The sequence below is a fragment of the Amblyomma mixtum genome, chromosome 1 (assembly GCF_055824585.1).
Source record: "Amblyomma mixtum isolate Tamu chromosome 1, ASM5582458v1, whole genome shotgun sequence".
Classification (NCBI taxonomy): domain Eukaryota; kingdom Metazoa; phylum Arthropoda; class Arachnida; order Ixodida; family Ixodidae; genus Amblyomma; species Amblyomma mixtum.
Window position 1 is genome coordinate 66,827,749 of NC_143012.1, and position 143,670 is coordinate 66,971,418.

At 51.5% G+C, this 143,670-nt stretch overlaps 2 protein-coding genes across 2 annotated transcripts; both read right to left on the reverse strand.

Moving 5' to 3' along the window:
* Window positions 1-55,103: 55,103 nt before the first annotated feature.
* On the reverse strand, window positions 55,104-72,692 carry LOC149366585 (uncharacterized). Its single transcript, XM_089571434.1, has 3 exons — window positions 72,403-72,692; window positions 58,648-58,869; window positions 55,104-55,292 (listed from the first exon to the last, which is right to left on the reverse strand). The coding sequence occupies exons 1-3, from the start codon at window positions 72,652-72,654 to the stop codon at window positions 55,104-55,106; spliced, it is 663 nt and encodes a 220-aa protein (XP_089427560.1). The 5' UTR covers window positions 72,655-72,692.
* A 5,471-nt stretch (window positions 72,693-78,163) lies between these two features.
* Window positions 78,164-112,539, reverse strand: LOC149366586 (uncharacterized). The gene is made up of 9 exons (XM_089571448.1): window positions 112,033-112,539; window positions 111,802-111,939; window positions 110,386-110,502; window positions 104,074-104,208; window positions 100,393-100,638; window positions 97,752-97,906; window positions 82,398-82,731; window positions 78,461-78,574; window positions 78,164-78,340 (listed from the first exon to the last, which is right to left on the reverse strand). The coding sequence occupies exons 1-9, from the start codon at window positions 112,537-112,539 to the stop codon at window positions 78,164-78,166; spliced, it is 1,923 nt and encodes a 640-aa protein (XP_089427574.1).
* Window positions 112,540-143,670: the final 31,131 nt, after the last annotated feature.

The window sequence follows — 143,670 nt, forward strand, 5'->3', positions numbered from 1 at the left end:
TATGATGTACGGGGAGAGCTGTAGAATTAGTCTTAATACGTATTAAGTTACTGAGTACATTTTTTACAAGATCTATCGAGAAGGAAATAGCGAAATATTACCTAAGAAATATTAGCCACGCAGTAAAAAGCAGGTAATGAATAATGCAGTTTAACATTGTTCAAACGAAATGGAAGATACCCCAAGATTTCTTCGTTATAGCCATTGCTTCGTTATGCCGGTATATGCCTTTCCTGGCAACTGTCGCATGCCAGCGGGCTTACCTGCCACACCGGGTATAACGAAGAGAGCATAGTTGGGGTTCTGTGCGCCGTGGGTGTGCATTGTGAGATCAACGCGTGAACAGAGCGTGTACCACGCGACCGATTGTACGAACGCCAATCCAATATGCAAGCCTCGATTTTGGTCAAGGTCAAATTTCGGGAACAAGGGAAGATTGTTGGGCCAATTGCTCCAAAATCATAGCAACGGAACGGCGCGAAATAAAGGGGGCAGGAGGACATGAGATGAAAGACACAGCGCCGATGGATTATGATGAGCAAATTTCGGGGGTGGCTCGGGCCAGTTTCGAAAATGACTCGGGCTCAATATTAAGGTCGCCATGGTCGCCATCGTGTCGAGCAGTTATGATTGGATATCGATTTTGGTCCAAATCGTCCAAGGTCAAATTTCGCAGGCCGCCCAGGCCAAATTTGCATTGTTACGACATACTACACCGTCATTAATTTGTACCTCATTTACACAATTATAACCTGATTATCAGTTCATATGACATGGTACCGGTTTTGATGGACACGCTCTGCGGACGCGATCTGCGGACAACTTCCGGTGACAGCTTTTGCTTCTCGTGAGCAATGCAATGGTTCTGGCCGCCGCGGTGGCTCAGTGGTTATGGCGCTCGGTTGCTGACCCGAAAGACGCGGGTTCAATCGTGGCCGCGGTAGCCGAATTTCGATGGAGGCGAAATTCTAGAGGCCCGCGTCCTTTGCACTGTGAGTGCACGTTTAAGAACCCCAGGTGGTCGAAATTTCCGGAGCTCTTCCCTACGGCGCCCCTCATAGCCTGAGCCGCTTTGGGCCGTTAAACCCCCATAAGACATAAACCAAACCATATAATGCTTCCCATTAATAAAACAAAAGAACCCTATGCGGGACTACGCTCCTCCCGATTCACTGAAAATGAATCAGATACTTGCTAGTTTCTTCTTCGGGCTTGCAGGCGCTTTTTCAAAAATGATCGCCTGCGATACCTGGTTTCTATTACGCGATAAACTCAAAAGAAATTGGAGCTACCTGTATTCACAATCGCAGTCAACGCGAGATCGAATGACACGAGCCAGCAGGCGCAGCCGCCCGCGCGCTCTCTCACCGGGCTGTTTTCTCCTCACCACCCGATCAGGAACCCGATCCTAATCTGATCTATACCTTCAAAGATAGCACAACCTATTATCAAGACAGTCATCGCCTTTACCCTCGCCCATGTAAAGCCCTGAAGAAGGCTTCCTTCCTCCTTCCTCCTTCCTCCGCCTTCTCACCAATATATTTCTGTGCCCAGCAGCAATAAAAAATTCGCTGTGGCTTAGCTTGGTTAAGCACGGTAATTGCGAAAGCAATATCCGTACCTACGCCATGGTACAGCTGGTAGTGTAGCTGGTGGTGGTGCTTGTGGTTAGACTTGTGGTGATGCATCGGTTATACAATCCAATCCAAACCAATCCAATCCCTGCCAATCCAATGCAATCCATTCCAATCCAATTCAATCCACCCCAATTCAATCCAATCCAATCGAATCCAATCCAATCGAATCTAATCTAATGCAATGGAATCCAATCCAGTCCAATCCAGTCCAATCCAGTCCAATCCAATCTAATCTAATCTAATCCAATGTAATGTAATCAAGGTCAAATGAAGGTCACTGGTGGTCACCGTCGCGGCACGATGGTGGTCACCGCCGCGGCATGGCAAAGACGTGAAAGTGCAAGTAGTATTGCTTTCGCAATAAAACATTTGACTCCTCCTTTAACGGCAGCTGCACGCACTGTAGTGCGGTGTCATCTGACACCTATCACATGATGTGTACCTGCCCCTCCAACCCGGCAATTCCCCCCATCCCCAACCCAACCTGGGAGGACTGGGAAACGACCCTGCTCGGCCGCCACGACTTACAGGCCCAACAAGCCTTATGGTGAATTCCAATGGCAGATCGGGATCAAGTTTTTCTGCTCGGTTTGGATCAGTCGTATTCCAATGGTAAAATGGGAGCGCGAGTTGTATGTTCCAATGGCAGATCGGGATCAGGCGTAAATCCCGGATCGCTCCGTGGAGCAGCGATTCTTGATCTGCCGAAATCGGCGGATTTGACCGGAACCTCGCGTGACGTTTTCTTTTCCGCCGCGTCTACTTCCTGTCGCGACCGGCAGCAGCCGCTTCGTTCCTGTCGTCGCTACGTGGTGAGCCGGGCGAGCCGGGACAGACGGGCACTTTCCAGTCAACAGTGGACGGCAATGATCTTGCTTCGAGCCGTGCGGCACTAATTTTGCTTCATGGAAGTGACAGTTCCGACTCGGGCACTGAAAGCTCAGAGCCCAGCAGTGAAGATTCGTCTGAACCGGACAGCGAGTGTGAAACTGCCGGCCTGTATATGCCTGCCGCCGGCGTCAGAAAAATGCGCTAATATTCTTTGTTCGCGTTCATAACAAGCCCTGGAGTAGAGGAATGTAAAAAATGAATCATTTTTGAGGATCGTTGGCCAATACCGAGTTGCTGGTAGAAGTGATAACTGCGATACAAGCAAATTTCTTCCTGATGCCCAGTGCGGCTGGCCTGCTGTCTGCTAGCTCCGCTGTTGGAGGCGTCGCAGAAATCGATCATGTCTTTATTTTATTATGAGACGAGGAACACAGTAAAACGGTGACGCGAGTAGCACCTTTACTACAGCGCTGGCCAATTCCGAAGCGCCCTCAGCTGCGGCATCGATGAAAAACAGTTAGGCTTAGCGACGACTACGGCAGCCAGGGAGAAACGTTGGCCGGGGGGCAGCGCAGTTCGTCGCTCGGCGTGTCTGCGGGCGGCGTCGTTGCCGAAAGCTCGACTGTCTCGCTGATTGGTTCAGCGGCTTGCGTCTCGCAGTCGCAAGGCTGGAAAATCGAGCAGCGAGCAACTTGCCTGCGCGTCATCCGCCACTTCTTTCGTGAACGGTAGGGACAGGCTCACCGGCTCTCCGAAGACCGCGGCCGCATACTCGCGTGTTCACGGAGAGTGGGCCATCCTGTACATACGCTTTGGTTTTGGTTTTACATTACGGCCTTCGTACTACCTCCTTTTTGTTTCGCCGAGACGGCGTCTGTCAACGCGGAGATCGCGCCTCGCGCAACTCCTGTCGCACTCGAACACGAAGCTGCAGGGCGTCCGCTCCGGCGGCGCGCCTAGTTTCCGCGGTCGCCGCTGCGGCGCTGGCGTCGCGCTCCCGAGGGATCAATGGCATTCCAATCGCAAACTGGGAGGTGGCAAAACTACGCGCTCCGACGCGCTCCGTACGCGATCCGACGGAGCGGTCTCGATCTGCCATTGGAATTCAGCATTAGTCGGACGCGCCCGGGTGGCGGCCATCGCCACTGGGGTCCCATACTAGGGACCTCCACCCAGTGCTAGTAAGGATCGGTCCCTTACGGGCTGATCCAAACATACCTCGAGTCCCTTCTTAATAAATGTTTTCACCACCACCCACTTTGCTTTGCTTATCTGAAGGTCACATGAAGGCGAAAACCGCAAGCGCCGCGAAGAAAGCCCGCGGACCCGCAGAGAAGCTTTTGCTGCAGAAGACACCCGTGTGCTGTGCGATGTCAGCGCACGTTAAAGATCCCCAGGTGGTCGACCTCCACTACGGCACGATGACTCTCTCCCCTTGGTGGAGACGTCGCGACCGCGTGCAGATATTTAACATCCACTGAAATGGCACCGCACGTGAGCTGCCTTTCGCGCTATGCAAAAGGGGTCCGCGTGCTGTGCAATGCAATTAATTTTATAAAATTTATTATACTCTCTCGGCGTCGTCGTACTTCAGATGCCAAACGAGATATGGACCAGAAACTGCGCTCTTTCTAGTGGCCAAAGGCAACCAAGCTGCCGTTGTTGTTTAATCATCAGTTGGCTTTATGTTCGTGGTATTCTCGGTGCAGGGGTGAACAGTGTGGCCCACTAACAGTTGTATGCAGCCCTGTAGGAGCAACGTTACTTGTTATAAAAACGGTGTTCTCTTGTCAGAATTTTTAAAGAAATAATTAGTATATGATAGCTTAACCTGCAATACTTTCTGTGCAGGAGAGAGGAGCTTTCGGCAAAGGCCACAACAGCCAGCGGCGCTGCGAGCACTCTTACAATAAAGTCACTGGGACTCTTACAACGGCGTGTATTGAGGGCGTCACTGCTGGATAAAAGGATGAGTAAGGTTTTATCGGTGCTCGTAAGCCCTGCGCAGACCTGCAGCGTGCCCGGACGCTCGGTGTTCTCGTCTCTCGCACTAACGCGTGACTTGTTCACGTTCACCTCGAGAACGGGAATTCCGGGTTTCGTCTCTCTCGATCAGGCTAAAGCCTTCGATCGGGTCCAGCACCGATACCTTTTTGGAGTTCTCGGGGCTTTCGGCTTTCCGCCGGAGTTCGTAGAGCGGTTAGAGCGGCTGTACTCCGATCTTACAGCTTGCTTGCTCTTCAACGGGGCGTTGACCGCACGTTTCGGGATAGAGCGCGGTATTCGCCAGGGTTGTCCCCTGTCACCTATACTCTTCGCGTTATGTTTAGACCTGCTCTTGCGTCGCGTAGCAGAGTCTCGGTCGATTCGCGGTTTCCCTTTGCCTGGCCAGGGTGGTGGTTGTGGTGAAAAACATTTATGGGAAATTAAGTTTTTTACAGAAAGGGGATTGGGGTAGGACCCTATTGGCCCTTTCCCCTTACAATACTCGGTGGAGCCCGTATTCCGGTGCCCCAATGGCAAGCAACGCCACCCGCGTCCGTTGAACCGAGGTGAACGCCGACTGCGCTCGGAGCGAGCGGACGCATCTTATATGCGGTCTGCGATTTTCCGGCGAGTTCACCAGTTTCCGGCTATTTACAGCCACCAATTTTTCACAGGACGGCCCGCCACCGATCCGGCGTCACCTGTGGGACTTTTAACAACTTTCAGGCGAGTGCCTTCAATTTTACGGCCGATTTGCGGCCACGCCCGACCGCGGGAGCTAGGCCTAACGGCTCAGCACGCCTAGTGCGTGCTCTGCTCCCACCTGCGGCGGAGGGACGCTGAGGGCGCGCGTAGGGAGAAGACGTGCGCACATCGGCTCCGCTTCTGATCGCTCCTTATTGCGGTCTGTCAACTCGGACCCCACGAATCTTGGCACCATCGTCTCCGCGAAGATCAGCGGCACAAGTGGGCACCACTTTCATCAAGGTGGGCCCATTTCTGACAAAATTCTGAGATTTTGAAGATTTCGCCCACCGCCGCGGCGCTAAGCCTAACGGCGGCGGGGCGTCCGCCGGCGTTCGCCAGCCCCGGCTGGGGATTCCCCGGCGATGGCGGCTCCCAATACGGTTACCGGCTATGATCCGGTGGCCATGCAAGTCGTACGCATGGAGACCGCTCAACCCGAGGACCTTCCAACATCGGAAGATGACTATTTGGCAGATATGGTCAAAATCTGGAGACGCCGGCAGAAGACGAACGCTCCCAAAGCAAATGGAGCCGCCGCCCAGCACCAGGCGGCAGTTCGGTCCCCGAACGCTTCGCCAGGGAGTGTCGGTGGCGCGGCCTTGAAGGCCGCAACATGCAAACCCCGGTGGCGGCCGCAGCAGACGCCACGCATTGGACGCGACGAACTCATCGTGGTGCTCAAGCCACGCAAGACGCTGGATCTGAAGGCCACCTTCGCTCCAGGTGAAGCCGGAGTTGCCGTGCGCAGCATCATACGGGACTGTGGAGAGGTGCAACTCTCTGTGTGGCCCGTGTGGGACCAAAATGTGCTAGTGTGTGGGCTGAACTCTGTGCCAGCCGCTGAGAAGCTCCTCGGCGATGTCACGCTTACGGTCGGCGACCGCCAGCTTCTGTTTCGCGGGCATGCCAAGGCTTCTGGCGAGGTCTGCAAGGGAGTGATCAACGTTCACCCCGGCGAAACGTCGGCCTCCCTCAAGCAGAAGCTGGAGTGGAGACACGGAGAAATCCTATCTGTGCGCAAGCTGGGCGGCACCGCCATCGCAGTGGTCACCTTTCAAGGGAAGAAGGTACCCCGCCAAATCTTCTACAGCGACCAGGGCATCCCCGTGAGGCTGTACAAAAAGACGATCCCCGCCTGTCATCTATGCGGCACGGTGGGGCACCGGGCTGACATCTGCCCGCGGCCGCAGTCGGGACGCTGCGGCCTCTGCGGCTCTCAGGTGGCCACCACACCCGACGGCATAGCACAACATGAGTGCACCCCCCGATGTCTGCTGTGCGCGGGTGCCCACTTCACCGGTGCTGCCGGCTGCGTCGGCAAGTACCGGAAACCGATCAAGCCAGGACCATCACAAAGTCAAAGCAAGCGGAAGACGACTCAGAAGCAAGCTCCGCCCACCAATGCCAAGGACAGCAAGTCCACTTCTGCGCCGGGCAAGTCCGGGCATGTCAAGACGGCTGTGAAGTCCGGGACCCAGGCGAGGTCGCCGAACTTCAGCGCTGGGGATTTCCCGCCTCTAGCGACCGCCCAAAACAAGGTGAGCGATTGGGCTAGGGCTGCCTCCGGGCCTCTCTCCCCTTCTCTCTCTCCAACAGAAGCCGCCCTACAGAGGCAAAATGTTGAACTTAGGCGCCAAACAGAATTCTTAGCGCGGAAAATTCAGGAGCTGGAGGCTAAGTTAGAGGGACGTAAAGAACCTCAAGCTGGTCCTTCCGAGCCTATAGAACTAGCCGAGCCGGAGGACCGAGATGAGAGTGCCTCGGTCGCATCTGGGCTGACAAGCGTGTCGCAGCAGTCGGCCAGCACAGTGGTTGGTAGGCTGCCAATGGTGGAGAGCCGCCTGTACAACCTGGAGAGCGAAATTGATGCTCTGCCAGGTAAAATCATGGAAGCGGTCCGGGGCTCCATTCAGCAACTTCTTCAGGCCGAATTGGCAAAAATCATGCCTGCTATAGCGGCACAGGTTACTGAGACAGCTCTCTCTGTCGTTCAGGACCAAATTGCAGCTCAACTCAGTCAAAGCCGCTCCCGCTCGCGGTCTCCGCGACCAGACCTCCGCAGGCGGAAGGTGGTCCTTCGCCAGGCCACAGGCTCACTAGAAAACATTCCGGCCGCTCTCTCTCCGGACGTGCTGGTGCCTCTGCCTGAGGCCCCATCACCTTCGGGGGTGGAACCTGGCCCCCAAAATTAAATAATCACGTTCACGATGGCTAGCCGACCCCAGCGGAAAGCCAACAACAATTCGGAGCAATTCGAGATCATACAGTGGAACTGCAGGGGTCTACGGAGCTGGAAGAAACGGTCACACCTCCAGCTCTATCTGCAGTCTCTCGGTACTGAACCGGCGCTCCTAGCTCTTCAGGAACCCGGCGCAGATGCTAAATTCACAGGGTATAGCTCGTTTCAAGGCGGTCCTACAACGTGCATCCTGGTGAACAAAGCGTACACCGCAGTCCCAGTAGACCTCGAACTGGAGACTGAACAGGAATATAGTATGGTCAAGGTCCTGCCGCTCAAGCGCCGCGACCCATCAATACATGTCCTTAACATTTACTGCCCCCCGCATAAGCCGCGCGTGACCTTCAATGAAATCTTCTACCGCGCGCTCAAATCGGCTGACAAGGAACCTCTAGTGATCGTTGGGGACTTCAATGCTCCAAGCCTACATTGGGGCTACCACTTTGAGAAGGCCAGAGGACGCAAGCTGGCGGAGCTCATCTCCACACTTCGTCTTACACTCCTCACGGATCCGTGTTGTCCCACACGTGTGGGCAACTCGGTTACGCGAGACACATGCCCTGACCTGACTCTCGTTACGAACACCAGAGATGCTGCCTGGGAGAACCTGGGAGAGACTCTTGGTAGCGATCACTGCCTTCTCCGGGTTACTCTTCTGGCGAAGGCGGCTCGCAAAAAGTGGGGCCACACTAAATTGACCGATTGGCATAAGTTTCGAACAAAAGAGATACCTCCCGTGCTCTTTTCCGGCGGATATGCGGAGTGGGCAAAGCAATTAGACACAATACAAAGACAACATGTCACGACACTTCAGACCACTGAAGAGATCCCTGCAGTGGACAATCACCTCCTGCACTTGTGGGAGGCTCGCCGGAGTCTTACCAAACGGTGGAAGAAGCAAAAGCTGAATCGCAAACTTAAGGCTCGCATTGTCGACCTCACGGAGCAGGCTGCGGCGTATGCTGCCCAGCTCACCGATTCAAACTGGATAGAGAAGTGTAATTCGGCAGCGCGTCAGATGAGCTCGAGAGGAACATGGCGCTTCTTTCGCAGTCTCATCGACCCCGCTCAAACGAGAGGGGAGACGCAAAGACAGCTCCGGCGGGCTTTGCACGGGTACCAAGGTACGACGGCTCAACTCGCGGACACCCTGTGCGACAGATATCTCTGCCGTATAGAGGACCCAGTTGGGCCCGAGTACGAGTACGCGGGAAAGCCGAATCCCGACATTGATGCCCCTTTTGAGTTACACGACCTTAAGGCGGCTTTAGCTAAAATGCGGCGAGGTACGGCTCCGGGTCGGGATCGCATAACAGTCAATCTGTTGGCCAACCTCCCAGATTCGGCCTACCTCCACCTGCTAGGGTACATTAACCAGATTTGGGACGGGCGTCCACTCCCTCCCGAATGGAAGACCTCCTTGGTCACTTTCATCCCTAAGCCAGGCAAGCCAGTGAATACCGACAACCTGAGGCCCATCTCACTGACCTCTTGTGTGGGCAAGCTTATGGAGACGATGGTTAGGGATCGCCTCTCTCCACACATAGAGACCAAGGGCCTCTTTGCAGACACTATGTTCGGGTTCCGACCGCATATGTCTGCGCAGGACGTCCTCCTCCAGTTACACCGCTACATAATACGACCCACTGCCATGCGCCACAACGACAAGGCCATCCTTGCCCTTGATCTTAAGGGGGCCTTTGACAACGTTCGTCATAGCAGCATCTTGGCTAACTTGAGTACCATTGATTGTGGGCGCAAGGCATTCACATATGTAAGAGACTTTCTCTCGAAGCGTCAGGCCTTCCTCAAGATTGAGGATGACGAATACGGACCATACACGATGGGTACACGGGGTACACCCCAAGGGGCGGTCTTGTCGCCGCTTCTTTTCAACATTGCCATGATGCAGCTTCCCCACCAATTGGCCCGGGTGGAAGGCATTCATCACGCACTATACGCGGACGACATAACAATTTGGACTACCGAAGGGAGCCTTGGGGAAATGGAGGACCGCCTTCAGCGGGCCGCCACCATAACCGATAGCTACGCTATCGGCTGTGGTCTCCAATGTGCTCCCGCAAAATCAGAACTTCTGCACATCAGATCCGATCCTAAGGACAACACGAGTTTGCAAATCTCTCTGACGGGAGGCCCTATCAAAGAGGTCGGGGAGCTCCGCATACTAGGTCTGTTCATCCATAACAGGCTCAGCCCGGAATCCACTATTGCCAAACTCAAGCGCGTAGGCGAACAGGTCGGACGCATGATCCATCGCGTTTCTAACAAGCGCGGCGGGTTGCGAGGCAGGGACGCGCTTCGGCTCGCCCATGCCTTCGTGACCAGCAGGATCCTCTACTCCGCTCCCTACCTTCGCACTACGAAACAACAAGAAATAAGAATCGACACCATCGTTAGAAAGGCTACAAAGCGAGCACTGGGCCTCCCAGTGGCCACCTCCAATGCTAAGTTGTCGGCGTTGGGGGTGATCAACTCCTACCAGGAGTTACGAGAGGCCCACCTCGCGAACCAATATACGCGACTCTCGCAGACGGCATCCGGGCGCCGCCTGCTAGACCGCTTGCACATCCAACACGAGTGCACTCCAGAGGAGACGTGTCGGATTCCGGAGCTATGGCGTCACAAGCTCTGGGTCCCTCCACTCCCGCGCAACATGGACACACATACACACGAAGGCAGACGAGAGGCGCGCGCTCGGGCCCTCGAACACCAACACGGATCCAAACAGGGTGTATACTACGTTGACGTGGCAGGGCCGTCGCCCAATGGATTCTACACGGCCGCAGTAGTTCACCAGGATCAATGCGTTAACGGGCTCTCCTTTCGGGCTCGAAATTCAGCACAGGCTGAGGAAGTAGCCATTGCGCTTGCCGCCTCGGACTTGAATTCGAAGGTAATCGTGACAGATTCGCGTCGAGCCTGTCAACACTACCTGGCTGGCGAGATTTCACCTTTAGCCTGGAGTATATTAAAGCGCGCAGTGAGGGAATCGGACCCTTCGCCCAAACGCATAGTTTGGACTCCAGGCCATCAGGGCGTTAGAGGTAATGAGGCTGCGGACGCGGCCGCCCGAGCGCTTACCTACCGGGCACCTCACCCAGGCTCTTCCGGCTCGGAGATTGTTCAACCGCTTCTGCGGTTCAGAGAAATTCTGGACGACTATTGCGAACGCCATCGTCTTTTCCCGGTCCCTGCTAAGGGCCTGAGTAAAGCTGATGAGCGAACTCTGAGGCGCTTGCAGACCAACACTCTGTTGTGTCCTGCAATAGTGCAACATTTCGACCCCAAAATTGATGGGCGCTGCCCTCACTGTGGGGAAGTTTCCGATACCTTCCACATGGTTTGGGCCTGTCAAAAGAATCCTTCCCTTCCCCCCAATCCTTCCCCTTCCCGAGAGGCATGGGAGGCAGCCCTGCTCAACTGCTCGGGGCTGGAGTCTCAAAGGGCTCTAGTCCAACGGGCGCGAGTAGCGGCCTCGTCCAGCGGGGTCCCGGACTAAGGACTCCACCTATGTAAAGGGCCATTTTTGGTCTGCAAACTCTCCTGTTGTTTATTAAAAAGTTTTCACCACCACCACCACCACCTGCGGCGGCGACGCCCGCTTCGCCTCGACGGCGCTTCCCTGCATTTAAAGATGCAGTACACAGTCACCGGCACGGATGTTACCGCCGCGGAGCGGGCCGATGGCACTTGGACGGCACTCGAAATGCAACGCCGCTACAGACGCCCGCCACCACCGTCAACGCCGCCGGCCACCACCCAAACGCCCGTAGCCACCACTGGCCTGTCAGACCAACGACCCCGCGGCCGTCCACCACCGCCAACTAAAAGACGACCACTTCCTCGCCTGCCTACAGAGGACTACAAAATCGTCTTCCGACCGCAAGGCACCGTCGACCTCAACGCAGTCGGCCCGGCCAAATTGGCGATGGCCATCTACAACGCCGCCAAGATCGACGGCCGCCTTGCAATCACCGCCGACCAAGTCCGCGTCCACCCCACAAACAACACTGTCACCATCAGCACACCGGAGAAAGAACGGGCGTTCCTGTATGCTAAAATAAGAACTTTAACCATTGACTCCAACGCCATCCTGGTAGCCACGTACGCCTCAGCCCCCGATGACTCCGTGCGAGGAATCATATATAGAGCCTACAGTCACAAGACCGACGCTGAGATCCTCGCTGAGCTCCAAGCTCGAAACCCCGATCTCCCCGTAGTCGCCGCACGCCGCATGGGCCGCACACGACATTTCGTGGTGACTATCGCTAATGCCAAGCTACCCCGCTACGTGAGGTACCTCGGCTTCACTTTTGAGGTGTTCCCCTACAAAAGCCGTCCAGAGGCATGCTTCAACTGCCGGAAGCTAGGCCACGGGGCGGATGTGTGCCCCCACCCGCGACAACCAACCTGTCGACGCTGTGGCGCAGCCCATGACCCTCCTCCATCTTGCCAACCGCCCACGTGCCAAGCCTCTTGCATCGTCTGCAAAGCTGCCACCCTACAGGCAGCAGAAGCTGCAAATACCGTTTCACGTCCTCCACTCGGCCCAAGTCTTCCCCATCAGTCACTGACACCGATACCGGCTCCAACTCGGCAAACCCTGGACGCCAGTCCCGGTCCCGAGACCGCAAACACGGCGACCACAACCTACTGCGGGACGACTCCTTCCCCCCGCTTGGCAGCGACAGCCCTTCCAGCAGCACTCGCAGCCGTTCCACATCCGCCTCACGCAGCTCTCGGGACAGCTCTCAAGGCCGGCCGGAGATCAAAGCAGCCAAACAAGTTGGATGGAAGACTCCTGCACAAGTCACCGCTTCTCCACCAGATTCACAGGTAAGGGAGCTGGCAGATATGGTCAAGGAACTACAGCTACAATTGGCCAAAGCAAACGCTAAAATTCATAGCCTAGAATCAGCACAGGCAAACCCCAAATTTCAACCGCAGCAGGTGGCTCACGCTCCCACATCCGACCCCGTAGGTGATCCACGCATGGACACTGAGCAGTCTAAGCGCACGAAGCGTAAAGCACCTCACCCCTCCTCACAAGCAGACATAGATGCCAAATTCGAGGCAGCTGATACGCGAATGGCCCAATTCGAGGGTGCTCTCCTTCGACTCGCCCCCAGCATTGACCGTCTAGTAGAAAGCTGCGCCACAATGGCAGCCAACATCCAAACCCTTCATGCCAGGCTCGATACCCTCACGAATCCCCCGACATCCGCAACCCCCTTAAAGTCGACAACCCCTCCTAACTACCCAGCACCCATTATTGTCGCTACGTCGGAGAGTGCAACCGCGCGCTCACGTGCAGGCGGCATTCTTAAATCACCCGTCGTGCTATCACAGCGCCCCGAACCCTACGGGAAACGCGATGGCTAGCTCCCCCTTCACAGTTTGGCAATGGAACTGCAGGGGCTTCAAGGCGAAGCGGCGAGCCTTGGAGCACACCCTGCAGGCCCAGCCGCACACCCCCCACATCATCGCACTTCAGGAAACCTACATGGACACGAAACTTACCAGCTACGCCGCATATAACCAACAAACGACACCAGACCACCGGCCCAACACCGCCATCCTGGTCCACCGAAATTTAGCAGCTAATCATATAGACCTTAGTTACCCCGAGGTTCCGCACTTTCGTACAGGTCCTACCGAACAGCCGCTCACAAGCCCCGCTCCACATCCTCAACGTCTACAGCCCCCCTAGCGACAAAAGCACACGAGTGGCAACCCTCGTTCGTAAGGCCTGCGCGACTGCACAAACAGGGATGCTACTCATCTTAGGTGACTTCAACGCGCCGCATACCGAGTGGGGCTACCCCCGCAAAGCATGCGGTCGTAAGGGAGCCAAATTGTGGGAGACAGCCCAAACACTGGGCCTGACACTACTCCTAGACCCCGACAGGCCTACTCGCATTGGAAACAGTGTCACACAGGACAGCTGCCCCGATCTCACTTTCGCCCGCAACATCCCAGACGCACGCTGGGAAAACCTCGGCATGAACATAGGTAGCGACCACTATGTTCTCAGCACAACCTTCACGGCTACACACAGCAAAGCCCCCAACCGAACAATCAGGCACACTAACTGGGACGCCTTCCGATACGTGCGCGCCAAACGCACTTCGGCCCCCATAGACGACCTGGACACATGGACAAACTCGCTGCTCGAAGACACCGCCAATGCCACCTCCACGACTACCCAGGACGAGGATGGCCCCTCTCCCGACGCCAAACTCATACACATGTGGGAGGCCCAGCGCAGTCCATCAAACTCCATCAAACTGAGTCAGGAGCAATGGCATCAAACCTGCGACCGTCTTAACGGCCAGTTAGGATGCAAAAATTCGTGGTTCTTGCTCAGACATCCACTGGACCCAACTCACACCAAATCCACATCTCACAAGAACCTCACCCGTGTCATACACGCTTTTCAGGGAACAAATGAGGAACTCCTCGCTACCCTGAAAGACAAATACATCAATACTTCCACTGAAATTCCCATCCCTTCAAGATATACGGGTGCTCAGAACACCAACATGGACGCCGACATCACGGCAGGAGAAGTCCGCGACGCCCTCAACCAGATTAAAACCACCGCGGCCGCTGGCGACGACCACATCACAAACAAGATGCTTCGTAACCTCGAAGATCAGTCCGTCGAGGCACTCACGGACCTCTTCAACCAACACTGGCATGAGGGTCGCCTTCCAGACACTTGGAAGCATGCCAAAGTGATTTTCATACCTAAGCCAGGCAAACGACTCGAGCTGGGCAACCTTCGGCCCATCTCGCTCACGTCCTGCCTGGGAAAGGTCATGGAACACTTCATACTCAATAGACTCCACACTCACGTAGACCAAGAGGACCTTTTCCCCCCCACTATGATCGGCTTCAGGACCGGCCTCTCCACTCAAGACATTATGTGGCAAATCCAACACGACATCCTCGATCCGAGACCCATCCGAGCTACACGAACCATCCTAAGCCTAGATGTCAGCAAGGCTTTCGACAACGTGTCACATGCTTCCATCCTGGCAAAGCTCTCACAAATGAATGTAGGCACTCGCACTTACAACTACATCGCCGACTTTCTTCATAACCGCACAGCAGAACTTCACATTGCAGACCTCCACAGCGAGAAGATCACACTAGGCACCCGAGGAACACCACAAGGAGCAGTCCTATCTCCGTTCCTTTTCAACACTACAATGAGAGGCCTCCCTCCGCTCCTGGAAGAGATACCTCACATTAAACACTCAATATATGCCGATGACATTACCCTGTGGACCAACTCTGGCTCTGACGGGGAAATCCAAAACTCCCTCCAAACAGCAATCAATAAAGTACACTCCTTTGTACAGGCGAACGGGCTCACATGCTCCTCCACGAAGTCCGAATTACTAGTCATCAGGGACAGACGAGCTCGCCTGCCCGTACCCGACCCGCAAGAACCTATTGTGCTTCAAGTCGACACCCATCCCATACCTCCGGTCCGCACCATCCGCGTTCTGGGTATGTTAATACAGAACAACACGCAAAACTCGGAGGCCATTCAGCGCCTCCGCACCACAGCCAATCAGATCAACGGCCTTATCCGCCGCATCAGCACCCGCCGGAGAGGTATGAAGGAGGATGACCTCTGTCGGCTCACGCAAGCTTTCCTCATTAGCAGGATGGTCTACTCCTACCCCTACTATCACCTCCGCCGGAAGGACGAGGAGGCTGTGAACAGAATTATACGTTCAGCGTACAAAGCGGCACTGGGGCTACCTCAGTACGCCAGCACACAGCACCTCCTCCAACTCGGCATCTACAACACGCTCACAGAACTCATAGAGGCACACAAGACCGCCCAAATCCACCGCCTCTCACGCACTAAACACGGGCGGCTCATACTTGACCGTCTCAACATCAACCCCATAGGCGACGTCCACCCCACGACGCCCATTCCGATAGGGGTCTATAGCCGCCTAGTTATAAAACCAATCCCCAAAAACATGCTACCTGGCCGCCATGATACGCGCCGTCAGCTGAAAGCCCAAGCACTAGACGCCACATACCTTGCCGACGAACACGCAATATACGTAGATGCTGCACGGCAAAGTGCAAACACATACGTGGCTTGTGCAACCACGCCACAATCTACTATCGTCACCGCCGCCACAGTAGTAGCTCACTCTCCGACAGCGGCAGAAGAAACCGCCATCGCGCTGGCCATCGCTGACCCACGTACGCGCACAGTCCTCAGCGACTCCAAAAGAGCGATACAAAATTACTCGGCAGGTTTTATCTGCCACCCCGCTGCACGCATCCTTCGCGGCTGCACTCCCGACCATAAGATCAATCTGGTCTGGGTACGCGCCCACGCGGGAAACTCTAAAAACGAAGGGGTCGACCGACTAGCCCGAGGACTAACCAACCGGGCAGCCGGCCCCACGGACCCAGACGCTCTTGCCGAGGCTCCCCAGACCTTTGCCGAAATTACCAACCTCTACAGAGAGATGAGACGCCAGTTCCCGCATCCACACCCCGACTTGAATCGAGCGCAAGCCACCTTGCTTCGCAGGTTGTAGACACACTCCATCTTTAGCCATTCTAGACTTTCACTCATCACAGACGGGGAATACGACCCCGTTTGCCAAAATTGTTACCAGGGAGAAATCGCCACCCAGGCTCACATCCTCTGGTTGCGCGGGAAATCCGCCCCCTCGAACCTTACTGCCAGCTCCCTCCGAAGACGGATGGAACCAACTCCTCAGAAGGCCAGACAAGAGCATCCAACTGGCACTCATTTCGTGGGCCCAGGAAGTCGCCCCCACCTGGGGGCCACACCAAGCCCACCTGCCCTAAATCCCGCCAATCTATGGCAATAAAGTTGTTTCTCTCTCTCCGTTGAACCGAAGCCTTTTGGCTCTTTAGGTCTTGACAGCCGAGCAGGGCCGCCTCCCAGTCCTCTGTGGTGGGGTTGGGGGGGATAGATGGGTTTGATTGACACGCCCAAACCATGTGGAAGGTGTCAGCCACCTCCCCACAGAACTGGCACGCGCCATCAAACGATGTATTGCAATGTTTAAGCACCGCCGGGCACAGTACAGTGTTAGTAAGAATTTTGATGAGGAGGCGCTCGTCAGCGCGATCCAGACCCTTACAAGGGGCCGGGTAGCGCCGGTGCTCCTCCTTGTAGTAATCGGTGATTTGTTTGAATGTAAGGGCCAGATTGTCTGATTGGGAGTACCCTTCCAAGGACATTGAGATAGCCCGGGGAGAGAGTGCGCGGGCGGCCTGATCGGCCTGTTCGTTTCCCTGGAGTCCCTGGTGACCGGGGGCCCAAATCAGGTTGCGTGGAGTTGGATCTTCGCATCGACAGCTATATTCCAGTATGCGCCAGGCAAGCGGGGGAGTCCAGCCCAACTCGTAGTTCCGACAGGCCTCTCGCGAGTCGGTGATGATGTGTTTTAACTTGGGATTCGTGAGAGCCAGAACAATGGCAATCTCCTCCGCGTGTGTTGCGTTGTAGGCTTTGAAAGTGAGGCCGTTAACTGTGTTCTTGTTGTGTACGACTGCGGCCGTGTACCACCCCCCGTGGTGTGGGCCGGCAACGTCCACGTAGTACACGTGTTCTTGGTTACCATAGTATCGCGCCAACGCTTCCGCGCGCGCCTGGCGAAGACCGCTATGGTCTTCTCTGGACATGTTGCGGGGAAGGGGTCGGACCCGGAGGGCGCGTCTCCAGGGTTCTGGCACTCTCTCCCTTTCCTCAATGTGGTAGTCATGTTTGATGTGTAGACGGTCCAAGAGGCGGCGACCGGACGTGGTCTGTGCAAGACGCGTGTATTGGTTGACTAAGTGGGCTTCTCGAAACTCCCGAAATGTGTTCACCACGCCCAAGGCCAGAAGCCTCTGGTTGGACGTAGTGACCGAGAGATCGAGAGCCCGCTTGATGACTTTCCGCAGGATGACCTCCAGTTGGTCATCATCGTGTTTGCGCAGGTGCAAGTAGGGAGTTGAGTAGAGGATTCTACTCGTTGCGAAAGCATGGGCAAGCCGCAGTGCATCCTTGCTTCGTAATCCGCCCCGCTTGTTGAAGACCCGGCGGACCATGCGGCCCACCTGGTCTCCCACCGTGCGAAGTTTGGCTAGGGTGGTGTCGACTCTGCGTTGGTGGTGTATGAAGAGGCCAAGGACGCGGATCTCCTTGGCCTCCCGGATCGGTCCCGAGGGGAGACTGATGCGAAGCGGTGTTGTGTCCCGAGGGGAGGGACGTCAGTGGACAAATTCTGATTTAGCTGGGGCGCACTGGAGTCCGCAGTAGGCCGCGTAGTCGTCGACTTGGGTCGCCGCTGCTTGCAGGCAGGACTCCATGTTGCCCAGGTTACCTTGCGTGACCCAGATTGTAATGTCATCCGCATAAAGAGCGTGATGTATCCCGGGAAGAGAAGACAATTTGGAGGGAAGACGGAGCATTTGCCAAATTGAAGAGCAGGAGAGACAGGACCGCGCCTTGAGGTGTTCCCCTCGAGCCGATGGTGTATGGCCCGTGTTCCGCATCTTGTATGCGTATATAGGCTTGACGGTCTGTAAGAAATTGTCTTATGTAATGAAATGTTTTGTGGCCACAGTTGGTGTTACTTAGGTGGTACAGGATTACTTCATGTTTGACGTTGTCGAATGCGCATTTAAGATCCAAGGCCAGGACCACCTTGTCGTTGGGGGGACATTCGACAGGATCTAAGATGTCGTGGTGAAGCTGCAGAAGTATATCCTGTGCTGACTTGTGAGGACGAAAACCGAACATAGTGTCCGCGAAAATGTGCTGTGTTTCGAGATAATCGGAGAGTCTATCACGCACCATCGTCTCCATCAGCTTGCCGACACAAGACGTGAGGGAGATGGGGCGAAGGTTCTCCACATCAATAGGTTTGCCGGCCTTCGGAATGAAGGTCACGAGAGCCGATTTCCAATCGAGAGGGAGAGGAGTCTCTCCGTCCCAAATGCTATTGATGTATTTGAGGAGCGCGGCGTAGGCTGCGTCGGGAAGATTGGCCAAGAGCTTGACCGTAACCTTGTCGCGCCCGGGTGCAGTGCTCCGCTTCATCTTGCTTAAGGCTGCCCGGAGGTCGTGGAGCTGGAACGGAGTGTCCAGCTCCGTGTTCTCTTCGCCTGCATAGGAGTACGCCGCCGGCCGGGGGTCCTTAGTGGTGCACAGGTATCGATCCCTGAGCGTGTGCGCTAGCTGTGTTGTCGATCCTGTAAAGTTGTGCAATGCCCTATGTAATTGGCGTTGGGTTTCCGTGCGTGTTTGTATTGGAGCGATGAGAGCGCGGAATAGGCGCCACGTGTTGCGGCCAGACATCTGGCGCGCAGCCGCGTTGCACCGGTCCACCCAGTTAGTGTCGGCTAGCTGAGTAGTATATTCCGCTGCCTGTTGTGTGAGTTCGAGGATGCGTTTCTTTAGGCGTCTGTTATGTTTCTGTTTCTTCCATCGTTTGGTGAGGCTGCGGCGGGCCTCCCAAAGGTGGAGCAAGTGGTTGTCCACGTCCGTTTGTGTTTCTGTGAGCTGTATCTGCTTTTCGTGTTGTGTGAGTGTAGACGTGAGCGATTTGGACCATGCGTCGTATCCCGACTGGAGGGGGTCTACGATGGGTAGAGAGGTGCGAAAAGTCGTCCAGTCCGGGACACGAGCTTGTGTTAGTGGGCGTTTCAGGGGACGCATTTAAACGGTTGTGTTGATTATACAGTGATCACTACCCAGAGTGTCCTCTGTATTCAGCCAGTCGGCATGGCGTATGTTGCGTGTAAATGTGAGGTCCGGGCAAGTATCTCGTTGAATCGAATTGCCGACACGTGTTGGGTTGGCGGGGTCAGTGTGCAGGGTGAGTCCAAGTGTGGAAAGAAGTTCCGCAAGCTTCCTCCCACGTCTGTCCTCCCGGGGGTACCCCCATAGCCTGCTCGGGGCGTTGAAATCCCCGACGATCAGAAGGGGATCCCTTCCAGCCACCTGCATAGCTTGGGTAAAAATTTCATTGAACGTGACGTTCTTAAGTTTAGGTGGGCAGTAAATGTTTAGAATGTGTACAGGTGGGTCAGACCGCTTTAGGGACAGCACTGACACCATCGTGTATGGGAAAGGCGGTGTTGTGGGGAGTGTGACCTCCTGCGCAGTATACTGCTTGTGAACAAGTATACATGTCTGCGGGTTGTGTTGAAATGCAGTGTAGTTTGTTAGTTTGGCCCCGGCGCCGGGTTCCTGAAGGGCAACCACGGCAACGAGGAACTCAAAGGTCTCAAGATAGAGGCGGAGATGAGTCCGCTTCGTGCGGTTCTTGAGACCACGGCAGTTCCACTGCGTTAGTGTAAGCGGCTGAGTTGTTCTTGCTCGCGACTTAGGGTTGGGGGCCATGGTCTAAGCCGGAGGGTGGGGTTACGTTGTTAAGACTCCCCAGTCCGCTAGTGCCCGGCGCAGACGTGCAGGAGTCTTCCGAGAAGTCAAACTCATCGGGAATAACTCTGTTGAATTTGGAGGGGCGGTTGCGTCCCTGATGGGCCCTACGCGTTTAAGGACGCGCGGATTGTCCTTTATCCATTTTTGGATAATGTGAGTTACGGCTTGTGTCACCTGTGCGATGACACTCTCCACCTGACGCGCAATGGTATCGTGGATAATTTTGGGAAGGTCAGCCAATTGTGTTTCAATCACGGTCACCCGAGTCTCCAGGGCCGCGGCGCGACTCTCCACAGGAGTAGGAATCTCCCTGTCTGTGATGTTTTCTTCCTCGCCGCTCGACGCGGACGGAGTAGGAAATTGGGCTTTGAGCGAGTTAAGCTCGCTGGCTAGTTTTTCGTTTTGAGCTCGCAAGAGGGCGAGCTCGCGTTTGAGTTCCTGCGTCTCGGCGGTGCTGGTGGGGGAGGAGGGAGGAGGGGAAGGAGAGGAGGTGACCCTCGCCCAGCTGCCTACCTTGGGTTGGTTGCAGGCGGCGCCGCCAGATGAAGCGCTGAGAGCTGGTTGGATTGGATTGGAGTAAACTTTATTTGTGCCTGCAGTTGGGCGCTCGCGCGCCCCGACGAGGGCCTACGTCGTCTACGAGGCTGCCGTTACTCGGCGCGGGTCTCCACTCGCCGTTGCCGGCTCGCTGGGTCCCTGCCTTTCGAGCGCCCCGAGGACCCGCTGGACAGCCCATAGCTGTTGGTCATGGTCCTTGCTCTTCGCTGCTGCCTCCAGCCGCGGCGGGATTGTTCCTGATCTTGCTTCCTTTGGATTTCTGATGCAGTCCCACAAGATGTGCGTGTGATCTGCCGGCTCCCTCCGGCAGACTCTACACGTATCGGTCGGGTAGGTCTCGGGGTAGATGCGATGCATCAGTCCCGGGCTCGGTAGCGATCTGGTCTGGAGCTGTCTCAGTAGTACCGCCTCCGCTCGACTCAGCCTCGGGTGCGGGGGTGGGAGAGTCCTGCGAGCCAGGCGGTAGGCCTTCGTGATTTCGCTGTAGTCGGTCATGCGGTCCTTGGTTCCGAACCACGTCGGACGGTGTGTTGCCGGGGCGCGGTTGGTTAGCGCTCGCGCCGCTGCGTGTGCCGTCTCATTGTGGTTCGCACTGCGTTCCGACGCGTCGCCCGCGTGCGCCGGAAACCACTTGATTCTTACTCTTCTGTCTTGCAGTTTAGTCGCTCGTAGTACGTGCTCGGCCTCCCTGCAGACTTGGCCTTTGGCGAAGTTTCGCACCGCCTGTCTCGAGTCACTCAGCACCGTGTAGCAGTCTGCGTCGGCGATGGCCAGGGCGATGGCCACCTCCTCCGCTTGTTCCGCTCCGGCGCCTCTCACGCTCGCTGCCGTCCTCGTGGCGCCGGTCGACGCCTCTATGACGACCGCCGCGAAGGCGTTCCGTTGGTATTCGGCCGCGTCCACGTACCGCGCGTGCTCGTCGTTGGCGTGCAGGTCGATGAGAGCCTTGGCCCTCGCCGCTCTTCTTTCCTTGTTATACTCGGGGTTCATGTTCTTGGGTATGGGGTCGATTCTGGTCTGGCGTCGGACCTCTTCGGGGACGGGGAGCTTCATCTCCGCGTCGTTCGAGTGTCTTATTCCCAGGTCGTCCAGTATCTTCCTCTCGGCTTTGGTCGTGGACAGCCGTTCCAGTTGAGAGGTCCGTTGCGCTTCGGCTATTTCTTCGAGCGTGTTGTGGATCCCGAGTTGTAAGAGGCGGGTCGTGCTCGTGGACTCGAACAGGCCCAGCGCCGCCTTGTACGCTCTCCTGATGATTACATTAATTTTGTTGCGTTCGTGTTGCAGCCATCTATGGTAGGCTGCAACGTACGCGACGTGGCTGATGATGAAGGATTGGACGAGCCTGATTAGGCTCTCCTCTCTCATGCCAGCCTTCCGGGAAGTGACTCTTTTGAGGAGTCGCATAGCGTTGGCCGCTTTTGCCATGAGACGGGCGATGGTTCCGCCGTTTCTTCCATGCTTTTCGATGACCATGCCTAGGATCCTGATTTTGCTGACCTCGGGGATCACGTTGCCGGATTTGGTTACGATTCTGATTTTTTCGCATTCGCGTTGTCTGGTCTTGCATCTGCCATTGTTGGTAGGTGGGAGTATGAGGAGCTCCGATTTGCTCGGCTAACATCTCAAGCCGGTGCCTTCCAGGTGGTCTTCTATCGCGTCGACGGCGGCTTGCAGAGCGCCCTCGATGTGGGCGTCGCTGCCGCCCGTCACCCACAGTGTGATATCGTCCGCGTAGATGGTGTGCCTGACGTCTTCGATGTCCGCGAGCTTCTCGGCCACTCCGATCATTACCAGGTTGAACAGAATCGGCGAAATGACCGATCCCTGCGGTGTGCCGGTGCTCCCGAGCTTCTTCTCTTGCGTTTGTAGGTCGCCTGCTCGTAGCTGGGCGGTCCTGTCCGTGAGGAAGTCCTTGATGTAGTTGTAGGATCTTTCGCACATGTTGAGCTTAGAGACTTGGGACAGAATCGCCGAGTGTTTCACATTATCAAAGGCGCTCTTTAGGTCGAGACCCAGGATTGCCTTGTTGTCGCGGGCGCTGCCGCCATTGTCTATGATTTGGTATTTGAGCTGCAGCATCGCGTCCTGCGTGCTGAGGTGCTGTCTAAAGCCGATCACCGTGGCCGGATACAGCCCTTCTCGTTCCAGGTAGTCTTGCCACCTGTTGAGCAGGACGTGCTCCAGCACCTTGCCCACGCAGGACGTGAGCGAGATGGGCCGAAGGTTGTCCGTGTCCGGTGGCTTCCCCGGCTTGGGTATCAGGATAGTCTTGGGTGTCTTCCACTGCTTTGGTAGCGCGGCCGCTCTCCAGCACTTGTTGAAGTATTTTGCGAGGTTCTCAATCAAGCCGTCGTCGAGGTTCTTGAGCGCCTTGTTCGTGACGAGATCCGGGCCAGCTGCCGACCGGCTGTTGAGGGCGTGCAGGGCCGCGCGGACCTCCTCGACGTCGATGTCACGATCGAGCTTCGCGTTGGGTAGGCCGCCGTACGGCGCGTGTTGTTCGGTGGGCGTAGTGGGCAGGTATTTGTCATTGATACGCCTGGTGACTGCATCGGCGCCCTGTACCGAGACCGCCCGATGTATGAGCTTGGCGAGTCTGTCCCTTTGGTGCGACTTGGTCTTGGTTTCGTCGAGCAGGTACCGCAGCAGGTTCCACGTCTTCCCGCTATGCATCTGCCCGACTGCCGCGTTGCAGATCTCCATCCACTGTTACGTGCATAGAGCGCGGCAGTGCTCCTCGATCGCTCGGTTGACCTCCGCCACCTTCTTTCTGAGTCTGCGGTTGAGCCGTTGGTTCTTCCAGCGACTGAGTATTGGCTGCTTGGCTTCGATGAGATGCGCTAGCCGGCTGTCTACTTTATCAATCGCAGCGTCCGTTTAAATTTCTTTGGTCGCATCGCGTACGCTCTTGGTGATTTCGGCCGTTCACGTCTCTATGTCTTCGATCTCGCCGTCAGCGTCTGTCTTCTGGCTTCTGGCGTCTCGGAAGGCATCCCAGTCTACCCATCTGTGTGTTTCGATGCTGGTGTCGTTGTGTTCCGGTATGCTGATTTCCACGATGATGTGGTCGCTGCCGAGGTCAGTTCCCGTGTTTCGCCAGGTGATCGCGCCCTGGACGTCGTTCTTGACGAACGTGAGGTCCGGAGTGGTGTTCCGGGACACAGAGTTACCGATTCTCGTCGGGTGCACCGGGTCCGTGATGAGGGTGAAGTCGAGTTGGATGGCGTCTTGGTACAGGTCGCGGCCCTTTGCTGTGTACTTGATGTAGCCCCAGGCTGGGTTCATCGCGTTGAAGTCGCCGCAGACGATTAGCGTGTTGCGGCCTGCCGCGGTGCTGGCTCTTTGTAGTATTGTTTTGAATCTCTGTTTTCTCTGCGATGGGTTGCTGTATATGTTGAGCAGAAAAATGCTTCCTTTTCTCTTCTTGCCCGGGATGATTTCGGTGAGTGTGTGCTCGATCTTGATATTGCTTTGCAGCTCGTGCTCAACGAACGTGAATCCTTTCCTGACCAGGGTGCACAGGCCTCTCCTGTCGGGCTGGCCCTTGTGCACTCTGTAGCCGGGCAGGGACGGTGCGTCGGTGAGTGTTTCTTGTAATAGGATCACGTCTGGTTTGCGCGCGGCATGTGCGATGTGCTGTTGGATGACTGCCTTCTTCCTTCCGAGGCCGCGACAGTTCCACTGCCACGCTGTTACGGCTGCTGCTGCTGTTGCGTTGCCAGCCATGGTTGCGTTGGTGTATACGCGGTTCCCTGGTTGGGTGGATGTTGCGCGAAGAGGGGCGCAAACGTCGGGTGGTTCACTATCGGCTGTAGGGTCCTTTCGATGTAGGCGAATCTGTTCGTGTTCTCGGCTTGGTAGGACTCCATTGTTTGTTTCATTGCTGTCACTGCTGCGATGTTCGCTGTGATTAATTGTTCGAGTTTGGTGAACGGCGCTTCGAATTTGGCCTCGGGGTTGTCGATTCGATTGTTCTCTGTTTGCTTGCGCGTGGCCTCGACGGCTCGCTTCTTAGGTGCCGGTTCCTCTACGGCTGTCTCCTGGGTGTTCATGGTTGTTTCGTCGGTCGTGCTTGTGCTTGGCGTGAGTCTCTGTGGAGGCTCGTTGTTGCATAGCAGCAACTTACGGATCTCGGCGATCTCTCTCGTGAGGCTGTTGATGGTCGTGCGCAGCGCCGCGTTCTCTTGTCTTAATGTCTCGTTGGCTTCTCGCATCTTGTTTATATCGTCTTTCTTCGTGGCATCGGTGATTTTATGCGCGTTCCTTATATTGTTCCCTTTAGCTGCGTCAGCCCAGCTGACTCGCTCACGTGATGGTGACCTTTTCCTACTGAGGCTTCTCTTGCAGCTGCTGTCTCTGGAATTTGGCGCGCGGTTCTCTGATGGAGTCCTTGACTTTCCCGCAGCTGGCGGCTTGTCGAATGGAGGGAAATCGCTCTCCGACAGCAGCTGGCGTTCGGCCTGTCGGCGCTCCCATTGTCGCTTGCGCACTACGTAGGGGATCTTGTATTTCGCCTTGCACGTTCGGTCTCCGGTCGGGTGTTCGTCCCCGCACAGCTTACATTTAGGGGTACAGCGATGGTCTGCTTTGGGGTTGGCGAGTCCGGAGGCCAGGCACGTCTTGATATTGGGGGTCGGGCACACGTCCTTTCGGTGTCCCACTCGGCCGCACTGCTTGCAAACGTCTATCTGTTTCCTGTAGAAGCGGCACGGTATCAGGGTGACTCCGTATCGGACGAAGTTCGGTACCTTGGGTCCCTGGAACACCACGATCGCGGTGGTCGTGCTGCCGATCCTCTTTGCGCCCACTGCTAGCGGGTTTCTCTCGTTGACGATGTTCCTATCTATCTCGTCGGTGCTCGCATCGATGGGGATGCCTCTGATGACGCCCTTTACGGTGTCGTGAGGAGCCGTGCGATATGCGCTGACTTCGTAGGAGTTGTCTTGAATATAGATTTCCTGGATTTTAGCGTACCTAGCCGCGTTGTCTTCGTTCGGTGTACTGATGACCATGATGTTCTGTTGCGTGTTGGAGCAGATGGTGTCCGCGGCGCTTTCCTCGCTCGTGATCTTGGCCGCGGCGAGTATGGCCGCAGCGACGGTGGTGGTGCCGGTCTTGACGATGTCCAGTCCCCCTCTGGGTCTGACGACTATCTTGCTCGCTTCCAGTGGCATGGCTGGCATGCGTGCTGCCTTGATGGCCGAGGCTCTGACGTTCTTGTGGAAATTCGATTTCGGGCTTGTTTGACTCCCGCCGGGTCCGTCAGGCTTGCCGCCGTCGGGAGTCCGCTGGCGCAGCCTCGACATGCGTTCCCCCGCGAGCGTCCATCCGGCGTCGTTGTAGTATTCCTCTGGTGATATCTCTTTGCCTTGAACTTGAACGCACATTTGGTTGTCCACGATCATTGTAGACGTAGCGGACGCCTCCCTCGTCGTAACGGACGCCTCCATCGCGGCCGCCGCCGAGGAGTACGGTTGAACTTGAACGCACATTTGGTTGTCCACGATCATTGTAGACGTAGCGGACGCCTCCCTCGTCGTAACGGACGCCTCCATCTCGGCCGCCGCCGAGGAGTGCGGCAGGCGGCGACCGGTGCGACGGTGCTGGGCCTAGCGTCCGCGAGACAAGCTTAGGCCTAGCACTCTTTCACACGGCAGCGGTTGAAAAAGTCCCAAAATTTGGCAAAGAAAAACGCACCTCTAGGGTTAGCTGGTATCGGTCGATGCCGCTCGCCTTCACGGACACATTGGTGCAAGGAAAACTTTGTTTCGAGGCAATTAGCACTGCGTAATTGGTTAGCAGTGAAAGAGCCGATGTGAACACGTCTGCTCCGGCGGCATGGAGCCAGCGTTCCTCCTGAGAGCTGGGAACTCCGCTGCTCCGGGTGGTGGCGGTACCGTTGCTGTCTTGCCAGGGGGAGGCCGTGGCATCTTCTCGTTGTTTTGCTGCCGGCCGGTGGCGTGACTTCCCCGTGTCGCGCCGGAATTGGCTACCTTGGGTGGCTTGATTGGCGGCCTGGGCCCTGGCTGCGGGGCCAGGTGAAGGTGTCAGCGTACGCTGACGACGTGTCCTTGTTTCTGAGGGACGAGGACAGCTTCGTAGAGTTTGGACGGCTCTTTTCCATTTACAGCGAGCTGTCCGGCGCCCTCCTCAACAGGGGCAAGAGCAAGGCTCTGCGTTTCGGGGCCTTCGCGTCGGACCTGCTGGGCGAGGTGGAGTGGGTCCCGGCTTGTAAGGTGCTAGGAGTCGTGTTCCTCTCCTCGGGGGAGGTAGCCCGCGACTCGTGGACCGAGTCGAGAGCGACCACTGAGCGACGCCTGACAGTAGCAACGCGTTTCCGCCTGTCGCTGTCGGAACGCGCGTTTATCATCAGGTCATCGGTGTGCGCGCCGCTCTATTATATAGCTCGCGTCGCTTGTCCGCCGCGCACCTTTACGCGCCGCTTGGCCACTCTCTGTGGCAGTCTTTTCTGGGCGGGAAAAACGGAGACCGCCGCTCGCGCGCTCCTCCGTCTTCCCACGCGCATGGGCGGGTTCAGCCTGCCCAACCTGCGCACAATGTGCAGCGTGCTTGCTGTTCGAGGCGTCCGCGACCTGGTAAATGCCACCGATTACCCGGGAAGAGGGCTCCTCGCCTACCTTCTCGGGACTTCGCGGCGCCTCTTTTTTGGTGAACTCGTAGGTCCTTCCGCCGAACAGCAGCCGGCGTTCTTCCGGTATCTCTGTCTTACGGCCGAGTCTCTCACCGCCACCCTGCCCGAGGTCGACGTCTCTCAGACGCAGGCCTCCCGCGTTTGCGAGCTCCTTGCCATCCGGGAGGCTACACCTGAACAGCTAGAGCGGAGCAGGCGGGTACGGTGGCGAGACTTGACGTCGCACTGGATACCACGAGACGTCCGCGACTTCAGCTGGCTGCGAGGCTAGAGAGTCCTCTGTTGTGCCATAGAGGTGGTCCCGTTGCGCTCGCCACCCGTTTCGTGACTGAGCGTTGCCAGCTCTCTTAGCGGTAGCGAAGACTCCGAGTCAGGCGTCGGTGAGACTAAGAAAATGCTTTATACATTATGTACAGGGCATAATAAAGTTCAACATCGGCACGGGGGCCGAGAGCTACACAACGCGACTGTTCTCGCACAGCGACGATCAGCGAGACACCAGCACGTCACACAATCCGACTCCACTCGTGAGCAGCACTCGACTCACGGTGGGTCGGTCACTCGGTCACTCCTGTAGCTGTAGCTGCTATCCAAGCGGCCAGAATACGATACTCTCGAACCGGACGAGCCATGCGCATACTCCGGAACCCAGCGACCGGCCGCCATCTTTGCTGGACTGCCAAAACGCGTTCGCGTGTACAGGTGCCCCGAAAGTAATACGGAGCACACGAGCGGTGGCTGAAATGGAAAAAACTGCAGGCCAGCGCGTTCTATCAGCAGATGCGCGGCAAAGAGCGAAGGGGGCGTCGGCACATCCGGCTGACCCATCTCAATAACTTGATGCTCGCGTTATCGCCTCAACGAGCGAAGCTGCGCTGGTACCATCCCTACCCGCCAGGGGCGCTTTCAATACCTCATGGTTTGTTGTTCGTCGGGACCGTGCAGAAATGTTTGCCATCGGCACCGTGCGCTTTATGCTTCGTCAGGAACTGCATTATCTTTGTCTGTGGAACAGCTGAAGTTCGTGCTACTCATGGCGACGAGTTTGTGCGCCGCCGAGTATAAGCACTCGAGCACGTTTTGGCAAATTCGGTGAAAACTTTGCTTCGCTCTAGGGAACGCATGACAAAAAAAAACAATGGCATGGATGTGCTGTCTTTGATAAAAATAGGTGCTCAACGGCATAGCAAGTGGGCTAATAATTCAAGACCAGTTTCTTCAACACAAATTCACTTTCTTACACTGGAGAACAAAATGTTCAACAAATAAAGGTAGAAATGGGTGGCAGAAAGGAGACAGTTAAAAAAATAACCTCCAAAAGTGCCGTTTAATGCAACTGAACAGTCCCGTAACCGGTAAAGCCGCCATGCAGGTTGACGGCACAGGTCAAGCGCCGAAGAGAATCGTACAAGGAGTCCACGTCTCTTTCGGAGGTTGTCCCACATCTTCTTGACAGCCTGCCACCCAAAGGTCATCTGGACTCGTTCTGCGGCTGATACGAGGTAGATTGCTTTCCAACGTTCACCAAACGTCCTCATCTATGTTCATATCGACGTCCTTTGGCGTCCACTTCAACAGCAGCAGAGCCTGTTCTTCCAGCAAGACTTTAATGATTCCCGCAATGTGGATGGGACTGCAGTCTTTCTTCTGGAAGAATACATCATCGTCCAAAGGGCCGTCCAAGTCATATGGGATGAGATAGTGGCCGAGCACGTCGCAGTCGCTGGCTTCCTTCATGCTGTCACCTTGATAATCGATGAGAAGAAGGCTAGACACCTTTTGCAAGACACGCCCACACGCACATAAATATCAGCGAATGTTGTGGAAATTCCCATTCGACGAAAAATACCGCCCCGAGTTCCACTAGATGTCAGACGCGAAATTGTTCTATGCGCGCAAAGTGTACCGCAACGAGAAATATGCCGCAGGACTGGAAGCTCGATGACTGCAGTGAATTGTACCATGCAATCTTACAGGGATGAAGGTGGCAGCATTGGCGATGCTCCACGTCCAGGTCGCGAGCGGTGCACTTCGGCTGAGGCTGACCAACTGATTGTCGCTGCAGCCGTTGCGGATCCTTTTCAGGGCGCAAAAGAAATTCGAGATGCCCTCGGTATAGACATCAGTCTGAGCACCATTCGGAACCATCTCCATGAAGCCGGATTAAGTGGATGTGGGGCGGCGCAGAAGCCGCATTTGACGGCAAGACAGGAGGCACAGCGCCTAGCATTTGCTCGCGCCCACGAGCAGTGGACTGTCAACGACTGGCGACTAATCATCTGTGCAGATGAATCGACTTTCTCTTCAAGATAGGACCAAAAGCGGTTTGTTTGGCGTTCATGCAATTGCAGGTATGTCTGAATAAGATTCATTTGTGTGAAGTAAAGAGCACAGCGGTATAAAGCGCAGTAAGTCATGGGCAAGTAAACGTAGAAAATGAAACTGTTATTCTTCGCTAGTCCTCTCGCAGCAATTATTTAAGTTCTGTAAGCCGAAAAGTATTTTTATTTTTCTGAGGCCTGACAACCGTGATTTTGAGTTAAAGGCGTTTTTTAATCACGCATTACGTAGGAGCTAATCAACGCATTATTCTTTCGCACGTAGGTACCTGCCCGACTTCACGACGCAAGTAGTCAGCAGTGGTCGTTGTGCCGTGAGCGTCTGGGGAGCTGTCAGTGCAGAAGGCCACAGACCTTTTATTAGACTGCCATCAAAGTTTAAAGGGGCCAGCAACTGCGACGTTCTGGACCACTATCTTATCCCGTACGCGCTGGACGGGCCATTTAAAGATCGAGTGTTCCTCCTGCAGCACGACTATAGCCTCGTCCACACTGCGCGAGTGGAGAAAGCCTTGCTTGAAGAACGGGCTGTTCAGATATTGGAGTGGACTCCAAAATGCGCCGACATTAACATCATTTAGAATGTTTGGGGGACTCTAAAAAATAATCTTTCTCGTATCACAGCGCGCATCCAGATGAGCTCTGGGAGGCCGTCAAGACAGAGTGGGACAACCTTCGAGAACAACCCGGATACGTCGACTCTTTATACGAGTCCCTTCCTCGGCGGATGGTCCAAGTCATTAACGTGAGCGGGAGCTTCACCCGTCATTAAACTTCGAGGTTGCTTAAAAAGTGCCTCTGGAAGTTGTTTTTTTTTCATCGCCTCTGCCCTGTTGCCCGTTCCTCTTTGCATGTTTGCAAAATATAGCCGATAGGGGACGTCTAAATGAGAGACAAGCTCGTTTTTTGTTTGCCATTTTTTTCTCCATTGTAAGAAAGCAAATTTGTGCCAAGAGAAGTGATCCTTAATTAGTGCAGTTGCTATACTTTTCAGCCCCGATCTTTATAATGAGAACAACGAAGGCAACACATGCATGTTGTTCTTTTTTTCATGCCCTTCCTTGAGCCAAGAAGATGGTTTGGTTTGGTTTATGGGGTTCAACGTCCCAAAGCGACTGAGGCTATGAGAGACGCCGTAGTAGAGGGCTCCGGAAATTTCGACCACCTGGGGTTCTTTAACGTGCACTGATATCGCACAGTACACGGGCCTCTAGAATTTCTCCTCCAAAGAAATTCAACCGCCGCGGCCGGGATCGAACCCGCGTCTTTCGGGTCAGCAGCCGGGCAGCATAACCGCTGAGCCACCGCGGCGGCTTGAGCCAAGAAGAAGTTGACCACATTTTCCAAAGCGGCGCGCCGCGGTGGCTCAGTGGCTATGGTGCTCGGCTGCTGGCCCGAAAGACGCGGGTTCGATCCCGGCCGCGGCGGCTGAATTTCTTTGGAGGAGAAATTCGAGGCCCGTGTACTGTGCGATGTCAGTGCACGTTAAAGAACCCCTGGTGGTCGAAATTTCCGGAGCCCTCCACTACGGCGTCTCTCATAGCCTTAGTCGCTTTGGGACGTTCAACCCCATAAAACAAACAAACATTTTCCAAAGCGACGGACGAAGCGGCTGTATTCTATAGCTCGCGCACAAACTCGACGAACACATCATGAGCTTGTTCATCACGATAAAAGCAGCACAAACTTCACGACGAACGCAGAAAGGGAAGGCGATCAGGGCTAGACGTTCCATTGTTAGATCAGCGTCTATGTCTCGCCTCCCCTTTCTGCGTCCTTCGTGAAGTTTGGTCTGTTTTCATTGTCACCAAGTCGCCGCGAAGCGAAGAGCGAACCACGGCGGTCTCGCAGGCTGAAAATGGTGACATTCCTGAAAAAGCAAGAAGTACAATCTGCCGAACGCCACTTTCTACACGGCGCAGACACAACAAACCCTTGCATGATGTTTTGAAAGTGCCCCTGGCGAGCACTGATGGTAGCAGCGCAACTTCGCTCGTGGCGGCGATAACGCGAGCATGAAGTTATCAAGATGGGACAGCCGGATGTGCCGACGTACCCTCGTTTTTTGCCGCGCATCTGCTGATGCGCGGGAAAAAAATGGAGACAGCAATTTAGTTAAGTTTATTTGGATTATGGCTTTGTCTGGTGTTTGACGGGAGACAGAGGGCACTTGCTCGTTTTGGGTGTTGCCCTTTGCCGGTCGGTTTTGTAGTCTGCACAACGACCAACCATGACCGGTGGCGAGAAGCAAGGGGATCGGAACGAGAGCAGCGAAGCTGGTCGAGGTGCCTTGGCGACAACGCTGTGAGAAGAGATCCTGGTCCGGCGAGTGGGACCTGGTGCACGTGAAGTTACCAGGACGTGAACTTGGAAGAGCCTGAGAAGAGGCGCGCCAGGCATACGAGCCACGTGGAAGCAGCTCGTCTTCCCGGCGCCTTATCTGATGGCGGGGGTGCTGTTATGCCGGGAAACCCGCCCGGATTCCAAATCTGCAGGCCGCAAACTTTCTCCTGCGAACGTCCCTTTGACAAGCCCTGGTGCTGCGCCGCAAGGCAACGCGCCCTAACGCCCCCTTGACAAGCCACGATGCTGCTCCGTAAGTGAGCAGGGTCTTAAGGAGAAGCATCGCCGAGCAGCTTGCCTGGACACGTCGCTGGGTGCCAGACTACGAGGCGCCCGTTTCCCTTTCCCCAGGGCGTCACCGCGCGCGGCAAAATTTGAAGCGGGTGGCCGGCGCGGTCGCTGGTTGGTCCTTTCGGACTGCCGTCGAGTGCTGCCTTTGGATTGGCCAGTTCTGAGGGACCGCCGTTCCTCAGGCCAGATTTTTTTACCCTCGCACGCAGGCTGCGGACGCGCGCCTACTCTCGACGCCAGTCGCCATCTGTCGGCGCGCGCGGCCCGAGGGACTGCGGGTCGCGCCGGCGCCGCGCATAGAACGCATGTTTACGTGTTCGCTTCTGCCGTTTTGTGCTCCATCAGCTAACGTATGAGGGTGTGTGCTGTGCGTCACTACTCACATTTGCCCTCTTCCAGACAGTGCTGCAGTTATCTTGTGCGCAGTTACTCGTTAACGTGACATCCGAGGGTAGTCGACCAGGTAGTGTACGGACTGGAAACCGGCACTTCGAAGCAGATTTCTGCGCTGTCGTGTAGTTTGTTGTCGCCTTTTACGTGCGATATCATCTATGATAATATTATGCATTAGAATGTAGATCTATTGACTTGACTCAGTGGGGTAGTAACTGGATAGGCGAGCTGCAGACTGAAGGTTGTCCCGACGGAGCGCGTGTTTTCGATCACCAGTACGTGTTCAGCATCCATGCGCTGAGCTTGCTCTTGTTCCCATTCAGAACATTTCATGCACAGGATTGTAAGCACGACCGCTACCGATTTCAGCTGCTTTTTCCGCACGGATGTCAGAGGTATCTGGGGGGTAAAGGTTTATCTATAGTATCTTTCTGCTGTTGGTATCTACCTTAGCTTGGTTTGGTATATTAAGGTTTTACGTTCCAAAGCGACTCAGGCTATGAGGGACGCCGTAGTGAAGGGCTCCGGAAATTTCGACCACCTGGGGTTCTTTAACGTGCACTGACATCGCACAGTACACGGGCCTCTAGAATTTCGCCTCCTTCGAAATTCGGCCGCCGCGGCCGGGATCGAACCCGCGTCTTTTGGGCCAGAGCAGAGAGCCGTAACCACTGAGCCACCGCAGCGGTGCAGTATCTACATTATTCATAGGAAAATATGCGCGATTTCATTACATTTTCCACACTTAGCCAAACGCCTACGCAACGCTCTCACACGCGGAGAGAGCTCCTGAATAACATAACGCGACTTCGGACCTCAGAATTAGTGAAAGCTGGATTAGCTGCTCATATCTATTCAAGCTTTTATAAATTAAGTGAAAGTACGTTTTTATGCACCAGGTTGCATAAACCATGACAAAATTTGTTTTCTGTTGGCGCTGCGACTCAGTTGAGCTCACAGCGGTAATTTGTTGATAAACTGGAGCGGCGACAAGAAAGCCCTGTTTGTGGAAGGGGGGGGGGGCTTTATGGACGGCCGGCAGGAAGGAATAAGAGTGCATGGGAATTGGCACTGCATGCTAGCCGCACACCTAATGCTTGATATTGAACAAAATGTTTCTTTGCGGTGGAGCACCAAGACGGAATTCGATATAAGCACGAACGCGTTCTATGTGCCGGCACAATTAACCTGAATGTCAAACTAAATGTCATTAAAACGCGTCAATGTTATCGCTTTGATAACGTTAATACTTCCTGCAACACAGCCACGCAGCGGAAGTATGGTCGACAATGTTTTTTTAGCGCCCGAAGCGCGGCTATATGCAGGCGCGGCCGCGGAACTGCCGCAGCCCCGCAGTCCCCAAAGAAACGCCCGCACCGCGGCGCGCCAGTCGGCGCAAAATGGCCGCGCCCAGGAGAAGCTCAAAATTCTGGTCTAATTTTGACCAGAATTTTGAACACAGCCACGCAGCCACGCAGCATACTTCCGCTGCGTGGCTGTGTTGCAGGAAGTATTTACGTTATCAAAGCGATAACATTGACGCGTTTTAATGACATTTAGTTTGAAATTCAGGTTAATTGTGCCGGCGCTTAGAACGCGCTCGTGCTTATATCGAATTCCATCTTGGTGCTCCACCGCAAAGAAACTTTTTATTCAATATCAAGAATTAGGTGTGCGGCTAGTATGCAGTTCCAATTCTCATGCACTCTTATTCCTTCCTGCCGGCCATAAAGCCCCCCCCCCCCCCCCCCCCCTTCCACAAACGGCTTTCTTGTCGCCGCGCCAGTTTATCAACAAATTACCGCTGTGAGCTCAACTGAGTCGCAGCGCAAAACAGAAAACAAATTTTGTCATGGTTTATGCAACCTGGTGCATAAAAACGTACTTTCGCTTAATTTATCAAAAGCTTGAATAGATATGAGCAGCTAATCCAGCTTTCACTAATTCTGAGGTCCGAAATCGCGTTATTTTATTCAGGAGCTCTCGCCGCGTGTGAGAGCGTTGCGTAGGCGTTTGGCTAAGTGTGGAAAATGTAATGAAATCGCGCATATTTTCCTATGAATGATGTAGATACCGCACCGCTGCGGTGGCTCAGTGGTTACGGCTCTCTGCTCTGGCCCAAAAGACGCGGGTTCGATCCCGGCCGCGGCGGCCGAATTTCGATGGAGGCGAAATTCTAGAGGCCCGTGTACTGTGCGATGTCCGTGCACGTTAAAAAACCCCAGGTGGTCGAACTTTCCGGAGCCCTTCACTACGGCGTCCCTCATAGCCTGAGTCGCTTTGGGACGTAAAACCTTAATAAACCAAACCAAGCTAAGGTAGCTACCAACAGCAGAAAGATACTATAGATAAACCTTTACCCCCAAGATACCTCTGACATCCGTGCGGAAAAAGCAGCTGAAATCGGTAGTGGTCGTGCTTACAATCCTGTGCATGAAATGTTCTTAATGGGAACAAGAGCAAGCTCAGCGCAAGGATGCTGAACACGTACTGGTGATCGAAAACACGCGCTCCGTCGGGACAACCTTCAGTCTGCAGCTCGCCTATCCAGTTACTACTCCACTGAGTCAAGTCAATAGATCTACATTCTGATGCATAATATTATCATAGATGATATCGCACGTAAAAGGCGACAACAAACAACACGACAGCGCAGAAATCTGCTTCGAAGTGCCGGTTTCCAATTCGTACACTACCTGGTCGACTACCCTCGGATGTCACGTTAACGAGTAACTGCGCACAAGATAACCGCAGCACTGTCTGGAAGAGGGCAAATGTGAGTAGTGACGCACAGCACACACCCTCATACGTTAGCTGATGGAGCACAACACGGCAGAAGCGAACACGTAAACATGCGTTCTATGCGCGGCGCCGGCGCGACCCGCAGTCCCTCGGGCCGCGCGCGCCGACAGATGGCGACTGGCGTCGAGAGTAGGCGCGCGTCCGCAGCCTGCGTGCGAGGGTAAAAAAATCTGGCCTGAGGAACGGCGGTCCCTCAGAACTGGCCAATCCAAAGGCAGCACTCGACGGCAGTCCGAAAGGACCAACCAGCGACCGCGCCGGCCACCCGCTTCAAATTTTGCCGCGCGCGGTGACGCCCTGGGGAAAGGGAAACGGGCGCCTCGTAGTCTGGCACCCAGCGACGTGTCCAGGCAAGCTGCTCGGCGATGCTTCTGCTTAAGACCCTGCTCACTTGCGGAGCAGCATCGTGGCTTGTCAAGGGGGCGTTAGGGCGCGTTGCCTTGCGGCGCAGCACCAGGGCTTGTCAAAGGGACGTTCGCAGGAGAAAGTTTGCGGCCTGCAGATTTGGAATCCGGGCGGGTTTCCCGGCATAACAGCACCCCCGCCATCAGATAAGGCGCCGGGAAGACGAGCTGCTTCCACGTGGCTCGTATGCCTGGCGCGCCTCTTCTCAGGCTCTTCCAAGTTCACGTCCTGGTAACTTCACGTGCACCAGGTCCCACTCGCCGGACCAGGATCTCTTCTCACAGCGTTGTCGCCAAGGCACCTCGACCAGCTTCGCTGCTCTCGTTCCGATCCCCTTGCTTCTCGCCACCGGTCATGGTTGGTCGTTGTGCAGACTACAAAACCGACCGGCAAAGGGCAACACCCAAAACGAGCAAGTGCCCTCTGTCTCCCGTCAAACACCAGACAAAGCCATAATCCAAATCAACTTAACTAAATTGCTGTCCCCATTTTTTTCCCGCTGCAACAAGAGGCATGCGTACTATCTGGTACACAAGGTTCAAACAACCATTTTACAACGTATCCACACACCAAAATAGCAGGAGAACTTAAGAATCAGCAATAATAATGAAAATCATCTTGGTCCCCTTGAAATCATTTGGACCGAAAACACACTACTGAGGAAGCAAATGGGGTCATTCATTTTTGCCCCTTTCTTCCTTTGAACATGATAGTTTGTCGCAAAGCAAGAGAAGGTAAGTAACGAGGAGGTCACTGAAAGAAGCGAGGCCTAAAATGCACGACTTAGAGCATCGGCGTTCGCGTTCAACCTTCCCTTATAGCGGACAACGAGATTGTGCTGCATGAGGGTCATGCTCCACCTCAGCAAACGACCGCTTTTAGACTAAATGTTACTTAACCAGGCTAGAGGGAAATGGTCCGTTTCCACAACAAACTCAGAACCGGAGACACAACAAGCCAGCTTCTGAACTGCCCACACAAGGCAGGTGCACTCTCTCTCCTCTGCCTCTTCCCTACAACTTAGTTTGCAACTCAAATACAAAATTGGTCGTTCATGACCACTAGCATCGTCTTGGCATAGCACCGCTCCCATTCCGCGATCGCTCGCGTAACATTCAAAGATGAAACCTTTCGGAAAGTCTGGTGCCGTTAGAACCGGCTTATGGCTCAAGGCTTGTTTCATCATTTGGAACGCATTCTCTTCATTCGAGTCCCACGTCACCTTAACGGGCTCCGATTTTCGAAGCGCGTCTGTTAGCGGGCTGGCAAGGTCAGAGTAGTCTCTCACATAGTGTTGGTAATATCCAGCTAAACCTAAAAAGGCCTTTATATGCGTCTTAGAGGTTGGCTGGGGATAGTTTACAATAGCGGCTACTTTGATGTCGGAAGGTCTACGCCGGCCGCGCCCCACCACATTGCCCAAATAAGTCACTTCACTGTAACCTAGGTGACATTTAGCTGGTTTCACAGTACGGCCTGTCTCTTTCAACCTGCAAAATACGACTCGCAAGTGCTCGAGATGTTCTTCCCAAGTATCCGAAAAGATGGCAACATCGTCGAGGTATGGCAATGCGAACCCGCCGAAACCATGAATCACTCTGCCCATCAGGATAGAGAAACAATACGGCTCGTTTCTAAGTCCGAAGCTCAAATTTTGGTTTGCCTCCATCTTTCCTTTTACATCTGAGTGAATGACCAAAAAAACAAACACTAAATACAAGAAAGATGTATTCTTAGAATCCACAAACTTCAGCCGCGCCCTGCGCGGTCGCGGTCGGACGGCCGCTCGACCAGCCGACGCTTCACAGAAGCTGAGGGGCTGATTAGTCACGCCTCTCCGCGACATGCGTCCAAAGCCTAGGCAGCGCTTGGAAGGCCAAAAGCGAGAGGGGCGCTTCCTCCTTTCTCGGTCCCAGTCATGTCGTTCCCCTTTCTGACTAGCGCGTGCACTGTGGCGCTCTTTTGTGTGGCGACCGCGCACCCTTCTCTGGAGTCCATCACGCCCGTCCCGAATCCTAGGAATTCCTCTGCGGTTCTTCCACAGCGGCGTAGTACGCTTTAGACCAGGCTGCGCCTGGTGAGTCGGCTTTCCTTTTACGCGACGCCTGCGAACTCTTGGGCTCCAAGGTGACAATTTCGGGCTCTTACGCACATTGCCGGCCCTCGATCGTACAAGCTTCTTCCGCACTTTTCCCTTTTTAGCGCAACCATTCACATTGGTTTTTCTTCTACGCCGCCGCTTTTTGGGAACTGCCCTAGCGGATCTGTTGTGCGATTCTCCGGTTATTTCGGTGCCCTCATCCTTCAAGCTACCAGCCTTCGTCTGACCAGCAAAATCTGGTCTTGAAGAATTCATGCACTCGTCCCGAGCAAGACTTTCCTCGCGCAGCCACAAAACCTGCGCTTTTCTAGCAGTGTCAGGCGACGGTTCACCTGACGAACCGTTCGGTGCTGTTTCCTTTGAGCACAATAGCTCGTTTTCCGGCAGTCTATCACAAAGACGCTGGAGTTTGACCTTCACTAAGCTGATCTTTGTCTCGATGCAGCGCTGAACAGCATTCCTCGCCTACAATCGAACTCTCAGTTGGCGCTATCGGTGCGCCACTGCCCGTCGCGAACTCAGAGCGACCTGTCTCAATTTGCGGAGAGAACAGCTGTTCGCTCTCCTGTGGTCTACATCTTGGCGCTACGCCTTCATCTTTCAGGATCGCAGCGGTAATCTCTGTAGCATCGCACTTTACAGCTAACGCTGCGCTCTGGCTTGGCGCTTCAGCGTCACCGTCATGTGACTCACAGCCACGCTCTGGGCCACAGATTAGAGCCTCAATGTCATTACCCTTGCACACGTGCTCAACTTTCTCGAGGTATCTATCCATATCCTCGCCGACGACCATGGGCGGCAGTTGGTCGCTTATTCTTGGCCCGTTTGAGGGAACTGTCGTAGAAGCAAGAATAGGCGCTGGCGAGGTTTCGAGGAGCTCCAGCTCCATCATTCTTACCTCGTGCTCTCTAAGCGCCTGGCGCTCCCGCCTCTCCTCCTCGCGACGTTCCTTCTCTCTCTTCTCCTCCCGCTCACGCCGTTCAATGACATCAGCCCAGGCCTCTTCGGCTTCCTCAGCCGTCACGTCCTCGGTTCTCATGACCTCAAGGATCGCATTCTTTCTTCTTGCTGGGCCCAAATCAATGCCTAACTCCTCACAAATTTGGAGAAGTTCTTTGACCTTGTAACCCTCCATCGTCCACAATGGCCTCTTGCTGTTTGCCCTTTTAGAAAATACTTGCCGTACACTACTATATCACTACTAGTTAGCCACGCGCAAGCATTTTACACAGTACCTTATTTTCCCCTTCAGCATCCCTTGGTTTTCAAAACACTCTTCCTAGGCTTGAAACACACAAGGTTAACACAATGCTACACCGAAATTCTCTAAGCTACCATAACCTGTGTTAGAGAAAGTCTGGCGTTTGAGGAAAACTTCAGGCACTCACCGCGCCGAGGTAGCTGATGCCGGTCGATCCCATAGCTGCCATCCAATGTTGTAACTGTGGCATCCCACCGCTGCCACCAATGTTGTGACTTTGGGCATCCCACCGCTGCCACCAATGTTGTGCCATAGAGGTGGTCCCGTTGCGCTCGCCACCCGTTTCGTGACTGAGCGTTGCCAGCTCTCTTAGCGGTAGCGAAGACTCCGAGTCAGGCGTCGGTGAGACTAAGAAAATGCTTTATACATTATGTACAGGGCATAATAAAGTTCAACATCGGCACGGGGGCCGAGAGCTACACAACGCGACTGTTCTCGCACAGCGACGATCAGCGAGACACCAGCACGTCACACAATCCGACTCCACTCGTGAGCAGCACTCGACTCACGGTGGGTCGGTCACTCGGTCACTCCTGTAGCTGTAGCTGCCATCCAAGCGGCAGCGGTGGGGCTTATATAGCCTCAGGAACGGCGGTCCCTCAGAACTGGCCAATTCAAAGGCAGCACTCGACGGCAGTCCGAAAGGACCAACCAGCGACCGCGCCGGCCACCCGCTTCAAATATTGCCGCGCGCGGTGACGCCCTGGGCAAAGGGAAATGGGCGCCTCGTAGTCTGGCACCCAGCGACGTGTCCAGGCACGCTGCTCGGCGATGCTTCTCCTTAAGACCCTGCTGACTTACGGCGCAGCATCGTGGCTTGTCAAGGGAGCGTTAGGGCGCGTTGCCTTGCGGCGCAGCACCAGGGCTTGTCAAAGGGACGTTCGCAGGAGAAAGTTTGCGGCCTGCAGATTTGGAATCCGGGCGGGTTTCCCGGCATAACACCTCCCAACGGGGGTCCGCATCGCCGCGTGGGGCATCGCTCCTTCTTCTCGGTGTCCCCAATGCGGTGCGACCGAGACCCTCGAACACGCGCTTTTTGAGTGCGTCGTAGCGCGCACTTTTTGGCGGCTGATGTCGCGCATGTTTTTTGTTAGGCTCGACTCGCACACCAGGCCGCGCGACGCACTTGTGCGGCTCTTGCTGTGCGTCGGGGCCTTTGTTTTGTGGCGCCAGAGAGGCGTCGCTTGCTTGCTGGGGCGGCCTCAACGCGCCATGTTCCCCATGCTGCAGAGGGTTCGGGCGCGCCTGTTTCAACAGGCGTGTTTAGATCATGTGACCCTCCCAGAAGACGAGTTCCTGCGGCGGTGGAGCACCCGCTTCATCGCCGCCAGCGGGGGCCGCGTGACGGTGCGGCTCCTGCCGTATTGAGTGTGTGGTGCGTGGTGTCGGTGCGCGTTCATCGTATTTAGTGAGCGTGCTTCCCCCCACGATGCCTGGACTAATTATGAACCCTTTGAACATTCTGTGCTGTGAATGATTTTGTGTGAACGGCGGCAGCAGTCGCCGTCGTGTACTTCTTTTAAGGCGAAAGCCTTTAATGCCTCATCGTTGTAAGCAGCAGTTGTCGACAGAAAATGTCACGCTTTTCAATTGGTCGAAACGGCCGTGACGTCACAATGCGCGAATTTCAAACGGGCCAATTGTACTTTGCCTAGTAACCATGCAACCAATTGAAGGGATCGTATAGCGATGCTCCAAGTATGAGAGACTGAGCTTAGTTAATTGCTTAATTACCCAATTAGCCTAATTAACTTTTCTAGTCAGGCCATATAAATAAATAAAACCGAGTAAGAAATTGGTCGAGCTCGGGAATCGAACTCCGGTCTTCGGCGTGCGAGACGAGCATGCTATCCACTGCGCCATGCCAGCTCGATGGTTTGGAATGAACAAAGGCGCGTGTAGTGAATACGGTGTCTTCGCTCACTGCCATCCTCCTCCCTTCCCTTCCGGAGAGGTTTAGGTGTCCACCGAGATATGAGAGACAGATACATTTCCTTTCCTCAAAAACCAATTTACCGATGAGCGAGGCGTAGAACGGAATGGGCAATGGCGTTCTATGGACTCCCTGGCAGCGTTGCAAGATACTGTCGCGTTCCACTCTTAGAGGCGAAGCTTAACATCTTAACCACACATCAGTGACCACACTTTAGGTAAAAAAAGTGCCCCCCTGAATTTTGACGGGTGTTCACAGAGATATGTGAGACAGGTACTGCTTAATTTCCTTTCCTCAAATACAATTTTCATTTCCTTCATTACGGCCACCTCTGTCTTCTTTCACTCCCACTTCCTCCCTTCCTCTACGGTGCGGTTCAGGTGTCCACCGAGATGACAGAGAATTACTGCGCCATTTCCTTTCCTCAAAAAGCGTTGCGGTCAAAGGGGAAGGCATCGCGCCGAACGGGTGGTTGCGTTCCGTGGACTCCCTGGCAGCGCTACAACACGCTGTCGCGTTCCACTCCTAAAGGCGAAGCTTAAGCGTCAATAATTAGCAGTTAATTAGTATTCAGACATTAATTAGTGAATTGTCATCACTTAGTAATTAGTACTCAATTATATGTGACGCCACCAGTGCCACAGAAGCAGCGAAAGTGGTTCGGAAAACGCTTTCGCCTCTACGCACTTTAGACAGTCAAAGTGCCCCTGAATTTTATAGCTTGTTTGTACCGAGCGACACTAGTCGCTGCCTTTATGTTTTTGTCTTTGTGAGGGACTATGGTCCCTTTGTATGAATAATGGGTCCAATAAACTTCTCTTCAAGGCTTCGCCACAACTGGACGGTGCCGGTGGTCGTCATCAACTTCGGTACGCCCACTGCAGGGCAAAGGCCTCTTCCATGTCTGTCGCATTAACCCTGTACTTTGCTAGCTGTGGCCACTGTACACATGCATTCCCCAAACCCTCTCTTGGAATCCATTCCATCTTCCGTAAGTGCCAGCGGTTATCCTGCCTTCGCATTACATGCACGCCCTGCCCAAGCACGTTTCTTTCTCTTGATTTCGACTAGGATGTCATTAATTCTCGTTTATGCTCCTCATCAGGCCGCTCCCGAGGAATATGCACCCGTCCCACCATGAGCAGCGCCGCAGAGCCCGTGCGAAGGCACTCCATCGAGCGTACGGCCCCGATCCGGACGCCGTATGGGTGGACGCTGCCTGCACGGGTGATGAAGGGACAGCAGCTGCGGTGGACTCCTCTTTATCCGCCCTCCTCCTACTGCCTCTCCCTCCAGACACCTCCCCAGAGGCTGCAGAGGAAGACGCTATTGTACTTGCTATCACCCGCAGGGAAGCCTGGTACATTTTAAGTGATTCTAAAACTGGGATTCTAAATTTTGCTCGAGGCCGAGTCCATGTCCCTGCTTTTGGCATACTGGACTCGCCCGATGCACCCCCGCCCCGCCAAGTGGAGCTGATATGGGTGCCCGCGCACTCCGGGAATCCCGGAAACGAGTCCGCCAACCTTTTAGCCCGAGGTTCTTTAAACCGGGCTCGGGTGCCCTCGGATCGGGGATTCACGAAGGAGCGCATGCACTCATTCAGCGAGGTGACGCAGGCCTACAGAGCCTCACGCCAGCTCTACCCCCCACCCCACCCCTCCCTACATCGTTAACAAACAAGCAACGCTCTGGCGCAGACTACAGACACACTCTCTCCCCTCACCCCTTACCCTAGCCCACTATCATCCCTCTTTCCCCACTCCGGCATGCGCCCTATGCCCAGAACCCTTCGCCTCTTCCCTCCACATCCTTTCCCTCTGCCCGGCGGACCCTCCCCATTACGAGCGAGAGAAATGGGATGTTCTTCCACACGAGTGGTAAGGAAATCCTGTTGTTGCGGCTGAGAGAAGGATGAAAAGGAAATTGCACGGGCCTGCCGACTGGCTCGACCTGAGCCACCACCGCCGACGCGCGCGGGCATCGCCTCATCTGCAGCCTGATCCGGAATTCAATTCAATCCGGCCATCACCTTCAAAGAGATCACCTCTCTTTATCAAAACTTTCATGGTATCTATCCCCCTCCCTGTAAAGGCCTCACCAGGGTGGAGAAGCGCTGGCTTCTCCGCCTCTATACCAATACTGTACTGTGCCCGGCAGTACTTAAGCACTTCAATTATTCTTTCTCGGGCGCGTGCCCGAACCTCAAGACCTGGGAGGACTGGGAGACCCTGCTGCGCTCGGAGGACCCGGCCGGGCTGCCAGTGTTATGGACCTTAGGAACATAAACACTTGAGTGCAGTGGGGTCGTGCCGAGACCCTGGGGCGTGCCCCGGATTCCTTGTACAATAAAGTTTTCTCTCCCTCTCTCTCTCACCCCTTCTCCTGCTTCTGGTCTCTATCGTTTTAGAGCGCAGCTCTCTGGCGCCCGTTTCTGTGTTTCGCGGCGTCACCATTGCGTCGCCGTTGTCCGTTGTAACCAGCAGTGGACACGTTAGTCGCGCTGTAAGCTGCGAAACCAATGGAGCGGGAGCTTGGAAAGCAAGGAAAGGCGCATAACTGCCCTCATCGAACAGTGGACACCCCAATTGCACTTTAAGCTACGTAGCGGTAGACACAGACATGCGTTGCATGCGTTGATATTGACAACATTCTACAATTTTATTGAAATTGCGCATAACTGGCTCCCTGGTCGGTCGGTCGGTCGGTCGGTCGGTCGGTCGGTCGGTCGGTCGGTCGGTCGGTCGGTCGGTCGGTCGGTCGGTCGGTCGGTCGGTCGGTCGGTCGGTCGGTCGGTCGGTCGGTCGGTCGGTCGGTCGGTCGGTCGGTTTATGGGGTTTAACGTCCCAAAGCGACCAAGGCTATGAGAGACGCCGTAGTGGAGGGCTCCGGAAATTTCGACCACCTGGGGTTCTTTAACGTGCACTGACATCGCACAGTACACGGGCCTCGAATTTCTCCTCCAAAGAAATTCAACCGACGCGGCCGGGATCGAACCCGCGTCTTTCGGGCCAGCACCCGAGCACCATAGCCACTGAGCCACCGCGGCGGCCCTGGGTCAGCGGACGCCTGAATCGCGCTTATATGTGCGTGGTGTGAAGAGGGAGAGATGTAGGCATCATGCGTTATCGCTGACAACGCCGAGCCAACTCTCGTGATCAGCCATTAACTGCCACCTGCGAGGGTGGAAGGGTGGGTGGGGACCTTAATGTACATATATAGAGAAACAGGAATTTCTTACCTCTTACGTGGCAGAGCATCCCGTTCGTCTCGCTCGTAACGCCTCCCACGGATGTTACAACCTGGCGAAATACTAGCAGAGAGGGAGAGAAAAAACTTTATTGTAAAGGGATTTCGGGGCACGCCCCAGGGTCCCCGCACGACCCCACTGCACTCAAGTGTTTATGTTCCTAAGGACCATAACACTGGAAGCCCGGCCGATGGCGATGGTCTGCGCGGCCGGGCCCTCCGAGCGCAGCAGGGTCTCCCAGTCCTCCCAGGTCTTGAGGTTCTCTAGGTCCCGCGGGGGAGGGTCCGACGGGTAGAGTGAAAGGATGTGGAGGGAAGAGGCGAAGGGTTCTGTGCATAGGGGGCATGTCGGATTGGGGAAGGAGGGATAATAGTGGGCTAGGGTTAGGGGTGAGGGGAGAGAGTGTGTCTGTAGTCTGCGCCTGAGTGTTGCTTGTTTGTAATCTAGGGAGGGGAGCGGCGGGGGGTAGAGCTGGCGTAAGGCTCTGTAGGACTGCGTCAGCTCCCTGAATGAGTGCATGCGCTCCTTCGTGAACCCCCGATCCAAGGCCACCTGAGCCCGGTTTAAAGAACCTCGGGCTAAAAGGTTCGCGGCCTCGTTTCCGGGATTCCCGAAGTGCGCAGGCACCCATATCAGCTCCACTTGGCGGTGTGAAGGTGCATCGGGAGAGTCTAGTATTTCAAAAGCAGGGACATGGAGTCGGCCTCGAGCAAAATTTAGAATCGCAGTTTTAGTCACTTAAAATGTACCGGGCTTCCATGCGGGTGATAGCAAGTGCAATGGCGGCTTCCTCTGCAGCCTCTGGGGAGGTGTCTGGAGGAAGAGGTAGTGTGAGAAGGGTGGATAAAGAGGAGTCCACCACAACTGCTGTCGCGTCATAACCCGTGCAATCAGCATCCACCCATACGGCGTCCGGCTCGGAGCCGTACGCTCGATGGAGTGCCTTCGCGCGGGCTCTGCCGCGCTGCTCATGATGGGACGGGTGCATATTCCTCGGAAGCGGTCTGATCAGGAGCTCCGGAGAAGGTGTCGTGGGATGGCGAGGAGGGTTGGGTCGTTGGCCGGAATTCTGATTCCGAGGGGGTCCAGGATATACCGACCTATGGAAGTTTGTGTGAGCCTGATGTATTGGGCCTGTCGGTGGTCCTCAGCCACTTCCCCAATCGTGTTGTGGAGGCCCAGGCATAGTAATCTGTCGGTGGGTGTGTTGAGGGGAAGATGAAGTGCTACCTTGAATGCCTTGCGAATCAAGGCATCGAAAGCGTTTATGTTGTGTTTGGATAGTTGTAAGTATGGGGTAGTGTACAGCACACGGCTGAGGACAAAGGCATGAATGAGGCGACATAGGTCGCGCTCTTTCATGCCTCTATGATGTACCGAAACCCTTCGAATGAGGTGCGATATCGCGCCTACAACCTGCTTGAGTTTCTTGAGGGTAGTGGTGTTTTTGCCATCGTTCTGGATGTGCAGGCCCAGTACACGGAGGGTGCCAACCTCAGGTACCGGGTCACCATTCAGTTCAATGACAATGGGGGAGCGGGAACAGCGGTGGTTCTTAGGACGAATGAGGAGCAGTTCGGTCTTCCATGGGGAGCAAGACAGTCCGATGGTCCGTGCGCAATTTTTTTCGTGAGTGTGGCTGCTTCCTGTAAGGTGTTCTCTGTGCCGCCGTCACTACCGTGGGTGGTCCACAGGGTGATACCGTCGGCATAATGAGTGTGCTTCAGGTGGAGAATAGTTGCCAATTTTCGTGGGAGGGGATGAGGGCAATGTTAAACAAAAAGGGGGAGAGGACGGACCCTTGAGGGGTGCCGATGCTCTGAGGCGTGTAGGAGGGGGAAAACAGAGGGCCGAAGTGTATCTCAGCCATGCGGTCAGTGAGGAATGCTTGAATGTAGGCGTACGTGCGCACACCGACATTCAATGGGGATAGGGCAATCATGATCGCCTGATGTTCAATGCGATCAAAAGCTTTGGAAAGATCCAAAGCTAAGACTGCCTTGGTGTGACCTGGAAGAAGCGGGTCAAAAAGGTCGTGTGTGAGTTGCAGCATGGCGTCTTGTGCGGATGGATAGATGGAAACAACTTTATTAAACACACACACAAAAAAAATCTTCCAGGGTGGTCCCCTAATGGTCCAGGAGTCCACGGGCTTGTGCTTCACGTGAAGCCCGATCCACCAGCCATTTCTGGATAGATGGGGGTGGAATCCCACCATGCCATGCGGGTAAATATTGTTGCAGGAGAGTTGAAATCTGGGTTAGTTGGTACATACTTAAGAAAAAAAAACAGCGAAAAAGACGGGGACAAAGAAGGTTAAGAAATTTGTCTTGTGCGCCTCACCTCTCCTTTGTCCCCGTCTCGAGGAGCTTCCCGAGGCATGAGGTTAGCGAAATCTGGCGAAGGTTTTGGATTGTAAGTGGTTTGCAAACGGATGACGGGTGTCCAGCGATATATGTGAAACAGTTACTGCGTAATTTCCTTTCCTCAAATACAATTTTCATTTTCTTCATTACGGCCCCTCTTTTTTCTTTCGCTCCGACTTCCTCCATTTCTGTGCGATGCGGTTCAGGTGTCCACCGAGATAACAGAGAATTATTGCGCCATTTCCTTTCCTCAAAAAGCGTTGCGTTCAAGGCGTCGCGCCGACCGGGTGGTGGCGTTCCGTGGGCTCTCTGGGAGCGCTACAACCTGCTGTCGCATTCCACTCCTAAAGGAGAACCTTAAGCGTTATTAATTAGCAGTCAATTAGTATTTAGTCATCAATCAGTAATTAGTCATTATTTAGTAATTCATCATTATCATCATCAGCCTGATTACGCCTACTGCAGGGCAATGGCCTCTCCCGCGTCTCTCCAATTAACCCTGTCCTTCGCCAGTTGCGGCCACCGTAATCCCGCGAATTTCTTAACCTCATCCGCCCGTCTAACTTTCTGCCGCCATTAACCCGCGTTTTTTCTCTCACCCACTCTGCCCGCTTCCGGTCACTTAACCTTCCACCTATCGTTTTTAATGCGTTTTCCTTAACTTAAGCTGAATCCTCTTAGTTAGCCTCTACGTTTCTGCCCCATAGGTGAGTGCCGGTAAGATATAGTTGTTGTATACTTTTCTCTTGAGGGATATTGGTAAACTGCCATTCATGATCTGAGAGAACCTGCCGTATGCGCTCCACCCTATTCTTATTCTTCTAGATATCTCCCTCGCATGATCCGGATCAGCTGTCACTCCTTGCCCTAAATAGACATATTCTCTTACTACTTCCAGCACCGCGCCATCAACTGCGAACTGCTGTTCTCTTGCTATTCTTTTGAGTATTACTTAGGTTTTCTGCATGTTAGTTTTAGAGCGCAGCTCTTTGGCGTCCGTTCCTGGGTTTCGCGTCGTCGTCGGCGTTGTCGTCGGCGTCGGCCTCGTAACCAGCTCCGCCCCCCTTTTATCCTCAGCTGGGCTTGACTCACTATCGGCGTCAGCGGCATCAGTCAGTCGCTGCTATCTCTTCACTCCTCCCTTTATCGTGTTGTCCGCTTGCTGCGCGTGCTTCTGCCCCCATCGTTTGCCGCTGGGTGTACACGCCGCCCCCCTCCCCCCTCTTCCTGCGAGTCTCCGGTTGTCAAAGCGCCGGCTCGAACTTAATTCCTTTCTTCGCTCCTCCTCCAATGCAACCCCTGTGCGGTGGCAATCAGAGAGCCAGATCGGTGGCGGCGGATCTGTATATGTGCACCGCCCGAGCCGAAATTGCCGCTGCCGTTCGCCCTGTGCGGTGGCAATCAGAGAGCCAGATCGGTGGCGGCGGATCTGTATGTGTGCACCGCCCGAGCCGAAATTGCCGCTGCCGTTCGCCACTGCGAAATTATCTGCCAGTTCTTTCTGAGCCATGAGCGAGACGACCGATGGAAGTCCTCCGTCTGCTAAAAAAAAAATTCTGTGATAGCGCATACATGTGTTGCTCGATTTCTTTGCCTCAATCTATCGAAAAGGTGAAACAGCTTATTTGCTGCGCTCAAATTTCGCATTAGGAAGTAACGTAATCGTCGGTAATTTTTTTAGACCCACTGTTCTGCCCTACCTCCTTAATTCATTGATCATGCTTTGCAGTTCATGTCCTCTGTGACTCAGCAAGGCAATGCCATCAGCGAATCGCAGATTACTTAGGTATTCTCCATTAACACTTATCCCCAACTGTTCGCATTTCAGGCCCCGGAATACCTCCTGTAAGTAGGCAGTGAATAGCATAGGCGAGATTGTGTCTCCCTGCCGGACACCTTTCCTTATTGGAATTTTATTGCTGACTTTATGGAAAACTATGACAGCTGTACAATCGTTATATCTTCCAATATTTCCACATAACACTCTTCTACACCCTTTTTTCGCAATGCCTGCATGACTGCTGAGGTTTCTACTGAGTTTAATGCTTTCTCGTAATCAATGAACGCTATCTATAGGGGCTGGTTATATTCTGCGCATTTCTCTATCACCTGATTGACTGCGTGAATATGGACTATTGTCGAGTATCCTTACGAAAGCCTGCCTGATCATTTGGCTTATTGAAGTGTAATGTTGTCCTGACCCTATTAGCGATTACCTTAGTAAAAAATTCAGGGGGACACTTTGATGACCTAAAGTGCGGTGAGGCGAAAGCCTTGTGTCACTGATGTGTAGTTAAGATGTCAAGCTTCCCCTCTAAGAGGGAAACGCGACAGCGTCTTGCGCCATAGAACGCCATCGGCCGTTCGGTTCTATGCATTGCTTGTCGGTAAATTGGTTTTTGAGGAAAGGAAATTATCTGTCTCACATACCTCGGTGGACACCTTAACCTCGCCGTAACGGGAAGGGATGACGATGGGAGTGAACGAAGACACCGTATTCACTAGACGCGCCTTTGTTCATTCCAAACCATCGAGCTGGCATGGCGGAGTGGTTAGCAGACTCGTTTCGCACTCCGGAGACCGGGGTTCGATTCCCGTTTTCCTACTCGGTTTCATTTATTTATCTGGCCTGACTACAAAGGTTAATTAAGCTAATTGGTTAATTAAGCAATTAACTAAACTACTTCCCACTTACCTGAAGCATCACTATACGATCCCTTTAATTGGTTGCATGGTTACTAGCCAAAGTACAATTGGCCCCGTTTGAAATTCGCGCACTGTGACGTCATGATCGTTTCGACCAATTGAAATGCGTGACATTTCTGTCGACAACCCCTGCTTACAACGATGAGGCATTAAAGGCTTCCGCCTTAATACCTTAGTAATTTGTACTTAATTATGTGTAACATCATCCAGTGGTGACGTCACCAGTGCCATAGAGGCAGTCAAAGTGGTGCGGAAAACGCTTTCGCCTCGACGCACTTTAGACAATCAATGCGCCCCCTGAGGTGCCGCCGCCGCTGCGATTGCCACGCCGCTGCTTCTGCAATTCTACTCGGGATAGCCATTGGTCAAACCACCATTTTTTTTTTTGTATTCTTAACGCAGCGCAACCCACCGAAATACACGACCGCCCGCTGGTAATGCAGACTCCGTGACTGCATGCCTTGACAGCTGGCGCACTTAAGTTCAATGCATCGACTGTCTTTTCCGCCTTATTAAAATAAGTCGAATATGACAAATATAGATAAATATCGACATAGATAAATTTTGATGTAGGAATTACATCAAGCTATTAATTAAATTTAGAGCTCTATTGAAAACAAGGTAAGCCAAAATCTTTTTTTTTCTACTTTTCGCGAGAAAACAGCTTTTCGAATGTGAGAGGGCATGACAAACAGCAACGTGCCTTAAATGTCTTTCGTAGTGGACACCTGAATCGTTCCACGAGGAAAATTGGACGTTGGCTTTTGATAAATGCAAATGGCATAGTGTCTCAAATTCGCAGTTTGAAGAAAGGAAATATCACTTCTCGATGGACACCTCAGTCGCGCCTGATGAAAGGGAGGAAGATAGAAGTGAAAGAACACAGAGAGAGGTACCGTAATCGAGGGCTCCGGAGTAATTTATAGCCCCTGGGGTTATTGAGGAAAGAACAGGCGCAGCAAAAAAATTGCTGGGGCTTAGCGTTGGTTAAGCCTAGGTAATTGCGAAAGCAATATCCCCTTGGTTACGCTATGTGTTTCGCTTATGGGTGGTGCACATTGCTAATGTCCGGAGTAGGCGCGGAGGCACTGGCGGCGGCGACGAACGCAGCCGAATGCGTTGCGTCTGTGGGCCCGAAGCTGTTGGCCTCCCTTAGAGCGTGGAGTTGGCGAACTGTAGACGCTGCGGTGGTGGTGGTGGTGAAAACTTATTTTGTGAAATAGGGTTTGGGAGCCACAGAGTGGCCCGGCTACATGGTCGGCGTCCCTAGTCCGGGACACCGCATGACGAGGCCCCGTCTCTAGCCCGTTTCACCAGAGCCCTTTGGGACTCAAGCGAGGAGCAGTTGAGGAGGGCAGTCTCCCATGCCTCTCTGAAAGGGGTAGGGGAAGGGGGGAGGTGGGGATTTTGAGTACATGCCCACACCATGTGGAAGATATCACAGGTCTCCCCACAGTGTGGGCATCGCCCATCCGTGTTAGCATCGTATTGTTTTATATGATTCCAGGACAGAGTAGAGCACCTGTCTGCAGGCGCCTTACAGTTCGCTCCTACGTCTTACTCAGCCCTTTTGCAGGGGCCGGGAAAAGGCGGTGGTTGTCGCTATAATGTGTTAATATTTCCCTGAATCGCAGCAGCGGCTGGTTAGTCTCCGAGCCAGAAGAGCTGTGAGTAAGCGCTCGGGCAGCCGCGTCAGCGGCCTCATTACCTCGTAAGCCCTGGTGGCCAGGAGCCCAAATGATTCGTTTGGGTGTTGGATCAGTGGCAGTCCGTCGTAGAATACAAGCAGCTAAGGGGGAGATCTCCCCTGCCAAGTAATGTTCACATGCTTTTCGGGAGTCCGTGATGATTATTCTCGAATTGGCATGGGCGGCAGCAAGCGCTATCGCTACTTCTTCGGATCGCATTGAATTCAGGGCTCCAAAGGAGAGTCCATCAACGTGCATTGCCTGGTGAACGACAGCGGCCGAGTAAAATCCCGTGGGCGATGGCCCTGCTACGTCTACATAATATACGCCGGGTCGGGAGCCGTGTTGTCTCTCAAGAGCCCGAGCCCGCGCTTGTCTGTTTTCATGCATGTCGGTATCCATGTTACAGGGGAGCGGGGAGACCCAGAGCATATGGCGCCATAGTACTGGGATACGCTCCGCCTCCTCTGGAGTGGTCGTGTTGGATGTGTAAGCGGTTTAGCAGGCGGCGCCCAGGAGCCGTCTGCATGAGCTGCGTGTATTGGTTCACGAGGTGGGCCTCCCGCAGCTCCTGGTAGGAGTTTAGCACCCCCAATGCCTTGAGTTTGGCATTAGAGGTAGCCACCGGGAGATCCAGGGCTCGCTTAGTTGCCTTGCGGGTGATGGCGTCTATTCGCGCCTCGTCTTGCTTAACAGACGCTGGCTGCAAAAACAGGTACACGGCCGCAGCTCGAAGGCTGCAAACCGAATGCCTCCCCTCTTCCCCGCACCTCTAGTTGCGGCGCGCTGAAGAGCCTTTGGGGCCCCATCGATCCCTCTGGTATGACGGCAGTAGTCACATGACCGACCTCCAACTGTCGTTCGGCCGCGAAGTGTGGAAAGTCGTCCAGTCAGGGATACGAGCTTGTTTTAGTGGGCGTTTCAGGGGACGCATGTAAATGGTTGTGTTGATAATACAGTGATCACTACCTAGAGTGTCCTCTGTATTCAGCCAGTCGGCATGACGTATGTTGCGTTTAAATGTGAGGTCCGGGCAAGTATCTCGTTGAATGGAATTGCCGACACGTGTTGGGTTGGCGGGGTCAGTGTGCAGGGTGAGTCCAAGTGTGGAAAGAAGTTCCGCAAGCTTCCTCCCACGCCTATCCTCCCGGGGGTACCCCCATAGCCTGCTCGGGGGTACGACGAGGGTTTTGACGAGCGTTGCACGTCGAAACCTGGATAATCGTTGCGTACGCTCCGTAATCGTCACGCTGGTGGCCGGCTGCTCAGCTGGGCAATGTGACACCGCCTCCTCCGCGAGACCCATCTATCCCCCCCCAACCCCAACCCCACCAGAGAGGACTGGGAGGCGGCCCTGCTCGGCTGTCAGGACCTAAAGACCCAAAAGGCCTTGGTTCACTGGACGCGGGCGGCGTTGCTTGCCAATGGGGCCCCGGAATAGGGGCTCCACCTAGTATTGTTAGGGGAAAGGGCCAATAGGGCCTACCCCAATCACCTCTCTGTAAATATTTATTGCACTATAAATGTTTTTCACCACCACCGCGAAGTGTAGCTGCGGCGCGCTGAAGAGCCGACATGGTGCCCCATCTCTCGCTCTGGTATGACGTCAGTAGTCACATGACCAACCGCCAACTGTAGTTCGGCCGCGAAGTTCTAGCTGCGGCACGCTGAAGGGCCTACTTGGTGCCCCATCTCTCGCTCTGGTATGACGTCAGTAGTCACATGACCGACCACCGACAGTGAAGGGTAGGCTGCGGCACCGCGAAGAGGCGACACCTGGTGTAGTATTGCTTTCGCAATAACTTATTTGCCAGGGCGCACCTCAGTTACATCTTGGAAGATGGTTATGGACGACGCCCGGTGATGTGCGATTTCAGTGCACGTCCTACCTTCCTTCACGGCGCGGTTGGGGCGTCCACCGACAGATCCCACCATGGTAGCTCAGTGGTTAGCGTGCTCGGGTACTGAGCCGAAGTACCAGGGTGCGAGCACGACTGCGCCGCCGTGTTTCGTTGGATTTGGTTAATGCGTTTGAGTTCATGGGGGGTTTAACGTCCCAAAGCGAATCGGGCTATGAGGGAAGCCGTTTTAAAGGGCTCCAGAAATTTCGCCCACCTGGGGTTCCAGTCTGCAGCTGTTCGGGGAAAAAAGGGATTGGAGAATGTGAGTGCGCGAGAGTGGACGGGCCACATGAAAATGATGACTGGTGTGGTGTGATATGCGTGCTGGGGGAGGAAGAATATAAGGAGCGGTGCGCATGGGGCTATTGAATATTTTATGAAATAAAGATAAGCTGGAAGTGCGACAACGGAGTGATAAGGACGGTAAACCGGATGCCGTTTCCAAGCCAGAAACGCTAATGTCAAAAGCATAGGAAGCGTGAATAAACCTGGCCGCGCGATTTTGGACTATCGATAGTGTTGCTATCGATAGTATTACTAGCGATAGTACCGCTATCGACAGCAAGACTATCAATAGTGAAACTGTCGATGGTAAGACTATTGATAGTAACAATATTGATATTATACATTTTCTGGCCTGCAATAGAACCAAACATTTGCGATACTTTACGTAGGGGACGTCTGCAGAGCTCGGTGACGCGTAGGCCGCGAAAACAGCAGAGTCCTGTCGGTTACTCATACCATCACCTCCATACCACACACTCGGGAAACCAAGTTTAGGATGCAGTGGGTACGCGGGGTTGATTTTATAGAAGCGATAGTACTATATACATATGCAACTAGTATCGATACAGCTATTTATAGCACTATCAAGACAACTATCGAAAGTACTATCGATAGTACTATCGAAAGTACTAACTATCCACAGTACTATCGATAGCGCCCTATCGATAGTACTATCGGTAGTCTTTCTTATCATCGATAGTTCGATAGTGAATAAACTATCGGTAGTATAGATAGTACTATCGATAATTTTGCATCACTAGGCCGCAAGAAACGCTGGCAGTGCGTTTCCTATTGAACAAACTGTTGCTTTATTAGCTAAGAGATGTCTCGTATCCTAGAGGTGAAAATGTACTGGCTGTTGACATCAAACAACGGAAGCGGCAGATGACTATCACGCCATGGTGAAAAGTGCAATCAAAACGTGTAGAGCTATATTTAAAAAAAATGCGAGTGTATTTCCTCAAATTTGCCCTATATGTACAGGTGCGGCCAGAATACGGAGCACAGGAAGGGCCGCGGAACAGCGGAAACGTGCTTATGCGCGCTGCCGCTAGCAGTGGCGAACGGAAGTATCTTCATTAGGACGCAGCTAGATGGCGCCGGTAGCACGGACCCACTTTTTCCGCAGGCCTATCAACATCACAGCATAGAGCATGCAATCCATTGCTCCATGACTGACTGATCCTCTGCTGACAGCGCCATGCGCTTCGTTGCCCTGTTTCTCGCATCGTGGAGCGGCGCGCGCTGTAAACGGGCGCAAGACGGCCGTTTTGGCATTCCTTGTTATCTCGGCCCTTCAGTCCGCGCGGCCACCAAGGCTGAAGTGAGCACGCTAGGGTGAAGGCAGCACCTGGCGGTGTTGCCCGAACCAGCTCATCATCTTTCGAGCAGTGGTATAACGCCACGGTTGCAGCAAAGAGGGGGGCTCGGCGGCAGGCACTCTCGCTGCGCGCGGATAGCCAGGGGTGTCTTTGTTGTGCTGATAGGTGGCGCTTAGATACAGTTTCCGCTGGCTTGGCCGCCTTTCGCATGCTCCGTTCCAGCAAACCAAAAACCTCTCACAGACGTCTAGCTAGACGTCTCTGAGAGGTTTTTGGTTTTCTGGGGTATTATTCTGGCCGCACCTGCACACTGCATTGGTAGGTGCTAAACGTGCGTCTCGCTTTGCTTTTTACAACGAGAAGCTACTATACAGGTGGCCTCCGTAGCTCGTAGCCCCGGAAGGATAAGGATGCCAATGGTCCCGAACAATACTCAGAATCAGTATCCTAGGTCATAGTGCACCATAGCTACTGTCCACGTGACAGCTTAAAAAAAAAAAAAATCCACGTCCACTGCCGGGGGGGGGGGGGGGGGGGGGGGGGGGCACGTCAGTTCCAGGTTTCGTCACCGGGGAGAGCTGCACTCGCGGGATTACAGTCATTCCCCAGGCCCCGTCTCAGCGATGGTCTGGAGCAGCGGCGCCTCCATGTCTGTATCCGTGCACACCCTGCGGGGATCGTCGTCCAGGAAGACGTCGAACACCGCCACGGGTGTCTCGCCCATACCGTCATCGTACGACCTCTGCATGCGATGCTTCAGCTCGTGAGGTCCCGCCAGAGCTGCTGCCTGCAACCACAGAGCAGTCCATCAAAGACAGCTTGCAGAAACATTGAGCGAAAAAGCGTGTCTCTCCATCAAGAACAAACGTAGAGATCTCCGACCACACGTTTCGACCGTAGTTAAGGTGTGAATTCCTGAATACCTTACTTTCCTCTGATACTACCCTGGCGTTAAGCCTAAACATCGTGCAGCGCTGAGCAGCCTGTCACAGAGGCTACGAGGCACTTGCTACGTATTTCAAAGCGAAAGCTTTGCTACACCACGTTCCGCGAGTTTCGCCGACCCCGTCGTTTTGACCTTCAGTGACCTCCAGCCGCTCCGGAGTTGCGCACGCTCGACCATGTGACTAGCCACGTCACTCGCCGCTGTGGTTTGGTTTCGCCGCCGCGCATGCGCTCTCCCGCTTTGAGTCCACGTGACTCATGGCGCCCTTGACGGCGGTTTAAAGAGGAGCGCACCGCTCGCCTAAGCAGTGCGTGCTTCATGGAACCGAGCGAAGCTGGGCCATCTCGGAAAGTTACGCAGAGGACCTTGCAATGTCGTCATTAAGCGACCACTGACCACCCCGCGGATATCGCCAGCTTTCGCTTTGTATAAATAGGTTTAGAAGAGTTAAACCTTCAGTAATTATTTTCCTAAGGCCCCTTTCATGGTCGTTACACAATAAACGAAATTACAACCTTGGGCGCCTGTAAGAAATTCTCAGGAGTGAAGAAACGAAGAGCTGCGTGTAGGATTAGGCACACCACTAGAGAAATTCCTGGAAATCGATGTTCGTGGCTGCGGCTTGGATGGCACTGCCATAGGCTTGGTGAAAGTGGACTGGACAGGTGCGGGAGTGCTGTATGGTGCGCACCACATCGGCGAAGTTTGTTTTTGCAGAATAGTTGAAAGTATTCTATGCATTGAAGAGTCGTCGCGCTCCTTAAAAGTGATACTCTGTTTTGTCTTGATCGTTTTAATCTCTTTCTCGTTCTTCCATGAGGGACATGACCTTGAAGAGGCGGGGTAATCACCTTCACAGATTCTGCAACGAAGTGCTGCACCTTCACAGTTTTCGGAAGCACGCACTTTTGAGGCGCATTTAGCGCGAGTTTTGTGCCCGCGGCAGCTTTGTGATATATGATCATACCTTTTACCTCTGAACACCTTCGTGGATTTGGGATGTAATGACGGATATTTACTTTCAACTGGCCTGCTCCTATGCACTCCGGGAGTGCTCTCAACTTGTATGTCAGGACTAGATGTTTTGTTGGGATTTCTTTGTCTTCCTTCCTAATATTGTTCCGATGTAAATTTATGTCATTTTGCTCCGTGAGGCCTTCCAGAATCTCATGATCTATCCGGTGGATGAAATCTGTTTAATAAATCACACCACGGATGGTGTTCAGGGATCGGTGTGCAGTGACAGACAGAGATATATCCAATGGACAAAAGGTTGGGAGTATTGCACAGTGTCTTTAAGCTCTGCTAGTATGACACTACTGCGTATCTTTGATAGTTTTCTTACTCGATTCATCATCATTAGCCCGACTACGCCCACTGCAGACCAAAGGCCTCTTCCATGTCTCTCCAATTAACCACGCCCTTTGCCAGCTGCGCCCACCATGTCGCCGCAAATTCCTAATCCCATCCGCCCATCTAACTTTCTGCTGCCCCCTGCTACGCTTGCTTTCTCTTGGAGTCCGCTCCCTCACCCTTAAGGACCAGCGGTTTCTCTTAACTCAGGCATCAGTTATACATATAGAGACTGGAACATTGTTCGTTAAATTTTTTTCTCCTTCACTATAAAGGACATGGTACATTAGGAATGCTTCTTACCCTCACCGGAAAAATTCAGCTGAGACTTCGGTTCGCCCTGTTAATGCGAAGGACTATCATGTTTAGGCAAAGGAGGAGCCATAAAATATATATACTGTTCAGCCTGGGTGCAAGCCAGCCACCCAACGAGCGGACAGGGACAGGAACTTGGAAGCAGTCCTTGCCCACCCTAACTATAACCCAACATGGCGTAACGCAGGCCAGTCCGCCACACAAGATTAACCACAGCCGCCAGGATGAAAGGAAAGAGAAAACAGAGGGGGAGAAGTAGGGTAGTTAAAAGAAAGAAGATAGGAAAGTGAAAGGTGGAGAGGAGGGCAGGAAAGGAGACTGCCGATTCCCCAATCGAGCCAGGCCACAAGTGCCGTTTACGGGAAGTGGAGGTCAAATTGGGTGCGTTGCCTCCGCCGATGGGCCGTAAAGGTCCCAACACTCGGCTTCGGCTTATCCACAAGGATCCCCCCTTCCAGGGGAACTACGCTACCACACACTGCTAAGTGTGGGTTTGGTGAGCCCTGTGTGCCCACCAAAATCTCGCTGCGGGGATGTCCCTGCGGATGGTCGGGAGACCGTGGTGGGGTTTCGCAACTCATCGTCACCTGCATGTTGCAGATTCCCCTGCGGCGCAACTTCTCACGGCACAGCTTGCGAAGTTAATGACGTTTTCATGCGAAACATCGTCTTGCGGCACGGCACCCCTTCGCACGACGGTGTTTACAGCTCAACTCGTCGACCACAGTTTTCAGAACAGCAGCACCAGCCTCCACAGATCCACATCGTACTGTCCGCAGAGCAATGGACTAACCGAACGACTGAACAAGACTAATGCGTACATGCTGTCCATAATGCCAACTAATATGGCAATGTAACGCACAGTTGACCTGGAAGACGACGATATAGGGGCCGCACTATCGCGTCTCGGCCGCTATCAGCGCTTGCTATAGCCTGGCTTCAGGTATACCAGCATGCCTTTCTAACAAGTATACATAAAAAATTTTGAAAACGATTGGTTTGGTTTGGTTTATGGGGTTTAACGTCCTGAAGCGACTCAGGCTATGTGAGACGCCGTAGTGAAGGGCTCGGGAAATTTCGACCACCTGGAGTTTTTTAACGTGCGCTGACATCGCAACATCGCACAGTACACGGGCCTCTAGAATTTCTCCTTAAAAGGACGCCGGGGCCTGGATCGAAACGAGCAAATTAAAGAATGACAGCGGAACGCCTAACCGCTGCACTACTGCGCCTGGAGTTGTATGAGGACTCTCAGCTTTCTATGAACGTCAAGTAGGAGAATGACCAATTCTGCATATATGGCAATCAACCCATTTAAGCTCCCGCGTCATACCATTAAGGCGGAGTTTAAGTATCCCTTCCAATTGAAGAATGAGCGCATGCATTCGCACTTCTACTCTGTTTAACTCCGTTAAACCCCTGCCAATTTTTTAAGCACGTCATTCTAACAAGCGCATAATAGAAAACTGAAAGTGGGCAAAATACGCGATGGCGAGGGTTAAACGCACGCACTGTCAGCATCACCCACCTCCTGAATAGCGCCATCTTTTCGGGTGTAGATGCTCCGGCCCTTCACCACCCGGCACTCTTCATCGGCATCGTGATCTTCGGTCAACAGCTCACACACGTCCTTGTAGCTTGTTTTGCCCCACATAATTTCTCTCCCGTTGAAGACAGAGGAGATGCGCACAGTGGGCGCTAGGTATTGCACTTCCGTCTCGTGCTCCAGATGGTAGATGTCGGCGCCCACCTGGAAGCGAACAATTCTCAAAAAGTTCAATCACGCGAGCATAGAAGAGCCGCACATTAGATCTTTTTTATCCGACTAAGCAGCGCACTAAATGTTAGACATAATAATTTTGACAAGTATTGAAACCTTCGCTGCTGATCACACTCTGAATGCTCCGCCGCTGTAGCTCAGTTATGGCGCTCGGCTGCTGACCCGAAACATGCGGGTTCGATCCCGGCCGCCGCGGTCGAATTTCGAGAGAGACGAAATTCTAGAGGCCTGTTGCACTGTGCGATGTGAGTGCACGAACCCCAGGTGGTCGAAGTTTCCGGCACCCTTCACTACGGCGTCCCACATAGACTGAATCTCTTTTGAACAACCATAAACCATCACGCTCTTAATAGTACTAATATAGCAATATTTATTACTTATACCAGGCGTTCTAGTTCCCAGCTATAGTGCCTGTGTATCCTTCGCCGTAGGATTGTACTGTTCAGTTTATTGATAAGCGTGCTTTATTTTGAGGCCTGTTAGAGCCTCCCAACTTGTTGACCCTGGACACCCGTCATCACCATCATCATCATCAGCCTGACTACACCCACTACAGGGCAAAGGCCTCTCCCATGTCTCTCCAATTAACCCAGTCCTTCGCCAGCCGCGGCCACCATATTCCCGCAAATTTCTCAATCTCATCTGCCCACCTAATATTCTGCCGCCCCCTGCTACACTTGAAAGGAATGCACTCCGTTACCCTTAAGGACCAGCGGTTATCTTGCCTTCGCATTACATGCCCTGCCCAAGCCCACTTTTCCCTCTTGATTTCAACTAGGATATCATTAACTCGCGTTTGTTCCCTCACCCACTCCACCCGCTTCCGATCTTTTAACGTTACAATTATTTTTCTCTCCATAGCTCGCAGCGTTGTCCTTAAGCTGAACCCTCTTTGTTAGCCTCCACGTTTTTGCCCCATAGGTGAGTACCGGTAAGATACACCTGCTGTGTAGCATGTCATAACGTAGCATATCATTTGCATGCTTTGTATCATAGCACATCATGTATCACAGTTCTTCGCTCCGTTCCCTTTGCATGTGAGCTTTTCTCACGCGCGACGGCGGTCACATACCGCAGCCTCAATTATGGCAGCGTCCCACGCTTGCACGGCCTCTGGTGTAGGTGGCGAAAACATTCATTTGGAAGGAACAGCAGGTGTGCCGATCCTTACAAGCACTAGGTGGAGGTCAACAGTTTGGGACCCCAGTGGCGGTGGCCGCCGCCCGGGCGCGCCCGGCTAAGGCTTGTTGGGCCTGTAAGTCGTGGCAGCCGAGCAGAATCGCCTCCCCGTCCTCCCGGGTTGGGTTGGTTTGGGGATAGGGGGAATGGCCGGGTTGGAGAGGCAGGCGCACACCATGTGAGAGGTGTCCTAAGACACCGCACTACGTTGCGGGCAGCTGCTGCTAAAGGAGGGGTCGGAATGTTTCAGTGCTGCCGGTCATAGGAACTGGTGAAAAGGCGGAGGAGCCGCTCATCGCCCTCTTCAGGCCTTTCCATAGGCGAGGGTAAAAGCGATGGCTATCTTGATGATAGGTTTTAACATCTCTGAAGGTATAGATCGGATAAGGATGGGGTTCCTGATCGGGTGAGGAGGAGAAAACAGCCCGGTGAGAGAGCGCGGGCGGCTGCGTCTGCTGCCTCGTTTCCTGCCAACCCCTGATGAGCAAGGGCCCATATAAGGTAAGGGTGTGGGGGGTCCGTATCCCGTATGCAATTTTGGTAGATTCCATAGGCAAGGAAGGGAGTGCAGCCTTGTTTGACGTTCCGACAGGCCCCTCGCGAGTGGGTGATTATGTATTTTGAATCGGAATGTCAGGCCGCGAGAGCAATCGCGACCTCTTCGGCTTGCGTTGCACTGCGGGCTCTGAAGGTGAGGCCGTTATCTGTGTTGCTGTTGTGAACTACCGCGACCGTGTACCGTCCCCCGTGATGAGGGCCGCAGGCGTCCAAGTAGTATACATTATCTGTTAGCATAATGTCGGCCACTGGTTTTTTCCACTGCTTGAGCGATCACTGAGGACCCTCCCGCTTGTGATAGAAAAACAAATTTTTGTTCATTAATAATATCAGTATTTAGTTTTTTTCTTATTTACAGGGTCACTTCTAAATAACTACCCTCTGGTGCAAAAATCGCTCGGCATTTTTTGAGATAACATTTAATTGAGACTGTTTATGGTGCAGTAGTTCCCCGAAAAAATTTCGTGCAAGCAGGCAAGTCAGAGTGGGCGTGGAAGCACCGCAGCAGCAATGGCCTCACGCTGGCCTCTGTTCCTTGTGCAGGTCAGTCAACTTCCTTATGAATGTTTTAAATCTGATGGCCGGTGTTTAGTTGTGCTTCCACGCCCAGAAGCAGTGCTGCAACCCTTCAGTGTTCTTTTTTTGTTGATATGTGGTGATATAGAAAGTAACCCTGGTCCTGGAAATGCTTCGCTCCCGGAAATTTCGAAAATCCTGGATGACATACGTCAAAGGTCCATTCGCATAGAAGCAGCCCAGGCTACGATGTCTGACGACTTATCCGAGTTGAAGCGAGACCAACAGGCGGCAACACGCGATATTGCCGATATCAGAAAGCGTCTCGAAGCTGTGGAAAACGTAGCGACTGGTTTTGAAAACTTGCAGCGGAATCTTTGCGATACACGTAAAGCACTTGAACTTGTGCAAAAGGAAACACATGCTTTGCGTGCTCGTTTAGATGATAGCGAGGACCGCTCACGGCGTGACAACCTTATCTTTTATGGATTTGATGATAGCTCTACCGAGACTAACGAGCAATGTGAAGAAAAAGTTCTTAACCTAATTGCCGAAACATTAGAACTCTCTTTAACGAGTGACTGCATTGCTCGTGCGCACAGAATCGGTAGATTCGACGAGAACAAAACCAGGCCCGTGATAGTAAAATTCGCCGCGCATAAAACCAAGGTGCAGGTGCACTCAAAGCGATCGATGCTGAAGGCGACACGTAAGGCGAGAAAGCGGCTAATTGACTATGCGAAAGAGTTTGGTTTAAAAGTCAATTTAAGGCACAACAAACTAATTGCCAATGGCAAATGCTATGGATATAATGCGGAAACTGACCTAGTGTTTGAAATTGGACCTGCTCTAAACAGTGAACCGATTCAGTCTCCGCGCTCCCTTCGCTCTGGTCGAACTCTACCCGGTACTGGAACGTAGGGGCCCGCCAGGGGTGGTGGTACTGCCATTGAGAACATTGGTCTGAGTGTAATTTTTACTAACATACGAAGTCTTTTGCCCAAAAGAGATGACTTGAGTGCATTGATAAATGATTGTAGCGCTGATATTATTGCCTTAACAGAGGCATGGCTGTCTGATAACGTGTCCAACAGTGAACTATTTTTTTGTGAAAAAAATTACAACACATTTCGATGTGAGAGATATGAAAGGCAAGGCGGTGGTGTTTTACTTGCTGTCAACGACCGAATTGAATGCTTTCGTGTTGCCGTAGTGACTAGTTTAGAAATTGTGTGGTGCTGTATGACTTTCCGTTTTAAGAAAATTGTTATTGGTGTCTGCTATCGACCACCGTCAAGCCCCATTAGTTTCTGTGAAGATTTACACGACTGCCTCAATACAATTTCTGTGCGCCTTCCGGATGTGAGCATTTTTCTTTTAGGAGATTTCAACTTCCCAGACATTGAGTGGAATCGTGATAGTCCAGTCTTTCTTTCTTCGTGTTCCAATTCTAACCACTTCCTTCACATATGTTCCGATTTCGGATTATCACAACTTATTGCGCTCCCCACACGTGTCACTCCCACTGCCTCATCCCATCTTGATCTCATCCTCACATCATCTCCAGACATCGCGTCTTCTATCATTCATTTGCCTGGGTTAAGCGATCAAATGATAATCAACTTCAACCTCTCTCTACCCCTATCACGCTCACGTAAGCAGTTCAAATACATCAGAGATTACAGCAAGGCTGACTTCCAGGCTATTAATAACAATATGTCTTTATTTTTAGATGAATTTTTGAGTGTTTATCTCGACCGTAGCGTACATCGTAACTGGGAGATCTTCAAATCTAAAGTTTCTGACCACGTAAATAAATACATACCAATCAAAAAGGTATATAGCAACAGTGCTGCACCCTGGTACAACAGGTATCTTAATAGGCTTTCCAATAAGAAAAAAAAGACTTTTCAGGACAGCTCGCTTCACACACTCTGCTGTCAGGTGGTCCGCGTATAAAGCCGCTGCAGTCGCTTATTCAAAGGCATTAAAATCAACCAAATTTACCTTCTTTAATCAGACTCTTCCAGCTATGCTAAGCAATGACCCGAAGCAGTTTTGGAACAGTGAAAGGCAAAGGAAATACCACCATACAACTATTTACCCCGGATGGGGATCCAGTTCCTGACCACCTGTGCGCATCGCTTCTCAATAGCACTTTTATCAAAGCCTTCTCTAGCCCCACCGGCACTTCCGTCCTACCTTCGCTCATAGAATATCACTTTTTACCAATGAATCCCATCGTCATCTCCTCAGAAGGAATTCGTGTGCTATCGATGGCCTCAGTACTAAATTCCTGAAAAATACCGTAGAATATTCTTCCATTATTCTACATTGTATTTTTTCGCAGTCTTTAAACCATCACACCCTTCCTAATGACTGGCTCACCGACAAAGTAATCCCAGTGCACAAATCAGGGGAAACGCAAGATCCACGCAATTATCGTCCCATCTCACTTACTTCCGTTCCATGTAAAGTTCTAGAGCACATCATATTTAGTCATCTTGTTAATTTCCTAGAATCAAACCAGTTCTTTACTCCGAAACAGCATGGTTTTCGCAAATTCTTCTCGTGTGAAACGCAGTTAATGATTTTCACTAACGACTTGCATGTTTCTTTAGACTCTGGACTCATTACTGATTGCTTATTCTTAGATTTTTCAAAAGCCTTCGATAAAGTCAGTCATTCTCTTTTACTTTTAAAACTGAGCCAACTTAACATTGACCCTAATGTACTCAATTGGATTCGTGCCTTTCTTAGTAACCGTACTCAGTTCGTCTTCGCCAATAACCACGACTCATCACCAGTGCCAGTACATTCAGGTGTGCCCCAGGGGTCGGTTCTTGGCCCGTTATTTCTAATATACATCAATGACTTTAAAGATTTCATCTAACATGTGCTTGTTTGCTGACGAGTGCGTAATTTACAGAGTAATTAATAACACTGATGATATTATTCAGCTACAGACAGACTTAAATAACACTTATGACTGGTGTCAATCGTGGAAAATGGAATTTGTGGGAATCCTGGCTTTCCGCCGTTGCCTTTGCGCGGCTGTGCCGGCTTCCAGCGTTGTTTCTCCTCTTTCCCTTGCTCCCGCCTCAGGCGGTGGAGAGGCGGCTAGGTGACTAATCACTGTCATTTGGCCACAGCTCCGCCCCGGCTCCCCAACGGCCTTTGCCATTGGCGCCTTTTGGCGGGAAATCGGGACCCGCTACGGGCGGCCGCGCACGGCGCGACCGTCCGAGCGGGGCCCAGAGAGAGAGACCCCTCCGAGACAGCGTAAGGTGCGTACGTTACTGTTTGTCCCTGCCGGCCTTTGCCGCTCGGACCAGTGCATATACTCGAGCTCGCCCGCACGTGTCCTCTGACCTGCAGCGGCTCGAGCCTGTCCAGCGGGGTCCAGCGACCTCCGACAGGCGTACCTTGCGTTGATTGCCCACTCTCTCTCGCAACCGGCCCAACGGTCGACACGAGAGGGAGATCACAGCACTACCGCGGGGACATTCTCCTGCAGCGGCGTGCTAGCGGCACGCATTACTCGAGTCGCTTCGTGCGCGCAGCGGAGCCTTGCTCCTCGCGCGCCCCCGGGACGGGGTGACTATTGAGTGTGTGTGTATCAGCTAGAGGACGATGTGAATAAACGTCTCCTTTGTGAACTTGGAGGCCTATTTCTTTGCAGCGAATCGCTCTCCTCCCAGCGGAGGTTGAGTGCACTGCATCGGTGTCCCAGTGTGTGTGTGGTGACGGCTGATCGGGGCCCTTGGCTTGCGCGAAGCTCGAACCCGCGGTGGGTGGTGGCCTGTGTCCACTTAGAAACCCACAAATTAAACATATCTAAATGCAAATGCATGCGCGTAACCCGTAACCAGCAAACGAGCCCAGATTATTTTATTAACGACACTCAGCTGAATCCAGTCTCGTCTTACAAGTATCTTGGCGTTAATGTTTGTTCTAACCTTTCTTGGAAAGCTCATATCAGGTTCATTACCTCAAAGGCTAACCGCATGCTAGGGTACGTCCGCAGGAATTTTTCATCCTCTCCACCTTCATTGAAAATGCTACTGTATACTACACTCATCCGTCCGCAACTAGAGTACGCATATTCAATTTGGGATCCTGACACCATCATACTAACAAATGAACTCGAGGCCGTGCAGAATCGAAGCGTCCGTTTCATCGTTGGAAACTACCATCGCACTGCCAGTGTAACAAAAATGAAATCTAATCTTAAACTCCCCTTACTCTCCACTCGCCGTAAGCTTTCACGCATTTGCCTCTTCCATAAAATTGACTATCACAATCCTTGCCTGAAAGCCATCTGTGTAGAGGCACCATCTTTCATCTCGCCTCGCATAGACCACAATCAAAAAGTAGCTGTTCCACACTGCCGCACAGTGACCTGCTCTAATTCCTTCCTCCCTAAAACATGTCGTGACTGGAATAATCTTTCACCCACAGCCACCTGTGTTAGCGACACTGCGCGTTTTAAGAGCAAATTACTCGCACTGTTAGAATCCGACCAATTGTGATATGTGATAAGTGCGTAGAGGCGAAAGCGTTTTCCGAACCACTTTCGCTGCTTCTGTGGCACTGGTGGCGTCACATGTAATTGAGTACTAATTACCAAGTGATGACAAATCACTAATTAATTGTCAATTACTGATTAACGCCTGAATACTAATTAACTGTTAATTACTGACGCTTAAGCTTCGCCTTTAGCAGGAAACGAGGCAGCAGACGCAGCCGCCCGCGCGCTCTCTCACCGGGCTGTTTTCTCCTCCCCACCTGATCAGGAACCCGATTTTAATCCGGTTTATACGTTCAAAAATATCGCAACCTACTTTCAAGATAGCCATCGCCTTTACCCTAGCCCATGTAAAGGCCTCAAGAAGGCGGATGAGCGGCTTCTTCTCCGCCTCTTCACCAATACATTGCTGTGCCCGGCAGCACTAAAACATTTTGACCCCTACTTTAGCGGCAACTGCCCGCACTGTGGTGCGGTGTCTTCGGACACCTATCACATGGTGTGGGCCTGCCCCTCCAACCCGGCCATTCCCCCTATCCCCAACCCAACCCGGGAGGACTGGGAGGCGACCCTGCTCGGCTGCCACGACTTACAGGCCCAACAAGCCTTAGTCGGGCGCGCCCGGGCGGCGGCTACCGCCACTGGGGTCCCAAACTAGGGACCTCCACCTAGTGTTTGTAAGGATCGGTCCCTTAAGGGCCGATCCAAACACCTCCTGTTCTGAATAAATGTTTTCACCACCACCACCCACAGTGACCTGCTCTAATTCCTTCCTCCCTAAAACATGTCGTGACTGGAATAATCTTTCACCCACAGCCACCTGTGTTAGCGACACTGCGCGTTTTAAGAGCAAATTACTCGCACTGTTAGAATCCGACCAATTGTGATATGTTGTTTACTCATATATAGACTACATAAGGTTTCTTTTTTGTAATCCTTTTATTTATTTTTACTCCTGTACTTTTGTTCTCAATGTTTTCGTCATCTGTCTCTAGGATCTCTCAATATTAAGGCGGAAGCCTTTAATGTCTCATCGTTGTAAGCAGCAGTTGTCGACAGAAAATGTCACGCTTTTCAATTGGTGGAAACGGTCGTGACGTCACAGTGCGCGAATTTCAAACCGAGCCAATTGTACTTTGGCTAGTAACCATGCAACCAATTGAAGGGATCGTATAGTGATGCTCCAAGTAAGTGGGACTGAGCTTGGTTAATTGCTTAATTATCCAATTAGCATAATTAGCTTTACTAGTCAGGCCATATGAATAAATAAAACCGATTAAGAAATTGGCCGAGCTCAGGAATCGAACCCCGGTCTTCGGCGTGAGAGACGAGCATGCTATCCACTCCGCCATGCCTGCTCGATGGTTTGGAATGAACAAAGGCGCGTCTAGTGAATACGGTGTCTTCACTCACTCTCATCCTCCTCCATTTCCTTCCCGCGAGGTTTAGATGTCCACCGACAAATGAGATACAGATACATATCTTTTCCTCAAAAACCAATTTACTGACGAGTGAGGCGTAGAACCGAATGGGCGATGGCGTTCTATGGACTCCATGGCAGCGTTGCAAGACGCTGCCGCGTTCCACTCTTAGGGGCATAAGTGACCACACTTTAGGTCAAAAAAGTGCCCCCCTGAATTTTGGGAGACAGTTACTGCGTAATTTCCCTTCCTCAAATACAATTTTCATTTTCTTCATTACGGCTCCTCTTTATCTATCTTCTTTCACTCCCACTTCCTCCCTTCCTCTACGGTGCGGTTCAGGTGTCCACCGAGATGACAGAGAATTACTGCGCCATTTCCTTTCCTCAAAAAGCGTTGCGTTCAAAGGGCAAGGCATCGCGCTGAAAGGGTGGTGTTCCGTGGACTCCCTGGCAGCGCTACAACGCGCTGTCGCGTTCCACTCCTAAAGGCGAAGCTTAAGCCTCATTAATTAGCAGTTAATTAGTATTCAGGCATTAATCAGTAATTTATCAATTAATTAGTGATTTGCCATCACTTAGTAATTAGTACTCAAATATATGTGACGCCACCAGTGGCACACAAACAGCGAAGGTGGTGCGGAAAATGCTTCCGCCTCTACCCACTTTGGACAGTCAAAGTGCCCCCTGAATTTTTGTTCATACATATAGCCCTGTTTTTGATCTATGTATTGTTTTCTTCACTGTCCCACCCCCTCTGTAATGCGAAAGCTCTGAGGGTAAAATAAATGAAATGAAATGAAATGAAAGATAACATTGTTTTAGTGCCTGCGCACTTGTAGGCGCATCTTTCACCTCACCTTCCCCCTTTCTCTCTGGGCGCGGTTGAGCTGTACACCGAGAAGTGAGACAGTTACAGCGCCAATTTCTTTCCTCAAATGTTCAGAAAGCGCTCTTCTACAGAGCCGGAGTACCCGGCTTCGAATCCGACCGCGGCGGCCGCGTTTCGATGGAGGCGAAACGCCGAAGGCGCCCGTGTGCTGTGCGATGTCGGTGCACGTTAAAGATCCCCAGGTGGTCGAAATTATTATTCCGGAGAACGATGCACAAAAAGTGCAAGGAGAACGACAGCAACGCCTGAAGTAGACGCACACCTCCTCAGACGATGGGAAGCCAGACGCAGTCTCACCAAAAGATGGCGGAAGCAAAAACACAACAGGAAACTAAAACTAAAAATAGCCGAATTGACGATAAAAGGCAGAATACGCGATGAAACTCAAGAAACAAAATTGGGAACAACTCAGTGACTCGCTTATAGGAATTCTAGGCACGGTCAGAACCTGGAATCTCTTAAGAGCACTAATCGAGCCGACCAAAATAAAATCACAAAACAATAAGCCATCCGCAGGTTCATCCACTTTTCGAGGGATCAGACATCGCCCAACTGGAGAAGGCACGAGAAAAATGTTTCGGCGATACCATGGAACGTATCGAAGAGCCGAAAGCGAGAAACTCGACCGCCCCATAACTGTGGAAGAGGTTTACGCGGCCATAAGAAACACCACCAGAAACACGGCAGCCGGAGGGGACAGAATCGACAACGCCCTAATCCGCAACACGACCTGAGCGACGACCTCATAAAAAAGCTCGTCAGCTTCCTCAACAAACATTGGGAGGCGGAGACGGTTCCCGAAGATTGGAAACACGCCGAAGTAATAATGATACCTAAACCTGGCAAAAAGCTCAAAATTGAAAATCTCAGGCCAATATCGCTCACGTCGTGCCTTGGCAAGCTTTACGAACGGGTGGTAACTTTACGACTGCAGAATTACATGGAAGATAACAACTGCGTACTAAATACCATGTTCGGCTTTAGAAAAAAGCTCTCGACGCGGGACGTTCTCCTCAATATACAAGAAGATGTGCTGCGAAACGTACGTACCTCGGACGCGAGAAAATGTCATAATGGCCCTGGACATCAAGGGGGCATTCGATAACGTCAGCCACGAAGCGATCCTTACAGGCCTAGACAACCTGGACTGCGCACGCAGAATCCACGGCGTCGTCAAAGCCTTCCTGTGCGATAGAACTGCCACCATCTTCATAGGAGACCTTCGATCGGATAAAATTCGCTCTCCAAACAAGGGAACACCCCAAGGGTCAGTTATCTATCTCAGCCCTACTCTTCAACATAGCTATGATAGGCCTAGCTCGAAAACTAGAGAACATCGAAGGACTCAGGCATGCCATGTATGCTGACGATATAACAGTCTGGACACACACGGGCTGTCTCGGAAAGAAGGAAGAAAGGCTACAGCAAGCGGCCTCTTGAGTAGAGCAATACCTCGCAGAAAGAGGACTCGCATGCTCGACCGAGAAATCAGAACTGCTGAGAGTCTGGAGAGGCAAGCAAAACCGGAACGTTCCAACCAACGAGGACCTAAAACTCAACGTCTAGTTAGAAGGGATGCCCATACCGGAAAAGACAACAATAAGAATTTTGGGCATGTGGGTTCAATCCGGCCAGCGCAGTACTCACACTTTTACCCTGCTCAAAGCAACAAAGCTACAACTCGCACGCATGATCACCCGCATCATCAATAGGCGATATGGCATGCCACAACACAACACAACGCATGCCAAAACAACACCTTTGAGGAGCTACGAGAGGCGCAGCTTGAGTCGCAAAAACCCAGCCTGCTGCAGACAACGACTGGAAGAGCGCTCCTAAAGAGGCTCGGATACCGCGAGCAGATGCGAGAAATTACGAGGACGGAAACGATCCCCGACGAGCTTCGCAAGACCCTCAAGGTAGAGAGCCAATAACAAAAGATATGGATCCCAACCTCCATCGAGGCAGAAGAGAAGCAACGGCCGAATTCATCGAGAAAACATACGCTCCTCAAGCCACGACCGTGTATGTACACGCGTCTTGGAGATGGGAGACACCAAAATCGCTGTGGCGGCGGTGGTCGATTCGTCTTTACGCGAGATGACCAGCGGATCTCTCCGAGGCTGCACAGCTGCAGAGTCCGAGGCAGTAACCGTTGCTCTAGCGGTGGCGGAGGGCTATAGAATCGAGCGGTCGCTAACAAACAATACTCTCGGACTCTCAGCCTGCCGAAATTACATGAATGGCAGAATAGGTCGTCACGCGCTCCGTATACTCCTCGCTGCGAGCGACAGAATTGAAAACCAGCACCCGCCGCGGTGGCTCAGTGGTAAGGCGCTCGTCTACCGAGCCGGAGTACCCGGCTTCGAACCCGACCGCTGCGGCCGCGTTTCGATGGAGGCGAAACGCAAGAGGCGCCCGTGTGCTGTGCGATGTCAGTGCACGTTAAAGATCCCCAGGTGGTCGAAATTATTCCGGAGACCTCCACTACGGCACCTCTTTCTCTCTTTCTTCTTCTACTCCTACCTTCCTCCCTTCGCTTACGGCGCGGTTCAGGTGTCCGCCGATATATGTGAGACAGATACTGCGCCATTTCCTTTCCTCAAAAAAACAATTTAACAATTTATTTTATTTAAGAACAAAACGACAAGATCCCACACAAAATTGTGTTGTGGGTACCGGGGCACACGGGGGTGGCAGGGAATCAAGAGGCCGACAGGAGAGCTGGTGGATACAATACTTTCCGAGCATCCGACGAGACCGCGGAACTCGCGCCAGCACCCAGGGAATACTCGGCCATACTGCAAAACTATAGAGGCAGAAGAATGCGATATCCCCTACCGCACAAATCACTCAGCAGAGAGGAGGCTGTCACTTTGAGACAATTACAAACAGGCTCTTTCCCAAACCTACATATACTAAACAAAATGCACCCTAGGATATACGCGGACAAATGTCCCTGGTGCGACGAAAAACCTACTCTACATCACATCACCTGGGCCAGCCAAAACATGGACGTGGTCCCCAAAATACAAAACCCTAGTGCGGAGCAATGGGAGAGACTGCTGTCCAGCGACCGCTGTGAAGACCAACAAGGTCTGGTACAGCGAGCTCAACGGGCGGGAGTGGCCAGCGGAGCCCTGGACTGAGGGCAACCGACCACTGATTAGAGGCGGACGACTTCGACAGAGAAGGCTCCTAGAACCAAGACGTCTCTGAAGATGACCCCAAACCGCAGAAAAAGCATTAGTAGAAATAATGTTTTCCCTTCCTTCCTTCCTTCCTTCCTTCCTTCCTTCCTTCCTTCCTTCCTTCCTTCCTTCCTTCCTTCCGACGTCCACTACGGCACCTCTTTCTTCCTTTCTTCTTTCACTCCCTCCTTTATTCCTTCCCTAACGGCGCGGTTCGGGTGTCCACCGAGATTTGTGAGACAGGTATCAACCCATTTCCTTTCCTCAAAACCAATTTTCAATTTCACTTTTTTTCAACAATTTGTGCCGTTGGCAACATTTTGGTTTGGTTTATGGGGTTTAACGTCCCAAAGCAACTCAGGCTATGAGAGACGCCGTTGTGAAGGACTCCGGAAATTTCGACCACCTGGGATTCTTTAACGTGCCCTGACATCGCACATTTTGATATCTGCTTTTAAACGCGGCTCTATTGCCTAGCATAATTTTAGGGAAATATATTTTTTAATCCTTCCTAATTTGGTCAGCAAAGTGAGATTAAGAAAATCTTGTCATTGCCAGAAATATCTTGAACTCACTACCGAACGAGAAATGCGCGATCGTTTGAAGAACACAGTACAAAAGAGCAGCTGCACAACTTGAGAACACAGGGTCTCTTCGCTAAAAAAAAAAAAAAGTTCAAGAGGCACTTTGGCTCTCTAAATTGCTGCAAGGCGAAAGCCTTTCCTGGCGCACTGTTTGACATTGAGCGCTAGACTGTGCTGTACTAGTGCTTTATTTTACTACACACTTTGGCTACACATTACAACACACTTTGACTGCCGACTTTTACTGCTTCTTTAGCACGACTCTCTCTCTGCTTCGATGAGTTCGGTTGTATCGATGGCTCGCTTCGCAGTAATGAGGTATATGCAATGTAGTCACCCACGGACGCTTTACGCCCCCTGTCGCAGCGGACGACAACTATTTTATTAGTTGTCTGCTCCAAAAGGGGGTGTCAAGACTTCGTGCGTGACCTCATTACTTCAAATCCGCGCACTCTGACGTCATAAAAATTCCGACCAACCGAAAAGCGTCACACCTCTGCTGACAACCTTCAGTCGACAACGATGAGGCATTTAAGGCTTTCGCCTTAATACGCATGACCCTGAGACCACTCTGCAGGAACAAATCCCTAGAAACTGAAGCGGTACATCCGAGGAGTGCTTACGCTACGACGCACCGAAATGCTGTAGGCAAACTTGCGGAGCGTCTCGAGGTCGTCACTCGATTTCACGTACTGGTCCCTGATCTTGCGGAAGGCTGACGCTGCCAGGAGCCGTTCGCCGGTGCATGCGAGCATTGCCGGCCGGCGGAGCTTGTGCGTCGTCACGACCACGTACTGCAAGTTCGGAAGCTGACCCGTCAAATTGTAAGATTCCACGAACTTGGGCAGCGGCGGTACCGTGAACATCATCAGCTTGTGGTACTTCATGGTGACCGACTTAACAAAGGCGCCCAGAAAGTCACTTAGGCCGCTACGGATCGCGCTGCATGCGTCTCCCGGCCGGTTCCAGTCGAGATTGATGCCCTGCGATAGGGGAGAAAAAAAAAACTAAGCGCAGTCGGCTCACGCTAAAAATGGTGTACAATCAGCTGCTATCATTACAAAAGAAATTCAGTGGGCACTTTGGCTTCCTAAAGTGCTGCAAGGGGAAAGCCTTTCCTGGCGTACAGTCTGGTATTGATCTCTTTATTGCTTTTTTACTTTTTGTAGTTTATTTTTTGTTTATTTTGATTTTGATCTTATTTTATTCTTGTTTTTCTGCTTTTAATTTTCTTTCTTCATTTTTTCTGATTTTTCTTTGCTTTGCATTTCTTTGTCATTTCTTTAACTTCTTTAATTCTTTTCATTTTTTCTTATTTTTTATTTCCATGGGTGACCTCATTACTCCTAATCCGCGCACTCTAACGTCGTAACCATTCCGACCAACCGAAAAGCCTGACACCTCTGCTGACAACCTTCTGTCGACAACGATGAGGCATTAAAGGCTTTCGCCTTAATATCAGAATTGAAATATCAGAGTAGAATGGAAAGTCCCGATATTAAACTAGCACAAGCCTAGAGTTGTATAAACAGTCGGTACTCAAGGGTAACGGAGTGCATTCCAGGAGGAGGCTAGCGTAGTAGGGGGAGGCAGAAAGTTAGGTGGCGTTTGCGGGGATACGGTGGCCCCAACTGGAAAAGGTCAGGGTTAATTTGAGAGACATGGGAGAGGTCTCTGCCCCGCAGTGTGCGTAGTTAGGGTGATGATTATGACATACTTGATTACTCTTTGCGCCTGGTTTGGTTTGGTTTAGTACCGATTTATCGTCCCAAAGCGACTAAGGCTACGGATGGACGCCGTAGTGAAGGGCTCCGGAGATTTTGACCACCTGGGGTTCTTTAATAGGCACTGACATCGCACAGTACACGGGCCTCTAGAATTTCGCCTCCATCGAAATTCGACCTCCGCTGCCGTGATCGAACCCGCATCTTTCGGGTCAGCAGCCGAGTGCTATAACCACTGAGCCAGAGTGGCGGCATTCTTTCCGCCTGGATTGCTTAACAATGAGTAAGTCTTCATAGTCTCGGCCCTTATGAAAAAGAGACGAACTTAAGGCAAAACATCATTTTCGCATAGGTTGCGATGTGTGGAAAAACTAAACCTGGGACGACTACGACTGCCCCCATAACTCTATGCAGCTTATACGGATTTATGCTGAAAAAAGCGGTTGCGTGTTGTGCTGTGTTTTATGGCACATGGGCAGCTAAGGCCATCATGCGCGTGTTTGGTGTGAGTAAGTTTAAAGATTATTTTGTAACCCTGCAAGAGGTTTAGGACGTTTGCATCATTTAGGAACGAAACAGGAGAGGGGGTTTTTACTAGTCAACTTTCTCCTAGGAGTAAGCAAGGGTGTAATGGGATGTGCTCTTCATAAAATTGTCGGAAAAGCTTTATTCTAAGTTGATCAAAATTTGCGCAGGATATTATTATGTGGTTTGTAGTGACAATCTCTCCACACTGTGCGCATGTGGGTTAGTCTTCTTTTTGCAAAAATGAAATTGTGTGTTAAGTGCGTGCGCCAGTACGAAGGCGACATATAATTACTTCAATAAAATGCTCTTGGTGACTGCATGTTTTTCATTCTTCTATAACTGGCTTTACTAGGTGTAACTTGTTTTATTCATTATCCTATGCTCCCTGCCATTTTTTCTTTACTTTTCTTTGTACAAATTTTAGAGTATCGTTATGCGGCACCTTCACTTTGTGTTTTAGCACTACAGGCGGCTGCGGCACACACATCGGCTCTCTCGTTACCGTAGATTCCTACGTGACTTGGTATCCAAAAGAATTTAGTTTCAAGCCCTTGTGTTTTGGCAGCTACTACATTGTGGCGTATGTCTCCTATTAAAGGCTTTGTTGCATTTTTGCCACGCAGTGAAGTAATCACGCTGAGGGAGTCTGTATAAATGACACTGTTTTCAATGATGCTCTTCAGTATTTTTTCTACCGCTAAGGATATGGCGTAAGATTCGGCGGTGAAAACTGACGCGCACTGAGGCAACCCTACTATTTTTTCTCGTTTGTCCTGAAATACAGGGCAGCCAACATAAAGCGTTGTTTTGGAACCATCTGTACAAAATGCTGTATGATCACAGTATTGCTAAGAACTCCTGTATATTGTGTTCTTGAGGTGCATGTTTTTTACGAATGTGTGTTAGTGCGAGATCGCATACAGCAGGGAAGTTGTATCAAGGTGGCAATGGGTCAGGTCTCTGTGCAATATCAGGGAGTGCATTTAGTGTGTTAATTTCCTGGCACTGTACTTCAAAACGGAGTATGAGTGGTGTGATGGCTTGGGGTTTGTTGTTAAACAGTGTTCTAGAAGGACATTTTGTAACTAACGGCTTACAGATGTGATTCGGTTACGAACAGATTTTCAGAATGTATGAACATGTAAGTGTGGTTCTTCTGTCAGTTAGTGAAGGTTCATTTGTTTCTACATAGAGACTAGTCACAGGTGACGTCCTGTATGCCCCAATCGAAATACGCAAACCTAGGTTATGCACTGGATCCAGTCTTTTCAGGTATGATGTTCTCGTTGAACCATACACCACACACCCGTAATCAAGACAGGAGCGCACTGCTGCACGATAGATATGGAAAAGACATGTCCTATCAGAGCCCCAGTGCCTTCTTGAGAGCACTTTAAGTATGTTTAGAGCTGTAGAGGCTTTTACTTCCAAGTTATTTATGTGCGCGGAGGAATGTGAGCTTTTTGTCGAATATTACACCTAAAAATTTATGCCCTTGTTTTATTGGGAGAACGGTTTCATTTAAATGCAGGGTGGGATCGGGATGCCGGCATCTGCGTAGAGAGAAAAGAACAACAACTGTTTTTTGTGGGGAGAACCGAAATCCATTTTTGTCTTCCCATTAACCAAGTCTGTTATATGTGAGTTGTACCTGTCTTTCACAGGTTAATAAGCTGGACGATGTGCATGAAATTTGGAGGTCATCGACGTAAACTGAGTACATAATTGACTTTGGGATTACTTTGGCTATGGAATTCATTCTTATGATGAAAAGTGTACAGATTAAAGTGCATCCCTGAGGTACACCGTTCTCTTGAGTGAAGTTCCTCGAGAGGATTGAACCGAGACAGACTTGAAATGTGCGGTTTGACAAAAAATCTTTCAGGCAATTAACCATTCTACCGCGGATGCCCAGATCTCTCAAGTCGCGGAGAATCCCAAACCTCCAGGTGGTATCATAGGCTTTTTCCATATCAAAGAAAACAGCCATATAGTGTTGTGTATGCAAGAATGCTTCTCGAACAGTGTTTTCGAGTCGCACAAGATGATCCAGTGTCGAACAAGCTTTTCTGAAACCGCACTGGTGGAGGTCAAGCAGTTCGCGAGATTCGAGAATAAACATTAACCTAATTTTTACTCTGCTTTCGAAGGATTTGCCAAGGCAGCTTGTAAGGGCTATTGGCCTGAAACTAGTAGGAGAGGTTGGGAGTTTCCCTGGTTTCAGGAATGGTACTCTTACTGCCTTTTTCCAAGCCTAAGGCATTTTCCCCGACACCAAGATTTTGTTGAAAATTTTCAAGAGTGCTTTTACAGAAGGTTCAGACAAATGGGCTAGCATTTGATAATGTACAGTCTTTGTCAAAAGTAACCAGGCTGCATGTTTTGCTTCTAGCTCCTACAGTGGAGCCCTTACAGCTTCCCTGAAGCTGAAATGGTCGTTAAAGGTAAGGACTGGGGGTCTTCTTACCTTCCAACAACATTTGATCTTTAGGGAAGTCACAAGGGCTCCACTGTACGAGCTAGAAGCAAACCATGCAGCCTGGTTACTTTTGACAAAGACTGTACCTGGTCGGGCCCTGGTGCAGACTGTTTGCCACTACCTAGTACACTGTGAAGTTCATGAACTGTAATCAAACTGTTGTAGGGTTCGTTAGTGTAGCCACCAGTTGGAAGTCTGTTTCCCTGGTGTGTTTTTGTACTTTAAGAAAGTCAGTATAATGAATTGGAAACATGGGAGAAGTGCCCTCCAAGTATGTCGGCCTGTTCGTGAATACTTGTTTGTGCATCAGGGGGGGGAGTCAGGAACAGAACTGCAAAAGGAGAGAAGTTGCCATGAAGTTTCATGAAGTTTTTGAACTTGCTGCCACATTTTTTGATGTAGTGGAAGTATTTATGGAAGATATATAACCTTGCCATGAAAGTTTTCTCAGCAATTCGCCGGATATATCGAGCTTTGGCCCTCGCCTTTTTAAAATCTATTAGGTTTTCCTGTGTGGGGTATGGACGGAAATTTCCCCAGGCTTTGTTTTGCCTCTTTTTTGCTTCCGCACATTCCCGTGGATACCAGACCTTTCGGCTTTTTCGCACCACTCCGGAAGTCTGCGAATGGCTAATTGAGCAGCGGTAATGATACATGCTGTGAACATCGCATTTATGCCATCAACTTTAAGGCCATCTGAAAAAATTTCTTCCAAAGCGGCATTTTGTTGGAAGAGCGCCCAGCCGGCCGTGGCCAACTTCCAACGCCGTGGTTTGGTTAATGTGATTGATGGTGATTATGTCGGACTGATAACGACAGGAAGATGATCGCTCCCATACGGGTTGTCAAGAACATACCATTTAAAATTTGTAAAAACACTTGGTGAAACATAAAGATAAATCTAGGCGGCTCATTTTCGCACTGCTTGGAGAGCCGTAAGTGTGTTTGCCCGTGTTCATTACGCAGACATTGTTGCTGAGAATGAAATCATCTATAATCCGGCCTCTGACGTCGGTTTGTTCACTTTCCCAAAACGAGGAGTGAGCATTAAAATCCCCAACTAGAAGATATGGCTCCGGTAGCTGTATTAAAAGTGCTCCTAAATCGTGAAGTCTGATGGTTAGAAGAGGTTCAATGTATATGGAACATAATGTTATGGTTTTAAAATCAAGGACGGTGACCGCAACTGCCTCATATGAAGTTTTGAAGTCAATTTTCCGAGTTGCAACACCAACATGTACCACAATAGCAGCGCCTCCAGAGAGCCTGCTTGAATTCTGTCTGCACAGTGGAAGAATTGACATTTTTTAAGAATATTTTTTTTCTGTGGTCCTAGGTTAGTCTCCTGAAGACAGTGCTACCGGGGAGAATGAATTAAAATGATCTGTTATGTCAGTGTGGTTCTTTAAAACTCCACGCTAGTTCTAGTGAACTAGAATATCCATCGTTATAAACTTGTTGGGGATAGGTTAGGTTGATGGGTCTTTTAGACCAGTTATTGGGACTTTATCCCTTTTTTTCGCTCAACAGAGCTTTGCCGCCACTGCAGCGGGGGCAAGGGAGGAGTTTTGTCCGTCGCCTGCTCAGAGGCGCTGGAGGATCGTGCAGAATGCACAGGTAACTGTGCTTCAGACCTTGCCATGTGAGGTGAGGCCTTGGGGCCCGCTAACCTGGAGGTCCGCGCACCCTGTTTTGTGGGTGGTGGCGCGGCGCTAGTTGCTGCCACCTGGGGCATTGGTGGCCCTGCTGCAGGCTCACTGTGTGTGGCCTGAGCAGAAGCCAGAAGCCGCTGTGATGCTGTGCCCTGTTGCACCACATCAGCGAAAGTAGGGTGTTGATCCACTGAGAAGCGCAAGCGCGCTTCTCTGAAAGGGATGCTTTCTTTAACTTTGAGAGTGATTATATGTTTCTCTTGTTTCCAAGTTGGACAAGCACGCGAGTAGGCAGCATGACTGCCCTTACAATGTACACAAAGTTGAGGTTCAACTTTACAGTTATCTGTGGGATGATCATGTGAGGCACACTTTGCACATGTGACTTGGCCCCGGCAGCTCCGGGAGCCATGGCCGTCCGTACCTTTGGCATTTCAAGCAACGTCTTGGGTTAGGGGTGTACGCTCGTAGTTTGATTTTGGAGTACCCTACCTCCACAGAGTCAGGGAGAGTGCTTGAGGCGAAGGTCAGGGCAAAATGTTTTGTTTCTATTTCTTTCTTATTTCGCGTTATTTTTATTCTGTACACATTTGTGACATGTTCGTCTTTGAGTACATCTAGTAATTCTTCTTCCGTCATGTACTTCAGGTCATCATCAGAGAGGACGCCACGAACAGTGTTCAGTGATCGGTGAGGACTTATTACTCGTTGAATGTCACCGAAGGCTGTGACTTCTGCTAGTTTCTCGCACTGATGGTTGTACAGAATGTCTAGAAGTAGGTCTCCATTTGCAAGCTTCTTTCCTTTATAACCTTGGCCTATGTCGTGCGGTTTTTTCTGAATGTTCACTGTGAATCTCGTGGAACATCAAAGAATTAGCCTTGTTCTTTGAAAAGAACTTGGCAGTTACGACGGTGCGCCTCCGTTTCGGAGGGCGATCAGTTGGTTGGAAAGAGCTAGCCATAAAAGGATGTGTTTTTCGGCCACGGTTGGAGCCGCCCACCACGGAGCCGAACGAGGGGACGGGACAGGAGCTTATGCTGCCCACGCCAGTTGCACACCCTGACTATACCCAAATATGATGAAACCCAGCGCAGTTCGCCACACAAGGTTAACCCTAGCCGCCAGGAGAAACCTTACAACCATATCACAACCTTTCAACCTACAAGACGGTTCATGGACAAAGGTGATTTATAAACTACAGCTCCAAAAGTGATCGTTGCCAAGAGGTGCGATTAAACAGCCATCATTAATTGTTTACCCGTGTTAAAAAACCGTTCTGCAATTTCTCTAAAATATTTTGTAGATATTACAGTCACCAACTCTTCCACGAAACCAGTGTGCCGGGTAGGGGTCATGAGAAGCGCCCAAGCACATTTCTTCCTCTCGATTTCGACCAGGATATCATTAGCCCGCGTTTGTTCCGTCACACACTCTGCCCACTACCGGACTCTTAACGTTACTCTAATAATTTTCCTTTCCATAGTTAGCTGCGTTGTCCTTAACTTAATCTGAACCCTCTTTGTTAGCCTCCACGTTTCTGCCCCGTAGGTGAGTACCGGTAAGATGCAACTGTTGTATACTTCTCTCTTGAGGGACATTGGCAAACTGCCATTCATGATCTCAGAAAACCTGCCATATGCGCTCCACCCCATTCTTATTCATCTAATTATTACCCTCTAATTATACGGATCACCGGTCACTAGCTGCCCTAAGTAGACGTGCACCTCGTTACCAATTGTCAACTACTGTTCCCTTGTTAGAGTGTTGAACATTGGTTTGGTTTTCTGCATTTTTAGGCTCACCGTTCTGCTCTGCCTCTCCAACTCCGTGATCACTCTTTGCAGTTCATGTCCTCTGTGACTCAGCAAGGCAATGTCATGACCAAATCGCAGATTACTTAGGTATTCTCCATTAACTTCTATCCCCAACTGTTGCCAGTTCAGGCCCCGGAATACCTCCTGTGTCTCCCTGCATGACACCTTTCCTTATTGGAATTTTGTTGCCGACTTTATCTAGAACTACGTTAGCTGTGCAATCGTTATAAATATCTTCCAATATTTTCACAAAACACTCTCCTACACCCTGATTCCGCATTTCCTGCATGACTGCTGAGGATTCTACCGAGTCGAATGCTTTCTCGTAATCAATGAACGCTATATTTAGGGGCTGGTTATATTCTGCGCATTTCTCTATCACCTGATTGATAGCGTGGATATGGTCTATTATCCAGTATGCTTTACGAAAGCCTGTCTGATCATTTGCTTGATTGAAGTCTAAGGTTGTCCTGATTCTATTTGCGATTACCTTAGCAAAAAATTTCCGAAGACACTTTGGAAATTCTTAAGTGTGCTTGGCGAAAGCCTTGTGGTCAACCCAGTGCCGCTTCCCCGAACCACTTGGCGCGGAATCACTGGGCTGCTTCGGAGGCATGGGTCTCACTTACTCGACTGCAACGAGACGTCTGGCGAAGGAGCGGCGGTGCAGCGCCCACCGCCGATGCGCGCGCGCTCGTTCTACCACTACTGTGTGACGTCACGGTTACTATGCACAGCTGCGCCCCCCCATCGGCGCGCCGGTTGCTAAGGAGGGGAGGAGGTTGCGCCGCTGCACGGAGGAGAGGCCACACTTGGCACGATTCCTGAAGCGTGGCACCTCTGCTGGCAACCGTCTGTCGACAACGATGAGGCTTTAAAGGCTTTCGCCTTAATATCTTGAAGGCAACGGACAGTAACCTTATCCGCCTAACTTTTCAGGTCCTTGACGTCAACTTATGAATTAAGATAATGTTAGCGTTCTTCCAAGCTTCTGGCACGCTCGAGGTCATAAGGCATTCCGTATACAGGGTGGCTAGTTTTTCCAGCACAATCTGCCCTCCGTCCTTATCTGCAGTTACCTGATCCTCACCAGCTGTTCTCTCCCTTTACATTGTTGCTGAGGCTTTCTTCCTCTTTCGTTACTGGCGGGATATTCCATTGCTGTCCCATTACTCTCTCAGTAATGTTCCGATTACTTACTTTGGCTACTGTAAAGATTTGTGTAGAACTCTTCGGCTACTTTAACTACATTGATCATATTGCTAATGTCGTTTCCCTCTGTTTCTTAGCGCATACATCTGGTTTTGAACTGTGCCTAGTTTTCTTCATTGCTTTTAGGCTGCTTCCGTTTTTAGAACATGCTCGATTTTCTCCTTGTTAAACTTCCTTAAGTCGACTAGCTTGCACTTATTTGTTAACTTAGATAGCTCTGCCGCTGTAGTGTTAGGTGGTTTCATGTTTTGAGTTTCTTAATCACATTTTTCGTCTCCTGAGATAGCTTGCCGGTATCCTGCCGAACCAACCCTCCACCTACTTCTAGCACTGCTACACGAACAGCACTCCAAGGCTAGCCTCACTGGATAAGGTTCTAGTGTTAAACGTTGCCAGGTTTAGTTTCCAATGGCGGCCTGTCCGGAGCCAGAGATTCTTAGCACCCTCCACTGCTGTCACTCTTTAGTCTAATATTAGAGCTGTCAGGCCAGACTAACAAGAACTTTCGTAGCAGCCATTTGCTGATCGACAAGTGGTTTGAGCATTGTGAAGGTAGATATATTTATTTATTTACAAATACTGCTGTCTTGTTAGGGACTTAGCAGGGGTGCATTACAAAGCATAATACAACAATGTCAAGTAACATGATTAGGCAGAACAACGTCAAGTAAAATGGTTAGGCAGTTTTAGCTCAAATTGATTAGTTGGCAATGAACGCAGAGACCACCTAAGTTACTCCACAATTCGGCAGTGTGTGTGGAAAAATAGAAAACATAAAACAATCTACGGACGGGATGAAAGGAAACATGTTCAGTGGGTGAGTCCGTCGGGTAACTCGACCCGACGGAGAATCCCACCGCGGTGGTTCAGCGGTTACGGCGCTCGGCCGCTGGCCCGAAAGACGCGGGTTCGATCATAGCCACGGCGGCCGAATTCCAATGGAGGTGAAATTCTAGAGGCCCGTGTACTCTGCGATATCAGCGCTCGTTAAAGAACTCCAGGTGGTCGAAATTTTCAAAGCCCTTCACTACGGCGTCCTCATAGCCTTAGTCGCTTTGGGATGTTAAACCAAAATAAACCAAACCAAATCGACCCGACGGAGAGATCAGCAAGGGTCACATGCGCCTTCATAACTGGACTGCAAAATAATGCTGCAAAGTAGGCGCTGATTTAACTAGCCGTCGAGGAGTGCGCACTGTAAAACGGAATGTCACTTGCCTCAAATTTGTCAATTCCAGGAACATTCTTTATGAATAGATCCTGGTTTGTATCCCGGTAGAACCAATCTAATTCCTTAATGATTCCGTGACTGTCACTCCGCGACCCGCCGACGGTCAGGTAGACGGGAATGCTCTGATTGCGGTGACGGCTTTTGGCAGCAGACACGAGCATCTCGAGGGCTTCTTGGGCTCGCTTGCTCTCAAACTTGTACTCAGCCCGGTGTCCTGTCAAGATGGCCACCGAGTAGAAGACCATTGCTGTGCAGTAGCGATTGGGGATGGCCTTAAGGCTGTAGTGGAAGCCGTTGCTGGCGTCTCGATTGAAGGTGTACCTGCCGGAGCAAGTGAAAAAGCCTGTTATAGAGAGCCCACAGATCCCAGCCACTCCTGCGCGGAAGTTACTGTTGAACACGAATTTATGCTTGCATGTAACCGCATTTCAAGGTTCACCTATATATATATATATATATATATATATATATATATATATATATATATAGCGAAGTATACGTTTCGTTAAAGGAAACATATTTATTCAACTCGACTTTTCGATCGGAATACCGATCTTCTTCAGGAGTGATTTTATACCCCTGTCACACGGGCAATTCAGTCCGAAGCGAGGGGTCCAGCTTTGAAGGGCGCCGCCATGTTTGTTGTTGTTCGAAGCAATGCTAGCAACCTTGGGCAACGCTCGAAGGCCCTCGAAATCTCGATACAGTTCCGGGCTGCTCCGTCGACTCGATAGACTATTGACTCGATGGCCATTCAAACTGGCCGTGTAGCAGCGCTCGATCGCCTTCGAGTCAATAGACTATCGATTCGAGGGCTTTCCAAATGCCCGTGTGACATGGGTATAAAATCACTCCTGAAGAAGATCGGTCTTCCGATCGAAACGTCGAGTTGAATAAATATGTTTCCTTTAACGAACCGTATACTTCGCTATATATATATATATATATATATATATATAGCACAATAAGGTAAACGTACTTGGTTGCTAGTTTAAAATAAGATGCGAAATTGAGAAACGCTTCGTTTATTGGGAGTCGACGTTTCGGACAGAGCCTGTCCTTTAAAAAGGACAGGCTCTGTCCGAAACGTCGACTCCCAATAAACGAAGCGTTTCTCAATTTCATGCATGTAACCGCATTTTAAGGTTCACCTATATATATATATATATATATATATATATATATATATATATATATATATATATATATATATTGTAAGGGGGCTCGGTGTTTATGAAGATAGCGGCAAGGCAGCGATCACAGCAGCTTCGGCGCGACGTCCAGTCAGCTCAGAAAGGCGGTTCACCAAAACCAGGGCTCGCGCACTGGTCACCATCGGCTTTGTCCTCTTCAGCGGTTGCCTGCACTGGGTCTGCGCTGGCATGAAACATTACAATATATTATATATATCGACCGCCGAGGCTAAGATGGAACCCACGTATTTCGGGTCAGCAGCCGAGCGCCATAGCCAGAGCCACCGCGGCGCACATTAATGAACCCCATTTGGTCTAAATTTCCGCAGCTCTTAACTACGGCATCCCTCATCGCCTGAATCGCTTTGGGAAGTTAAACCCATATATATAAATATATATATATCCAGCAAAAAAGGGAAAATCTTGGCACGGTATGTGGTAGTAAGAACGTAGACCAGCGTTTGAAACGCTTGAAACAATTTCTTGACGTTTCGACCGTGGAACGGCCTTCGTCAGAATGTCAATTCAGATGTGCCATTCTGACGAAGGCCGTTCCAAGGTCGAAACGACAATAAATTGTTTCAATCGTTTCATACCTTGATCGACGTTTTTCCCATATACATATATATATTGTCACGTAGTGCTGACTGCAGTCCGGCGAACAGGAAAACAACGAGGATGTTTTCGAAACGGAACTCTTTTTTGGGCTGACCTGGGCCCGCAAAGAACTGAATCACTCGGCGGCGGCGTAGCAACGAGCGTGCTCGGCGGTCGTCGAACAGAATGCCCGCCGCTGTCAGCCGTGCTCTTTTTAAAGCTGATAGCGAATATTCGAGTTAAAGCTTCGGAAGTTACTAGAACATTCTGGCACAAAGTAGAATCGGCTCCACCTAGGTGCAGTTAATCGAGATAAATCTAGGCGTGTCCTGCGTCACAAACGAACCGACAAAGCGATGTGACGGCAGCCTTGAAGCATGAACAAATAAACACAACAAACAAACACTACAAAGTTACGCGGCATTACTCCCCTCTCAAAGAAGCATCGACTCGATGCTTTAGACCATAATGCGGCTATAAACAATCAAAAACAGATTGTGCAAAAATAAACACCGACTGTGGAAACACGGAGTCCTTTAGCGTCCATGATAGGGTTTTAGGCGTACGAAGTGGACTACTTCTGGTCGTACGCGGCGTCGCTGGGATGCAGTCATTCGGTCAGGAACGACTTCAGAGTCCAATTCACCTAGCCGACGAAAAACCTTGTACGGGCCGAAATAGCGGCGCAAAAGCTTTTCACTCAATCCTCAGCGGCGAATGGGCCTCCAAACCCACACTCGGTCTCCTGGCTTGTAATCGGCGTTGCGTCTTCGTAGGTTCTAGCATGTGGCGTCGGTCCGCTACTGGTCTTTGATCCTTCACCGGGCAAGTCTTCGGGCTTCTGCGCGTTGTAGGTAGGCGGCGATGTCGACGTTATCTTCTTCGGTAACGTTCGGCAGCATGGCGTCCAGCGTGCTTGTGGCCTCTCTGCCATGGACGATCCTAAAAGGCATCATATCTGGGTGGTCTCCTTCACAGCGGTGTTGTAGGCGAAGACTACGTAAGGCAAGATGACGTCCCAGGTCTTGTGTTCGGCATCGACATACATGGCGATCATATCGGCGATGGATTTGTTGAGGCGCCCGGTCAGTCCGTTGGTCTGCGGGTGGTATGCAGTTGTTCTCCGGTGGCTGGTTTGGCTGTTATGGAGTATGCCTTGCGTCAGTTCCCGTGTGAATGCTGTTCCTCTGTAAATGATGAGCACATCGGGGGCGTCGCAGTGCGTTTGCCTCGGCGTAGCGGGTCAGGTAGTGTGTCGCTATAATGATCCACTTATTTCCAGATGTTCATAAGGGCCAAGCAAGTCCATGCCGATCTGCTGAAAGGGCCTTGAGGGGGGTTCAATGGGGCTCAGAAATCCTGGTGGTCGGGTTGGAGGGATCTTTCGTCGCTGACATTCTCGGCAGTTTCTCACATAATGTGAGACATCGGCCGACAATCGGGGCGAGTAATACTTGTCTTGAATGCGGCGGAGGGTGCAACAAAACCCGAGATGTCCAGCTGTCGGCTCGTCGTGTGAGGCCTGAAGAACTTCTCCGCGCAGACTTACAGGTACAACAAGAAGGTAGGCTGTCTTGTTCGCTGCAAAGTCCTTCTTCGCGAGGACATCGTTCTGCAAACAGAACTAAGACAATCCTCGCTTGAACGAGGCGGGAGATAAACAAACCTTACCTTCCAAGCATTCGATGAGGCATTTTATGTCGGGGTCCGAGCGTTGCTGTAGTGCAAGAGAGCTGGAGCTGATGGGTCCCACGAATGTGTCCTCATCGTCGTCCGGCGGCGGGTCATCTACAGGGGCTAGTGACAGGTAGTTGGCGTCAATGTGCTTGCGTCCGGACCTGTAAACGACGGTTACATCAAACCCCTGGAGCAGCAGGCTCCATCGAGCGAGGCGGCCGGAGGGGTCCTTCAAACCGGCGAGCCTGCACAGTGCGTGGTGATCGCTGACCACCGTGAACGGTCGTCAGTACAGGTAGGGGCGGAATTTCTAAGTAGCCCAGATGATGGCAAGGCACTCCTTCTCAGTTGTCGAATAATTAGCTTCGGCTTTGGAAAGGGAATGGCTAGAGTACGCGATGACCTTCTCCACTCCGTCAATTTTCGGAACGAGGACAGCGCCTAGGCCCACACTACTTGCGTCGGTATGAATTTCAGTCTCGGCGTTTTCATCGAATCGCGCGAAGATCAGTGGGGACTGTAAACGACGCTGAAGTTCCTTGAAGGCTGCCACTTGCGGCGCTTCCCGTTTAAATGGCACGTCTTCTTTGTCGGGTGGGTCAGTGGCTCGGCGGTGCACGAAAAGTTCTTAAGAAATCGTCCGAGGAATCTGCGCAAAGCTTTCTTATCAGCCGGTGGCGGAAACATTGCGACAGCAGCTGTTTTCTGCGGGTGTCGCCGTACTCCCTCCTTGCTAACGATGTGGCCTAAAAACAGCTGCTCATCATAGGCAAAGTGGCACTTCCCTGCTTTAAAAGCTAGGCCGGACGATTTGATTGCGTCTAGTACTGTTCGAAGCCTTTTTAGGTGTCCCTCAAAGTTCGAGGCTAAGACAACGACGTCATCTAAATATACCAGACAAATCTGCCACTTCAGGCCAGCCAGCACTGTGTCCATTACTCGCTGAAATCTGGCTGGCGCGGAACAGAGGCCCAAATTGCATCACCTTGAACTCGAAGAGGACATCTGGAGTGATGAATGCGGTCTTCTCGCGATCTCGTTCATCGACCTTGATTTGCCAGTAGCCGCTCTTGAGGTCCATCGATGAGAAATATCTGGCGTTGCAGAGCCGGTCCAGTGTGTCGTCGATGCGAGGGAGGGGGCAGACTTCCTTTTATGTGATGTTGTTCAAGCGCCGGTAATCAACGCAGAATCGAAGTGCTCCGTCTTTCTTTCTCACTATAACAACAGGTGCCGCCCAGGGGCTCTTTGAAGGCTGAATAACGTCGTCGCGCAGGATTTCTTTCACTCGGTCTCGGATGGCTGGTCGTTCTCGCGGCGACACTCGGTAGGGGCTCTGGCGGAAAGGTCGGGCGTGCTGGTCGGTTATCATGCGATGCTTGGCAATCGGCGTTTGTCGGATCTTCGGCGATGACGAGAAGCACTCTCTGTAGCTTCAAAGGAGATTGCGGATCCGATCTTGTCTGTTCCGGGGCAAAGCTGGGAGAGCGGGAAGAAGTCTCGTACGTCGGATATTTCGTCGAGGAATGCAATCGTCGTTCCTGTTAACGTGCCCGAGGCTTGTACTCTGCGGAAATGTGCGATGCCCCTTGCGATGCCGATTCCTCGGTCGAGAAGCAACTGCATGTTCCCCTCGATAACGGCTTCAGTGTTATTCGCTTCCGTGGCGCCTACGGTTATGACGACGCTTGAGCGGGGTGGGACACTCATTTGTTCCTCCAGGACACTAAGCGCCACGTGACGTTCTGGAGTTCTCATCGTTGGGGTGGCCTCGTCCGTGGAAAGTGATCATCTTGGATCGCAGGTCGATGATCGCCTGATGCTCATTAAAGAAATCCATGCCCAAGATCACTTCGCCGGAACATTGCCGTAGCACTACGAAGGTCGCGGGATAGGTATGTCCCTTGAGAGTCACTCGCGCTGTGCATCGTCCTGATGACGTAATGAGGTGGCCTCCTGCGGTGCGAATTTGTCGGCCGTCCCAAGCGGTCGTTACTTTCCTCAGCTGCGCAGCGAATGATCCATTCGTCACCGAATAATCGGTTCCCGTGTCCACTAGAGCGGTGACTTTCCGGCCGTCGATAACCACTTCTAAGTCGCATGTCCTGGCTCTGGCGTTGCGCGTCGTCTTCGGCGTCGGGTCACGGCTTCGCCGGATATGTGAATTGTGGGTGGGGCGTATGGTTGAAGCTTTTCCTGACGGCGACGTCGTTTTGAAGGCGGTTCGCGTCGTGGTCGAGGTTGTAGTTGCATCGGGCGTCCGCGTAGTGGGTGCGCCGTCTTCATACGGCATGGTCGCTGTAGGATCTTCGTCGGTTCCTCGGCAAGCAACCTGTCCTCCGCAGGTTGCTTTGATTAGTTTCCCCTACGTGGGCTAGGAGCCCTTCCTCGGACAGCCGCGGTGTAGCTGCGGCCCGGCGATGCAAAACGTACAGTGGACGGCGACGGCAAGCGGGAAAGACTGCTTCGCGACGCGTACTCCCCTCTGTGCAGGTAGTCTTCGATTTCCCGTGGTCGCTGGCCGGGGAATGGCCGTGGGGCGTCGATGGCGAAACCTCGCAGGCCGATGCGTCTGTACGGGCAGTGGCGAAGTATATGACCAGCTTCGCTGCAACGGAAGCACAACGGGCGGTTGTTGGAAGTCCTCCATGGCGTCGCACTTCCTGGGGCTTGGGCGTCGTTCGTAGGCTGGGCGGGCGGGGGCAGGGGGACTGCGTTCGGGAACAGCTGGTTCACGTCGAAGAGGCGGACCTCGCCTCTCGAGTTGGGGCTGAGGACTGCGTAGTGCAGCGGCGTAGGTTAAGGCTGGAGCTTCAGCTGGAGGCGAAGATGACGTGGTGCCAAGCGCATGGTGCACTTCTTCGCGTACGATTTCCTCAAGGGTCACTACTTGAGGCTGGTTCGAAGATGGTAGCAGGCGATGCAGCTCTTCCCGTACAATTTCTGGGATAACATCCCGCAGATTGCCTCCGAATGCTGTGCCATCCGAGAGGGCATTCGAGGTCACTTGGGGCTGTAGAGCAAAATGACGCGCTCGTGCTTCCAAGCTTCTCTCTATGACGGCTGCTTCACTGGTGAATTCCGCGACCGTCTTCGGTGGGTTGCGGGTCAGACCGCCGAAAAGTGCCTCTTTAGCACCACGCATCAGAGCAGCCTGAGCCGTCTCGAAGAAGATCACGCGAAAGCCGCACAACCCGTCCTAACCGAAGGCGAAGGGCGAAGCAGCCCTCGTCTCCAGAGGTGTCCACCTGAATTCGGACTGCTACCGGACCGCACGCGAGCGAAGAAGGACCACTCAATTTCGACTTCAGCCATGGAGACATCAGCCCCCATTATTTTACACCATCCCCGACTGCCGTCCGCGTTCAACGCTTAACCGGGCGAGGATCCAGAGGAATGGCTTGAACAGTTTGAACGTGTCGCCGTGTTACACAGCTGGGACGACCAGACTAAAATGAGCCTTGTTTTCTTAGCCTTCGAAGGACCAGCGAGAATTTGGTTCGAGAATAACGAAGATTCTCTAGCGACGTGGGAATTATTCAAACGGGAGTTCCTGAAGGCCTTCACGAGCATCATCAGGAAAGAAAGAGCTCAGTTGCTTCTACAGTCACGCATCCAACACCCGAACGAGTCAGTGACCGCATACGTGGAAGATATGAAGCGCCTTTTTCGACGAGTCGATCTTCACATGGCGGAGGAGCTGAAGGTGGAGATGTTGATGCGTGGTGCTAAAGAGGCACTTTTCTGCGGTCCGACCCGCAACCCACCGAGAACGGTCGCGGAATTCACCAGTGAAGCAGCCGCCATTGAGAGAACCTTGGAAGCACGAGCGCGTCATTTTCCTAGACAGCCCGAAGTGACCTCTACTGCCCTCTCGGATGGCACAGCTTTCGGCGGCAACCTGCAGGATGTTATCCGAGAAATTGTACGGGAAGAGCTGCGTCGCCTGCTACCGTCTTCCAACCAGCCTCAAGTAGCGACCCTTGAGGAAATCGTACGCGAAGTGCGCCATGCGCTTCGCACCCCGGCATCTTCGCCTCCAGCTGAAGCTCCAGCCTTAACCTACGCCGCTGCACTACGCACTCCTCAGCCCCAACTCGAGAGCCGAGGTCCGCCTCTTCGACGCGAACCAGCTGCTCCCGAACGCCATCTCCCTGCCCCTACACGCCCAGCCTACGAACGACGCTCAAGCCCCAGGAAGTGCGACGCCTGGAGAACTTCCAACAACCGCCCGTTGTGCTTCCAATGCGGCGAAGAAGGTCATATACTTCGCCACTGCCCGTACAGACGCATCGGCCTGCGAGGTTTCGCTATCGACGCCCCACGGCCATTCACCGGCCAGCGACCACGGAAAATCGACAACTACCTGCACAGAGGAAAGTACGCGTCGTCAAGGCAATTTTCCCGCTTGCCGTCGCCGTCCACTGTAAGTTTTGCATCACAGGGCCGCAGCTACGCCGCGGCTGTCCGAGGAAAGTCCCTTAGCCCACGTAGGGGAAACTAAACAAAGCAACCTGTGGTGGTCTGGTTGCTTGCCGAGGAAACGACGAAGATCCTCCAGCGACCATGCCGTTTGAAGACGTCGCACCCACTAAGCGGACGCCGCATACAATGACAACCTCGACCACGACGCGAACCACCTTCATAACGACGCCGTCGTCAGGAAAAGCTTCAACCATACGCCCCACCCACAATTCACATATCCGACGAAGCCGTGACCCGACGCCGTAGACGACGTGCACCGCCAGAGCCAGGACATCCGGCTTAGGAGTGGTTATCGACGGCCGGAAAGTCACCGCTCTAGTCGACACAGGAGCCGATTATTCGTGATGAGCGGACCATTCGGTGCGCAGCTGAGAAAAGTAACGACCGCATGGGACGGCCCACAAATTCGCACCGCAGGGGGCCACCTCAATACGCCAACAGGACGGTGTACAGCGCGAGCGACTCTCAAGGGACATACCTATCCTGCGACCTTCGTAGTGATACCGCAATGTTGCCGCGAAGTGATCTTGGCCACGGATTTCCTTAATGAGCATCAGGCGATCACCCTGATGCTCACATCACACTATCCACGGACGAGGCCATCACATCGATGAGAACCCCGGAACATCACGTTGCGCTTAGTGTCCTGGAGGAACAAGTGAGTGTCCCACCCCGCTCAATCGTCATCACCGTAGGCGCCACGGAAGCGAATAACACTGAAGATATTATCGAGGGGAACATGCAGTTGCTTCTCGACCGAGGAATCAGCATCGCGAGGCATCGAACATTTCCGCAAAGGACAAGCCGAAGTACTGCTGACTAACATCAGCGAAGTATACCGGCACGTTAAGAGAGAAACGACGATTGCATTCCTCAATGAAATATCCGACGTACGAGACTTTTTCGCGCTCTCCGACCCATGAGAACAAGATTCGCCTGACCAAGAGAACTCGCCCACTTTCGACGTAAACCCAGCCTTGCCCCGGAACAGTCAAGACCAGATCCGCAATCTCCTTCGAAGCTACAGCGAGTGCTTCTCGTCATCACCGGAGGTCCTACAAACGCCGATTGCCAAACATCGCATTATAACCGACCAGCACGCCCAACCTCTCCACCAGAGCCCCTACCGAGTGTCGCCGCGAGAAGAAGCCATCCGGGACCAAGTGGAAGAAATGCTGCGCGACTACGTTATTCAGCCTTCAAAGAGCCCCTGGGCGGCACCTGTTGTTCTAGTGAGAAAGAAAGACGGAGCACTTCGATTCTGCGTTGATTACCGGCGCTTGAACAACATCACAAAGAAGGACGTCTGCCGCCTCTTTTGCATCGACGACACACTGGACCTACTCTGCAACGCCAGATATTTCTCATCGATGGTCCTCAAGAGCGGCTACTGGCAAATTGAGGTCGATGAAAGAGAACGCGAGAAGGCCGCATTCATCACTCCAGATGTCCTCTTCGAGTTCAAGGTGATGCCATTTGGTCTCTGTTCTGCACCAGCCACATTTTAGCCAGTAATGGATACAGTGGTGGCAGGCCTCAAGTGGCAGATTTGTCTGGTATATGTAGATGACGTCGTTGTCTTCGCCTCGAACTTTGAGAAACACCTAAAAAGGCTTCGAAGAGTACTAGACGCAATCAAATCGTCCGGCCTAGCTTTTAAAGCAGGGAAGTGCCACTTTGCCTATGAAGAGCAGCTGTTTTTAGGCCACATCGTTAGCAAGGAGGGAGTACGGCCAGACCAGCACAAAACCGCTGCTATCGCAATGTTTCCACCAGCGGCCGATAAGAAAGCTGTGCGCAGATTCCTCGGACCCTGCGCGTACTACCGACGATTTGTGAAGACTTTTCGCGCAGCGCCGAGCCACTGAAACACCTTACAAAGGCAAACGTGCCATTTAAATGGCAAGCGCCGCAAGTGGCAGCCTTCAAGGAACTTCAGCGTCGTTTACAGTCCCCACCGATCCTCGCGCACTTCGATGAAAACGCCGAGACTGAAATTCATACCAACGCAAGTAGTGGGGGCCTAGGCGCTGTCCTCGTTCGGAAAATTGACGGAGTGGAGAAGGTCATCGCGTACGCTAGCCGTTCCCTGTCCAAAGTCGAAGCTAATTATTGGACAACTGAGAAGGAGTGCCTTGCCATCATCTGGGCTACTTAGAAATTCCGCCCCTACCTGTACGGACGACCGTTCAAGGTGGTCAGCGATCACCACGCACTGTGCTCGCTCGCCAGTTTGAAGGACCCCTCCGGCCGCCTCGCTCGATGGCTGCGGCTCCAGGAATTTGATGTAACCGTCGTTTACAAGTCGGGACGCAAGCACTCTGACGCCGACTGCCTGTCACGAGCCCCTGTAGATGTACCGCCGCGGGATGACGATGAGGACGCCTTCCTGGGACCCCTCCGCTCCAGCTCTTTTGCACAACAGCAACGCTCGGACCCCGACATAAAATGCCTCATCGAATACTTAGAAGGCAAGGTTTGTTCACCCCCCGCCTCGTTCAAGCGAGGATTGCCTTCGTTCTGTTTTCAGAACGATGTCCTCGTGAAGAAGAACTTCGCAGCGAACGAAACAGCCTACCTCCTTGTTGTGCCTGTTAGTCTGCGCGGAGAAGTTCTTCAGGCCTCACACGACGAGCCGACAGCTGGACAACTCGGGTTTTCACGCACCATCCGCCGTATTCAAGACAATTATTACTGGCCCCGACTGTCTGCCGATGTCGCACATTATGTGAGAACCTGCCGAGAATGTGAGCGACGAAAGACCCCTGCAACCCGACCAGCAGGATTTCTGAACCCCATTGAACCCCCCTCAAGGCCCGTTCAGCAGATCGGCATGGACTTGCTTGGCCCTTTCCCGAAATGAACGTCTGGAAATCAGTGGATCATTATAGCGACCGACTACCTGACCCGCTACACCGAGGCAAAAGCCCTACCGAACGGAACAGCAGCAGAAGTCGCCAAATGTTTCGTGGAGAACATTCTTCTGCGACACGGCGCCCCCGATGTGCTCATCACTGACAGAGGAACAACGTTCACGGCGGAACTGACGCAAGCCATCCTCCATTACAGCCAAACGAGCCACCGGAGAACAACTGCATACCACCCGCAGACCAACGGACTGACCGAGCGCCTCAACAAAACCTTCGCCGATATGCTCGCCCTGTATGTCGATGCCGAACATAAGACCTGGGACGTCATCTTACCTTACGTAGTCTTCGCCTACAACACCGCAGTGCAGGAGACCACGCAGATGACGCCTTTTAGGCTCGTCCATGGCAGAGAGGCCACGACCACGCTGGACGCCATGCTAGCGGACGTTACCGAGGATGATAACGTCGACGTCACCGCCTACCTTCAAGGCGCAGAAGAAGCCCGAAAGACCAGCAGCGGACCGACGCCAGACGCTATAACTCACGAAGACGCAACGCGGAATGCAAGCCAGGAGACCGAGTGTGGGTTTGGACGCCCATTTGCCGCCGAGGATTGAGTGAGAAGCTTTTGCGCCACTATTTCGGCCCGTACAAGGTTCTTCGTCGGCTAGGTGAATTAGACTATGAAGTCGTCTCTGATCAAATGAGTGCATCCCAGCGACGCCGCGTTACGACCAGAAGCAGTCCATTCCGTACGCCTAAAGCAATATCATGCACGCTAAAGGACGCAGTGTTTCCACTTTCGGTGTTTATTTTTGCACAATCCGTTTTTGATTGTTTATAACCGCATTATGCTCTAAAGCATCGAGTCGATGCTTCTTTGAGAGGGGAGTAATGCCGCGAAACTTTGTAGTGTTTGTTTGTTCTGTTTATTTGTACATGCTCCAAGGATTCCGTCACGTCGATTTATCGGTTCGTTTGTGACGCAGGACGCGCCTAGATTTATCTCGATTCATCGCATGCAGGCGGAGCCGGTTCTATTTTCCAGCAGAATATTCTAGCAACTTTCCAAACTTTATCTCGAATGTTCGCTATCAGCTTTAAAGAGAGCACGGCTGACAGTGGCGGGCATTCTGTTCGTCGACCGCCGAGCACGCTTGTTGCTACGCCGCGGCCGAGTGATTCAGTTCTTTGCGGGCGTAAGTCAGCCCAAATAAAGAGTTCCGTTTCGAAGACATCCTCGTTGTTTTCCTGTTCGTCTGACTGCAGTCACCACTACGTGACAATATATATAACGCCGTGAACAAGGGGACACGCACTGGACTATCTTTGTTTAGGGTGCTCATTAAAGCCCCTTCCCAATGTTACTTGATTAGAATGTTACTAGTTCAGGCGGGTTATCGGAATCCCCAGTCGAGAGATTGATGGCAACTGCAGGATTTTTTGTAGCGAAAGCCACACTACTATAGCTGCGACGCATTTCGTCGTGAGCCTCCGAGTGACCGTGAAACGACCTTGTGATAAGAGTGTTGGTAAGAACAAATAACAGTGTGTGTTCTACTTAGTGAACCACTTGTGGCCTTTAACTGTGACTTTGAAGTTTGATAAACGGCACACATGTCGCCGTAAGGTTCCGAATGACCTTGAAACGACCTTGAGATAAGTAGTGGTCGCACATCTGCCTTATCATGTGTGGTCCACCTTGCTGCTGCTCCACTTGATCTTTGACCTTTTAAGTGGTCGGTAGAGGGCGGTGAGAATTAAGCCACGTGGTAGTTTCCTGGTGTCACGTGATTCAGTTTACAGTTGTGAAGTCAGGGTATGGGGTGTATCAACCGGAGCTGTGCGCTCTGCTTTGGATATGCTAAAACTCTGTTCAGCAAAGTTGAACCACTTGAATTGCTTTTGCTTCCTCTTTAGACGGCAGTGGCGTCGCACCAGGCTCAAACAGCTTCGCGTCGTCCACTCACGCAGGAGTGATTTCACTGCTGGGCATCTTTATTTCCCGCTGCATTTCAGAGAATATGAGCTATAATCCTCATCATGTTCGTCAGCGAACTAAGAATATTTCATGCTGGTAAACCAGCGGCGAATAGGCTTAAAGTTAATTCTCATTTTCCCGCACTCATGCTGTGTACAAATGAGACGCTTTTTTCCGAGATTTGCGGCAGTGCAAATAACTTCTCAATGAACGTTTCATTCAGGAGTTACATCAGGGAGGGCTTTGAATGCGTGGTTTAACGTCCCGAAGTTTCATGCATAAAGTTTCTTGACTTTTTTCAACATAGCCATTATAGTTTGGCCATAATGGACGTTTGAAGTTTCAAGAAATCACGGTTTGCGGAACCAAAGGTCGTAGGTGCGAATTCCTATGATAAGCTACACTTTATTCGACTAGTAATACGATCCTAATAATGTGAACTATTTTAAACTACTCCAAAGATCCTATGCCAATTAGGTGGTCCACAGTGTGTGTACCAGCCCTCCGCGGTGGCTCAGTTGCTGCTGCGCTCAGCTGCTGGGCCGAAAGACTTGGCTTCGATCTAGGCCGCGGCGGCTGAATTTCGATGGAGGCGAAATTCTTGAAGCCCGTGTACTGTGCGATGTCAGTGCACGCTAAAGAACCACAGGTGGTCGAAATTTCCGGAGCCCTTCACTACGGCGTCCCTCATAGCCTGAGTTGGTTCGGGACGTTAAACATCAATAAACCAATTAACCAAGTGTGTCTACCAATACCACCCACTGGTCCCACTTGAATGGTCTTGCGTTGCAGTAGTCTTAGTGCCTCTGCCGAAATTTTTTTACCAAAAGTTACATTGGCCATGAACTTGCAATTTCGCTGTGGCGGTGCTGCGAGGAGGCACAGAGACCGACCTTGAGCCGTTGCCTAGCAACCGCCGCAGCTGGCGGACGCCGCACGCTCGCCGCGCCATCTGGCATGACGTCACACCACGTGCCTTGCCGCGGAGCCGCCGCCGTTTTTTATGACGTCACACCGTCGTTGCGCTCGCCTCCGCTCGCTTTGCCAGCTGTGTCGCATGCGTGCTTTCGCTGCGTATATCCTGCCATAGCCGAGCTAAGCCACTGCTAATTTTTCAGGAACTTCTGGACCGATACCAAAAGTTTAAAACGGCGTTTATGATACCACCAAACACACCGAATCGCTTGCGAGCAACTCTTGTCGATATAGAAGCGAGAAATGAGAAAACAAGCCGTCGCGCCCACTCGTTCCCGCTCTTGGGTATGTGCGGCAAGCGCTTGCGGCCTTCAAAACGTTCTGTGCGACACACGCACCAAGCGGGTGAAGAGAGGCGAGGTGGAAACTGAGGACGCACAGGAGTTTGTCGCTACTTTCTGAATCAAGGGGTTTGGTTTTAGTGTGACCTAACGCAGCACACCACAAAAGTGCCCGAACAAGTTAAGTGTCCTGAAGGCGAATGCACTCATTGGCATCAAGTTGAACGAAATACGTTACTCTGTAAACTGCCTCAGGTGTGCCTCGAGTTCATTTTCCGCACTGATCCCAGGGTAGCTTTCTCCTGTGCTGCTTTCGGATTGTTTTCACCTTAACAACTACTTAGCGCCGATCGGAGGCTGCGCCTGAACAGAATTTAAACGCTTCCGCAAGCCCAGTGCACCCCTCTGGTTAGTTGGCAATCCCGTTAAGACAGAGACCAAATCCAGGCGGCATGCAAAGACTCGAGTATTCTGCGGCATGTCAGGGCACACAAAATAATCCGAGACGGTCAAAAAAAATTATCAGGATTCCTCTACCAAGGATTTTCTCGTGGCCTGACTTTAAATCCCGTGCACTTCCCTGAATATACAGGCGATGGCGAGGTCTGCCTCTCCACAACACCTGCTCTCCTCATATTTGGCCACTCCCTTGGTATCTCCCGAAGCGCACTAGGTGGTTCAGGTTGGCCCACCATCGCACGTCTTGCACAAGAGCGTTTCTACATCGTATGATCATTTGATGTATGATAAATGGTCACTCGTATCATTCATCCCGGAATCCGCCCAGAATCGCGCGGTGCGTTTCTTATATTGAGATTAGTGTACCCACTCTAGTATTGTGTCACTAATATCTCAAACTAACCTCCCTTGCCTTCGAATCTCGCCGAACGATGAATAGACTTTGCCTTTATAATAAATTCTAAAAATTATAACCTGAGAACTTCCATTATATCCCCAGCCAACCATCATTCATGCCGTATTAGCCACCCGAGATTCGCGCATCTACCACGTGCATCCACCTCTGCCCGTTATTCATTCTTCAGGCTAATTGGCAGAGTGTAGAACAACTTACAAACGGAAACTGCGCCCCATAATGCCCCTGGCCGCTTAGAGGCATCACTCCAAGAAGTAAAAACTTAACACTGATGCAAGCCCGCCTCTGATGTCATGGCCTCGAAGCAGAAATAGAGTGCAGTTATACGCCGCAGACTAAATAAAACACTAGCGACAATTCGCGCAGCAAAACAGGAAAAAGGCCGATGAATCAGGGTCGTTTACTTACATGGCATCGACAACGCAGATAACCTGCCTGTACTGGGGCTTATTTGTGCTGGAGGTGGTAGCGGGGGGCTCGGGCGGCATTGTTAAACTTTCAGATGAAACACCCACATATTCGCATTTAGGAATTCCCATCTCGTCCTCGTTGTAAGCGTCTTCCTGCAGTGCGAAAATTGATGCACCAACAATAAGCACACAGTAAGAAGCTCTCGGGCAAAAAGTGCACCCTATATATGCACAAATGTCTGTACTGAGCCGTAAGGCTGCTACACCTTCCTACTTGATCTGGCATATTCACGTTATGGTGCCATAAGCAACGCTGTAATAATTGCCGCACGATCCTCCAATATTAGATTTAAAGCAAACAACACTGGCCTCTGACGATTAGCTGCGATACTCTCGTGCATTAAGTTGCAATCCTTACTGCGTTGAACTCCCCTGAAAATTTTGTTGGTCGCTGCAAGAAAAATAGTTTCGTTTTCCCAAACTGACACAGGAAGCCGCGCTGCGTACTATTGGTGCGCTCCTCATGGCCTAAGTGCTATGTACGAGTTCATCAACATCATAAGCCTGACTACGCCCACTGCAGGGCAAATGAATCTCCCACGTCTCTATAAGCCTCTGGGCGCCGGCGATCGCTGTCGTAGCGTCAGTGGCGTTGTCTGAAGGTGGGCTCCGCCGCATGCCAGACGTGGGAGGAAGAAGACGAATTCGCTCGCGCAGGCGGGCCGGTCGACGTGTTGCATGGTGGGCGATGTGCTGATGCGGAAAAAACATGTAGCGGCGGGGTACAGGTGAGCGTGGTGCTGGCCTGAAGAACCGCAGTGGATGCAGCCAGGATTTTGACCAGCTCCGCAAGGAGTGCCGGGCCCATGGGACGCTCTTTGAGGACCCCGAGTTCCCCTGTAAGGGCAGCTCAGTCTGGGGCAACAAAGACCCCAAGTTCCCCCAATCATGTGGCTACGACCTCCGGATGTGTGTCACTCTCTAATGCTCTTTGTGGATGGAGCATCAAGGTTTGACGTCGTACAAGGAAGTGTGGGAACTGTTAGATGGCTGCCTCTGCCGCCAACCTGACGCTGAACGATGAGCTCTTCTATCACGTGGTGTCCGACGAGCAGTCCTTCAACCAGGACTACGCCGGGATCTTCCACTTCCGCAACTGGAAGGCCAATTGGCCGGTGGATGAACAAAGCTAGTTGTCGCCGAATAACAAGAAAAGCGTAAGGGAAATGATTCCATTTTTTAAATGCGTTTCGTTAATCAACTGAAACACTAATAATTCCACGGCTAAAAGGTAAGTTATTAGAAGGAAGAAGACAGAGCAACCACATGCCACCGTTGTTATCCGAACCGACGACCTCAGAATTTTGAGTACGGTGCTCTATCAACTTCGCTTGGCGGCTGCTGTCTAATCTTCGACTATCGGGGGTACATATGTTTACAACTGATCCAACCTGTTCATCAGCGCCACCCACGCCTATAAACGGCGGACGTAGTACGTCCTGAGTTCCCGCTGGTGTGACGTGGAACGTCATCAAACGGCGAAGGTTGAAGCTGTGTGAGAACCCTCTTATGCTTCCTATGGCATCAAGGCTGCCATAACCGAGGCCCTCGGTTCTGGACTGGAGTTGTATGGGCTGTACTTGTCGGTATGTTTCCTTCAATGGAGCGCCTCTGATGTATTTGAGATTAACCTGAGTTACTGGGCAACGTTTTCTAGAGAGTTTCCTCAAGATATGCCCTGAAGGTTCCACATACTGTTAGCATACAGCAGATCACAGTGTGGTACCGCAACAAGGAGGCTACACAATGTGTGCCTTATGCTTTGTAGTAAACGCCCCGCTACAGTAAGAAAGCGCTTCTGTATACTACCATGGATCCTGCGCCTTTTCCTTATATAACACCACCGAGACGCAGGGCTACAGAACAAGCAACCCACTGTATGTCTGCTGCTAAAGAGAATCGGGGACCGCATGTTCCTGTAGCTCATTTGGTTTTCATTTTACTTGATCGCCCGCTTATTGGCCCTTTTTCCGGGGGACGTAGGTCGTAATGGTTGATGTCCCTTTGGTCACGGCAGAAACGCACCCCCGAGGCCCTTTAATACCTAAACGCTTTCAAGCCTCCGCTGTACTGACAGACGAGCACCGACGACTGACTGAACACGACGACACATTTTACATGCGATTTCTCTGGGGCGGCGCTCCGAGGAGACAGAGCCGTTGAACCTTGAGACGCGTTGCCTAGCAACCACCGCAGCTGGCGGAAGCCGCGCTCTCGCCGCGCCATCTGGCATGACGTCACACCGCACGCCTCGCCGCGGAGCCGCCGCCGCCGTTTGGCAAGACGTCACACCGCTTGCCTCTTCGTTGCGCTCGCTTTCCCTACGTATGTGACTGCCAATTTTTCTGAGGCATTTCCGTTTAGGGAAATAAACTAAGCTTTGGTTTACAGACGAATTAGTAAAGCATAGTCCCTGCAACAAGGCCGCTCTGGAAGAGCTGGCAGTCGGAAGTCTAGGGAGGAAACGACACAAAGCGTTCCAAAACTCAGCCCTGCCTTGTTTTCTGCTTCAGTGTGCGCTTGTTTGTTGATCCCCTGGTGACCAAGGGAACCTCAAGACGGTTGTCATGGCTTCTTACCAGAGGGATCATGGGAGCTGGTGATTTGCGAGGCGTCACTATGGCCCAGGGGTCACTGGACTCGGACTCGTTGTCGGGTTGCTCGTGCGGGAAGATGTGTCCCTTCTGGCCCATCAGGAGGAGGACGATGGGCAGCACCACCACTATGGAAAACACGATGCCGCCCAGCCATATGTTGTACCAGGTGCACCACCACCACCAGCCCTCAGCCTCTTCCACATCAGCGCCGTCATCTTCCTCCAGGAGCTGGAACAAACGCAGCGTTGATGACACGGGGTGCCACCAACCAGAACATCGGTAATGACTGCAGGGTACAGCTAAGAGGACGTACCAACAGCCTCGATTGTCCGTTCTCTTCAATAAACGATGCACTTTTTAAAGACGCCGTTAAGATTCGAAACGGGCGTGAATTTTTTCGCCAGCTATGAACGAATTCTTGCAGTGCTTTGAAATATGAATTTGAGGAGAGGACAGAAGTTTAGATTGGAGGTCACCAGAAGCGTAGTCGGGGGGGGGGGGGGGGGGGGGGTTCGGTGTCAGAACACCCCCCCCCCCCCCCCCCCATTCCCCACCGAAATTTTCTGCGCATTGTATCCCGCCTTCTTTCAGCCTTTTTTCGCACATGTTATTTTACAGCGCATGGATTTAGCAAAAATGCAAAAAACGAAAATAAAAGTGTCGGCTTGTTTGCAAAAATGGTTCCTGTTCCAAGCCACCGAGTTGAAGTTACAGTTGTGTCTCTGTTTACACACGCTGAACTAAATGTGCCAACGTAAGAGTGTAAATTACCGCAAAATGCAAATGTCTAAGACATTCCTTGGGCGCAGGCTCTCTTTTTATTTTTTCTAATGGCAGCGTAAACACCCCCAAAAAATGTTTCTGGCCACGCCACTGGATGTCACGGTCTCTTCACAAGACGTATTCGCTGGCTCTGCTGATGGGGGGTAAGTAACCGTAATACAGCCACGTTTTCTTGTTGCCTCCAGCTGTGCTGTGTCGTGTAATTAGCGCAAAACTGTACTCGTCAGCCGAAAAAATACAAACAACTTGTCGGTTTTCCTGTTATGCTCCTGAGTCTAATAAACTGAGGGATGACTGGCCGGACATTCCAAATACAAAATTATTAAAGTCGCAAACGAAAGGCAGAAACAAATTAATTTATATGGATCAAGGGCATTTGCAATCACACAGCTCCGAACATAATGTTAGTGGTAAACTTAGGGTAATAATTCAGGCTGCGGTAACATTTTTAAAGGTGTAAAAAACCGCGCCAGTGCGTTGGGCTTAAAAGTTACGCCTGTGAGAGTGGTTTGCAGTGTCTAATGAGGATACTGAGATCGACCACATTAATAAAAAAAGGCATAATGCAGGGATTACAAATTGGTCAAAGGTAACTGAAAAACTTGATCGAAGTTGGCGTCAGGCAACCTAGGCCACATTCCTTATCAGAACAAAAACAGCTAGCCCATGACGGGCAGAACAGAAAAAAAGGACATCCGCAACACAATTGGGAAAATGAATCGGCATGTACAGCCCCAAGTCAAAGCTTAACACCTGGGGCAGGATAATATGCAGCTGTTGACACTCACGTTGTAGACCAGACATTGTCCGCCCTCGAATGGTATGCACAGAGCGAGTATGTTTGTGAAGTTACGAGGGGAGAGTGAAGGTGTACAGCGCACCAATCCATCTCCTTAAAGAGCCGCTGACCAGCATTGTATAGTTTAAACAAAAAAAGCGCAGTGCATGAAATGTGCCTCGGTGAAAGCCTGCAAAATACTGGAGCCACGGTTGCCCCGAAGAACGGCGAAAATTCATATCAAAGCACTTCCGCACTTCCTTTCGCTAGGCCTACCATCTCGTCCTGTATGCTGACACCCATGCATCCGTTGTGACGTATAAGCGAACGGAAATCCAATGGCAAAATGGAATGACGAATTTCCCACAACAACGCGTCGCCTGCCCGTCCCAATTTTCGTTTTCAGCACAAACAAAACCAAAACTGGAATTTAGTTCGATATTTTTTTGTCCAAGTCCACGAATGATTCAGCGCATTCTTTGTACTGTCACTTTCGTATAGCCCTGATCTCGCTCATAGTTTCGCATCTTAGAGCACTCGCACGCAAACCCTTTTCAAGAAAGCTAATGTGTAACTCCATATTGAGACCACTTCTAGCGCGCGCTGCAATGTTTCGTGCACAGCAGTGCTGATAACCGCGTCCTTGAGCCTGAAGCTAACGTCTAATAGCGCACTGTTCCCACCCGCTGGATTATTCGCTGGAGGCCTTTCACTCAGGCACGTACGGCGGAGAACGTTCCAAAGTGAAGGAGGCCGTTAATTTCCCAATCCCAAGGATAAACAACGCCTCCGCCACGAACTTCGAGTTACAAAAGAAAAAAAAAAAACAAGCGCACAGAGTATGAAAACGCCACCGGGGGCGCATGGGGAAATACGCCACGTCGCAAAAGTCAAGAATACTTGTAAAGGCAGGTGATGAAGTAAGCATCTGGCGTGCACCTATATCCCATCTCCCGCTAAAGTAGGACTAAGCGGAGAAATTTCACTGGCGGTAGCTACTCAAAGTGACGGGAAAAAAATTCGCTGTGGCTTAGCTTGGTTAAGCCCGGTAATTGCGAAAGCAATATCCGTACCTACGCCATGGTACAGCTGGTAGTGTAGCTGGTGGTGGTGCTTGTGGTTAGACTTGTGGTGATGTATCGGTTATCCAATCCAATCGAAACCAATCCATTCCATTCCAATCCAGTTCAATTGAATCCACTCCAGTCCAATGTAATCTACTCTAATGTAATCTAATCTAATCTAATCCAATCTAATCTAATCTAATGCAATCAAGGTCAAATGAAGGTCAATGGTGGTCACCACCACGGCACGATGGTGGTCACCGCCGCGGCACGGCAAAGGCTTTCGTGAAAGTGCAAGTAGTATTGCTTCCGCAATAAAAATCTTCGTAGAGGGTATGGTAAGAAAGGACCTCTCGAAACCACTCGAATGCGATGGCTTTAACTCCACTGTTACTCTTTTTTATGAATAATTTAAGGACCAACTCCACGGGCCCTTTTCGGCGCGCGTCTTGCGCGCTTGGGCGCCCGCGCGCCGGCCAGAGGCAGTCTGCGCATGCGCGACGCGTCGGTCGCCGCCGAGCGCGTCCACGACGCTCGGATCCGAGTAAACCAGATATTCGGCGCGCACGTAACTCGCGGCAGCGCTTATGCTATTTCCGGCGCGCTAGCATCGACCAATCAGTGAGCGCTCTTCTGCTGTGTCTTCCAGAGCGGGTCTTCCAAGCGTTACCTGCAGCGCTCGACTGGACGCATACTCGCGCCATAGGCTTGGAGCTGTGTACCGCTTTTATTTTGCGCCTTGGGGCGCGGCGCACAGCGCGCAAGCGCGCATGGGGTGTAGTACGCAGAAGTGTCTATGGAGCCGGGCCTTTACTCTCACACGTTCCCCGGCCCATGCCTCGCCCCACAGCGGAGTAACACATTTTCGACCAGAGCATCATCAAGAGTCATTTAAAATAAACAGCCCTCCAATCCTTCATGAAAACATTCGCTGACGGTTCAAAGCCGAAGGCGCCGCTGGTTGCCGTAGTGGAACAAAAAAAAACGTGCTTCGGTTGTCCCCATCACAAGTGCCCCCCGGCAAAGACGTCAGCCTACCGACTCGCTCTCCAAGTCCCTCGTATGTACGCTCAGCGGTGTGTCGTAAGGCTGTACGTAAGAGGTCGACTCGGAGTGGCTGGGCGCCTGGCTGTGGGCAGCATCCCTGGACGGCTGCGGATTCCTCCTCTCCACCTGCGCGGTAAAGTCCGGAGAAAGAGCACACTATGTAGGAGAGCTGGAGTGTGACACTTCCTGATTCAGATAGTGGAATGATTCTGTAGCGATGGCAGCCACGTCACGATAAAGTGGCATCCGGGGGTGCGTCTGTCAACATCATAAACCTGTCTACGACCATTGCATGTGACATGGAGTGCATAGTGGCGCAGTTGGAATATTATGATTCCAGAATCAGAAGTGGAGAAGTCTGGCGAGAGAAAGGGGCATGCTATCGCACCTCGTCCCCTTCAATCCAATTCACCGCCCCTAAATTTTCCGTCTACCTCTTGCCTCCCTGCATTCCCTGCGTGGATGAGGTGTTCTCCGAAGGAAAAGGTGAAGCGTAAGTGCACTCAAAGATGGCGGTAGGATAGGGCGTCGGCGTTGCATCGTTCTAATAAAACTAATACGCAATGGTACGTCGAAGAGTTGCCACGAGCTGCGCTGCTAGCGTATCAGCCACTCCAGATAGCGCTTATACTAGATGACGCATGTAGGTAACCGGCAAAGAAGCATAGGGAAATGAGGATAAGGCTGATAGGAGAGAACGAATTAAATTGAAAGCAAGAAAAATAGGTAAAGTTCTTTCTTTAAGTGTTACAGGACTGGATAATTATTTCTGTAATCAATATAGATTCTTAAATTTTACCAACTTACGATTGCAGAGGGATTCCTACCTACGAATTCCCGTCACGTTGTTACGTTTCGCCTTGGGGGTGGTGGTGAAAACATTTATTAAAAAGGGACAGGAGGTATGTTTGGATCAGCCCTTAAGGGACTGATCCTTACAAACACAAGGTGGAGGTCCCTAGTATGAGACCCCAGGGGCGGTGGCCGCCGCCCGGGCGCGCCCGACTAAGTCTACCATATGGTGTGGGCATGCCAATTTAATCCCTTACTTGACCCCATTCCCAACCCCTCGGAGGAGCAGTGGGATGGTGGTGGTGGAAAACATTTATTTACACATGCACTACTGGAGGTATTGCATGAGCTGACCCAGAGGGGGCCAGCCCTTACAAGTACTAGGTGGAGGACCCTAGTTCGGGACCCCAGTGGCGTCGGCCGCCGCCCGGGCTCGCGCGACCAAGGCCCGTTGGGCCTGCAGGTCAGAGCAGCCGAGCAGGGCCGCCTCCCAGTCCTTCCGGGTTGGGTTGGGGTGAGGGGGGATAGCAGGGTTGGAGGGGCAGGCCCACACCATGTGGTAAATGTCCGAAGACTTATCCGCACAGTGCGGACAGCTGCCCGAGAAAGAAGGGTCGAAGTGTTTGAGAGCTGCCGGGCACAGCAAAGTATTGGTATACAGGCGAAGCAAAAGCCGCTCCTCCGCCTTTGAGAGACCTTTACACGGGCATGGATAAAGACCATGGCCAGATTGATAATGTAAAACAATGTGTTTAAAGGAGTAAGCGGGAGTGAATTCGAGTTCCTGATCGTCGGGGTCGGAGGGGAATGTCCGGTGAGAGAGCGCGCGGGCGGCGGCGTCAGCTGCCTCATTTCCCTCAAGGCCCATGTGAGCAGGAGCCCAAACGATACGCCGGTTCGCGGGGTCCCCGGTGTAGACGCTGTTTTGGAGAATGCGGTAGGCTAGATATGGTACCCAGCCCTGCTCGACGTTCCGACATGCCCCTCGCGAGTCGGAAATAATTGTTTTTGAATTGGAATCAGATGCAGCTATTCTGCATCTATTCTGCTATTCTGCTCAGCGATGATCCTGACCGTCAGCACTGGCTGGTGGGCAGGGCCAGCGCAGCAGCAGCAGCCAGTGGACTACCGGACTAGGCGGCCCACCCACATGTTCTGAAAATACTGAATAAATAAAGATGTTTTCAATCAATCAATCAATGTTGGGCCTGCAAGTCGTGGCAGCCGAGCAAGATCGCCTCCCAGTCCTCCAGGGTTGGGTTGGGGATGGGGGGAATAGCCGGGTTGGAGGGACACCGTGTGATAGGTGGCAGAAGACACCGCACTACAGTGCAGGCAGCTGCCGTTAAAGGAGGGGTCAAAAAATTTGTTAGAGGCTTAGCTTCGTTAAGCCCGGTAAGTAGCGAAAGCAGTAGCCCTGGCTGCGCCTGGTTTGCCTGGTGGTGTGTCTTGGTAGTGCTCTTAGTAAAGCTTATTTATGAAAGTTTTGCCCATTTGTTTTACATGGCATTATACTCACCACACGAGGGCCCCCACGTGCTGGGAGATTTCTGCGTGCCTCGTTCGCCGAAACGAGCGGCTGACGCTAACGGATGACTGTCTAGAAGCTTCCCTCTTCTTTCACTCCCACTTCCTCCCTTCCTGTACGGTGGTTCGGGGGTCCACCGAGATGACAGAGAATTTCCTTTCCTAAAAAAGCGTTGCATTCAAAGGGCAAGGCATCACGCCGTACGGGTGGTGGCGTTCCTCCCTGTGGTTCGGGTGTCCACCGAAATGACAAAGAATTACTGCGCCATGCCTTTACCCTTTGAACGCACCGCTTTTTGAGGAAAGAAAATGGCGCAGTAATTCTCCGTCATCTCGGTGGACACCCGAACCGCGCGCGGCAGGACCGGGAGTTAGGCCGCGCTTGGCAGCTGCGGCCTCGTTACGCGACGGCGCAAGTTGGAGCCCCGCTCTTCTAGCTGTGACGTCAGACCGCTAAGCGCGCCGCGCGTGGCAGGAGCAGGAGTTAGGCCGCGCTTGGTAGCTAGCGGCCTCGCTACGCGACGGGCTGAAAGCGCAAGCAGTATTGCTTTCGCAATAAAATGTTTTAGTGCTGCCGGGCACAGAAATGTATTGGTGAGAAGGCGGAGAAGGAGCCGCGCGTCCGCCTTTTTCAGGCCTTTACATGGGCCAGGGTAAAGGCGATGAATGTCTTGATAATAGGTTGTAATATCTTTGAAGATATAGATCGGATTAGGATCGGGTTCCTGATCGGGTGGGGAGGAGAAAACAGCCCAGTGAGAGAGCGCGCGGGCGGCTGCGTCTGTTGCCTCGTTTCCTGCCAACCACTGATGAGCAGGGACCCATATAAGGTAACGGTGTGGGGGGTCCGTATCCCGAAGGCAATTTTGATAGATTCGAAAGGCTAGGAAGGGAGTGTAGAATTGTTCGACGTTCCGACAGGCCCCTCGCGAGTCGGTGATTATGTATTTTGAATCGGAATGTGAGGCCGCGAGAGCAATCAAGACCTCTTCTGCTTGTGTTGCACTACGGGCTCTGAAGGTGAGGCCGTTAACTGTGTTGCTGTTGTGAACTACCGCGACCGTGTACCATCCCCCGTGGTGAGGACCGGAGGCGTCCACGTAGTATACACCTTTCTAGCCATAATGTCGGGCTAGCGCTTCCGCTCGTGCCAGGCGCCGCCCGTTATGGTCTTCGTGTGACATGTTGGCTAGAAGAGGCCGCACGTGGAGGGCACGTCTCCACAGTTCTGGGATGTGAAACCTGTCTTCCATGGGAGTGGAGTGTTGGATATGGAGACGAGCAAGAAGGCGGCGACCCGACTCCGTTAGCGAGAAGCGCGTGTACTGGTTTGTAAGGTGCGCCTCCCGGAGCTCCCGGAAAGTATTCACCACCCCAAGGGCCATAAGCCGGCGGTTTGTAGTAGTGACGGGGAGGTCAAGGGCACGCTTAATAATTGCGAAGGATGACCTCAAGCGCATCCTCCCCTTGTTTCCATAGGTGGCGATGAGTCTAATAGAGAATTCGACTGGTTACAAAGGCGTTTGCAAGCCGCAAGGCACACTTATTTCGTAACCCCCCGCGTTTGTTGCAAACCCGGTGGACTATGCGGCCCACTTGGCCCCCACCTCACGGAGTTTGGCAAATGTAGTGTCTGGCCGTCTTTGTGGATGTAGAGTCCGAGTGCCCGTATCTCAACACTTTCGCGTATGGGACCACTCCCAAGAGAAAGAGATATTTTAGTTGTGCACTTTTGTGAGTGGCGGAGGTGCACAAATTCAGATTTTTAAGGGGAACATTGAAGACCGCAGCGGCGGGCGTAGCGGTCCACTATCGTCGCCGCTGTTTGCAGGCTGGTTTCAATGTCACCTGTGCTGCCCTGCGTGGCCCACAGAGTGATGTCATCAGCGTACAGGGCGTGCTGCACGCCGGCGGCACCACTCAGCTGCGCCGGCAGGTGCATCATGGCCAGATTGAAGAGCAGCGGGGAAAGTACCGCGCCTTGGGGGGGGGGGGGGGGGGGGGGGGGGGGTTCTCCGCGTGCCGAGTAGATAAGGATCATGCTCTCTATCTTGAATTCGGATGTGGGATTGACGATCTATTAAAAATTGGCTTATGTACCGGAATGTGTTGAGGCAACAGTGGGTCACGCTAATGTTAGTGAGTATGATCTCGTGTGTTATATTGTAAAATGCCCTTTTAAGATCCAAGGCGAGTACAACCCGGTCATTATGGGGGCATTCGAGGGGGTCTAGGACTTCCCGATTAAGTTGCAGGAGGACATCCTGTTCGGATCTGTGTGGACGGATTCCGAACATGGTGCTCGCAAAGATATGTTTGCTTTTAATATATCCAGGTAACCGATCCCGCACCATCGTCTCCATTAGTTTGCCCACACATGAGGTGACAGGGATGGGGCGGAGGTTATCTGTGTCAATTGGTTTTCCTGCTTTAGGAATAAACGTGACCAGAGCCGTTTACAAATCGATTGGCAAGGGGGTGTCCCAGCGCCAAATTACGTTTCGCCTTCGTCGTGTGGGAAAAAAACGGCGCTGCTGCAGCGGAACGCCGACTTGCCACGAAAAACACGTTGGGTCAACGCCTGGATTACCCGCGGAAACAGCGTCCGTCTGCCAGGAAGTCTTCAGCGAGCGTCTCCGCTATATGAGGTGCGAACGCACGTTGGAACGCATGAAATGCGCGGGAACGCCGCTCGAGGACATTCCAGCTTCTGCGCGACGTGGTTGGCATATTTCTCCCTCTCCCAACACGTGACGGGGGCGTGTTCCCTAAGGAGAGAGTGTGTGATGGGTGTGACAGTGAACTTCCTTCCTCGGCAGGCCCGGCCCCCATATAGGGAACCTAGGGAAAGAAAACGCTTTACAAACTCTGCAGCGAGTACGGCCGAGGGGCGGGTCTCACCTTCAGGCGTTTCACCATTGAGCGTCCCGCCACAAGCTCCTTTGTACATAATGTAAATTTAGTTGTATAATGTTTTCCTCGTCTTTCCCGCATCCTCGTCTCCGACCTCCCTCATTCCCTCTCCGGCCCGACCGTGCTACCTGATCATTAACGTGCAGTGCTCTACAAGCCGCATGTGCACCTTCTGGTGGAAACGATTATGCAATAAATTTTAAGGCAGAAGCCTTTAATGCCTCATCGTTGTAAGCAGGAGTTGTCGACAGAAATGTCACGCTTTTCAATTGGTCAAAACGGTCGTCAAGTCAAAGTGCGCGAATTTCAAACGGGGCCAATTGTACTTTGTCTAGTAACCATGCAACCAATTAAAGGGATCGTATAATGCTCCAAATAAGTGGGAATGGGTTTAGTTAATTGCTTAATTTACCCAATCAGCCTAATTAACCTTGCTAATCAGGCCAGGCAAACAAATAAAACCGAGTAGGAAATTAGTCGAGTTCGGGAATCGAACCCCGGTCTCCGGAGTGCGAGACGAGCATGCTACCACTCCGCCATGCCAGCTCGAAGGTTTGGAATGAACAAAGGCGCGTCTAATGAATAGGGTGTCTTCGTTCACTCCCATCTTCCTCCCTGCCCGTTACGGCAAGGTTCAGGTGTCCACCGAGATATGCGAGACAGATACATTTCCTTTCCTCAAAAACCAATTTACCAACGAGCAAGTAGAACCGAACGGGCGATGGCGTTCTGTGTACTCCCTGGCAGCGTTGCAAGACGCTGTCGCGTTCCACGAGGCGAAGCACACATCAGTGACACAAGAAGCAACACTGCGCTTAAGGCTTTCGCCTCACCGCACTTTAGGTCAACTAAGTGCCCCCTGAATTTTTTAGAGTAATTTACAGCACTCTTGGGAAGAACAATCCCCGGCACTTTTGAGGTTTTCGCGAGTTCTCGCTTACGTGTCCCTCATAATGCTTACGCAGTTTGCAACGACTTAAAACGTGCATGTCTAGCGGCATGCGTGTAACTATTGGGGGTCACGCCTGATGTAAGGGGGTAGAGAAGCTGCGAAATTTGAGTATAACGTACCTTGCGGTCGCTCTTGGCCGTAACGAGCTTTTTTCGGCTCGCGTGAGGGCCAGGAGTTCCCGCCTCGTCGCGTTCGTCGTCCCGGGGGACATCTAGAGGGGTGGGAGCGGCGCCACGCTGCAAATAAAGGTGAACCGTTTTCTTTGCTGAGTGTGGTACATTTTATTCGTGGGAAAGGACTTGGTGCTAAGAGGTCGCGGTAAGTCGTCGAGAGTGCACAGCCCTCGACGGCTTTGTCAGCCCACTCCACCGCCAGAACTTGCGTTCTGGGGTCAGAGCTAGCCAGCACGGTCTCCCACCACTAGAGAGAAGGAGCGGTAACCAGATCACCCGGAGGTGGCTCTATTTTTCAGTCCCATAGGATATGATTGTAGTTGGCTCGTTGGCCGCAGTGTTTATAGTTCAGTTTGTTGAGATCAGGATAAATGAACGCGAGGAATAATGGGGTGCGTATCGATGTCGTCTGTAGACGACGCCACGTAACCTCTTCTTTAGTCAGGTTTTTGTGCGGAGGGGGGGGGGGAGTTCTCCTCTCTCGTTTAAAATGATTGGTTGGAGCATAATATGTGATCACGGAATCCTTCGTGTAATTCAAGGAGCCAGACTCAGAACCCTGGAGGATACCGAAAACATTTCACTTGTCTCAATCTTACCTCAATACTAAAAAGTTATTCCCAAATAGAGTCAGAAAAAGAGCGAAATGAATCATATTCTTAGAAAACATGCCGGCGTTCATGAAATTGGTCCTCCTTTTGGAGTAGCCATTTCAGGAATCTGAGCCTAATTTGCCGGAATGTATAGTTTACGGAGGTTTAACGTCTCAAAGCGACTCAGGCTATGAGGGATGCCGTAGTGAAGGGCTCCGGAAATTTTGACCACCGGCGTTTCTTTAACGTGCACTGACATCGCACAGTACACGGGCCTCTAGAATTTTGCCTCCATCGAAATTCGTCCGCCGTGGCCGGGATTGAACCTGTGTCTTTCGAAACATCAGTAGAGCGCCACGACCACTCAGCAACAGCGGCGGCAATTTGCCAGAATTTAACCTCATTCAGATTTCATAGCTTTCAACAAAACGCGTATAGTGAAGAATCGCGTGTCAAACTGTTAGACTCGGTGACGCTGTATATGGAAGAAAAATCGGTGAGTTACTCGCACAAGGTTCCTAGCACTAGGTGCGATACTAGGCCCCAATCTAAAGTAGGGCGAATTGCGGAGGAATTTCCAGATGAGGTGGGAAGCAGATATGAAGTACTCCCACGGGCCTGATATCGTCTACCGCACCGAGTAAGTGGCCGGTTGTGTAGACAAGAAGCAAAAACTATAATGCTGCTGTTTTCACGTCCTACAGCGGAGCTGACGTCAGGAACCGAAACAGAGACCGACGTAAGTGAATAACGAGTGCTAGACACTTACCAGAATGTTTAGCCATCCACCAATGAGTTGCGGCTCTGGTTTCTCGTCGCCATCTTCCTCGTCGCCTTCGCCCTTGGGTGTAGCAGGGGACGCGTCCGAGTGCTTCTGAGGTGATACGGGAGAGCTGCCTTTCTTTCCCTGGGAAGAAGGTTTTCCAACAGCGCTAGGTTTCGATTTCGCGCCTGACGGACCCTTTTTAGGGCCTTCTCCCTTTTCGTTAGGTTTGCTTACCTTGCCGGCGGTCTTAGCAGGGCTATCAGGCGCCGGGGATTTCCTGTCTTCGCCTCGCCTCGGCTGCCCTTTTTTGCTGGCAGCCGACACGTCACGGTCCGAGTGGATGCTGTTCTGACTCTGGTCCCTTTCGAGTCCCCGTTTCTTCTTCTGGTCGACAGGAGCGCTGCGGCCGGACTTGTAGGAGGAAGACTTAGCCAGGTTTCGTCGCGCTACAGGCTCCGCATCGGCGTCCTCGTTGGACGGCCTCCGTGACTTGTCCGGCTCGTCTGTGCCGGGTGAGACGGCGTTCTCAGGCCTTGAAAAGTTCGGCGAGGGCGAAGTCTGTTCCTCGCCGTCACGACGCGTCCGTTCCACGCTGCCTGCTTCGCTGCCAGAGCGCGACTGCTCCCGTTCCTCCTTTCGGTCGTAGCTGCGTGCCCTCGAGGGAGCCGTCGGACGTTCACGGCGGCCCCTTGCTTCGACGCTTTCATCTTCCTGTCGACCACGCCTCTCCCGCTTCTCCATGACCTCCGGGGCTCGACCTCGGGCAGTTCCTTGGCGGATGGACTTTAGTAGAAGGCCTAGAAGAAGGCCTAGCAAAAATCCTGGGCGAGTTCGGATGCAGCGACCCTCTGGGGCTTGTCCTCAGGCAGTTCTTCGGCGGATGGACCTTGCCTCCCAGCTGAATAGTAGGCCCAGCAGATATCCTGGGCAAGTTCGGATGCAGCGACCCTGCTGGGCTTGTCCTCAGGCAGTTCTTCAGTGGATGGACTTTGCCTCCCAGATGAGTAGTAGGCCTAGCAGAAATTCTGGGACAGTGCGGATGCAGCGACCAGTCTCGCGGGGGAACGCCTCCTTCTGCGTGCCCCTCGAGCAAGATGTGGCTCTTCATCTTCTTCGCCCGATGTGGAGGACTGGCACGAGATATTAGACGTATCAGTAAAATGCAGCCGTGCGTGGACCTAGTGACGCTAGAATGTAGTTTTCACATACAAGGGGGTGCTGAATAGGGCAAGCTGGATTCCCGTCATAGTCAGAGTTGAGAGCAAACAGACGATAATAAAAGAAAAGGCAATGCTCACTAACGCGTTTTCAGAACTAGTTTATAGTGTTTACGTTTTGGAACGCCTGCGCCGCTCATTTCGAGCCGACTGCAGTGTTATACCGCGTCACTATTTCTTTGCCTTCGTACTCTGATAAACGGCGGCCACGTATCTGGCAATGACTGTCCTCCGTCGTCTGCCGAGCTACGGCGCAAAATGAATTGTGAGCTCTAGGCCACAGAGTTTCTGAATATAACCGATAAGGAAAAGAGGCGTCACTATCTGGCGAGTTTCTTGAAGAGAACGCAATGAACCACAGTAATGACAGGTAGTGGACACCACGTATTAGGGCGAAAGCCTTTAATGCCTCATACTGTCGTTAGCAGCCGTGTCGGCAGCCGTGTCCACAGCAGTGTCGACAGCCCTGTCGGCAGATGTGTCCGCGTTTTGACTGGTGTCCACGGAGATATGCGAGACAGTTACTGCTTAATTTCCTGAGCTCAAATACAATTTTCAGTTTCTTCATTACGGCCCCTTTTCTTTCACTCCCACGTCCTACCTTCCTGTGCGGTCCGTATCGGGTGTCCACCGAGATGACAGAGAATAACTGCGCCATTTCCTTTCCTCAAAAAGCGTTGCGTTCAAAGGGCAAGGCATCGCGCCGAACGGGTGGTGGCGTTCCTTCCTTCTTCTACGGTGAGTTTCGGGTGTCCACCGAGATGACAGAGAATTAATGCGCCATTTCCTTTCCTCAAAAAGCATTGCGTTCAAAGGGCAACGCTTCGCGCCGGACGGGTGGTGGCGTTCCTCCCTTCTTGTACGGTGCGGTTCGGGTGTCCACCGAGATGACAGAGAATTACTGCTGCTTTTCTTTTGCTCAAAAAGCGTTGCGTTCGAAGGGCGAGGCATCGCGCCGAACGGATAGCCTGGCCGTATCTCTTGCCAGGCGTTACACATTCTCCTTTTTACTGCACCCTCTTCCAACTCTCGCTTACTTCTTTGGGCCCCAGCCCACGAGTCGCTCAGCGGAAACGTCCAGGCGCACACTCTTGCCGTGTTTCCAACAAGCGGGGTGGTCTGCGGGGCAGGGACGCGCTACGGCTCGCCTATGCCTTCGTGACCAGCCGGATCCTCTACGCCGTGCCGTACCTACGCACCACCAAACAACAAGACGAGCGCATTGACGCCATCATCAGGAAGGCAACAAAGCGAGCACTGGACCTCCCGGTGGCTACCTCCAACGCCAAACTGAAGGCGTTGGGAGTGGTAAACTCCTATCAGGAGTTGCGGGAGGCCCACCTCGTGAACCAATATACGCGGCTATCGCAGACGGTGCCTGGGCGCCGCCTACTAAACCGCTTACACATCCAACACACATGCATACCAGAGGGGACGGAGAACTCCCGGTGCTGTGGCGCCACATGCTCTTGGTCTCTCCGCTCCCGCGTAACATGGACATGGCTTCACATGAAGGCAGACGACAAGCGCGGGTTCGCACGCTTGAGAGGCAATATGGCTATAAAGAGGGCGTCTATTACGTGGACAACACATGGCCGTCGCCCGCGGGATTCTTCACGGCTGCCGTAGTCCACCGGGGAATGAATGTCGATGGGCTATCTTTTCGGGCCCCAAATTCAACACGAGCGGAGGAAGTCGCAATAGCTCTCGCTGCCGCCGATCCAAAATCGAAAACGGTTATCACAGACTCTCGCCGGGCCTGTGAACATTATCTTGCAGGCGAAATATCACCTCTGGCCTCGCAAATTCTAAGACGCGCTCTCGCCGATCCAACTCGCACAAAAGTGATCTGGGCTCCTGGCCACCAGGGTCTACGAGGCAATGAGGCCGCTGATGCGGCCGCCCGAGCGCTCACACACCGGGCTCCTCATCCTAGCTCTCATGGCTCAGAAGCTCATAAACCGCTTCTGCGGTTCCGCGAAATCCTAATTTATTATTGCGACAACCACCGTCTCTACCCGGCACCTGCCAAGGGGCTGAGTAAGGCGGAGGAGCGAACTCTGCGGCGCCTGCAGACAGGAACCCTTCTCTGTCCTGCAATAGCAAAACACTTCGATCCGAACACAGATGAACGCTGCCCGCACTGTGGAGAGATCTGCGATATTTTTCACATGGTGTGGGCATGTACTCAGAATCCTCACCTTCCCCCCTCCCCCACCCCCACCCGAGAGGCATGGGAGACTGCCCTCCTCAACTGCTCCACACTGGAGTCCCAAAGGGCTCTGGTCAAGCGGGCGCGATACGGGGCCTCGTCATGCGGTGTCCCGGACTAAGGATACCGACCATGCAGCCGGGTTATTTATTTATTTATTTATTTATTTATTTATTTATTTATTTTTTAACCCTCAAGCTCTCTTTGATTAAAGTTTTTCACCACCACCACCCGAGATCTCAGCTGCCGAGCAGAGTGTATGATCGGCCTCCCTGCTTCCTCTGACACTAATATCTCACGCGCTTCTCTACTCACCACTTACACGGACATACTACAGCACTACCGGCTCGAAAGATGTCTCTATCCTTCCGCACACCGTGATCTAACAAGACGCGAGGCCGTCCAATGGCGCCAACTACAAACTGGCAGTTTTCCATACCCCCTCTTATACAGCAAGATCTTTCCGCAACAGATAGACCCCATGTGCAAACACTGATCAACCCCAGCCACTCTCATACACATGGTGTGGACTTGTACACATTACAACAGAAACAACCCGAACACCCCAGAGACGTGGGAGTCTCTCCTACGTACTTCCTAGCCGGCAGATCAACGCCGGCTTATCCAGCGCGCGGTGGAGGCCTCGACATCCCAAGGGATCCCCGCCGACCTCCTCTAAGCCAGCGCAACCGGTCCTTAGACTGGTCCCCTGTTTTGGGAAGGAAGGAAGGAAGGAAAAACTTTATTTTACTCTAGTCCTTTTTCCTGCGGTTTGGGAGCATCTTCAGAGACGTTTTCTCCTTGATTTTACCCCCAGGAGTCTTCTCTGTCGAAGTCGTCCGCCTCTAATCAGTGGTCGGTTGCCCTCAGTCCAGGGCTCCGCTGGCCACTGCCGCCCGTTGAGCTCGCTGTACCAGACCTTCTTGGTCTTCACAGCGGTCGCTGGACAGCAGAGTCTCCCACTGCTCCGCACTCGGGTTTTGTATTTTGGGGACCACGTCTATCTTTTGGCAGGCCCATTTGATGTGATAGAGAGTAGGTTTTCCGTCGCACCAGGGACATTTGTCCGCGTATATGGTGGGGTGCATTTTGTTTAGTATATGTAGGTTTGGGAAAGAGCCTGTTTGTAATTGTCTCCAAGTGACAGCTTCCTCTCTGCTGAGAGATTTGTGCGGTGGGGGATACCGCAATCTTCTGCCTCTGTAGTTTTGTAGTATGGCCGAGTAATCCCTGGGTGCTGGCGCGAGTTCCGCGGGCTCATCGGATGCTCGGAAAGTAATGTATCCTCGAGCTATCCTGTCGGCCTCTTGGTTCCCTGCCACCCCCGTGTGCCCCGGTACCCACACAATTTTGTGTGGGATCTTGTCGCTTTGTTCTTCCTGGTTTTTAATTCTGTCGCTCGCTGCGAGGAGTATACGGAGCGCGTGACGACCTATCCTGCCATTCATGTAATTTCGGCAGGCTGTTTGAGAGTCGGTGAGTATTGTTAGCGACCGCCCGGTTCTATAGCCCTCCGCCACCGCTAGAGCAACGGCTACTTCCTCGGACTCTGCAGCTGTGCAGCCTCGGAGAGACGCGCTGGTCATATCGCGTAAAGACGAATCGACCACCGTCGCTACAGCGATTTTGGTGTCTCCTCCTCTCCAAGACGCGTCTGCATACACGGTCGTGGCTTGAGGAGCGTATGTTCTTTCGATGAAGTCGGCCCTCGCTTCTCTTCTGCCTCGATGGAGGTTGGGATCCATGTTTTTTGGTATTGGCGCTACCTTGAGAGTCTTGCGAAGCTCGTCGGGGATCGTTGCCGTCCTCGTCATTTCTCGCATCTGCTCGCGGTATCCGAGCCTCTGCAGGAGCGCTCTTCCAGTCGTTGTCTGCAACAGCCTGAGTTTTTGCGACTCAAGCTGCGCCTCTCGTAGCTCCTCAAAGGTGTTATGTAATCCCAGGGCCATGAGTTTTTCGGTTGACGTGTTGCGCGGAAGTCGGAGCGCTGTCTTATACGCTTTGCGTAGCAGGGCATCCGCTTGTTGTATTTCGTTTTTGTTGAGGCACTGGTAGGGTAGGCTGTACGTGATTCTACTAACTACAAGGCTTCTGACTAGTTTGAGTGTGTCCTCTTCACGCATGCCATGTCGCCTGTTGGTGATGCGGGTGATCATGCGTGAGACTTGTAGTGTTGTTGCTTTGAGCAGGGTAAAAGTGTGAGTACTGCGCTGGTTGGATTGAACCCACATGCCTAAAATTCTTATTGTTGTCTTTTCGGGTATGGGTGTCCCGTCAAGGTAGACGTTGAGTTTTAGGTCCTCGTTGGTTGGGACGGTCCGGTTTTGCTTGCCTCTCCAGACTCTCAGCAGTTCCGATTTCTCGGTCGAGCATGCGAGTCCTCTTGTTGTTGTTGTAGCCTAAGACAGAATGGCACATACCCACTCTGGGGGATCGGCCAAGAATCGGGTGGAAAAGGTTGGTATTCACCTGTACGTAGTAAAGGCAAAAGGAAAGCACACGGGAGAGGAACACCGGGGGAGTCTACCACAAGAAGGGCACGGAGAAAAAAAAAATCAACAAAACTGAAAACAAATAATAAGAATAAGAATAATCATAATATATATATATATATATATATATATATATATATATATATATATATATATATATATATATATATATATATAAAGGAGATGGGATTGGAGAGAGAGAGAAAGAGAGAAAAGAGAATAATTCGAAGAAAAAAAAATGAAGCATAAAAAGAAAATACTGAAAGCGTTAGCAAGGTAGTCGATGAGATTCCAGCAAGAAATTTTGAACAGCATCACAAACAGACCTGTGGCTGAACCCAAGTGTGGTGGCACCAAATGATAGCAAGTGTGGGCTGCTCAAACTGAGGCCAAGTTGCTGTAAGGGCAACTCCAGCAGTCTTCTTCTCAAAGAGGTGAAACGACGACAATGGAGCCAAAAATGATCGATAGATTCAGGCTCACGGCAAAATGCACAGAGGGGAGATAGCGCCAAACCAGATCTGTGCAGATAGAAATTTAGAGGGGGGATGCGGCAGCGAAACCTCGTCAGAGATACTTCTAGCTGCCGAGATGGACAAATTTTCCTGCTCCATGAATATTTCAGATGCTGATATTCCACCGATGTTAAAAGTGTTGTGTCTTGCACGCTTAATAACGCTCGACGCCGGAACCTAGATGCTGTGATATACGCTGTAGCCGGGATGATGGGCAACACAGGGCCGCCTAGGGAAGCCTTTGCAAGGTTATCCGCGATCTCATTGACAGTTACGCTGCTGTGGCCGGGTACCCATATCAAGTGAACAAGGCTCAAATGCGAAGGAAGAAGCGATAAAAAAGTGCTTAAAGTGGGACAGTCAACATGCGACGCGAGGGATGAACACAAAGATAAAGAATCGGTAATGACTGCCACTGCAGAAATAGAAGGATCAAGCTTGCGCAGAGCAAGAACTACTGCCAGAAACTCAGCTTGAAAAATAGGGGTGTAATCCGGAAGGCGCAGCGAAAAGGACCAGTCTAAACTCGGACAGTAAATTCCCACCCCTGCCTTTTCGTTGCACTGAGAGGCATCGGTTGCTATTGCAATTTTTGTAGGTAGGGACCTTAAATGATCCTCTAATAGACCATTTAAAATACGGGGTGGTAAAAGTTTCGCGTTTTGAGGAAAAATGTTGTCGAAAACAATGTGGACAGAGGACCCACTGCTTAATGCTGGAAGGATGTTGTAAATCTGCACATTTAAAGGCTCAAGCAGCCTTTGCACGAACACAACCTGTGGGGTATGAAAACGAGGCCAGTGGACACCAAAAAAGGAGGTCGGCTGGCAACAGAAAATGCTTTGCGAACGGTGAAAATGGGATTCAAAAATTTTGAGGAAAGTCTGCACAGTTAGAAAGTGAAATCGGGTTAACAGAGGAGGAATGCGGGCCTCAAGGTACAGCACATTGGTAGCCACGAATTTGGGGACGCCAAGGCACATCCGAAGCACCTCCCTCTCCAAAAGGATGAGAGGACGAAGTTTGTATGAAGCCGAGCCTGAAAACAACACAGAGCCAAATTCTAAAATTGGCCTAACATACAATACGTAAATCATTAGGAGCGTATCCCTGCGCATGCCGTACCTGTGACTACATAACCTCCGTAACATGCCTGCGGCACGAGTCCCTTTTACAGCAACATGGTCAATGTGAGGCCGCCAGGTGAGTTTGTCGTCATAAATGACGCCCAGGTATTTTAGGGATTGAACTTGAGGAATTGATTGAAATTTGCATGAAAGAGAGATCACGACAGGATCCTGTAGAGGAAAAACAAGGACAGCACACTTATTAACATTTAATGAGAGGTGTAAACTGCTCAACCAGAGCTCAAGAGAACTCAAATATGATTGCAACTGATCATAGAGGGAATGTATATCAGGCGCAGCCGCAAAAAATGCTATGTCGTCCGCATAGACGTAAGTGCGAACATGGTGGTGGAGAGGAGTGGAGCTCATGAGAATATTGAACAGCACAGGCGAAAGGACAGCTCCCTGCGGAACACCTCTCGTCTGTTTGTACCTCTCGGATTTTACCCCATTATGGACGCAGAAGAATTCCCTGTTATAGAGAAACGCAGATATCCAAGCAACTAAATATTCCGGAAACTGGAGGGACTGTAACCTGTGTATTAGGATGGAATGCTCTACACTGTCATAAGCTTTAGAGACGTCGAGCGTAACCAAAGCAGCATACAGGCGTTGACGACGAGCTAGAAGAATACGACTCTCAAGATCTACATGTGCATGCCATATCGAACATCGCGGCCGGAAGCCGAGTTGACACGGGCTGAGAATAGTTCTGCGGTCCACAAAGGCAGAAACCCGCATAAGTAACACCCTTTCTATTAATTTTACCACGTTTGATGTTAGAGAAATAGGCCTAATATTTTCCAATTCATAGCCTCCGCCCTGGTTTTTAAGTAAAGGGATCACCTTGGCCAGCTTCCACTCAGAAGGGATCCAAGCGAGTTTGATAGAATAGTTGACCAGGTGTAACAAAGAGTTCGGAGACGCCTCAAATAGAATCTTGAGCATCTTTGAAGTAACACCATCAGGACCGGGAGCAGAAGCTGGTAATCTTTGAGCAACTTGAGAAAGCTCCGAAAGAGTGACTTTAGTGAAATAATTATCTGGCGTCCTGTGCGCAAACAACATGGGACGCAAAGGAAATAGAGACGAGAACCGCTTATGCAAGCCCGCGGCAATTGATTCAACCACCTCGATAGCTTCCTTTGGAGACATAACTAATGACTGTAAATCACGAGAAGGCAGGACCTGTTTCCTGGACCGTAAAAAGCCAAATAATGCCCGTCGGTTGCCTGACTTTGAAAGAAAATCAAAATGTTCAGAGTCATATTTCTCTTTCGCACGAGAAACTGTGCGTTTAAAGGTGGCTGCTATGAATTTATAATCTTTCCAGTTATTTGGGCATTGGTTATAAAGAAGCTTTTTCCATGCTGCCTTCCTCCGCCTGTAATCCCTCGTACAGTCCGCGTTCCACCAATGATTGGAGGAATTCCCATTTGAGGGCCGCACCAGGAACTCCGACTTTTTCCGGCAATCCTCTAAAGCCAGGCATATGCTTGTTGACTGGTGATCTTCGGCGATGTTAGAAACTGACGCGAGGGCAGAGCGCAACATCATCTCAAATTTGTCATAATTTACATGCGTCCGCAACGGACGAGCCGCAGGAGTTACCCGACATAAGATATCAAAACGAACCGGTATATGGTCACTTGAGGAGCCGCAATCAACAGTCGACCAATTCATTATGCCAATTCCAGGACTGGTGAATGTAAGATCTAAAACAGATTTAGACTGAGCGCAAAGGTAAGTGGCTGATCCAGAATTTGAACACGTAAGGCTGTTATCAGAAACCCAGTCCCAAAGGCGCTTCCCACATAGATTTGTGCGGTAGCCCCAAGACACATGGTGTGAATTGAAATCGCCAGCCAAGAGAAGTGGGTTTCCACAGCTAGCGAGAAGCGAATCTAGAGGTCTAGTATCCTGGACTCCATAGGGGAAATAAACATTTACTAAGGAAAATGGGGAGCACCCAGGAAGAAGAAAGTCTAATGCCAAAATCTCACAGTCAGGGGACATTAGCTGAAAAGATACCTTAGCCTTGTGGCAAAGTTTTGAAGAAACTAACGTAAGCAAACCCCCTCCTCGTGACTGGCGATCTAGACGAAATGAACGATAATTTTTAAAGTGAAAATGTTTGTCGGCTGAAAGCCACGTTTCTTGAAGAATAATGATATCCGGATTAACCTGGGAAGAAATACAGTGTAAATCTGTTTTAGCTGTAAGAATAGAGCGACAGTTCCACTGTAAAACTCGCAACGACGCTATGGTTTCGAAAGCAGAGCAGCAGCAACTGCCTGCTCTAAAATGGTGTCCTTCGGCATATTGCCAAGCTGCTTCTTCTGTGATTTGGATTGTGAACGAGAAGAAGATGAAGGAGATATCGGGGACCCGCTACGCTTTAGGACCCGCACGTCAGCCTCCATCATCTCGGAATCAGAGATAACTCCAGCGTCACTGGAAGTGCCCGAGGTAAGAACAGTGTTGGGTGCAGAAGTTTGTTCCTGGGGCTGAGATGTTGCAGATAGAGAAGAACGTACAAGAGCAGGGGTAATTACATTAGATAGAGAAGCCAAACTGGTCTGCATAGCACTAGTGAGCTGGGAAGCGAGGACGTTGGTGAGGCATTCCGAAACACTTGCTGCAATTTTCTCTACCATTTTTGTCATCGACGCTTCCACAGCAGACGCAATTGCCTGCGTCAGCGTTGAGTCTAAAGTCATGCCCTGACGAGCGGTCACCCCTGCATACCCGTAGGCCCGTTCCTTAATTTCCTGTATAGCTTCTCGGCGCGAACATCGTTTCCGGTCTATAACCTCCAGGATCTGAATTTCCTGCGCACGAGAGGGGCAGTTGGAAGAATTAGCAGCATGGGCGCCACCGCAAAGGCAGCACTTCTCGTTGTGCTCAGAGCAAGTGCTCGTAGCGTGATCCTCTCCACAGTGACAGCAGCGCAAGGTAGATTTACAACCGCCGGCGCTATGGCCATAGCGCCAGCAGTTGGAGCACTGTAGAGGCCTAGACGACAACTGGTCAACCCGAAAAATTAGAGGCCAGGCCTTTATTTCACTGGGGCAAGACGTGCCGGCAAAGGTGGCAATTACCGACTCAGTGGGCACCCGCATGTTGCCAACATCACGGTTACAGCGGTGCACAGCAACAACACCTGCGGCGGACAGCAGATCAAGGGTCTCAACTGGAGACAGCGAAGAGTCGACGCCTCGGACAATGCCCTTCGTGCAAGCCAGATGAGGCGGAATAAAAGAGCTTACCCGGAGAGATGCGAAAGACGAGGTAGCTAGAAGATCTCTGACGTAGGCAAGGTCTGAGGACCTGCAGAGAATACCGCCGCGTCCAAACTCGCGGACCTCACTGATGGCTTCATAATGAGAAGTGGCTGACTGCAGCGCAGCCCGAACAATTCCAGGATTAGTCATCTTGATGGCGCCACCATCCTTAGGCACCAGCGCAACCGGGATGCTGCCGACGCCACTGCGCAAAAAAGCCTCCAAGGGCAAGACATCAGGGGAAAGGGATGCCGACCAGGAGGAGCTCCCCTGGCCGGGAGACTGGGTAGACATACCCCGGGCTTACGGCCTCACCGTGTGCTTGATGCCCACAAAACGACAAGGACAAAGGCTCAGGGAGAAAAACAAAACCTCAACCAACCACCCGAAACTCAACCGATCGTTCCCCACGAGCTTGTCTAGGCCCGTAAGGATCGCTTCGTGGCTGACGTTATCGAATGCCCCTTTGATGTCCAGGGCCATTATGACATTTTCTCCCGTCCGAGGTACGTTTCGCAGTCCTCTTTCTGCGAGGTATTGCTCTACACAAGAGGCCGCTTGCTGTAGCCTTTCTTCCTTCTCTCCGAGACAACCCGTGTTTGTCCAGACGTCACGGACAGCATACATTATCGTCAGCATACATTGCATGCCTGATGCCTTCGATGTTCTCTAGTTTTCGAGCTAGGCCTATCATAGCTATGTTGAAAAGTAAGGGGGAGATAACTGACCCTTGGGGTGTTCCCTTATTTGGAGTGCGAATTTTGTCCGATCGAAGGTCTCCTATGCCGATGGTGGCAGTTCTGTCGGACAGGAAGGCTTTGACGAAGCCGTGGATTCTGCGCCCGCAATCCAGCTTGTCTAGGCCCGTAAGGATCGCTTCGTGGCTGACGTTATCGAATGCCCCTTTGATGTCCAGGGCCATTATGACATTTTCTCCCGTCCGAGGTACGTTTCGCAGGACATCTTCTTGTATTTGGAGGAGAACGTCCTGCGTCGAGAGCTTCGCTCTGAAGCCGAACATGGTATGTGGTACACTGTCGTTGTCTTCCATGTAATTTTGCAGTCTTAAAGTTACCACCCGTTCGTAAAGTTTGCCAAGGCACGACGTGAGTGATATGGGCCTGAGGTTTTCAATTTGTAGCTTTTTACCAGGTTTAGGTATCATTATTACTTCGGCGTGTTTCCAATCTTCGGGAACCGTCTCCGCCTCCCAATGTTTGTTAAGAAAGCTGACGAGCTCTTGTATGAGGTCGTCGCTCAGGTTGCGGATTAGGGCGTTGTCGATTCTGTCCACTCCGGCTGCCGTGTTTCTGGTGGTGTTTCTTATGGCCGCGTAAACCTCTTCCACAGTTATGGGGCGGTCGAGTTTCTCGTTTTCGGCTCCTCGATACGTTCCTTGGTATCGCGGGGGGTTGTGATCGCCGAAACATTTTTCTCGTGCCTTCTCCAGTAGGGTGATGTCTGATCCCTCGAAGGAGTGGATGAACCTGTGGATGGCTTTATTGTTTTCTGATTTTATTTTGGTCGGATCGATTAGTGCTCTTAAGAGATTCCAGGTTCTGGCCGTGCCTAGAGTTCCCCTAAGCGAGTCGCTGAGTTGTTCCCAATTTTGTTTCGCGAGTTGCATCGCATATTCTTCCGCCTTTGCCGTAATTTCTGCTATCTTTAGTTTTAGTTTCCTGTTGTGTTTTTGCTTCCGCCATCTTTTCGTGAGACTGCGTCTCGCTTCCCATAGTCTGAGGAGGTGGGTGTCTACTTCAGGCGTTGCTGTCGTTCTCCTTAGACTTTTTGTGCATCGTTGTCGCGTTTCTCTCAGCATGCCGCTCCATTCCTCCAGTAATTGGATACCGCCTTCAGATTTGTTGCAAGCCCCGCGAAACGCGTTCCAGTCAGTGATTTTCGCCTGTCCAATCTGGCGTCTTATGGTGTCGGATGCTATTCGTGTCCGGAGGATAAAGTGATCGCTGCCTAGATTTTCCATCATGTTTTCCCACTGTGACTCCCGGCTCTTCCTTACGAAGGTGAGGTCCGGGCATGTGTCCGTGCTCACGCTATTTCCGATTCTCGTGGGGGTCGCAGGATCTGTGATTAGACTGCAGCCAAAGTACTCCGCTACTTCCACTAATGTTCTTCCCTTGATGTCTTGTTTCTGGTATCCCCAACTCCTGTCCATGGCGTTGAAATCTCCTACGATGATGAGTGCATTTTTTTTGGCCAGCTTGTGCGCTCCATAGAACAGTTCGAAGAGTTTGGCTTTTCTTTGTCTCGGCGGGCTGTACACGTTAAGTAAGAACGTGCTGCTTCCCTGTCGCTTCCCTGTCGATCACCACCACCACCATCGCGCCGAACGGGTATAGTGGCGTTCCGTGGACTGCCTGGCAGCGCTACAACACGCTGTCGCGTTCCACTCCTAAAGGCGAAGCTTAAGCTTCATTATTTAGCAGTTAATTTGTATTTAGTCATTAATCAGTAATTAGTCACTAATTAGTAATTTGTCATTACTTCGTCATCAATTATGTGTGAGGTCATCCAGTGGTGACGTCACCAGTGGCAAACAGGCAAAGTGGTGCGGAAAACGCTGTCGCCTCTACGCACTTTAGACAAAGTGCCCCCTGAATTTTTTGGCTTGGCCAGGATCGGAATAAAAATGCGGATTTTGCGGCGGAATCTTAGCTCCATGGCAATGCATGCTGTTCACCTCGTCCAGATCTTTTATTAGCGTCGCCGCGCTGGCTCAGTGGTTATGGTGCTCGGCTGCTGACCCGAAAGTCGCGGGTTCGATCCCGGCCGCGGCGGTTGAATTTCTTTGGAGGAGAAATTCTAGAGGCCCGTGTACTGTACGTGCGATGCCAGTGCAGGTTAAAGAACCCCAGGTGGTCTAAATTTCCGGAGCCCCCTACTACGGCGTCTCTCATAGCCTTAGTCGCTTTGGGACGTTAAACCCCATAAATCAACCAACCATCTTTTATTAGGGGTTAATGGCATCCTAGTCGAAATCAATAGAAAGAAATGGGCAGAGCATGTAATGCGAAGGCAAGGTTACCGCTGGTCCTTAAAGGTAACGGAGTGGATTCCAAGAGAAGGCAAGCGTAGCAGGGGGCGGCCGAAAGTTAGCTGGGCGGATGAGATGAAGTGTGAGGATTCGGTGGTCACCGCTGGATATGAACAGCGTTAATCGGAGAGACATGGGAAATGCCTTTGCACTGCAGTGAGCGTAGTCAGGCTGATGACGGTGATGACGGCGCAGCACCAGGCGGTGGTGGTGAAAACATTTATGTAATCATAGGGAAAGATGTTTGGGGTCCTGACGTGAAGGGTCACGCCCTTACAACCACTAGGTGGGATGCCTAGTCATGCACCCTATTGGCAGTGGCCGTAGCTCGGGCGCGCTGCGTTAAGGTCGTTTGGGCCTCGAGGGTGCAGCAATCGGACAGGGTCGCCTCCCAGTCCTCTCGGGTGGGGTTTGGGATAGGGGGTAGGGATGGGTTCTGCTGGCAGGCCCACACATCATGTGGTAGGTGTCAGACACCTCCCCACAGTGTGAGCACCACCCGTCGAATCGAGGATCGAAATGCGAGGATCGTCGAATGAGGATCGAAACGAGCAGGCGCAGGAGTAGCCGCTCGTTGGCCTTCCCTAGCCCTTTGCACGGGGTGGGAAGAGTTTGGTGCGTGGGTTTGTAATAACCGCATATTTCCTTAAATGTGGAAACCAGATTGAAATCGGAGCCCTGGTCGGCGTCGGGTCCGTGGGGAATGCCCGGAGAGAGAGCGCGCGGGCGGCGGCGTTGGCTGCCCCGTTTTCGAGGAAACCTTCGTGACCTCGAGCCCAAAAGAGATCGATGTGCGGGATCCGAGTCTCGGCTGCAGTTTCGGTAGATGGGATAAGCCAGGGGAGTAGCCCACCCTTGCTGGACGTTTCGACAAGACCCTCGCGAATCGGTGATTATGTATTTGGAGGAGGTGTCCGAGGCTGCCAGGGCGATGGCAACCTCTTCTGCGTGAATTGCTGACTGGGCCTTGAAAGTAAGGGCGTCTGCTGTTTTGCCCTGGTTGACTACCGCAGCCGTGTACCATCCCCTGGGATCCGGGCCGGAGGCGTCAACTTAGAATACTCCTGGTTTGCCCCCGAAAGCGCGGTCCAAGGCTTCCGCCCGCGCCAGGCGCCTGCCATTATGGTCCTCTTTGGACATGTTGGTGGGAAGAGGCCGCACTTGGAGGGCGCGTCTCCAGTGTATGGGAAGGCGGCACCTCTCCTCTGTGAATTGGGTGTGCTGGATGTGAAGTCGGGCTAGAAGGCGGCGACCCGACCCTGTCTTTGTCAGACGAGTGTATTGGTTGTTGAGGTGGGCCTCCCAAAGCTCCCTGAAAGTGTTCACCACCCCCAGTGCCATAGAGGTAGAGGTAGAGACCCTGTCTGGAGAACCAACCTCGATCACATGACCACCGATATGCACCTGACTGGTTATCGAAATCATTGTCATGTGCCATGTCACCGAGCCCCCCCCCCCGATCGGGAAGCTTAATAATAATACTCTTTATTATTGCGTTAGTATTAGAGGGGCCTGTGTAAGCCAAAATGGCGACTGTCGTCTGTCCCAGGGTATTAGAAATCTCCACGACAATTTGTGAGTCTTCATCTAAGAGAATCTTTGGGAAAGAGAAAATGATTCTTCGCGAAAGAGAAGTATGGGACGCACGGTAATATTTTGTGAAACTAAGGACTTCAAATATTGATATCTTGTTCGCTACATATAGTATGTACAGGAAGCAGAAACATGAAAGGGAACTTTGAACAAAAGAACAAATTTTGCCGTTACTTCTGCACTGAAGCTGAAAGTGTTTCGTGGGCATTATCCGTCCAGAGGAAAACTATAACAAAAAGAAAGCTGTGTTTTTTACTATTACTTTCGAAGTAATCATCAGCTGAATGTGGAGAACGTGCTTACTTTCTTATTGCATATAGCTGTTTATATTAGAAAAATATGGTGCTCGGCCCTTCAGCGGGTTATTTACATGTTGGTGGGTCATCGCTGATTAGCAAAAACCTGTGCGTCATGCGCGAATGCCCTGTTGGAAGCCTATACAGTATAACCTCATTGACTCGCTTGCTTTGACTGACACATTTCCATTTAGTTAGCTTTATATTGTTCTCTGGGTTCATAACGTACACTTTCAGTTTAGAAAGGCCAGTGTATATAGACAGTCTTCTTCCTTCTTCTCGAGAGCACATCTGCCACGTCACTTCCTGCTATATGACTGGGCACATTCGGAACCTTGAGACAATGGCCTCGACAACCACGTGACTTTCAACCAGCTTTCCTGGCAGCCCTGGCCACTGGAAATGGCTTTCCTGTCTTTTTTTTTTTTTTTGCACCTTGAGTGATGCCATTTGATTGGGTACTAGCAGGTTTGGTTTGGTTCATGCGGGTTTAACGTCCCAAAGCGACTCAGGCTATGAGCGACACCGCAGTATGAACGTGGAAGAACATGCCGGAAGAAAAGCAGTGTATCGCTTCCAGGTAGAGCACAGGAAATGTAAAGATAGTTAATTTTGCTCCATTAAATTCCATTTAAATACTGGGCTAAATTGTCTTGTTTTAAAGGAGGTACCTATAGTTCGTTTAAAATACTGGCTTCCTTGAAAAACGTGAAAATACTTGAAAAATTATCAAGCGCGTTAAAGAGAGGGCTTAATTATCACCTAATATCAATATGGGGTCCAATGGGATGTATTCAATATCATGAACGGCAGTTTACCAATATCGCTCAAGAGCAAAGTATACAACAGCACTTAATAAGGGAGTAATTACTCATTGTCATCCACCCGAGCGCAGCCATACGGCTACAAAGGAAAGCTATACAGCTTTCTCAGAAACTTCGTAGTTAAAGATTTGTAATTACTCCCTTATTACAAATCTACTCCACCTTGGGGGATTCCCCTAAATATTTGACCCACAACAGCACTTGTATCTTACCGGTACTTACCTGCGGGGCAGAAACGTGGAGGCTAACAAAGAGGGTTCAGCTTAAGGTAAGAACAACGCAGCCAGCTTTGGAAAGAAAAATTTGAGGGAATACAGTGGCCGCAACTGGCGAAGGACAGGGTTAATTGCAGAGAAACGGCAGGGGCCTTTGCTCTGCAGTGGGCGTAGTCAGGATGATGATGATGTTGTGAAATACTTTTTCTCAGTTGAAGTGTTGCACATGAAATTAAAACGCGTACTGCGAGTTCACCACCACACATTTCGCAGAGATTTGTCTTGTTTGTTAGTAAGAAACTGTGTGTAAGGTGCACACGTACAACAATGCGCAGGCAATACAAAACTTCTGTAAAACGTTCTTGACACCTAGATAATTTCCGTTCTCCTCGAAATGGGCATTACAGAATGTAGCTCGTTTATTCACTCTCCCCAACCCGAAACGAAGAAAATGCCGGAAGCAGTAACTATGGTTGCGGAGCCCATTTCTTAGATCTGTACTTGGAGCAAGTTGTAGCGCAAACCACTAGCTACCCACTTCCTTCAAGCAGCATAAACGCGAGAGTGAAGGACGAGATAGCCTTTTCTCCGAGAGTTTTCAGGTTCGCATTACAAAGCGAGACCGGTGTTTTCACGTGGATTCCGCAGCACGTATTGTTTCCAGGGCCGGCACCTATGGCGGAAGTTTTTCTCATCAATCACACTCACAGCAAGACAGTCGCCGATACTATCCTGCGGTAATGGGCAAATGTTTTCGAACAAATTCAAGAAAATTGTGCCGGCAAAGTTATCTGGCGTGCCCCATTCCAGTTTTATTTGTACGTGAATGGGGGATAAAATACATCATTCAGTTAAGTACTTCCGTGCAAGTTTGATGCGTGAAACCACCCTCGATGCGCAAGAAATCAAGACAGCACTTTCGCGGCCATCCAAAAGTGCTGAAATTAAGCTTACCACTATGCTTTTGAAGGAATGTTTAAAAGTATCTGGCCGGTACAGAGGTTGTGTTGTGTTGTGTTGGGTTTAATGGCACATAGGCAGCTAAGGCCATCATGCGCCAAGCACAAGCTATAGGAAATGTTTTCTGTGGGATTTAATAAAAATGTGAAAAGTGCTCCGTGGTGTAAAGTGCCTAAAAAGTTTAACTACCTATTAATAACGGACAAAACGAGATGGAGGAATGGCTATTGGTAAAAGCTTTAAAAAGGTCAGGTAGCCTCAGCAGCCATCCTTGGCTGGGCAAGCATGTCGAGGATCTTAACCAATCAAATAAAAACCTCAGCCTTTTTTCTCACGAATGAGAAAAAGGCTGAGTGACATCATGCGAAGCCATGGGTCATGATTTATATCTTGTTGAGAAAACCTGCTTCAGTTAAAAACTTAAAAACACAAGATATGTCCACAATTACATTATGGCCTATGAGTAGTGCTGGGTGAAAAGGAATGGTTTGCAGATAAAAAAACTAAGATATTTTCGGACAGTTATAAACATCACGGCTAGGGCAGAGCGCTAATCCAGCTAGGAACTATGAAAAAGGAGAGTGGAGCAATGGATGCCAGAGCGGAGTGAGTGAGTGAGTAGAAACTTTATTGATTTATAAGATTTAGCCTGCGGTGGAGGTCTTTTTCAAGTCTTCTCTTCAAGTCTTGAGGTTGCCTCCTTAGCCTTGGGTGGTCCCCTAGTCCAGGGCTCCACTGAGTCTGGCCACCTCGCTTGCGTGTGCTATGAGTGCCCTTTGGGCCTCTAGCTCGCAGCTGGTGAGCCGGCTCTCCCATTGCTCCGCACTTGGTGTGTCGTGTTTGGGGAACGATATGTTTCTGTCGCATTCCCATGTTATGTGGTATAGTGTTGGCCTCGCTTCGCACCAAGGGCATGTGGCGCGGTATTGTGTCGGGAACATCTTGCTTAGTATATATAAGTTGGGGAAGGAGCCTGTCTGTAGCTTCCGCCATTTTGCGGCTTCTTCCTTGCTTAGCTCTTTGTGTGGTGGGGGGTATTTGTATCTTAGCCCCCTGTATAAACTTAGTGTTTCAGAGTACCCAGCCCCTAGGCTAGTCCAGAGCTCCTCCGGGGCTTGTGACCCCCCAGCTCGGATAGTAAGCCCTCGAGCTAGTTCGTCCGCCCTTTCGTTGCCCCAGACCCCCGCGTGCCCGCGTGGCCTGGTATCCAAATTATGTTATGTTTCTCTCTCCTCCCCGAGGGTGTCCCCTCGCTGAGGATCCTGAGTGTCGTTTTGCCTACCCTTCCTTTTGTGTAGTTTCGACACGCTTCTTGTGAGTCTGTTAAAATATTCAAGGGTCTCCCCTTTCTATCCCCCTCCCTCATTGCTAGGGCTATCGCTATCTCCTCCGCCTCTGCTACATTTGATGCCCTGGCCGTGAGGCTCGTTATGTGTTCTCCCTGGTGGTTGACGACTACCGCCACCATTTTATGTCCTCGTTCACCATAGTACGGGGAAGCGTCGGTGTATACCGTGCTGTCCCTGTGCCCTATTGTTTTTTCATAGTATTCTGCTCTGGCTCTCCTCCTGCTGGCATGGAGGTTTGGGTCCATGTTGCGGGGGATGGGTTGTACGCTTATGTTTCTTCTTAGTGCGTCTGGTATGCTTGCCCTGTTGTTGTGATGGTTCTCCGTCTCCCGACCCAACCTAGTCAGAAGTGCTCGTCCGGTTCTTGTGTCGCTGAGTCTTTGAAGTTGCGCCTTTATTTGGCATTCACTCAGCTCTTCAAAAGTGTTGTTTAGCCCTAGTTGCATTAGCTTCTCGTTGGACGTGTTCCTTGGTAGATGTAAGACTATCTTGTACGCTTTGCGAAGGATAGCTTCTGCTTGCTCTCTTTCAGCTTTGATGGTTACGTGGTATGGTAGTGAGTATGTTATTCGACTGACTATCAGGCTGTTCACCAGTCTGATTGTGTCTTCTTCCTTCATGCCATGCCTTTTGCTGGCTACTCTATTTATCATTCGGCCTACTTGCTCCGCCGCTTTGCGTAGCAGGCTGAGTGTGTGGCTGCATTTCCTGCTACCTTGCAGCCACATACCGAGTATTCTTATCATTCTTTGTTCCGGTATGTTCTGCCCTTCTAGTTTCACCTCGAGGTTAGCCTCTGTAGGGTGCCTTCCTACTCTGAGAAGTTCGGACTTTTCGGTGGAACACCTTAGTCCCCTCTTCTTCATGTATCCTTCAATGCAGGTGGCTGCCGCTTGTAGACTTTGTTCTTTGCTTCCTAGCGAGCCTTCGCTGGTCCATATGGTGATGTCATCCGCATAAATTGCGTGTCTGATTCCTTGTATCTGGCTGAGCTATTTGGCTAGGATGATCATTGATATGTTGAAGAGCACTGGTGATATCACTGAGCCCTGTGGAGTTCCCCTGCATGGTGTTTGAAAGACCTCGCTTCGTAGGTCTCCCAAACCCACCGTTGCAGTTCTGTTTGTGAGAAAGCTTCTCACGTAGTCGGAACGCATTTCTTTACGGCCGCATTCCAGAAGTACGACTATTGCTTTCACTACTACTTCGAAATGGTTTTAAGGTTTTAAAAATGAAAAAGAAACGAAACTAAAATGGAAATGAAATGAAACAAAATAAATAAATTTTTGTGCGCGGATACTGCAACACGCGGCTACTGCAACAATACGCGGCTACTCCAACAAGGCTTTCTCTAGTGCCGTGGCACCAATGCGAAGGTAGCGGCCTGGACGCGAGTCATTCCACGCACCTACACAGTGTAAGGTAATCCGACGGGCGTCAGCACTTAGCACCAACCAAGTTGTTGATGAAATTCGCATTGCTGCAAATGCAATGGTCCGCTGAATACTCCCTCTCTTCTTCCTGTCAAAAACCGTTCCGTAGGTGGTGGGCTGAAGTTTCCTACGAAAATTATACTTAGTTCTTGTCACGTGCCACTGTTAAGGGAAGATGCTTGCGTTCGCACCTGGACACATGTTTTATGTTCCATTCCTGAGTGTGTTAAGATCCCTGAGAAGCGACAGCCTACGTAGAGCTAAGCTCGAAGGCGAAGCTCCAGTTTCAGTTCATTTTGTTCCGGCTACAGCTAGCCGTAGGGTGGCGAAAAAAATTCAGCGGGCACTTTGACTGTCTAAAGTGCCCAGAGGAGAAAGCGTTTTCCACATCACTATGACTGCCTCTGTGGCACAGGTGCCGTCACCACTGGATGACGTCACACACGATTGAATACTAATTACTAAGTAGTGATAAATTACTATTTAATGGCTAATTACTGATTAATTACTGAATACTAATTCACTGCTAATTATGACGCTTAAGCTTCGCCTTTAGGAGTGGAACGCGACAGCGCGTTGTAGCGCTGCCAGGGAGTCCACGGAACACCACCACCCGTTCAGCGCGATGCCTTGCCCTTTGAACGCAACGCTTTTCGATGGAAATGGCGCAGTAATTCTCTGTCATCTCGGTGGACACCTGAACCGCACCGTACAAGAAGGGAGGAAGTGGGAGTGAAAGAAGAAAGAGAAAGAGGGGCCGTAATGAAGAAAATGGAAATTGTATTTGAGGAAAGCCAGTAACTGACTCACACATCTCGGTGGACACCCGTCAAAAGCGTGACGCCTGTGCTGCCAACCTTCTGCTGACAACCTTCTGCTGACAACCTTCTGTCGACAACCTTCTGTCGACAACGATGAGGCATTAAAGGCTTTCGCCTTAAAACAAACGCCCCTGAGTAACAAGTTCTGGAATCTCAAAATATTCAGCAACTATGGCACCATTTTCTCTACTACAAAGAAACCTAATCAAAACGTTAGTCATAATTCACTAACGATGATATACAATGTAGTTAGTTGCAGAACATTTATTTTGAAGAAAGACTGAGAGGGAAAATAGCAGACAATAACAATTTAGCATACAACGCGGAGAACTGGACCAGTCCTTGCCTTGAATGACTATCAATTACGTTTAAAAAATACGTAAACCAGACATAAGCACGAATACAGCCACGGCGCAAAAAAGTGAACACAAAAATACACGTAGTGCTTGTAATTAATAAAGTAAATAACAGTCATCAGTTCTGAAAGTTCTCAATTGATCTCGTCATTCATTGCAACCAGGCACATGACAGCGTATGCCAGCGGTAAAGCTTTGTCACAATACTGCCACGCACCAATAGCGGATAGTACATTAGCTGTCCCAATCCTCCTGCTAGGCTCAGTGCTTTTTCTTGGTCTCCCTTCCGCTATGCGATCTCTTTCTGTGGTATGAGCTAAGCCTTCTGCACTGCACATTTGTCCGGGCTCTCAGGAAGAGTGTCTTCCGCATCCTATTCCCCATTCTCGTATTTTAAGGACGCATGAATGTCCTTGGCCTTCCTGACGATCTTTTCTGTAGTGGGAAATGAGATGCTCTACGAAGACACCGCTACGAAGTCGTCGCTTTCTGTCCCGCAGCGGCCGGCTTTCACCAAGGAACCACCGCCAGGGTCCGAGACTTCGCCCTGCTCGGGCTCGGATGAGGACAGTGCGCTGCTCTCGTTTTCAGCCACGCCATTCGGCGGGCTGTTCTTCTGAACTGTCTTCTTCGACAGCTGCCCTTTGCGAGGTTTAGCGCCTCCTTTGTCGTCAGCCGTGCAGTGGTCTTCGCGGTAACTGGATGAAGGAGATCTGAAGCTTTCCTCTGGCTGTAGCTTCTGCGGTTGGCTCTCCGAGTCAGACCTCTTCCTTTCGACGATCAGGAGCGGCTGCTCGTCCAAGTCATCGGGGCTGTCACTTTCGTGATTTCCGGATGCCCACGGTAAGGTGCCCTCACTCTTCACCATGCTGCGCGCACGGGGGCACACCTGCAATGGCGTCGAGGGCCAGTCTTTCCTCGAGCACTACTTGCGGAGATGTTCTTGTCGTTGCTATGACCACGATGTCGTTAGGGGCGCTCAGCAAACGAAGCAGAGGGTTCCTGCTTCGGGTGGTCGCTTCCACTGTCCATCCACTGCCTTTTTACAGGCCAAAAAAGAAGCAATGAGCACGCCAGACAGGACCACAGCCGAAGCACCTTCTTCTTCCTCCTCTTTGTAAAGCACCTTCTTGTTCAGCTTCTTCTCCTCAGTAAACATGGCACATACCCACGCGGGGGGATTGGCCATGGCACGGTGGTGAATACCAAGGATGTATATGCATGATAAAAAGAAAACTAAGCAGAATAGTAGAATGACTGAAATTAGAAAAAATATTAATTGCTGAAATTTTAAAATAAATTAGACCAATTAGAATTACCAGGAATAAAACAAAATACACTTTTGGACATGCGGTGGAATTTTATACGAAGTCAACAGGGTAAGCTACCTGTTGCAATAATGCAATCATGAAGGCAGCCGCAGATAGTGCTTAACAAGGATCCCGTGGCGCTCGCACCAAACGAGAGAAGCACCGGTAGAGACAAAGGGAGTCCTAACTTCGAAAGAGGGATCTCCAAATACTCTTTTGTCTGAAATGCAAACCACCGGCAAGAGAGGATAAAATGGTCTATTGTTTCAACTTCTCCGCATGAGTTACAAAGGTTTGTCGCAGCGAACCCGCATCTGCATAAGTACAAGTTGAGGTGGGGGTACGCCTTTGTCTTCTTCTTCTTCTATGCGTCTTGTGCGGCGCCTTCGTCTTCTTCGATGCTGCGTCGGCAGCGGCACGAGACAATATTCATTATACAGATTGGCAATAGTCAAGATCAACGACGAAATAGTTGCCATAGCGACAAACTAAATACTACAATACAAAGAGTAAATACTACAATACAAAAAGTAAACACAGCAATCATGTAAATAAAGACTGCCAGATGTGCACATTACTGCCCTTTTTAAATAACTATATATGCTTGATTCGAAGGCGTGGTTCAGTGCTGCGGGATGCTCTGCAGCAGCACCATGGAGCGTAGCGTTTTCTTTTCCTATATGTTGTACAGGTGTATAGCTCTCTGCGCCTCCGGACTCTTGGCTGATCTCCCAGTGTGGGTATGTGCCATCTTTTTTTGTACGGCCAACAACTACAACAACACCATCTGCAACACTATCGGCCTAGGTGAAAAGCGACGGATCGGTGCCGCGGCCTAGCTCGGGCCCCCAAACCCTAGCCAATTCCCCCTCGTAGCTACCTGCCATGTCATAAGAGGACAACAACAACCACGACATCAACCGAAAGCGAACTCGCCAGTCAAGACGTTCATTTCCTGGCAGCGTCTGCTCTTGTCGCAGCAGCAACCTTGCGTTGTATCTCCAATATAGCGCGTTGCAATTTGTGGCTTTGCGTAACTGATTCTAATCGCCTGGGTGCTACTCGTCCAGCGGAAATCTTACCAGGACATACGTACTGTAGTTCGTGCTGCATGGAGAGCCTAATAGCGTGTGCACGCGCTAGAATCCTTAGTCTGTCGAAGCGCGCTTCAATCGGGCACTGATTTTCTTGCCGCATGACCTCTGACACTACAGATGGGATACCGTATCGACTGTCTTGGAGGCGTGGCAGTTTTACAGCAATCGATTGTGGAGTCAAAACAACCTGAAAGCCACTGGAGTTGCGCAGGAGCTTCGATAAAAAGCAGTGATATAAAATTTGGTTCTCTTTACTAATGAGTAAAATTTTACTTCCTGGAGTATTTGAACGGTTAATTATGAATTGATTAGCACACATTATTTTTTTGCGTTAGCGTTATAGCCCTAATTCGGCGAAAACGCCGCTGTACGTGTCCGAAGGCTTCACTCTTCAGCGCCTGTTTAGACGCCTCAGCATCGAAGCGGATCGGAGCCTGTTCCGGGCACCCACCGGTGATACACAGAAGGCGCATCCACAGTTGTACCTTGCGGGCTCCAGTTTGATGTGTTGCTGCGCGTTCTATTTTTTTTCCAGCAACGATGCTGGAACTGCCCCAATGCACTTCTTTTGCCTCTGGGATCAAAAGTCGCGTCTCTGATTTGGCCTTTTGGTGAGGGCTCCGACTGCATGGATCCTCCCAATAGGCACTGAAACCCTTTGGACGTCCTGTGGATGTTCATGGGACGTCCAAGAGAATACTAGTGCCCACTGGCCAAATTTCAAAGGATCGCAGTTCAACTGTATTATTGAGAGCAGGAAGATGCCGACCCCCATCACCATCAACAGCTAATGAAGCAGGATTTCTCTAGTGCTTATCCACGGCACAAATATGAATGTAGCAGCATGAACGCAAGAGTCATTCCACGCACATACACAGTGTTAGATAATCGCACGGGCGTCAGCAATTAGCACCGATCAAGCTGTTGCTACGAATGCAATCGTCCGCGGATTTCTCTTTCCGTTATTGTTAAAAACCGCATCGTATGTGGGTTGAAGTTTCTCATTACTATGAAAATTACTCTTAGTTCATGTCACGTGCCACAGTTAGGATAAGCCCTTTGCGTTTGCACCTGGACGCATCGTTTATCTTCGATCCCTGGGTGCGCTGAGGAGATCCCTGATAAGTGGCAGCGTATGCAGAGCTCCGCTTGAAGGCAAGGCTTCAGTGTCAGTTCACTTAGTTGCGGCTACAGGTAGCAGTAGGCAGAAGAAAAAAATATGCCGCACAATGACAAGCTCTCGAACCCTAAAAATATTCCGGAACTCTGACATCACGGGCTGTACTACAATGAAACCTAAACAAACCTAGTCATAATTTAGAAATGATATACAATGCAGTGATTTGCAGAACATTTATTTTGAAGAAACATTGAGAGCGAAAATATCGAGCAATACCAATTGCGCCCACAATGTGCAGAATTGGACCAGTCTTCGCCCTAAACTACTAATAATTAAATAAAAGAAAATCGACAACACTCCAGCCCTTATGGTTTAGGCCATGGGGTATGTGTGCTGAGCGCCCCCGGCAACACGCTTTTGAAGTCCCAACCACACCTGTTTCTGCGTCGCTCTATACACAGCACTGATTGTTGGTGCCAGTGCGAATACGCACGAAGCTGCCAATCACTGTTGTGGCGAAGGATAGCGCGTGCACTATGCGCTTCAACTGACGACACAACAAAGAAATCTCTTGCTTACATTTCCCCTTCTTCTTGGTGAGCTTTGCTGACGTAGGGTTATTTTTAGGTTCGAAGCGTGTCTTCGACATCTCTCCCTTCCGAATGCAGCTCAACAGCTCTTGCTTACGTTCTGTCGTCGTCGTTCGCTCCAGCCTCGCCTGGCCATCATCCTTACAGACAAGCCTTTCGCTGAGGCCACCGTCGAACGCTTCTTAATGGAGTCGCTTTCTGTACCGCAGCGGCCGGCTTTGACCAAGGAACCACCGCCAGGGTCCGAGACTTCGCCCTCCTCGGACTCGGATGAGGACAGTGCGCTGCTCTCGTTTTCAGCCTCTCCATTTGAAGAGCGGTTCTTCTGAACTGTCTTCTTCGAGCGCTGGTCTTTGCGAGGATTACCGTTTCCTTTGCCGTCAACCGTGGTGGGATCTTTGAGGTAAATTTCTGAAGGGGACCCGAAGCTTTTCTCGATCTGTAACTTCTGCGGCGGGCTCTTGAATCCAGACTGCTTCCTTTTGGTAGCCAGCAGAAGCCGCCCGTCCAAGTCATCGGGGCTGTCACTTTCCTGGCTTTCGACTCCTACGGTACGCTGTCGTCGCTCTTCACCATCCTGCACTCATGGGAACCAACCTGCAAGGACATCGAGGGTCTGTCTCTCATTGCGCAGTGTTTCTGTATGGTGTCCTTTCGGTTGCTAAGGCTACGCTGTTGCTAGAGGCACTCAGAGATCTCAACGAATGTCTCTGGTGGAGCAGCTTGCCTTGAACACTCGCTTGCTGTCCATTCACTGTTCATCCACTGCCCGCTGTCTTTCTGTTCCCCGAAACGAAGCGAAGCGGTCCGGCACGCGTGTGAACCGAAGCAGCAGCAGCGTCTTCTTCTTCTTCTTCAACAATCTCTTTGCCTTCTTCACTGTTGCGTCCGCAGAGGCATGTGAGAATAGTCATTCCGCTGATTTACAGTAGTCGAAATGAAAGAAGGGATGATTGCCGTGGGGCAATCGTAAAAATAGAGATAGAAGTCACGCAGAGCCGAACTGTCGGAAGTTGCTATTACTGGAATATTTTTGTTGTCAGTGCAGATTTCGGTGTTCTTGCTGAGGAATCCGGGATGATTCATAGCAGCACAGAATTCTTTTTGCGCACACAAAGACGACACAATAGGACCCCTACCCCTTGTCTTATTGTCTAGTCTTGTCTTATTGTGTAGTATTTGTGTGCGCAAAAAATAATTCTTTGAATGAACCAACTCGCTCCACAACACATATTACTGGAATTCATAGCAGCCCCAGCGCCATCAGCCTTAAAACGACCAAGCGCGCCCTGGCTCCACCTCGAGGCTCGTGCTCACCGTTCGGGCGCAGAGCGATTGACTGACTGAAAACTTTATTGAAAGAATGGCAATTACCGGGGCCTTGGGTGGTCCGCCTATTCCGGCACTCCACTGGTTATCGCTAACGCGTTGGTTTTCCGCACCAGAGTGCTGCTGGTCAGTGTGATGGCTGAGCAGAATGACCTGCCTATTAAGGATACTTCCCAATATCGCGTGCCATTTGTGCACTTCGGACGAAGATGAAGACCAAGACTATGGGGTCAGGGGACCCAGCCCATAGAGTTTCTTACTGTTACCTAGAGGGAAAGCTGGCAGCCCGTCTATGGGAGTTTGCATGAAGACCCCTCGAGACCACTTCAGCCACCATGGGCGCTCAAAGCACCATGGGCCGGTGAGCTACCTACTGCGGAACTTCAACTTTTGGCCAAAAAATAATGCAAAAATAAACGCTATTCGATAATTAAGAATGTCCTAACATTCAATATCCTGTCTGTAAGTTGCAACAAACGAGCAGAAAAGCATTTAAGTGCAAAGTTCGCCTAAAATAAGGGATGGCTAGCTCTCCTATTGGCCCAGTAAAGAACACTACAAAAACTAATATTTCGTAATTAACAGGCGCACTTTCAAAAGTAAATATGTTTTCAAAAAAAAATGTTGCTTAAACACTATAAGAGGTTTTTAATGGCATTTCAGAAAAGTGAAAACTTTTATTGGCGTCGTGTGTCGTCGCGTTTTCTCTTCTATGGGTTTTGCACACTGCGTTCGCGCGAAAGTCGTCTGCGCACACACGAACAGCGTTTTTTGGAATGAAACGTGTTAGTAGCGCCACTCTGTGTTCCTGAAAAATTACGGTACCGGTTTTGTACCTTTTGTTCCCGGCCCTTAGTTTTCTGTACTGAGAACTAAAATGTTAATAAACTCAATAAACTCAATCTTGCTCTGCCAATGGATATGCCTTGAAACCAGTTTGCGACTATATTCACGACTGTATAATAACATCAGGTAGATTCCTCTGCTAGAATGAGAATTCGATACTTTTATTTTCCGTTTTTTTTTGTAGAAATTCTAGTCTACGCTAAAAAAATGATCCATGTAGATGATCTTTGTACACGAGTGCGTTTGCATCCGCTATTAAGTATGAGATCATAATCATCATCATCTTGCTCTAGGGTCACGCAGAAGAAGATATTCTACCACAATTCATACATATTTTCTAATTTCAAACATTCTACTATTTTCCTTAGCTTTTTTTTCTCCTGCTTTTTTTTTCTTTTTCCTCGGCATTCACCACCGTACCTTGGCCAATCCCCCCCGTGGGTATGTGCCATGGGGAGAAGAAGAAGAAGAAGATGAGACTGGTCACGGCATCCGCATTCGCCCAGGATATCTGCTAGGCCTACTACCCAGCGAAGAGGCAAAGTCCATCCGCCAAGGAACCGCCCGAGGTCGAGCCCCGGAGGTCATGGAGAAGCGGGAGAGGCGTGGTCGACAGGAAGATGAGAGCGTCGAAACAAGGGGCCGCCTTGAACGTCCGAGTGCTCCATCGAAGGCACGCAGCTACGACCTTAAGGAGGAACGGGACCAGTCGCGCTCTGGCAGCGAAGCAGGCAGCGTGGAAAGGACACGTCGTGACGACGAGGAACAGACTTCACCCTCGCCAAACTTTTCAAGGCCTGAGGACGCCGTCTCACCCGCCACAGACGAGCCAGACAAGTCGCGGAGGCAGTCCAACGAGGACGTCGATGCGGAGCCCGTAGCACGACGAAACCTGGCTAAGTCTTCCTCCTACAAGTCCGGCCGCAGCGCTCCTGTCGACCAAAAGAAGAAACGGGGACTCGAAAGGGACCAGAGGCAGAACAGCATCCACTCGGACCGTGACGTGTCGGCTGCCAGCAAAAAAGGGCAGCCGAGGCGAGGCGAAGACAGGAAATCCGCGGCGTCCGATAGCCCCGCCAAGGCCGCCGGCAAGGTCAGCAAACGTAACCAAAAGGAAGAAGGCACTGAAAAGAGTCCGCCAGGCGCAAAATACAAACCTAGCGCAGCTGGAAAAGCTTCTTCCCAGGGGAATAAAGAGAGTTCTCCCGTATCACTTCCGAAGCACTCCGATGCGTCCTCTGCTGCCCCCAAGGGGGCAGGCGACGGAGAAGATGCCGACGAGAAACCAGAGCTGCAACTCATTGGTGCTTGGCTAGACATTCTGGTAAGTGTCTAGCACTCATTATTCACTAACGTCGGCCTCGGTTTCGGTTCCTGATGTCAGCTCTCTCGTAGGCCGTGCAAACAGTAGCAGTTCCGGCTTTTTATCTGCACTACCGGCCGCTTATTGGGTGCGGTGTACGATATGAGGCCCGCGGGGGTACTTGATATCTGCTCTTCCCCTCATCTCGAAATTCCTCCGCAATTCGCTTTGAAGAGAATTTTATATGAGGCCCGTGGGGGTACTTGATATCTGCTCTTCCCCTCATCTCGAAATTCCTCCGCAATTCGCTTTGAAGAGAATTTTTTTGGACCGTTGTCTGAAAAGAGACCCGACCCTCGGTTTTACAGTGTGCCTACTTCTAGTCACCCTGTGCGGATAACTCACTCCTTTTTCCTCTATATTCAGCGCCACTGAGTGAAACGGTTTTCCACGCGTTTGGTCACTCTAAACGCTGCGTTGAAAGCTATGAAAATCTGAATCAGATTTAATATCCGGCACATTAGGGTCAGGTTTCTGAAGCCGCTACTCTACCAGCAAGACAAATGACGCGATCGGCGGCATCTTGGTGAAAAATTTCAGTCTGTTCGCTGTTTTAGAGCGAAAGCTCTACTCTTCGCATTACAACTCCCAAGGTCAAGTTACGTGCGCGTTTGACCTTGAGCCGGAGGAGCGGAGGTGTGGCGAGTGACGTCATACCACGTGACTCGCTGTCGAGAGGCGCCGCAGCTGCGCTCGCTCGCAGCCACGCCCCTGTTGTTCGACGTGACTAGCGGAGGATATAAAAGCTGATTCGCTGGCACTCGGTCGCTCAGTCTCGCCACGGGTGAGGCGCGTGCCGGACCGACTCCGTTGCCAAACCATGCGTAACCATACTTAACAGAGCTTTCGCTCGTAACACCAGGTTTAACAAGCGCTAAACCTCTGCTAGTTTTTCTGCCTGGATTCGGGCACAGATTTTTAGTATGGAAATAAGACTGAGACAAGTACTATGTTACCGCAATCCTCCAGAGTCCAGTAAATATTCGTTGGAGGCACTTTGATATTTGTTGAGTGCGGGAAAGCGAGAGCAGTTTGCGGCTAATTGCACTGATTTGATGTTGCCGCTCTTGAATTCATTTCACGACAGAGGAGAAGAGCCTGGCGAGAGGAAGCGATGACGTCACTCTGCGCATGCGCAGCGCGTCGGCAGTTGTTGCTTGGCGACGGATCACACTGCTTCGACCTCCTTTCGTCTGATATGACGTCGTCACCCACTTTTCCTCGTTTCTGAGCATTTTTTACCGAAATTATCGACCCTTAGATGATATGAATTACTAATTACGCCTAATTACACATTTTAAACTTAATTTGACACAAATCCGGTGTTTTCCCGCCCATTTTGTGAAAATTTTCGCTATGCCGTGACGACGTCCGGCGAATGTGACGTCATACCGTTCTCGTCGCTATATCAACGCATTTCGTTGTTTTCTTTGTTTTTTTCGCTATAATTGGCTATAATTAACGAATTACTCTACAGTCGCCAAACATGGCGTCGGAGCTACATTTTGTCCCCTCTATCTGATGCTACATTTTTTCCCCTCTATCTGATGCTACCATTCGTTTTCTCCTATCCTCAAGGGCGTCCGCAGAATTTTTTGCAGGGGGGGGCCCCATTGGTTGTTGGCGCCGGAGGGGGGGGGGGGGGGGGGCATGTTCGTAGCAAAAAGGCACTATTTGCGGTATGAATTTATTTATTTATATATAAATAAAAAATAAGTGAAATACACACATGAAATAAAAATTACAAACAGCAAATTAAAGTGTGGCTAGGAGATACATTGCAGTTTATCAACGAAGAAACAATTAAAATTAATAAAAAATCCGAAAATATACTGTCACTTCGTGGACAAGAGTGCTCAGTATTGCTGCATACGGGTTCTCGACTCACCCGGATTGATGACCAGCACACAGCACAATATGGTCACAAACACGCAACTACAGTCACTCAGTCAGTCTTCCTTGAACAGCAACTGTAGACTCCACGGATTTTTCTGGGCGAATTGCGTGATTACACGGGTGATAAATTCATTTCTGTGCTTCATTACACGCTCTCGGTGCACACTCGTCACACACATTGATTGGAAAAACGGTTGAACGCGCACGTTGAAAACAAAAGATGTCTATACATACAACGAAAACTTATTTACAAGATAAATGCACGCTCGCAGCTTCATACACCTCGCTCCATCTTGCTCGCGCATCCGCACAGTCGAGCAACCGCACGCACACTGCTCGCCGCTCGTAGTTTTCTCGTCCACTGTCTTGGTTGTTCTCAGCTTCGTTGACAAACGGCCACTAAAAACACCGAAGCACAAATACAGAGGCGCGCACACGTGCAAGGGCTTACTTCCGTGCGACTTACAAGGGGAAGGGACACTCGCCACTCCGGTAGGAAAATTTGTTTTGTGTGTTTTTATGGGGTTCAGAGCCCCAAAACGACTCAGGTTATGAGGAACGGAGTAGTACAGAGC

What these genes read in the sequence shown, in the direction of transcription:
- LOC149366586 (XM_089571448.1), bottom strand. Translation starts at nt 112,539, where the DNA reads ATGGAGAAGCGGGAGAGGCGTGGTCGACAGGAAGATGAAAGCGTCGAA. An exon ending in CTGCTAAGACCGCCGGCAAG is followed by an intron (nt 111,940 to 112,032) that starts GTAAGCAAACCT and finishes CCTTCTTCCCAG; the next exon opens with GGAAAGAAAGGCAGCTCTCC. An exon ending in CGGCCAAGAGCGACCGCAAG is followed by an intron (nt 104,209 to 110,385) that starts GTACGTTATACT and finishes TTTACCGCGCAG; the next exon opens with GTGGAGAGGAGGAATCCGCA.
- LOC149366585 (XM_089571434.1), bottom strand. Translation starts at nt 72,654, where the DNA reads ATGAAGTACCACAAGCTGATGATGTTCACGGTACCGCCGCTGCCCAAG. An exon ending in AGTTTGCCTACAGCATTTCG is followed by an intron (nt 58,870 to 72,402) that starts GTGCGTCGTAGC and finishes GTTCGCTTCCAG; the next exon opens with GTGGGCGCCGACATCTACCA. An exon ending in AAGATGGCGCTATTCAGGAG is followed by an intron (nt 55,293 to 58,647) that starts GTGGGTGATGCT and finishes CTGTGGTTGCAG; the next exon opens with GCAGCAGCTCTGGCGGGACC.